The sequence below is a fragment of the Homarus americanus genome, unplaced genomic scaffold (assembly GCF_018991925.1).
Source record: "Homarus americanus isolate GMGI-L3 unplaced genomic scaffold, GMGI_Hamer_2.0 scaffold42442, whole genome shotgun sequence".
NCBI lineage: Eukaryota > Metazoa > Arthropoda > Malacostraca > Decapoda > Nephropidae > Homarus > Homarus americanus.
Window position 1 is genome coordinate 133504 of NW_024742103.1, and position 133997 is coordinate 267500.

The following is a 133997-nucleotide window of genomic DNA, read 5'->3' on the forward strand; positions in this document are numbered from 1 at the left end:
AGCTGGGAAAGACATAGTGTAAACAGGGAGTACAACAAAAAGATTGGGTATGATAAGATAGAAAGGGGGAAGGTAGAGTGAGGCTAAAAGGAAAGAGCAAAATAGTGAGGGGAAGGTGAGAAAGAGAGGGGGAGTAAAAAAAGATTGGGAGGGAAGGTAAGACTGTGTGTGTGTGTGTGTGTGTGTGTGTGTGTGTGTGTGTGTGTGTGTGTGTGTGTGCGTGTGTGATACATATCACAAATAAAACAACCCAACAATATGTACAGGCCTAGAATTAAGAGTACAAATGTCTTACAAAAGCTTATAAAAATTTGTACATCAATACAGTAAGGCAAAACTGTTGCATGATATATTAATATTGTAACCCAAGTCAAAGCACCATTTATCACTCCTTGAAGAAATCACAAATACTGGTAATAAATAATGTGTTTTTAAAATGAGAGAAACTCACCTGTGATCATATATCACTAATAATGTGTTATTAGGACATAGAAAAACCTTTGTTGCACTGAAGATCATCATAAGTACAAATTTCTCCTATCAATAATAAGCTAGAAAAATAAACTGAAAAATGCTAAAGAAATACATATTATCAACAGGTTGTACTAACATTAATGGACATACTTTTGTAAATATATTTATGTATAAGACTTGACTTTTCTTTTATATGTCTATCATAATCTGTATAAGGTATCACAAGACATGATGTTTAATGGTTAAGATAGAGAAAATTTGAAGTAAAATAGCTTACGTAAAAATCATTCCAAATAATATCTCATTACAGTATGTTGACGTGAATGTAAAAAATAAGTTCACAGTCTGAGAGTAATCTGGTTTAAACTATTCTAATCTAGATGTTATAGTTTGAAAATTTTTTTGTGTAAAGTGAAATGAAAAATTTATGAAATGGAATACTACATAGTTTTTTTTTTTTTTTTTATTAAAGCAGAAATCTACACTCCCAGATATCTAATTCTGAGGAAGGGACCTTATTCTCTTACTGACACAACTGACCTTAGAAACTTTAATACTTCACACTCAAGTTGACTTAATATGTTATCAATTTTAAGAGAGCAAATGGATGAAACTTTTATATTGTTTCTATCAGAGATAAATTTCTATGATGGATACTTTACCATAGTAATACAATACAAAATTAGATGGCTTTAAAACAGATAATTTTAATACCATTTTACCCAATAAAAACAAATTTTTCAAACATTCAATATAAATTGTATAATTCAATAAAACAAAATATTGAAGAATGAAATACCATACCTGTATTATGGTTGTAGGGAAACTTCCTTCTTTTAATCTCTTAGGACACTAATTTCCCATCTACGCTGGAGTACTGTATACTTCAAACACCAGTTTTTGCTCTTCTAACTTCATATTATTTACCTAATCACCAGTCTTTCCTGCAGATACTCTTGCTTGAGAAACTAACCTATGCCAAATTTATCCCACTCATCTAATCTCTGTGGTGTTAAATGTTTGATAAATCACCTTATTAAAATTATCTTGAATGCAAGTACTGTACAAATAACATTGTTAACATGAAAGTCCAACTAGGGATTTTCTAATTTATTTTCAGTCTCCAATTTTATTTAGTACAGGTAATATCTATTACACTGTATAATGAAAATTAATTTCAAAATCCTTGGTCTTGCTGTATGTAGTAAATACTTCTGGAACTACCATACCCCATTTTTTACATTGTTAAAAATGCATATAAAAACTTTCCCTTTTATTTCTAAGTTTGTCCACACTGTATGCCAGTTTAACTTTACACTCTTTACAACAGCCATGTCTGCTCTCATAGGGACTATTCCTCTCCACAGCTCTAATTAACCCCTTGGGTATGAATGGCTCTCTCTGTGCTGAATAAAATTGTATGGCATTAGCTAAATAAAATAATATAAGTGATGTCCAGTAGTCAATTGTTTAACACTGTAAGGAAGGATTATGTCCACAAATTCTAGTAATATACAGTACAGTGCATGGTAAAAGTGTGTAGAGTGAGAGCTTATTGTACAGTACTGAAATTTCGGAGGAGAAAGCAGTTATCTTCAGGAAGAAATTTTCATAAATACATATCTCACAGAAGACAGAAATGATTTGTTATTTCAGAACTCTTTAGGATTAAACCATCACTTTACGTTCAGTGACAAGATGCCCCATGTTATAAAACTTTCTGAATTAAACACAGTTTCACCTTCAAGCACAAGATAATGAAATTAAATATGACTCAACACATACTGAACATATATGATCTAGTACAACAGGGACTGGAAACACTTAATACAAGACTTAATCCAGAAAATGGAGCAATGAACTTATCCAGATTAGTAATAATTTAAGGATGTACAGATTTCAAGAAATAAACTGAAAATGGATATTTATCAAAACAACTGCAAATCCACATATACAAAAAGCAATACAAAACTAAATGCATACTGAATTTCTTTATTCTAAAGAATAATAACAGTCAAGGAAAATAAATTAATTTGTTTCCAATAAAGAAACAGTTTAGAACATATTACTTGATTGGTAACAATAACAAGAAACTTTATTCCAGTTTATGAATTTGTGCTGGCAGTGACTGTCTTCATCATAAAAACAAAAACTTCACAAGAAACTTTTAAAAGAATAAACTTCTGTAATTGCATCCTACTCAGATAACAGTCCACCAAACAAGGAATATGATTTGGTCGAGTTTACTAGCTGGGTAGAGCCTTGATTCAACCATATAAACCTATTTCCACCAGAATTACACTGCACATAAACAAACCATAAATAAAATCTTCAGTAGATAAACAGTTCAATGAATAGCCAAGGCTCATAAGGAGACTGATCCTGATACAATATCTCATCTTATACATGAACCAGGGATTAAGGAGTTTTCCATAGCCAATAAGTCTTAAGAATTAAAAAAAATCAAGTCCCAGTAACCCCCCCCCCTCCTTCAAAAATGTAAACTAAAAAAATATCCAAATTTGAAACTATCCTTTCCCTCATACAATACTCCACTAAAGGATATAATTGATATGCAGGTTCCCATTTAAGAAAAAAAAAGTCTTTGCCACTGAGCATCAATGTGTATGGTCAACAATCCACTTTTGTTTGATGTTACTAAATAATGTAATATGATCAGTGCCTCAGGTCCATCTCACCTCAGTCACTCAATATGGATATGGGAAGGATGCCGAGTTCCTTAATCCCAGGCTTGCTTATAGCCTTTTGCCAAGATTTTGTATCTCTGTATATTAAAGACAGCTACAAAGGGAGGTACCAAAGTACAGTACAGGGTACTGCAAATGCTATGCTAATAAGAGTAGCCATTATCCAGGTTCTAAAAAAGAAGATCCAGGATTCAACCTCTACCTTTTCCTGGACAAGGCATCTGTCCTCACACTAAGTGTTTCAGCAATATGTGTGGTCATGATATTAAAGGTTGAACACTTTTCCAGATTCCCCACAACAGGAGGAGCATAGATGAACACTGTTTCTGTGATATCAATGTGATATCAATAAAAAACAGGATGTTCCTCCACTGTAGCTCATCTCCCATGAACTGGAGAAAAAGAACAAACAGATCTTCAGAAATGATTGACAAAGTCAATAGAAAAGGAAACTATATAAGCCCCATGTTCTGTACCATCCAAAGGTTGAAAACTCGACCTATTTTTAGAAACTTATCCAGAACATCATGTCATTGTCCAAAGGCGTCCAAGGCATAGATAGCAGCAGTCTTTTTGACCTTCACAAATGAAAATCCACCTTGACATCTGGATACAGGAGTAAGAAGCAAACTAGCAGCAACAGCAACAAATGGGTAAATACAGAAATAAGGAAATGTGAAAAATGAAAATAATGTTCAAAAGAAGTTGGTCAAGTTCTGCTCAGATGGCATTAACATATTGAGAAAAAGAGATGTGGAACATTAGTAAAAAAAGAGCGAACAATTCAAAGGTAGATGGTAGGAGAGAGAAGGGATGACCAAGAACCAAATGAACAGACCCTGCATGGGAGGCACAAGAAGTGAGGAAGCAGTAAGATGCCAGAATGAGTGAAATACATTTCATTGAATGTTTTTGAAAAGAACGTTATGCTGGTTTAGGTGAAGTCACCAGCACACCTTATTTAAGGTTTTCTTGCAGTAGAGGAGGACCACAGCAATACAGTAAACATCTTTTACTATGAAAAGACTAAAAGAATGTTTGTGAAGGAATGAAGGAAAACTATGTCACTCATGTTTCTGTCCATCCTGTATTAAGCAGGATATATATATATATATATATATATATATATATATATATATATATATATATATATATATATATATATATATATATATATATATATATATATATATATATATATATATATATATATATATATATATATATATATATATATATATATATATATATATATATATATATATATTATATATATATATTGCCTAAACTGAAAGATAAAAGTAGATTTCCCATAAAAATTTAATAAGTTATGAACAAAATACATAAATATAATTTGACAAAGACACTGTTACAGTAGTTTTGTATGAAAATTCTACTTCAACAAACAATAAATCAACAAATAGACAAAATCTTATAATCTTACAATATTTGTATTTTACATATATACAGCATGAATTACTGAAGATAAGGTGTTGTCAATAAAGATATGGATAATCTAGGAATCTCTATTTTGCAATGAGGTATAACAATGGTGACCAAAGCATTCATCCAGGTAGCAGTGCACACACAGTACTATAATACAATGTCAGGAATAATTGTCTGATTATCCTGTAAAATGCAACTACTACTTAGATATTATTGTTATAACTTAATGAAAATTAATTCATATATAATAAATATTGCTTTGTTTTATTTAAGATATTGCTTGCTATTATGAGATAACGAAACTACACACATACCTAAACTAGACTAGGAAATGTTAGATTAAGTTAGGCTAGAATAATTTGGTTAGCTATGATACTAATCGTTTTAATAGTTTATAGATGACCATCTAAACTGTGATGTTTGGAGAAGTACAGCGTGATAAGGTGTTAAAACCTTCCAGTGTAACAGACTACAAGCACGCTAAAGTGTATAAGCACCAACATCAGAAAGATGATTCTTCACTAGATGTAGCTCTCCACACATGCATCATCTGTGTACAACCCTGTCAATATCATATCAGCCCCTTGAACCACCTTAGAACCCACAAGCAAAGGTGACACCATAAAAAAATTCCTATCATTCCATTTTTTGCTGGATGACAACAAAGTGAGAGATCGAGTGAGTACTACGATAATCTACATGGTCATCCCTATATAACAAACCATTTTGAATATATATATATATATATATATATATATATATATATATATATATATATATATATATATATATATATATATATATATATATATATATATATATATATATATATATATATATATATATATATTAGACTCTACTATCCACAGTTTAAGTGTGAGTATGAGCTGTCCAGTGATTTTCAGTCATCTCATCGCTATTCAGGTATACAGTACAATTTTGTTTATTATTTACAGACCAAAATAAACTATCCATGATATTCAAGCACCCAGCACCTAAGACAGAACAAAGATGATTACAACCATTACTGAAGAGTGAAGTCTAAAAATCTGAAAGCCCCTTTATAATGAATAATGACTGAAGGCCCCTAGCATGGTAGATACAGCAAGCTAGTGAATTAAATAATTACATAATTGGAGGTGAATGATAATTAACTTACAATAGTAATAATGGATTTTTATTCATTATGGAAGATGTATGTGAAAGTGAGGGATCAATATGATGACTTGGATTTCAAGTAATGCAATATCCCCATTCACTTGATTTTTTTGTTTTGTATTTTTGTACATACAATGAATTTCCATGAAAAAGGCATCATCAAGGTAATTGATCTCTGAAAACACAATAAGTTGGTTTTTATCAAATACAGTACTGTATATTAAGTAAATAGGAAATTTGGATGAAGATCAGAGTAATTCTACATCTACTTTAAGGAAGAATTTGGGAGACAAAAATACAGGATTAAAATACCATTGCTTAGATTTTCATTTAAATCAAAATTCATTGTCACTGGATGAAGTATTATGGTAAATGGAAGAGTGTACAAACACTCTCAAATATGCCAGAATAGGGCAGCTCTGTGTAGTCCACAACTATACAAGTTGAAAATCATGTTCCTAGGAACTCGGACATGTCACTAAGAATCTGAAAACTTAACAAACCTGAGAATTAAATAATTCTTCACCATTAAATTGGATTCCAATGAAGGAGACACTCTGTATAAAGGCACACTGAAAAGGAAGAGAGTTCAACTCTTCACCATAAAGTAAGCATGTGTATACTCTCTGTTGCTTGGCTCAGTCAGAAAACAAAGGGACCCCATACAATCTCAGTTTCCTGAAAACATCATGACTCAAAATATGGACAAGAATCATCACATATTCCACAACTCTATTATAGAAGCAGCTAAAAGGGCAACATTCACTGTGAATTGGGCAGAGATTGTGATTATCCAAGTCATGGAGCCAGTGCACTTCCTGCCTTAATGTATAATCTACAATAAGAAAATCCCTTAAATACATCTTAAGAATATTTTTAGGTGCCCAGTAATGCCACTGAACTAAGGTGTATCAACAATCTTTTTCATTGAAAGAGTGGAAGTTGGTATCACAGGCAAGACTGCCCATTACAGACAATGTGGATATAGTGCACTGTATATTAAGACTTTGGTGTGCAGTTAGGTGCAGTGACAAGCACTGCACTTAACTGCCTTCACTTCCCCAACTGTAAAGTTAGGTAGGAGATAAGTGCTGTATCCACTCGCTTACCACAAGTGGAAACTTCATTAACCAATGTGATCACAAAAAATAATAATCCCCCAAGATGATTTACCCGGGAATACTGTACTAGGCTTGGTGAGAGCTTACAATAAGTGTAGTCACTGATTACTTTTTAGGTTTAAATCACTTGACCTAAAAACAGGTTAATGGCCCAACTGTCCTCATTTAACACCATAAAAGAGTCAGGTTTATTCATTTTTAAGATCCCCTGAAGAGTTCCTTATGTCCATTTTATGAACACAAGGGGACATTGACATCCAATAATCTCCTAAGAGAGAATACATAGTAATTTCATTACATAGCTATTCATAAAAGTGGGTTTTATAGGTATGATGGCAGTTAGACACAGTGTGGATACAGTACATTGAATACTAAGCCTCTGGAACACAGGGGAAGCAGAGTGGCTGGCACCACCCTCTTACCACCTTCCCTTCCCTAACTATAAAGTTGGTGCCCATTCATTCATAAATGGGTAAACAAGGGATACCCAAGAAGTGAAGTAGTGCTCCATAGGAAAGGGGGTGAATGCTATGTCCACTTGGGTGTTATATTCCCTTTACTCTTCGTCAGTGCAGAATATGCGAAATTTTTCTCCGGAATAAAAAGCTAATGTAGAAGCATCTTTTTTTTTTTTTTTTTTTGCTTTGAGAGCCTATTAAGCAGGATGGCTATGCAAAATATATTTTCATATACAAGCTGGACCTCGCTAATCCGGGAAGCTTGGGACCAGACCAGTTCCAGATTAGCAAAAATTCCAAAACATCGAAGCCGAGGTTAAAAAAGGCAAAATAATGCAGAAAATGTATTATTACTGTCTAATTTCTTCAGTATAGACATCTTCTCTAAAATAGTTAATATCACATGCTTATGTTTTGCTGTATTACAACCACTTTCACTGCTTGCTGGTCTCTTAGGAGGCATATTTAAGGATAAATTACAAGTATTTAAAGGTAAAATACTGTAGTGGCAACAGACACCAGAAGTGAGCTACGACACCATCCCGAAGCTGCCGGACTATCGGGTCCTGGATTAGCAGGGTCAAACCTGTACTAAAAAATTAATTAAAACCAAGAGGAGCAGTACTAGGCTACTCATGAAGGCACTACCATGACAGGCCTTCTACCAAACCATAATTTGACAACCTGTCTTTCTCGAATTCAGCTATTTCATTCAAAACATAATTTCCCAATTTCTATATACTGTACAGTATTTTAGTATATCTTGCTTTTATTTCTATCCTTTCATACTTCTGTGCAAGATATTATCTTATGTGTACTTTTGCTGAGGCAACCCTCATTTTCTTTAAAACTAATACTGTATGAGTAATATTTGTCGACCTTTGACATGTGTGGAATTTGCCACTATCAAAAATGTCTGAGGAACACTGTGCATGTACCTCACTGCTCTGAGAGGGGAAGAAGGTTGTACATCATATAAAGATGATATATACTGTACAGTACTTTATATTTACTAAGGTGCCAACAATATTAACAAACTACCAATAATTATTTGAATAATACAAATTGAACATATTCTACACTAGAGGCAGCACGTGTATCACAGCAAATCTGAAGATTCCCCATGTCATGGCAGGTATGTTTCACACCCTGAGATACTGAATGTACAAGTAGTAACTACAGTATAACTAAAGTGTAGGCAAGGGGGACAAATCTTCCCCTCACTTAATAGTTAACTACAAACCAACTTTTTGTGTTCCATACTGTCAAAAAAATAAAAAAAATAATATATATATATATATATATATATATATATATATATATATATATATATATATATATATATATATATATATATATATATATATATATATATATATATATATATATATATACACACACACACACACACACTCGTATATAAGTTGAGCATTGCTATTGAAACTCAATAGCACAAAGCATTTACAGTCATATTAATCAAATTAAAATCCATGTTAAAGTGCAATGGTTACTTCCTGCTACATGGATAGGATACTTATCAACCTGTTATCTTAAAGTTGAGTGCGGTAAATATTTAATGTTCTCAAAAGGCTGCCAATGCTAATCAACTGAGGCATGCAATATGTAATATTATGAAAACACTAGCAGCCAATTATAACTATGGATTGATTGTAAACTGCTAGAAATTTTTTATAATAAGATGGTAGAAAAAAAAAGCCCCTTAATGATACAGTAATTAGATTGGGAACTCATAAATATATACTTTAATGACACTAAGGTACATTCATGCCAAATTACAAAGTGATCCAGCTGAAGTTGACTGAGGAGTCTAAAGTAGATAGATGAAAAGATGTAGGATGGACGGACACACAACAGGCGATGGCAAAAGCTCAACAAGCTGAGCTAAATATGATTCGTCTCATACCGAGGCTTCTTCTATATCTCCATTAGGTTGTAAGGTGCCTGTTTGTCCAGGGTCATTCTCACAGTTGCAGTAGAGGTCACAGTAAACTGGACAGTGGTCACTCACTACTCCACCCCAACCCCATCCACAGGGAATGGCTAGATGACTCATCCCCTCTCGCACTACTCCCCAGTTACCTGCCAATTAAAACACACATTACAACAACGTATTAAAGGTAAATACGGTAAAACCTCTCTAAGGCACAATTGGCGTGCAAGGTATTGTGGCTACCTGAGGTAATGTGGCCATGAGAGTTTTTTATTGGAGAGCATATTTATTACCCAAACATTGATTAATACATGTAAAAGTCATCATTTAATATTATAAAGTATTGCTAGTGTTGATATGGACCTGTACTGACCCATAAATAGACTTTACATTTGGATGAGTTTTAAGTAGATCTTATGTTTCAGAATAGTGAATAAGCAAACATGCTACTGTAACACAGTTACATTACAGTACTGTACTGTAAAAGTGTTCTTCTATGACCCTGAAGTTAGTAAACCAGTTAATTTTGGTTTTCCCATTTGGTGTCTTTTTATAATCCTAGAACAAATAAACCAATTAAAAAATCTAATTTCAAATTCTATAACAAAAGTTGGTTATGTTTCCCAAAGTACCCACTCATTACTATATTGTAGTTATAGGGAAACTACAAAAAATGATGATCCATAATTTAAATCCTGGTTAATTTAGGACCTGCTTCAATTTACATTATTATTTCATTCATACAGTATTTAATATGCAAAAAGATAAATAAAATAAATTACATAATCACGTAAATAACTAATATACTGCACAGTGTTGTACAGCCGCCAGACTGGTGACATCACTAACATAAACAGTTGCTACTTGGTGGGCTTTTTGTTTCCACGTGTCTGAACCGGATCAGGATAAAAACTCTCGGGTATTTTACAGCATTTTCTGCCCCTACTCAACATAAGCAAGAGGGCAAGTGATGGTAATGTTGGTTTAAAAGCTAAGAAACAGAGCCTGATGATTTAGGCTCTTCATCTGAGTAAAAACTCGGACAACATCATTGGCTGTGTCCTTATGTTTTTGGCTTTACCACCATTGGTGAGTAGATTTTTTGTTTTACATTTATAAACATTAATTAAAACATAAATGTACAGAAATAAACAGTAATATGTGTTGCTTTCAAATTCTTATGTAGAGAAATTTTTTTTTGTTTGCAATGTTGTTTTATTTGCACGCATGTGTAAGTACACATGTTGGCCTTACCTCATCTGTCTCACACTTTTTTCTTTACCATCTGTGGTCACTTCTACTGTTCCATTTATATTAAATAGCATTAATTAAAACATACAGTAGTTCCTTACCAATCACAGGAGTTAGGTTCTTGAAAAAACAAGTGGTTGGCAAGACTAAAGGCTTACAGGAAATAGGGGATTAGGTTCCATGGCCGAGGATAACACTCATCAAAGCCTAACTACGCTGACTGTTCCTTCGCTAAATAATACCTGTATAAACAGTCCTGGTGTGGGAATTGAGCCATATGTTGTCAAAACAGCAAGATTCTTCAACATATATGTCACTAGTATTGGTGAAGGTATCTGCTGGCACAATGTTGCTGTAAGCTGCCTCTCGTAATACACCAAAAGCTGAAATTGGAACACTAGTTAATCTTGGAATTTATTTAGCAACTCGTAAATGCAAATTAGGTCAAGGTGTTTGTTCTTAGAAAACAAACTCCCAGAAACATTAAAGACAAATAATATCCGAGTGCAATAGCTACTGGAAGGGCATAATATCACATGAAAAGCTGTGAAGTGCCTACATCCAGCCTGGTTGGACACAGACCTATCATAATCTTGCTGGGTCATCTGAAAACAGAAGCTTTGTTCCTGAAACTATTACAAGAAAAACAAAAAACATAGTAGTGTTTAATTTACTAAAATAATGTCCCTCTCTCTTTTGCTGCTCACAACAATACAAATGTAAGGTATTTAATGTTACATTTTTCTTGATTAATAAAAGTTCACTATGTTGTATAAAATAGTTGAGGAAATCACAGGGAAACTTAAAGTTTTATATTGCATAGCTACTAATTCATCCATGAGAAAAAGTTAGGTTAGAAGGCAGAGGAAAGAAGAGGGTAATTGGTGTATTACATCTAAAATTTAATAAAAACAATGAAAAAACCTGTATATTACACTAAACCATAGTGTTGTTCATGAGGAAAAAATAAGTAAATAAATTAGTGATGGAAATTTTTGGCTTAAGGTCATCTAAGAAGGATGTGCAATGATGAACTAATAATGAGAGATGGAGGGCAAGCCTTAACACCATCTTCTTCACCAATAAGATGTTCTGATGGCAACAACTTGTGGACTTTGGGACACTTAGCAAATTAAAGCACAGTTTATCATTTACAAACTTAAAGTTTTTCTCCATCAATCACTCGGTAATCTGACTGCCCTAGTACACAAACCAATGAAAAAAGATCTCTAGCACATTTGTCTTAGATGAAAAAATTAATACTGTACATACATTGCACAAAGCAATTGTTTTATCCAATACAAATCCACCAGAAATAATAGTGAGATAGTTAAATGTAAATTTATACTGTAGTACTCAGTATTTCAATCACTTACTCATTGGAAAGGAGTTTGTGTACTGCCTGACCAATAAGCTTATGTCATTTTTGCTTGCTAATACTGTATCCTGTCAACAAATTTGCATGAAACAAAATGTTAATGCTATACTGTATAAAAAATAAAAAATTTAAATATAGAATCCCACAGCTTGAGTATGGACATAGAATACCATATCTGCCAGCTTGTATGACAAGAAACAGCCTGACAGAGCTTCAAAATTTCTGTGATGAACATGTACAGTATATGATATGACAATACCCATTTTGACAGGCGCTGGCAGAGAAACAATTTAATGGGTTGAATTTCAGATACAGTAGTAAGTTTATTGCTGGGTGATTTGAGTCTCATGATATGGTAAGAGATTTGTCCCAATGACAGTTCATCTGCCTTGCTTTTCAGAGCATAACTGGATCTCAGTTGAGGTGCCATCTTCATTAAAAAGTGATTCATTTGGGGAGTTGTTACTTAGATGTTTGCTGGTCTGTATAAAACAGCATTCCTGTATCAGAAGGTAGCAACCCTTTTGTTAAAACTATCTCTACCAGGGGGAGTTCTGTGGAGGGATACATCATCTCACAAGTCACTTGACGACTGACTCATAAGCCACATACATATTTCAACAAACTTATATTAAGACTGGAGCATATACAGTACTGTACTCAAGCCATGTTCAACAACTGCACCTCTTCTACATTTCAGAAAAATCTAATCAACAATTTTGAAAAGTTCTAAGATGTGCATTACGCAGTATAAAAAAACCCTGAGCAAATCACTCAAGTCCGCCGTTATGAAATACAACTCACCAGCATCATCCGGGTGTAAGTTGAAATCTCCTAAGAGGATAATATCCTTCTCACCGCTTAATTTCTCTTTCAGTGCAACAACGAGTGGTGCTAGCTGTAGTGGCTCTGGGCGTGTACTGGATTCTCTTTTGTTCAGTGTATCATCATCCCTCACTGTTTCATCCATATAATTGCTTTTATTTCTTTTTACTTTTCCATGTTGAACAGCATTAATGTGAAGGCTCACCACTACAAAGTCAAAGTTGTAACTCTGTAAAACAAATTTTGATAAAATACTAGAAATATGAAATTGGGTTTCTAATACCTGCTAATGATACAAAGAAGACTAAAAATATTAATACTGAATTGAAGTCTAATATTCCCTTTATGGCTGAGGGAAGAGATGAATTACCTGCAAGATTCACCTAATATAAAACCCCAAGGCAGTCTGCTTCATCCAGGGTGGCTGTTTGTGTTCTACCAAAAGGCTGAACACTCCACTGTCAGATCAGTGTAAATTCATACAGAGCAACTAATGTATTAACCTAGTAAAACATAAGGCAATGAAGAAATGCATGCTGCAGTCCTCAAATGGAATCATCATTCCTGACAACCATCACACATGTCCATCACTCAAGGAAAATTTTATATAATCCAATAAAACTTACAGACACACAAGAGGAAAATTATGAAATAAAGTCTAAAGCCTTAAATTTGTTATTATCAACGGTTTCTCTTTCACCTATGATAAATTAATCTACTTCAATTCAGCACCATGAAACAATAAAAGTCTGAAGGGTTGATGTGTAATAAAGAGCCAGTCTATAATGATGAGGGAGGTGGTGGTGATAAGTGAGATGATACACCGGTTTCTATGACTTCTTCTACACTGTCAGGCACAAATGATCAACTAATGTCTGCAGCCTCAAGTACCGTATGTAATTACAGTACTGACTACAGAATTTGTTTTTATCTACGATAATTAAACGTAGCTTTACAACACAATGTGACAAAACAAATTTATAAACAATGAAAACTTATATCAAGAAAATGAGAGGCTGTGTACATCTCTACAGCCCACAAGTGCCACCCACCCATACCAACACATCTTCAGGTCTCACCAGTTGTGTAACTACTCCAGAGCATCAGCACACACATTTTAGTCACAGTACTATCATTCAGTGACCTTTTCCCTGATATTTTTTTTCACTAAACTGTCCAAAAATAAATTTTCTTATGAGAGAACAATATGTCAGGCACATTTTTAGTTTAAACAAAGATAGCAATAACTCATTAATGACAGCTATTAGCTTTACCCAACACTGTACAGTACTCTCATTAGAATTTTGGTATTGTAGACAAATGGTGATATTTAATTTTGTCAATGAAAACTACTTGAAATGCATTTATACAGTACAGTACAGTGAATTTACTGTCTGTAAGTTGTACATGATATTAATTGTGAGTCTCAAGATGGCAGGTGTCAGTAAATGGAGTGTTTGAACTTATTACTTTTTACTGTTTACAGTTGTAAGTAAGAAATGACAAAAACCATTCAAGTTTCGTACAATTTACTAACCTTAAAGTAACCAAGATATGGTTTTCTGATGTGAGCTTTGGCAGATTTGCTGTTGTTGTTGTTGTGTACACTTAAGAGAGAGGCAGACGTAAGCTGGAGACCATGACGCACATTATATATGAAAGCTGCGTACTCATTACTCTGAAAAGTTAGGATAACTCAACAACATTAACCATCATTTGATGTTAAGCATATAGCCAAATCAATCAAGATATTTTTCTACACAAAAAACAAGACAGTTCCTTGGGTTTCTTTTGGAGTGAAAACACTTTTTGTCTTGGAATTACAAGTAAACTATTTTACCCAGTTTATTATTTACAGAATTACTAGAGAACACCCCAGACCTTAATCAGAATGTTGAGAAGTACTGCACCTATAGTGAGACTCTGAGCAAAGCCTAAATTCTGTTAAAAATTGTGATACTGTACATAATTTCAGTGTTAACCTCAGGTGTATTTTGAGTGAAATAATTTTTTGCCTTAGAAATAAAAACTAATGTTCTTACCCAGTTTATTTAAAAAAAAAAACAAAAAAACAATTGGTATTGAGGACTCCTAGGTCGTGCATAATTAGTGTTCGCATACGAATTAAAAAATTTCCGAGTTTAATTAATTAATGGATCAGTAGAATAACTTTTTATTACAATTCAATTTTTTTTATCCCAGATCCTTCATCAACGTGATGAAAAGTACCAATAATGAGATTTTGAGGCTATTCCTTCTTTATGAAGAATGGCATGTGAAGGGTGGCTCCTTCTGTGTGATGGTGAGAAAATATTCTTGCAACATTAATATTTCTCCATGTATTAACACTACAGTACAGTACTGAGAAAAATCAACAGGAAGTAATTGACTGTGAATGCAAAAATCATGATCTTCATAGAAGCAAACAATAAAGCTGATAGAATGAATTGGAATGAGTTAATAATGATGACTGGGAAAGCTGCTCCAACTGGTATGTAATATCTACTTGTATATTATACTACTGTAAAACAAGTACCGGTATAGTATCTATAATAAATGGTGGGAATATTTAAATGGAGAATTGGATACACAAATTGAGTGGAAAAAAGGTAGATAACTAGATATTTAAATGAGTGATTTTTAAAATGCACCTGTATTGTGTACATACAGAGGATGCAAAAATGTTATACTGTAATTCACTGTAAAAATTATTATCACAAATAATTAACACATTCTTGAGGTTCTGGAAAGTCAGTGAGTAAAAATCAAAACACAGTACAGGTATTGTGTACCGTCCAAATCTTACCTAACAAAATGGTAAGGGCATAAAAATGTAATGGAATACATCTGGGAGAGAATTAATGATTTTCTGAAACTGTGTTTACAGGACTGATTATTCTGTACCAATTTCATGCACTTTTCATAAAAAGGAAAATAAAAAACTACAAATTATAACTTACATGATACATGTGGCCAGCAGGCTCCTCTGACACTTGCCACCTCCACTCTCCCTTGGGTCCCCCCCATTCACGCACACGCCTTAAACTGCTTTGATTTAGTTCACAGCAGATCTACGGATTTGAAAATCCACATGATGTATTTCTTACCCAAATACTCAAAAGAATTCTGCAACATTTTCCAATTTAGGAAAATGAAAAAAGCATAAATTTGTCTCCATGCCACATCTCTAGTTTATAATATCATCTATAACTCTAAAGTTCTATTTCCCTGGGATCACAACAGGCAGCCACATGTACAGTAAAATCTACCTTTAACAACACCACACACAAACAGACCATCTCCAGAACCTGTTGTGTTCAAAGACTATGGTAACACCTGATGTCTTAGTCCCATACTGTATGTACAGTATAATAAATTTGCCACATAGCATGAACTTGTGGAAAATAATAGGATGTCACAATATATATCCTGTATACAAAAGTTGTGAAGTATAAGGAAGAACACATGTAAAATACCAAGGCACACTCTGAAGGAACAACAAAAGGTGGTGGATATTACTATGTAATTACTGAAAGAACAGTATGAAGTTTGATAGTGTGCAGACCATCAACATCTAATACAGCACATTTACTCTCCCCCAAAATTTAGTGTTTGGTAATTGCACTAATGAATAAGTCACCAAGCTTACTCTGAGAAACATTGACACAATGAAAGGAAAAGAGTTGCATTGACAAGCATACACAAATACTGTACAGTAGGAGGATAGAAGAAGGATGTGGGAAATACTGAGGGGCACTTACCAGTACTGTACTATAGTAACATGATCAATCAATATGTACAACACAAAAATATCATGAAGCCTCAGTTACTACCTAAGGTTGAAGGCTGAGAATCCTAATACCCTTCCCACAAAAGTATGTATGAATATCTAGCTGCTAAATTGTATTCAGTGTGGTGTGAGCTAGACACAACAAGAAAGTTTTTAAAGTTATTAGTCCTTTATTTACCAGACAGTATTGCCAATTAACAACCCCTGTACTGTAATTCACTTACCTTTTCCAAAACATCTTTACTGCCAACCTCCTGAATGGCCAGGAGACTAAATCCATTCTCTAATATGGTGCGGCACACTACCTCCAATACGCCAGGGTTACAGATCTGCATAAAGATCATTTGTAATCATATGCAAGAGTCTTTTGATAAATATGTGTACAGTAAATATATATATATATATATATATATATATATATATATATATATATATATATATATATATATATATATATATATATATATATATATATATATATATATATATATATATATATATATATATACATACATACATACATACATACAGTAAAAGTCCAAAAATCCTCCGGACCACCCGAGAATCCGGACTTTTCGAAAACTCAAACTTTTTAAATTTAGCGGGGGCTTTTGTGGGTTATGTGAATGAATGGAGTTGCTTTAAAAAATTAATTTACATAATTCTAATAATAAAAGTAATTGTAAATTATAGGTAGCTAATTTTGTTAGTTTTGTAATTAGCTTGAACTGAAATGTAAAATTTGAGGCACTATAAATCTTTTGTGTGTATGTGTGCATGCGTGAATGCCACAGCTGCACAGCGACAACAAGCGACCACGCGATCGCCACTTTAAAACAAGCAATCAAACTGTGACAACGTATGTAATTTTGAGTCCTACTCTTTCCATGTACAGAGTACAAGCCCATAATAATGGCCCCTAAAGTAGATAAACTTCGTTGTGTGAAGAGAAAGAAGAACACATTGAAATTGAGTGACAAACTTGAAATAATTAAGAAACTAGAACGTGGTGTGAGCAATACTGATCTAATGGAAACATACGACATTGGAAAGTCTACAATTTATGATATAAAAAAGGCAAAGAATAAAATTTTAGAATTCACAGCTTTATCTTTAAAACTGCTCGTTTTGATAAATGAAGCATGCTATATATGCTAATGAATAAACTATCAAAATGTACCTGTTCATCTCTTCTTTATTTCTCCCGAAATTTGAATTTTAAAAGTACTGCCTGAGAATCCGGAAATCCGAAAATCCGGACCGACCCAATCCCCAAGCAGTCCGGATTTTTGGACTTCTACTGTATATATGCAAGTAAATCACTGTAGGTGCGCGTGATGTAGGTATATGCTGATAACCACAAGGAAAGAAGAAAACACGAAGTTCCCAAGCGCTTTCGTGTAATTCACATCTTCAGGGGTAAGTACAGACTAAAGAGAAGTACAAAACAAGGTGTATATATACAGAGGAGGGTGAGACCAGGTCCACAATGGTTAGGTATTAGGTAATGACCCTACTAATCTTTAAATAGCTCCGCAACGGTCGGTAGTCAGGTCAGAGGGTAAGGGGTGACCCAACCTTCTCACCTGCTGAGAAGGTTGGGTCACCTTTGTATAAAGTGTAGTCTTTCATATTTCTTTTATCATGTAATAGTTATTGTTTATAAACAGATACAAATATCATATTAACGCTAATAACAATTGTCAACTATATAGATAATTTTTTTGTTGCATGACAAAATTTTTTTTAAGAGAAAATTCTCAACCTTTATAAAAGAACAAATATTATATCCTTTAAATTAATTATAAGTTTATGGAAAAATGCAAAACAAAATGCTGTACTGTAAATGTATTCTTGTATTTTATAGGAATGAAAATTACAGTACAGGGGGGGCCCCCAAGTTTGCAGATTTTTATTTCACAATCCTCTATTATTTGTGGATGACACCCTGGATGTACCCAAGAATGTCTGTGGGTAGTTTTAAAGTTGCCGGCATTTTCGCGGTTGGGACAGGGAGCCATTCGTTCTAGAGACAGTAATTTCCTTTACCTGTTCAGTACTGTATTGTAAATACTGAACAGGTGTATGTGTAGACGCACAAACACCAAACACATACAAATAAATAATAATGGGAAAATCCTCTCACAGATAATCAGAAGCAAATTTATGAAAAATATGAGTCTACTTTATTAATAAAGCACAGACTTGAGGGTAGACTGTCACATTTTTAATAAATTTGCTTCTGATTATCTGTGAGAGGATTTTCCCATTATTATTTATTTGTATGTGTGTACACACACATACATATTTACAATACAGGTAAGAGAAATAATTGTCTTAAGGGCAAACACATAACAGGAATATACATTTCTTTGTACACAAGTAAAAATGTACCCCCCCCCCCCAGTAAGCAAATGTTATTTGCGGATTTGGCGATTTGCGGCCATTTTGAGAAAGCAACATCCGCAAATTTGGGGGGCCCCTGTACCTGCTACTTAAAATATATTTCAACCAATTTTTTAATGTAGTTTTTCTGTACTTAAATTCATTAAAACCACATAATAGCATATTTTTACAATTAAATTTTATTTTTGTCAATCTTGGTACTGTACTACAGTACTCATCAGAAATAGAAAAAACTGGAAAATATTTAAAGTTTTCATTAAGTAGAGTAGCAGACGGTTCAATATCTTTATAACAGCTCAATATTGTACATAATATAGTTAAAACACAAAACACTCCAAAACTATCGAGAATTGACAATTTGGTCATTAAGTTATTTATCTTTATTTGTGTCTCAGGAATACACCACTGATTTATTAAAGGTATTTATGGAACACCCAGTATATATACAGTAACTGCAATGATAGCCTAAAAGTGAGATATAGGATGATATCAATAGGAGAACTTACAATGAGAATTGATGACAAGGAAGTAGAGGTGAATTTGGGGCAAATATGAAGTGCCACGAATGATATTAAAATCCTTAAATATGAAAGAGGAAAAAATGCTAAATAAGGCAATTTAATTGGTTGTAAGCAAATTTCATGAATGGTCAGCCAACAAGAGTGTAAGAAATTGCTGTGAAAATTATAAGTTTATGATCATTAAACTGATAGAATGGATGACAAAGAGTAGATTGGTGATGCATGTCAGAGGAAAGAGTACCAAAGGAAAGGTAAATAGCAAATGCTGTACACTTCCCCTGCATAAAGGGAAAACTGATAACAATGACTGAAAAAATTATACAGGTAGTAGAATAAATAGAGGCAGATATGATATACAGTACAGAGAATTTGTTACAAAAAACCACACTGTATTGAAGGAAGGTATTGCACTGTGGGTTTAGAGAAGGGAAAGGAAGCATAGATAAAGTGTTGCATTAAAGAGCATGAATAAAAATGGTCTAAAGAAGAAAAAAGAAATTCTGACATTTAAAGATTAGGAAAAAGCATTTAATAAATAAGATAGATGACCAACGTGGGAGGCACTGAAATTGTATGGGATGATAGGACCAACGTGGGAGGCACTGAAATTGTATGGGATGATAGGAAACTGTTGAATGCCAAAATAAATCAATGTCAAAAGCAATGAAATGACAACTATGATGATGATGATGACTACATTTTGGAGAATGGCATAGCAGTCATTCACATAGTCAAAGCTAATTCTAAATAATGGCTACAAACAGATTACACATGAATGATCACTACCATTGACATACGTATACTGTATTTCAAATCTATATGTTGCTACTTACTATATTAAGTAAAACCAACCTTATCTTTAGTGAGCTGCTGCAGATTCCATGTGGCAACTCTGATAGCAGGTTGTTCTTGACTGTACCCGTTAAATACATCTCTAACAATAGGTCGCTCAGATCTAGAAATCAATTAGAATTAAAGTTCAATTATCTTACAATCTTTATCAGATATCTTAGATTAGAAAAATAGAGATCTGAGGATTCTAACAAAGAGCTCTTTTAAATATGGGTGAATATAAGCTGAGTTAACAGAGTTGTGAAACAAGGTAATTCACTAACCTTAGAGACAAGAGTTCAAATATGTCTGCACTAAAATCAATAGATATTCTGGGATCTGCCTCATCTTTAAGGTTCAGAGACGGTCTTCCAGGAGAACCTACGTCATTGTTCAAAGGGGCAGAATGAGTTCGTCGATGGCCTGTGATTAAAAAACCTTGATTTTTAGAGGGCATGGCTTCAATTGAAATTATTTTGACATAGCTGTAATGTTTGTCTTAATTACCAATGCTTTACATGAATTTGAGTTGTAATATCTTCAGAAAATCTATAAAAAAAATTTCAAAACCATCTATAAATATCAATCTATGCTCCAAAAATTCATAAATAAATTAATGAACTCATTTAGAAATCTAAACTAGAGTAGTGCATTCAAAATCTTCCTAAACTCTGGAACAAAGCTAGAAATACTCTATATTATTTAAATTGCTCATCAGAGGAGCATATAAGAGAATATTAGATTCCCAAATTCCTTTTACCTTACAAAGTCTGTAAAAGTCAAGTAATGGTAAGGGTGCATCCTTAGTCTAGACAAAGTGGATTTATCTTCTCTTACACTTATCACTCATGCTCACTGAGATATCAGCTTGACATGTTTGGCAACGAGACCGCATCTTCCAGCACTAATATTTCTAAAGGTCCACACAAACTAACTACAGGTATTTATAAAATGAACACAAAATCACTTCTTACCTGGTATCTTGCGATCAAGGCAGTGCTGGTAGACCTTACTATAGCTTGCTACTGAGATACTATCATTTATGGGTGGGGAGGCAGGTACAACAGTGCGCACTGTTAAATACAGCTTTAAAACATTTAGGACACGAGCAGAAATTCCTCTAACTTTTACCAGGTCTTCAATACTCTTGAAATGACCTTTCCTTTCTCTGTGAAATAAAGGAAAAGAAAAATAAATCAACAAACAATAATTACAGATACCCCAGTATCTACAAACAGATGAACAACATGTGTATGCACATTCTCTACAAATACAGTACAGTCTACTATATAGGTAAAACTATCACTGAGGACACATTTTATTTAAAATAATTTAGATTTAATTGAAATTCATATAGATCCACATCGAGAAAATATCCAGTGGTACAGAAAAGTATATCAACTACTCTCTCCCACAAAATATACGACAACAGCCATATAGTAGTACAGAAATTTGTCTGGTCTGTTTTGTATTCTTTCTATGGTAATGTATAAAATCACAGTATTACAAGTTTTCTGACTTAAATATATCAATCTTGTGTTCCTAAAATTTTAACCTCAATTATTTTCTGATTAGAACCTTCTTGGCAAGAAAAACTATCAAAACAACAAGTAATATACTCCATACAATATCTGAGGCTCATTAGCCAAAAGCAGTATAAACATCTCATGAAAGAACAACTGTGATGACCATGGAGAAGTACATGTTGACATATAATTCTCATATCATTTGTGTTTGCAGTCTGACCTGGCTAACCCAATATAAGGCTAAGTTCATTGAATGAATAAGTGTGACAAGAAGCTGTATTTAGATGGCACCAGCTTCTTTACTAGCCGTGTAGGTACAGTAATACCCCGCTTTACGCGTTTCTACATTTACGCGGTACCCTGCCAAAACCAGAATTCCTACTTTATGCGGTGCATCTACTCATATACGCGGGTGAAGCATAATTTTTTTATTTAGCTCATAAAATTCATACAAATTACCCGGCCAGATTATAATTTACATTGCTGGAATTCTTACAATATGATGATCATTTTGAATGTAAGCATCATGGATTTTGCATTAGACATACAAATTTTAGATCTAATGAAAGAATTTTGTTTACACAGAGCAATTATGTTATCTTTTGTGCAAAATATATGATGTGTATATTCAAAATATTCCTGGTCTTGCAAGGGATCCAGCAATGTCAATTATATTATCCTAACTTTAGTCGGAGGTATTATTTATTACTATACCTTAAATCTAGTGTTTTCACCCAAACATTTCTCAGAGAGGGAGGAGCCAGCGAACGTGGGAAGAGGGGGGGGAGGGGGGGGGGGCGGAGTTGAGTCCATTATTTGAATGGGCATTAACCTGGCGACTGTATTTCTCTTAAATATTAATTGTGTGTGCATACCATCATAAAATTAAGAAGTTATTTTTACTACAACACAGGTATTGTGTCGGAAAAAGTGGAGTTTGGGAGTTGGCCCAGTCTCTATTTCAATTAATCCCATATGTTCTGTTATTCCATTTACGCGTTTCTCATTTTACGCGGACCTCAGTGGGTTCAATTGACCGCGTAAATCGGGGTATTACTGTATATTATGGTCATACAGGTGGGATCACAATTGTACAGTTGGTTTGTGTTACTACAAGTCATACCCTATGTGACTACTAGAGTACAGGCTAAACAATCTTATCTTGAAGATGGGATAAGACTTTGTAAAGTCCACATTCACCAAAATTTGTCTAGGATATGAAGGTTCAAGTAAAACATCACTAAACTGAGCATAATCTAAAGCTATTCACTGAAGCTCTGATCAAGAATTAGGCCAACAAAGAGACCTTGAACAACATGCGGGTATATGAGTCACTAGTACCACTACATCTCTAACAAAATCAATCCAGTGAGTCTAAGGAAAGCTAAAACAGGAAAAACCAAATCTATCAAATATGGGCAGAGGAATGGATAAAAGGTCAGCATAACTGTTATATCCCCTTATCTAATATTTATATGGAAAGCTATAAAGAAAGACTATGTTTGGTATGACCTTACAAGTCAAGGGCAATAACTCAAGACATTCTTAGGGCCAGTGATATGCATATTAATAAGAGGTATTTATCCTGAAATCCTGTTGGCAATCTGAGCTGGTCTAGGTCCTAAGGCAACTCTCTGTAGTCAGCAAGTCTACATGGTGAAAACTGAGTTCCCAGACACCCAAAACTTGTGACTAAAACCTGAAAAATATATCAAACAAAATATCAGAATATCCTTCACCTTCATACTGTCCTCCAATACTGGAGACCCATAGTATGAAGGTACTGTACCATCTCATGAAAGAAGGCTTAGAGTCTATGCTGCCATGTAAGAACGGAGAGGAGGGAAGCACTACTAAGCTGCAAATGCTCATGTAGCAAAGTTCCCTATTAGTCACACTACCTGATCCAACGAAGGTAGGAGTAAGAGAACTAACCTTACACATTCCTGAGTGCCACACAATCCATGCCAGTATATGTTCCATGATGCATTAGCCAATATTTCAGCTGATGCCCTGCCCCTTGTGCTCTGGATGAAAAACTCATTATTAAGACTTTAAGCTCCCTTGTATCAAAACTGAAGACTAAAACTCATGCAGCCTCTTCAAACAGAGTTAAGGTTGTGTCGGAGGGGTTGTCTTATTGTCAACAACCAATAGGTCACACTTACTACATCACATCTACTTCGATGCCTAACCTTGCACTTCAGTTTATCATTTAAAATAAATTTCTGGTACTATGGCATCACAGAAATTTGAATTCAATCCCCAGTAAGCACAAAGATATGCTCAGAATCATTTGACACATTATGTACTAAAAATAACTTAATATCGTGTAACTAAAAAATTTAATTTATCAATGCTCAACAGTCAATATTTTCTATTTACCTGTATTCTACAATATTTGCCGCCATTTCTTGATTCATACCACGAACGTTCATTAGCTCAAAAATTGAGGCAGAATTGACGTTCATGACTCTTACAGGTGATCCACGTAAGCTCCGCCCAATTTGGGACTGAGAATGAGAATGCTGAGACCTTCCTGATTCACAACTTGGAAGGGAGTCTACACTTTGTGTGAGAGAAGATGAGTGGCTGAAACCAAGTTTATAATTATTATCACCCAAATCAAATAAAATTTCTGCAAGTGTAAAGCTTTAATTAGATTTAAATAGCATATACAATACAATAGAGAAAATGAGATGAATAAAAATTATGGATCTTAGACAAGCAAGTTAACCAATAAATCTACCTGACACCAATATCTTGCACTCTCTTTGTTCTTCCCATTATATGATAAAGTAATGCTATTAATCATGCTTAGTGGCTACAATACAAAAGGGGCTGTAAAAACTTATTCATGGATTATGCTAGTGTACTGTCCATAAAAACTGTACAATATTCCTCCCACTGTGGTTTTCCCTCATGCTACAGGAGGAAAAGAGGAACCTACAACTCCTTCAATCTAGTGTGGAGGACTTGGAATAATAAATTTTGGAGACAATTTCTTTTATTGTGTGGATGGATCCAATATCCTATGGAAAATGAATACTCTGTATATATTCACTAGATTTATGCAGAACTAAGTCATTACTAAAAAGATATCACTGAATCCCTATACTATATTCAGCTTAACTTTCATAGACTGGCAGAGCAACACCAGTTTTAAGACAAAACAGTCAAACTCACCAACTTGAGGTACACCAGACAACTAACATCCTTTCATACCGTCTTCAATAAATATTACTGATAGGATTAAAATGAATATAACCATCAGGAAGGTTGACCATTCCTCTGTAAAGTCCCACTGTGAACCTAGCTTCTCAGAAGTCTCCTTATTTATAATATACAAGTACAGTATACAGTGCTGTACAGTATAACAAAATATACAGTACACTGTACCCTCGTCAATATGGATTGTTATACCCTTGTAATTCAGATTTTATCTTACGGTAATTTGTAGGTTCTTTTTTTTTTTTTAAATGAATTAAACGATTTGAATTCGGAATGAATCTGAAATAACCGAGCGATTCTGAAAAGTCTATTATTATTAAAGGAAAGGAATATATTATGAAATACAGTAGATTAATATGAATGAATTATAGAAATAGAATATGAATTATATTAAGATACTGTACAAAACTATGTTTGGTTGCATAGCCGGGAGAGGAGGTGGCTGGTGGTGGAGGAGGGAGGAGAGGATAACTCAACTTCCGTGCTCATCAGATCGCGACCCCTTTATAACAACAGTATGCAATTTCACCATTATTCTCATATTATTTAAGTTCATTTGCTGCCGGGTTAATAAAACACGAAAAATAATTAATTTTCCCCCAAAAAATCCCAGATAAGCTATTGTGTAGTACAGTAGTATAATCCAAGTTTTTGGTTTACAGAGCAGTAACAGCTGATTGGCCCCACTCTCTCTAATAATGTTGCCAGCACTCACCATCTTTCAGGCACTGTTGTTATAACTGCTCAAGAAGGTTGGTGTATTTGTCAGAGCTTAATAACTATTATTGTAGTGTACAATGCATCTCCATATGAACTGGTTTATTCATTGATCAGTTGTCTAAGTGTAAAAGTTGCCAAATCGAACCATTATGTATTCCATTATTACTTTTAAAATAAAAATTTGAAATTAAAATCTTATAAGACAATGGTTTAGCAATGCTGTTAATGTGTGTGTTGTGTAAGTACCTCGTCACATCATGTCAGCTCACCTCACGGTGTTACATTTATTTATTACTGTACAGTATTACTGCATTTACTTTATTATTACTGTATGTACATTTAAAAAAATATATTTATGTTTGCACAGCTATTATAAATAGATTATTTATGTGGCAGTCAAGGCATTGCCAGGTAGAAAAACTGAACAAAACAAACAAATAATCGAACACAAAAATTTGAAACATTTTACAAAATGTCAAAATACTCCGAACTCGGATAATTCAGACTTTTTGGTAATTTGAGTGACCCAGAACCCCCTTCTTATTAAATTAATGAGGGTTAATGTATATAAAACAAAACAAAATACAATTACTTACCTAGAAGAACTTTTCTTCACAGTTATATCACATTTAAATGTCTGCAGCTTGGCAGCTCCTACACCAGACACTAAAGCCAGGTCTTCTACACGACGAAACCCTCCAATAGCTGTTCGATATTCAACAATGTTTTTTGCAACTGTTCGTGTCACTCCTGGGAGAGTCATCAACTCCTCTTCAGGGGCTGCATTTATGTTTAATAAATTCATCTGGAAAGAAAAATTATGTGTTTTTAGACTGAGGGAATGAGTGACTTAAAAAATTCCACTTAACTACCGTTAATGTCATCTCTGTGCCCTGAGATGGCATATTATTTCATGGCAGGGTACAGTATGGAGGTAGAAAAGGACAGATATACTGTAATAGTTAATATTTCGATAATAGAACTAATATATACATACCCTGGCATCATAATCAAGCATATTAAATGTAGCAGACAGATCTTTAGCTTTCTGTCCTCTGTTAAATTTGCTGCTGACCCACGAGGAATTTGAAGAGCGACGTCGAAACAACTTGCGGCTGGACGATCTTCCAGAGTTTGCCTCCAACTTCGGTGAATTATTTCCATTTTCAGCTGTTGTACAGTAATGGTAACATTTTAAAATATTGGAATAAATATAACTTTTTTTTTATTGTTAATGAACAATGAGTCTTACTTATAAGTAATATTACCTGTACAGTACTGTCTAATGTTAGTGTTATGGTTTCCAAAACATCAAAATTACTGAACATTATAATTCTAAATTTTTCATTTTTTTTTTAAATACTGTACTGTAAAGTATTAACATATACAGTAAAGGTCAAAACTAATGCAAACTAAATGTGGTTACACACAGTAACTGGTAGAACCATGGTGTTCAGCATACAAACTTTCTCTAGAATAGATATACTGTATGTGCTTAAAATTTGAAGCACATAGATACTATAGCCTTACTGAGAATTACTTTTACTTTTTTACTTTTATCCTCTTCACCACTGATTGGCTCGTTAGCCGCTTGGGCGGTCGGTCATATCTCTGTTACGCATTGTTGGCAAGTACTGGGCATGCACTGGCTCCTGAATGTATCCGAACCTGCTCCAGTGTTGGTCAAGTCTTGTCTTAAAAGAGCTCACACTCAGTGCCATCACAACACTCTCTGGTAGACTGTTCCAAGAGTTCACAACTCTCACTCCAAAAAAGTTTGCCCTCACAGTTCTCTGGACTTGTGGCTTCTTCAACCTTGAGCTGTGACCCCTTGTGGGGCAGGCTTCTGCCAGCTCCAGGTATGGACACTCGACTGAGCGGTGCCCTCTGAGATGTTTACCCCGTATACACCTCAATTAGGTCACCCCTTGCCCGTCTGTGGTACAGTATAAGCTAGGTAGTTGCAGACACTCTAATCTCTGGATAACTGAGGTGCCAAAATGCAGGCACCAATCTGGTGGCCCTTCTTTGGACATTTTCAATCAGCTGACAGTCCCTAGCATATCTCAGGGACCAGACAGGGTGACAGCACTCCAGGCAGGGAAGCACCTCACTCCTGAAAATCGATCGTTACTTCTTATAAGGCCTAGGTATTAGTTTACAATAGGTGCTTGATTCACCTTCTTCTCACAATAGCCCAAAACCTTCACTTCAGCGTCAATATACACACCCGGGTCTTTTTCGCATTTGGTCTCTATTAATGTAGTTTCTTCGTCCCGTTGGGACAAGTGATACGCCTCCTTACCATTGGTATGACCCAGGTGCATCCTCTTACACTTTGTGACATTGAATTTTAGTAGCCATTTCTTCGACCACTCTTGAAGCTCACAGAGATCTTTCTGCAGCTCTTGACAGTTTGTTTGATTCTTAATTTCCCTGAATAACTTGGCATCATCCACAAACATTTGTATGGAGGAGTGTTTAGCTTCTGGTATGTCATTTATGAAACAAACAAACAACAACAGGCACAAGACACTGTCCTGTGGTACTCCACCTATCACGGGTACACATGACAATTTCGTACCATTAATCACCAGACACTGCTTGCGATCATGCAGAAAGTCTCCGATCGACACTAGGACACTTCCCCGAATCCTGTACCCTCCCAGTTTAATTCTCAGCCTTTCATGGGGTATGCTGTCAAAAGCCTTGAAAAAATTCAGGTATATATTGTCGATATTGCCGCCCTGTTCCAGAATTTGAGTCCAAACGTCCAGTACCTTGAGTAATTGTGTGAAGCAGGATTGTCCCAGCATAAATCCATGCTGCAGTCTTTTACAAGGTTATTTCGTAGTATATGTTCTATCATGGCATCTCTTATAAGGCTCTCTAGTATTTTACACTTGATGCTGGTCATGTACACTGATCTATAATTATTTGTGGAACGACAAATGCCTTTCTTGAATATAGGACTTACATAAGCCATTTTCCAATCACTGGGGACCTTTTGCTCATCTTTGAGATACTTTACTGCATTAACTCTTAAAATGGTCACAAGAGAGAAGATTCCCCATCTCCCCAAAAATATTGATAAAACACAGTATACAGTATTGTGCAAATTACAGTACCATGGTACAACTATCCCTTGCTATACAAATGGATTAGGTTCCTTGAAAATAATTCATTTAGTGAATACAGGTCTTCATATATCTTATAACATGACATATGGGAAAAATATGGTTCAGTACCCCCAATGACAAGAAAACCCTAATATTTTACCTAAAAAATAAAAGAGGTTCACAAATAACCAAAAAACTAGCTAAATGCTGTAAATTATTATCTAACTATGTACCCTATACAGCACACTGTAATTTAGTACCTAAGACATTAAAAAATAAAATAAAATATAAATTTGGTTCATTACCTTAAAGGATTCTATTTGTATAAGGAAAGCTTTTGTATACAGTAGTGAAAAAGAAGTGAAAGAAAAGAATATTAGTATAGTGAAAATTCGTATTGCAAGGGATACCTGTACATATATGAATTCAAGTTAAAGCAAATCAGTTGAGGAATTATTGATAAAAAGATTAGTTTTCAAAATGATGTTTTTTTTTTGTTTCATGATGCCAGTAGTAGATGTACACAGTACACACACTGTATCGCATCTTCAGTAAATTAGTTGCAAGCATTCTCAATGTAGAAGATTACTGGTAATAAGCCAAAACAGCACAGCACTCACTCACTTAAAAAATTAAACCTTAAGCCTCACATTAAAATTCAACAACTTCCTCCACCAAGCTTCAACAAAAACAATTAAATCTTCTCAGTGATATATCGCCCTTCACTCTAAACACATTCAGCTATTCTCAATACAGCATCTCCTAAACTCACTTACCTCTGTGTTCATCAGCATCAGTGGTGGGTGGAGGCAGTTCACCACTTGTACACTGGCCCATCCTGATTCTTGGGAACTTTGCCTTTTTTTATGATACTTAAACAAGCCAGAAGGAATGTGAATTTCCTGTTCCTTGAAAACTGAGAAGAGAAAATTCTACAATAATATCAGATGAACATGTATTTGTTGGAAACAATATTCAAAACATAATTTTAAACCCTTCACTTCTGGAATGTCACTTTTCATTCAGTATTTTAGTTGGCTAAAGTTCAAAGGGGACTCCATACACAAGTGGTTTACAGACAAAAATTAAGGTTATGATTCCACAGAACAAAAGTTCTCAGGACATCACATTTTAAGTTAACACTTGTTTGTGAATCATACAATTTGCTCTGATTACTAGTGAAAATGCTGTCCATCTTCACCAATGTAAGTTAAAATGAGCGTTGCTACTCTAAAACCTACTACAGTACTGTATTGTACTGTACTGTACTGTGAGTGATCATGTAGCAACAAAGCTAAACTCTCCCTCAACTTGCCTCTTCACTATCTTTTTTAAGACCTAACTCACTATTTCAACCCATCTATGTTCTTATTTAGATTGAACACCTTACTATCCACAAGATAAATATTAACCCACCTCTGACTATGATGACCACAATGCTTGAAATGGCAGCGATATAAACAATTCTTGCATGAATGGAGTGACCTGATATTCCAAGCTCCAAATCCATTGGGAGGGCTATTTTTCATCTTTCCATTGTCCTTAATTTCACATGCTCAGAGTCACCTGTCAGAAATGAAAAAGTGCTGAGCTGATTTTAGCCTAAATATATTCTATTAAGCTTTGTATAGATGGTACAGCATTTTCCTCATTAATAAACACTGTACTCTACACCCAATTTATTCAAACATGTTAATTTGTCATCTCGGAACAATATAACCATAACCTACAACACAGGCTCAAGAATAAACTGAGCTAGTCTTTTAAAATATATAAATAAAATTAACTTGCATAATGTACTGTACAGGCCTTTCCTGATTTATTTAAGGGTTCCATTCCTGAAATACCTTCTATAATTCTGTATCTTGTAAAGTCTCCTTCAAGATTCTTCGAACACTGATGGAGACAGCTGGCAACTCAAGTCCGTTTGTTTACTATAGTACATAGTAAAAATTGTGAATGAATGTAAAAGGTTATCGGTGATTGGTTACTTAGTTCCTTGTTGCTTAATTAATGGTTGGGCTTTGTTGTTTCGTATTATCTTATACTACGTACTATAGTAAACAAATGGCCTTGATTAGCCAGCTGTCTCCAGCAGTGTTCGAAGAAGCTTGAACGAGACTGTACATCAGATCACATTTTCCTTTAGACTCCCACTATAAAAACTGAGAAATGTTCCTACCCTCTCCCCCCACTGCACTAGTGTCCAGAACCGAAAACAAATCCAGACTCACTCATTATTCGCTCTTACAACTGTAATGAATATGCTCTGCTATGGTGTTCACTTGTACAGTAGTGTGTCCTTCACTCTAGGGCCTTATGATAGATACTTATCTATCACCCCAAGGCCTCATAATCATCTATGGTGTGCCCACGCCATATCATACATACTTAGTACAGTACAATATTACCTATATGCCAAACAGCCATCCAAATGGCCATACCATTTGATGCCATGCTTTCCAGTCCATCATATGCATCACTGTTTCCTGGATGTCCTTCCCCTTCATTTCTTGGTCTTTCACCCCATCTTTCCATCTCCTTGATATTCCCTTCTCTTTTACACAATCCACTCTTATCTTATACTCTTTTTACCAATCTTTCACTTCTAGTTCTGTCATTACTGTACGTCAGTAACACCTTAGTAAGCCATGGTCAGTGTCTCTGGCTGACATTTCTTCCACATCTCCTCCTAACCTAACTCCTTGTACATGGGCTCCCCCCTGTGCTGAATAAATATCGTCCGGTGTTAGGCAAATAATAGATTAAGAGTGGCATCCCCGTAGTGAAGAGGTAAAGTGTCTCTTATTCTTTGCATCCTATTCGCCAATCATAAAGGTCGCATGGCATTTCTCTTGCTTCTTCCCCTTGCATCTTGTGGCCATGCTTCAGTCCCAAAATGCCAATATAATAACTTAAAATGATAATAAGTACATCTCTAAATTAAAGAACACTACAACTTACTACTTCTCCTAGTTCTCCATCATATAGTATAATAAAAGAAACCTTTACAAGCTTAAGTAACTATTAATGATGTGCATATAGAGGACCGGTAATGTACTGTACAGGGTTCTGTATTAAACATTACATCATTTACCAGTATAAAAACTACAGTACAGTGCTGAATTCCTTACCAATACAGTGCTATGGTCTCTTTTTTTGCTTCTAGCTCTTGATAACAGACTGGTAGCACTTCTCAAAATTAAAATACTGTACAGAATTACTAACTTGCCAGTTCCCACACCAAAAGCTACAACATAAAAACACTATTTGCTCGATAGTCAACCCTGTTTCACTGTGACTGTGTCAGGACAGCCAGTCTTATCATTTCTTATCTTTCATTATCTGTCCTCCACAGGTATGATTTAAGTAAATGTATGATCTCACTAATAATCTTGTGTATTTCCCATACAATTTGATGACTAATATAATAACAGATGTCATAGATTTTTCTAAAATACCAGAAGGTTTCATACGCATAATGTTTTGTCTATTGAATCTATTCCACAAGGTTATCACCTCAGAGAAATACAAAGCTAATATACGTAAAGAAAAATTGCACTAGTTAATACTGGTATGTGTATTTATGAAGTATTGTGGCCACATCAACTATAAGCCCCATTATGATTACACCGCCTGTAATTATGTTCTCCAATTTTAAGTCACATGGTCAAAATGTTTCACATAACCTTTTTCTTCATTCATTCAAGTAGCCTAGTGCTGATAAGAGACAGCATGACATCATGATAATTTAGAATCTGTATTGTATAATACTGTATAGTACAGTACAGCACGTATTACCAAATTTTTATTTAATCTACAAATTTTACAAGGAAAATAATAAATTTGGAAATTGCATCATTTTGTCAACCTCAAGGCATAAGAATGTTACCTAAACTTATTTACATATAGTACAGTAAACCCTTTCCATTCACGGGTTTGCGATTCGCGGTTTCAATGATTCACGGTAAACAGATGGTGGCTAGCTTGCAAGCCTTTTCCCGCAGCACAACAAGTCACCCCACGCAACATCTCGTGTTGTACTCTCAAAACTTAAATGTTTCTGTGTGAAATGGCCCCTAAAAGACTGCCTAGTGTCAGTGCTAGTGATGATAGTGGAGTGAAATGTAAAAGGCAGAAGTCAGTGACGACCCTGACAATGAAAGTTGAATTATTAAACAAGTTAAAGGAGGGGATGAGTGGTGCCGCGGCAGGTCGGTTGTTTGGTATAGGCATACAGTAGTGCACTAAGATAGTTTAAGTTTTTATTTGTGGTTTTGCTTATTCGTACCATTCCTTGGAACCTATCCCTCATGAATAACAAGGGTTTACTGTATAGACCACTACCCTAGTGTTCTGTAAGACACATCACCAAACATCATTTGAAAATGTATATCTGTACTATTAAAACTTAAAACAATAGAAACACTATACTTATAAAAACAAAGCAAAGAAAATTTGTGTTGATCCTGAAAAAACATCCATTACAGAGCCAAAGAGGAACATGCAGTGAACACATGCACCAAAGTTTCCAGGGGCTTCTCCAGTAACTCTCAAGGCCATGGTGATAAGTGGCATCTCACTTCCCTCTGACACGATTCCCAAATAATGGGATATCAAAGTTCATGGGTGGCCCTAAGACATGGGTGTGTAACAGTCTTGATGCTGCATGACTCATCCTTCCAACTATAGTATGCAGAACACACCCAATATGACAGTTGTAAACCATGTTAGCATCAACAACTCTCACTCCAGCCAACCCCTAAGGAAACTGCAAGGAGGAAAGTTGGCCTCTGGAATACTGTACTTCTCATTAGCACTGTTTAATGATATCATATGTCAGTTTAAAGAGAACTGTGAATCAAATGCCAACTACTGTGCTGCATCATAAATGGGAGGAGGCAGAATAAATCTCTGGCAGAAATTGCTCATTTTGCCCCCCAACAATAGTGGGGGAGAGCCTGAGAAATCTGGGTTTTTGGTTGGGGGAGAAAATGAAAACGAGTCATCTAACCTAACAAAACCTAACTTAACTCCTAGCCAAACCCACTAGGCCTAGCTTAAAATAATCTAAATGTTTCAGTGGTTTAAAACATTGGGGCGCGCCATGTCCGAAAGTACAATACCTTAGTTAGAAGTGAAAGGACCAGGGATACTTAAGAATTGGATAGAATGATCATCTCTCTCGTAAAACTCGGCAATAAACTTAAAATTGTACCCAGGCTGCTTCCATTGAAAAAAACAAACAAATGTGATTGGTCGGAAAAAAATTCGCGTGATGATATCGATACATCACTGCTCACAACTGGATGACATTAGTCAATATTGCGCATACGTGATGCGCTGATAACATCTCCTCACAGACGAAGACTGAAAACTACGTAAAATCAATTAAATTAAATTGTCGCTATTATCCATTCCCGCCTGGTATATATATATATGGGGCTCAAAATGCTCAAAATAGGGAGATCTAAATGTTTCAGTAGTTTATAACTTTTGGGTGCGCGATGTCCCAAAGCAAAATAAGACCAGTTCTAGTAAATGTTACCTCTTTTAAAACATTTGCTATAATACTAAAAACATCTGTCCTGTGGCAAAAATGTACAAAATCGAACAACTCCTTCTGGTGGTAGTGATGTTCTTATACATTACCATTTTTTCGGTATTATTTTCTTTAAACATTCTCATTTCCTACCTCTAATCTATAATCATATTCTAATAAGACATCTAATTATAAGATCATTTTCATCTACAGGTATTACATTACCGCCGGAAATGTATATTAACGGAGATAGCAAATCCTAAATTTTCTTTATTTTCTTTCATTAACTTCGGCCATTTAACGTGTACTTCACCTTTCACACTGCATGTCTCCTGCGTGAATCCTTCATAAATCATCATGCACGTGCGTTCCCGTATATGTCACACGACCAATCAGAAGCCTTTTTTTTTTTGCAACCAATTAAAATGATTTTTGGGTTTAATTCGCTGTATTTTTGGACCAATCAAAATAAATTTTTATTTTAGGTCTCATATTTCAATATTCAAGTTCAGTTCTGACCATGGAAGCTTGCGGTGGGTGTCACTTACATTATATGGAGCTGATTGCGAGTTTTTGGAAAAAAAACGAAGAAACTATAGCATTATTTCAATAGCATGGTGTTCTTCCAACCTCAGTTAAGTGTACTAAGAGCAAGACTGAATGTAAATATTGCAAAGACCAACATATGTGGCGTTGTGTAAGAATCTCAGAATCCAACGACGAACAAGAACCTGGTCTCCAGGCCAACTAAGGTAAGAAATAGGTGATTTCATCATATGGTGAGAGTCAGTTAGGTTAGGTTAGGTTTTTCTAGTGTGTTTTGGTGTATTTTTTATTCGTTTAGCGATTAATTTTTTTCGAAAAACGTCTCGAAAAAAATTCGATAAATAAAACCGGCCAATTTCCGATGGAAATGAAGGTCATATTCGGTCGACACACACACAAATACACTAGAAAAATATATTTTTAACTTTCTAACAGATGGGGAGGTGGAATTAAAAATTTACCATTTTTTTCTTCCCTGGATCAGATTTACACCACCTCAAAACAACACACATAAGTAAAGACCATGTAACATAATAAGAAGGAATAAAGCGGTAACCATTAAGTAAAACTGCGGTATACAAGTTGGAGTTATAATGTCATTAATTTCCTCAAGTTTTTCTTATCTCCACAGAAAGTATACTTTATCTCATTTAATAACGGCCTAGACTGTACTAAGCATTAATGGGGCATAACTGAGTAGGGCATAACTGAGTAATCTCATACAGGATGCAAAACAGTATGAGGTCAAGGTTCTTCACCATAGTGTACAATAAACAATATGACACTGTTTAATATCAGTTGCAATCAAATTCGGGATTTTACAGTTAATTATATCGTACACATATTCACGTTTTTAAAGAGAAAAACGAATGAACGATAGAATCTGAAAAGAGTGTTTTGATCTATTGATGTAAGGCACGAAACAGCTGATCAAAACAAACAGACTAGGCCTATTATGATCTTCAGATTCTCCTTATACATTTTTACACACTGTCACGCAAACACGGACAAAATATCATATGACAACTACACCTTTACCGCAAAATATTTTTCAATAAGGTTCACAAAGTCAGTTTAGAACATACTGGGGCAGAGTGAAGACTGTACATCTTGGGGGTCTCCTCACACCCACTTTCCCTGCTGCCGTCACATACCTTGAACTATATCTGCCTAATGTTTTGTTGCCTTCTGTTTTCCTTAGCGCTCAATTAGAACCAATGTTACACTTATTTTTTTAACTGAAGGTGTTCATTAAGAAAATCTGTAGAGATATATTGAGCTATACAAGATATAATAAAAAATCAAGCTACCGATGTCGCTTTTAGTGATTACCAAATTAGAAATCATTTCTTGTCCTTGTAATTTCATAGCTAGCTCTATTCAGATGTTTTTCTTCATTATGTCTTTAAATAGGATATTAACAGTTCATTCATTTTACCTTTTGTTCCTTTAACGTCAATGAATTAGCGCAAGAAAGTTTTTACTAAAATTGAGAGGACTTTTCAGGCTAACCCGGAAGGATCACACTGCATGGAACTTCCAGAAGTAAAAACTGGTATCCTGCTTCAGGAAGTGCATACAGTACAGTATGACCTGGCCCGACATTTACAGTCTCTTGGAAACATTATCAGTGTCAAGACACCATATCAGGAATTGAAAGCAGACAGAGCTTCACTGGTACTGTGATAGCTGTTAAGTGAGGCTACTACCAGTAAGTTGCATATAATCCAATCGATGAAAATTCCGTAAACTTAAACGAAAAAATTTGCAAGTTGAAATAAAGGGTACATATCAAAAGAATAAAATCAACAGTCAATGAAATTAAGAATGTTTATGCATGAGTCGTCTATGCAGGAAAGAATAATCAATCCTTGGCAGGAAGATCGAAAAATCTGATCGAGATGACAGGGTGAAGACTGCATGGAATTCCATGATGGAATCAATTAAGAAAGACATCCATGATGGATATTATCTTTGAGAGATGTCGTAAAATGTGGCAATGAAAAATATATAGAAATAATACAAATGAACTCTGTTAAAGTCATGATGGATGCCTACTTTACTATAAATGATTTTGTTGCAGTCATCAAATAGTTACCGGTGCTCTATGTAATAGGCTTGTAGTGGATTTCTCCCCTACAAACGCTGTTTGTCGCTGAGTAGCCGACCCCACCAATTCCCCAGTGTATGCCTCGTGGTCTAGGTCAACCAGCGCCGCCATACATCATGGAGCGGGGGTCAACTACTAAGCCACGCCTACCCCCCGCTATTTAAGACCTGACCTCGTGGTGACCTGCCTCTTTTCTACCTACACCAACCAGCCAGCAACACCTCCTCCGCCTGCCTGGTGGTCCTCGCTCCCGCCGGCGAGCATGGCGACCCACAAGCTGGTCCTCCTCTGAGCGTCCTCACCAACCAGCTCTCTCTACATCACTCTTGTAACCACGCTGCCTTCCCAGCACCAAGCTGCATTGTACATCCAATACAACATGTATATAGAGAGCACATTGTGAGTTTCCTTTCTCCAACCCATCCTGAGTGTGAACCAAATATCCTGAACCCCACAGGCTAATAGTCCAGATGATCCTCATAGTTCAAATCACCACCGCAGACACAGCAGCCAGATAGTCAAAGCTTACTTTCTGCTGTTCACCTCATGTCAACTTACGAGCCAGTGCAGTGCCGAGTAATTTGTCGTGCAATCTAGGGTATGTCAATATGGTTTCCCAGTGCCGAAACGGCATTTGATTATGAGACATTTTTTTAGTTCCTCTAATATAGAGGAACTAAATCTTTCACTGCACTGCCACGGCACATTGGAAACCAAGAAATAGAGAGTCTATATTTCTTAGTTTCCTGTGTGTCGAGACAGTGCAGGTAAATAACAATGGTAGACAGTAGGGCAACTTGACCACGGATAGCCAACAAAAGTGCCAGGTGCTTATTTCCAGGAGGGTCCGTTGCCTAGGCTTACGTTTGGTCTCTAATCAGTAATAGTGTGTCTACATGATTACTAGTGAAAGTTTATTTGATAGAATTCAACAAGCATTACACTGCGCTTGGACTATCCAAGGCTGGCGGATCACTTCCTCAGTGAATACTACTAATGTAGTACTCTACTCTCTCTTCTCTTGCTGTGGTTTCAGGTTATGTGTTTCTTTGTTTTTGCTTTGAATTGTTTAATACCGTAACTGGTTTTGATGTGTTTTGGTAACGCGTATCTTTCACCAGTATGTCAAGGATTCAAGCCTCGGCCTGGATACGCTTGAGAATTGAGAAGGGTGTTATCTAGTGTGACCGTGATCCTACCAAACATCACAGGTTTCTCGACCTCTGCTTTCCTCCTGTATTAATTGGATAGACCAATCGCCCTAACGGCTGTCAGTTGATAAGTGGTGAAAAGGATAAAAAAGAAAAGTGTTTTTCGCTTGACCACGAACACGAGGTATAAATTTATGTCACTCCCTCTAATGCCCTGCTAGTTTATATCCATAATCCTTGCAAAGTTTATTGTTAGATTCTCTGGCTACAGGCCATTTAAAATCCTGTAAGCGTAATTCAGGCTCAGTTGCTTCACTCTACCAGTCACACTTAATCTTCGTGACCAACGTGATCTCCTGCGCTCATACCAGAATGAAATTCACTGCCTTGTTTTCAATAATTTTATTCTTGGTTTTTAGCTTTTGTGTTAAGGCAGAGTACCATGACGAACAGGAATAGTCCAAGGGACATCGTATGAACGCCGAACAAAGGGTCGTGCGGGCATCAACTGAGAGATATTTAGCATTTCTATAAAAAATGTATTTTGGCAAGAGCTTTTTATGCACTTATTTTCACTACAACTAGGCTAATACTGATACTCTTCACGACTGAAACTATGCTTAAGGTGCGCATGGTGGCACATATTCAACAAGATACTAAAAACTCTCAGTAAATTTACGAAATTTACAGCACAATTTGGCAAGCGCCGAAAAACCCACTTGCACTAACTGGGCAGTCGGTCAGTTCCGTCACGCACTGTTTGCAAGTGCTGCACTGGGCAATTTCAATTAAGAATAAAGATTCAAATATTCAGAGTTACAGCTAGGATCAATGTTCAGCAGAATTTTCAATGCACACATTTGTTTCAACATTTGTTATTAATAAAACTTAAGTGACTTATTATACATAAACAAATTTATTCGCAAACTGTGATTCTAGGACATGAATTTGCAATGAGCAGTATAGCCTACACAAATCTGTATACAGTAGTGATGCATCCAGGATCTCCCCATACCCCTAGAAGCCTTGGACATGAAGAACGTTAGCTTCCTGTAATGCCATGGTGACATGTACATTTTCATTTTCTAGGATTTTTTGTATCATTTATTTTAGTGAAAATATTTTAACATTATAGAAAACATTCTCTTAAAGGTTTTCGCTCGTTTTCCGTTCTTTGTTTGGCCAGGCGACCGTAAACATCTATCTTCTTTATCCTGATCCATCGAATCGTGGATTTCTCTCCTGCTTTTAATAATTTCATTTACCGGGCCAGTTATATCTCCTTGTTGGTATTCATAATACTCCATTACTCGTTAACTTCCTATTTTGCAATATATTTTCCTCCACACTGTCTTACCGCCCTTTTTTAATATCGACTCCTATGTGCCTATACCAACTTCGGATCACCTTAAGATTCGCCCCTCAAACTTATTCCACCTGAAGATTAGCCACCCTGACGCTATCTGGGAATTAGGTTAGTGTCAAGGAGGTTAATCTTCAAGTGGAATAAGCTGGGGTGATGGAGGCCGCGCATCTTAGGGCGATCCTTACTTCTCGTCTATCCCATCTCCATCAAATCTCCAAAACATTCTCCTTCTTTCTCTGGCTTTTTTATTTTTCTTCAAGATCATGAGTATTTTATTTGGATCACATAAATATTAGTTCCTCAGCTTATTTCACCTAATGATTAAGCACCCTAATGCTACCTGAGGGGGTTAGATTAGGTTATTTGGTTAAGAGTTCGGGTAGTTAAGCTTCAGAGGAAATAAGCTTGGGCTAATCATGTGGTCCTTATCTTTATCTACAGACACAGGTCAATAAAACACATCTGATAACAACATATCAGTATTTTACTAGTCAGATAAACTTTTAGAAAAATACAAAACGTTCGTCCAGCCATGTTCACACTACACCTCATAATTCCACCTTAGTTCCATCGTCTAGGCCTACTATATTTTGACATAATTAGGATAAGTATTTAACCTTACAGACATTTAATGATTTTTCGTCACAGATAAAATTCTCTACGTAACAGTGTTTAATAGTGATCATTCATATCGCCAAACTGTATGTTGATTAATATCACGTAACAGGAAGTTCTTTACAGCTGCCCACCAGTTTTTCAAGTTCAGTGGATGTGTAAAATCCTTATGCTACAATTTTCTGAAGTTCTCTGCTGTAAATTGCCACAATAACTGTCTCGAGGACAACACTAGCATTAAATAGTTTTTACAAGTTTACAGTATGTCAACGCTTACGTATTTATCCTATAAGCTTCACGTCATACTTATTTATATACTATCTGGTGTGTGTGTGTGTGTGTGTACATGAAACTTTTTGCCTCTCTCTATCTTTCATATCGTTTTCGTATTATTCTTGAAAACATTCTGATGGAAAATCTTATATCACTGGTTTTGTCTTAACTAGCATCCCGTAGGTCTTTTTTTTACATTCAGTACAAACACACCAGCTCGTGTTATTCAGAGCCCAGCCTTGCAAAGGTTCGCACGATACTTACCTTCGTACCTGAAACTGTCTGAATACTTCTTAGTGAATGAATCAACGTAAAATACTAGAATAGCATTTAAAAATACGATCAAATTTTGGGAGAGATTCTGTACATTCACATAGTATTCTGTCTTATCTAGTGAAGTATTTTTTATACTATTCTTAGATGTTAATTCAATGTTTTAGCCTAAGTCAATCAGTTGGGTGCATTGTTAAATATTTCAGACACGACCGTTCTCTCTACACCAGATACAACATTAAGGACTTTTTATTTAGAAGTGCTGTCATGATTATAGACTTGCATCAATTATTGGAATAAAATGTTGTATACAGTGACACAAGAGAGAGCCTGCGGCACACAGTCTACCACAGAGAGGCACAGAAGCAAGTTTACCAGTGTTCATCCGGGTGTGTGTGTGTGTGTTTACAGAATTGCTGGGTGTTTTTGGTTCATGTGATGTGTTTGTAGTTTGGAGAGAGAGAAAGGGGTAAGATGCACCTTTATATCTAGATAAAACTTATAATTAAATATAAAAAACGCTACTATATATATATATATATATATATATATATATATATATATATATATATATATATATATATATATATATATATATATATATATATATATGAATGTAAAGCGTCGTAAACATTATACTGTAATCACACCTGGACATTTTGTTTTCATAGGACTTTATTATTTTACTGTCAACAAAGCCACTATTCATTCTGTAAGGCACTAGGTGGGTCGGGTGCTGGCATGACCGCAGGAGTGACAATATATTCTGAGAGGAGTTTCCCTGTTGCAGTGGGTGTGGCTATCTTCTCATCTGCTAAATGAATAACCGACGTGGTTGGTGGAGCGGTGTTTGTGTTTGTTGTGGTTGCCGTCGACTGTGAGCCAGTTGTGTGTCAGGACTCCAGCATGTGCGCCACCTCACGGAACCCGCCCAGGAACTTGGCACTTCCGCTGCAGCTCTCCAGACCTGGGGAGACAGTGATCGTGAGGATGATGGACGCGTCTTGCACTCTACTCAAATCAGCATAAAACATATAATTAAAAACAAGACAATTATTGCTACAGAAGCTAAAGTAAAATAATAAAATAATTTATACAATTATAACTCGAGTGTAAGAACATTGTAAGTTGAGTTAAATACTGTATAAAACTGAGTTGTTAATTACATAACACATCGAGGGCGGATTAAAAAATACACATTAGCAGTTAATATTTGATGAAGGAGACAGGTTTTTTGAAGAGTACTTTTTTATATAATATATACTCTAACTTTACTGACACACACACGCTGTTGACAGAGACTTGCTTGGTGAATAAAATCCACGACTCAACACCGTTCCTAAAGGTACTGTATATTTTCATAACACACACACCCACACACCAGTTCAGTTGCGATGGTGAAGGTTATACAGTACCCGATAACTTATGTGTTTTTCTAGCACGCCACCCTCACTTTGGTGGTGTTATATTAAATTGTAGCACAGGTATTGTTCTCTTAACCCTTTCACAGCGGGAGGTTACCCTAAGCTGAATAAAATCGTCTGGCGGTAGCTAGAATGAAATGGCACGCGGTGAGAGGGTTAAAATGTACATGACCGTGTGTTGTGTACTGAGTTTGTCGCCCCTCGGCAGTAATTAATATTAAAAAGTCGCTTAATCTTTAATCTGTTATAATAAATTATAATAATAATGACTGTTACCCACAAGTCGCAATTAATATTATTATTACGGCAGGAAAACCAATTAATATAAAGTCTAAGAAAAAGAAAGAAAATGAACGACTTTCTTACCAGTACTGGAACCCCAGGAGGACTTACAGGAGGAGAGTGATCCCGGGGAAGACCCGTCTCCCTCGTAAGCGTAGTTCCTCAGGTCGTCCCCGGCAGGAGGACTGCACACTTGTCCCTTGCTGACGCCATTCTTCTTCTCTGCCTCGAGCGTTCCTCCATCTTTGTCTCCTTTATGCTTGATGTGTGGGGCGGCAGGTGAAGCGTTGCACCGCTTCTGGTCTTCCATGCTGCTGGTCACTGAGGCATTATCCACCTGCAGCACGTCCACAGCTGGCCGAGAGGCAAAGTACAGTACAGTACATTAACAAACGGAATAGAACTAACACTACTGTATACACCAGCTCTTATGATTATAGACAAACATAAAAGTTGGCGCTGTGTGAGTCTTCAGTCGGAAAATATAAAGTATATAACAATCAAGTAGTAGTTACGTGTGCATGAAGGACCCGAGAGGAGGCTCAGCAGGTGGTGACTCACCTGCAATGTTGGGGTTCTTGGTCCAGGCTGGCTGGCCGTTGGCTCTCGGGGGCTTCAGCAGCTGCAGCTCCAGCAGGTTGGGCGTGTGGCTGCAGGGCGGCGATACTTGTTCTTTACAGGTGACTGTGTCATCCTTGTCGTTGGGGGCGCCCCTGCGTAGCGCGGACCGTCGGTGGTGCTGGTGCAGCAGGAAGGCGCAGATCAACACTGTAAGATGGTTATCTTGTGTTATGGTTCTCTCTGTGACTCACTGGAAGATCCTTCACTGTACCTATGTTTTATTTGTGATTCATTTCAGTATTAATAAATGACAAAGACTAGTAATGTACAATTATTTTTTCTTGTGTTACTTATTACCATATTCGTGGATAATGTGTGCAGTACGTCTTCTTCCTTTAATCAATACAGTACAGTATACAACCAAAGCAATATTACCAGCAATAATCTGGGGTAAAGAAGACACGACACTCACGGAGGAGGAAGGTGCACCACACTACTATGGCCACCAAGGCGGCCAGGGAGAGCTTTAGGGAAGTTTCTCCCACGTCTGGCAGGTGACAGTGCTGTCCGCTGAACCCCGCCGGACACGCACACACGTAGCCTGCCACAAGACGAGGAAATATACCCAAACTAACCATATTAGAAATATACTTCTTAAAGTACAGTTGTTCGCACAATAGTAATAATGCTAACGTATATTACATTTAATATTTGATCTTGACTTATTTACTATGTACAAAATAAAAAACAATTATCCTGCGTACATCTTAACAAGCTTCACACACACACACACACACCTGGCTGGGTGTTGAAGCATGAACCACCGTTGAGACAGGGCTGCCACACACACTCGTCCTCGTCGTCACAGGAGGTCTGGCTGCTGGTCAACACACGTCCCTCACCACACCTACAGGGACAACACCTGTCATTATAACCCTATACTCTTAACACTACTTCACCCACGACACGAGACCATGAGTGAGTTAAAAGTATATATATATATATATATATATATATATATATATATATATATATATATATATATATATATATATATATATATATATATATATATATATATATATATATATATATATATATATATATATATATTTTTTTTTTTTTTTTTTAACGGTTATCTCCATACTCTACACAATCGTTAAGAGAAGTGGCTCTTGCAACAGTATTATGATTCCTAATAATTAAAAAAACAATGCAAAAGTCTTATGAATACGACACTTGTGAAAAGGATATAGATATAATTTATTGCGACAGTGAATGTTTGTCTGGAGAACTTTTGTTGTAGAGTGGTGGATACATGAGTGGTGGATACCTGAGTGGAGGATACATGAGTGGAGGATACATGAGTGGTGGATACATGGTGGTGGTGGTGGATACCTGGAGTGAAGGATAAGGAGTGAAGGATACATGAGTGGTGGATACCTGGAGGATATGAGGAGGATACATGAGTGGAGGATACTTGAGTGGAGGTGGTGGATACATGAGTGGTGGATACCTGAGTGTGGATACCTGGAGTGAAGGATACATGAGTGAAGGATATGAGTGGTGGATACCTGGAGGAGGATACCTGAGTGGAGGATACAAGGATACTGAGTGGAGGATACCTGAGTGAGGGATATAATGAGTGGAGGATGGAGTGGTGGATACCTGGAGTGGAGGATACATGAGTGAAGGATGCCTGGAGTGGAGGATACCTGAGTGGTGGATGCCTGGAGTGGAGGATACATGAGTGGAGGATACTGAGTGGAGGATACCTGGAGGGTGGATACCTGAGTGGAGGATACATGAGTGAAGGATAAGGGATGGATACTGAGTGGAGATGGTGGATACCTGAGTGGTGGATACCTGAGTGGATGAGTGGTGGATACTGATGAGTGAGAGGATACCTGGGTGGAGGTGGTGGTGGATACTGAGTGGGATACCTGAGTGAGGATGCCTGAGTGGTGGATGCCTGAGGGAGGATACCTGAGTGGGAGGATACATGAGTGGAGGATACCTGGTGGAGGATACCTGAGTGGTGGATACCTGGAGGGAGGATACATGAGGTGAAGGAAGGATACCATGAGTGGAGGATACCTGAGTGGTGGATACCTGAGTGGAGGATATGATGAGGTGAAGGATACTGAGTGGAGGATACATGGAGGTGGGAGGATACCTGAGTGGGGTGGTGGATATGAGTGGAGGATGCCTGAGTGGAGGATGCCTGGGTGGTGGATACCTGAGGAGGATACATGAGTGAGGATACCTGAGTGGAGGATACCTGAGTGGTGGATACCTGGAGGTGGAGGATGCCATGAGTGGTGGATACCTGGGAGGATACATGAGTGGAGGATCTGAGGAGGATACCTGGTGGTGGATGAGTGGATATGAGTGGTGAGGTGGATACCTGCTGAGTGAAGGAGGATAATGGAGGATACCAGTGAAGGATACATGGTGGATACCTGGAGTGGAGGATACCTGAGTGGTGGATGCATACATGAGTGGTGGTGAGTGGAGGATACCATGGGGTGGATGCATGAGTGGAGGATACATGAGTGGATGATACTGAGTGAGGATACCTGGTGGTGGATACATGGAATGGTGGATACATGAGTGGTGGATACCTGAGTGGGGGATACATGTGGATGGTGGATACAGTGGAGGTGAGTGGAGGATACCTGAGTGGTGGGCGAATGGTGGATACCTGACATGGTGGTGGATACCTGAGTGGAGGATACTGAGTGGAGGATACCTGAGTGGAGGATGCTGAGTGGTGGATACATGAGTGGTGGGATTTATGGTGGATGAGTGGTGGATAGAGTGGAGGATACAGGAGATGAGGGTGGATACATGAGTGGTGGATACCTGAGTGGAGGATACATGGGCATGAGTGGAAGGATACCTGGAGTGGGTGATACATGAGTGTGGATACATGAATGGTGATACCTGGATGGAGGATACCTGAGTGGTGGATACATGAATGGTGTGGATGCCTGGTGGTGGAGATACATGAAGATACATGAGTGGTGGATACCTGAGTGGAGGATACATGAGGTGGATGGCTGAGTGGTGGATACCTGAGTGGTGGATACATGAGTGGTGGACACCTGAGTGGTGGATACCTGAGTAAAGGATATATGAGTGGTGGATACATGAGTGGTGATACATGAGTGGTGGATGCCTGAGTGGTGGATACCTGAGTGGTGGATAAGTGCATGAGTGGTGGATACATGAGTGAAGGATATGAGTGAAGGATACATGAGTGGTGGATACCTGATTGGTGGATACCTGGTGGTGGATACATGAGGGTGGATACATGATGGATACCTGAGTGGTGGATAACTGAGTGGTGGATATGAGTGGTGGATACATGAGTGAAGGATACATGAGTGGTGGATATATGAGTGGTGTGGGCTACATGAGTGGTGGTATGGGAGGGCATGGTGGTGGATGCTTGAGTGGTGGATACATGAGTGGTGGATACATGAGTGGTGGATATGGGGAGGGTGGATACTGGTGGAGGATACCTGAGTGGTGGATACATGGTGGTGGATACATGGGTGGTGGATATGTGAGGGTGGTGGTGATACATGAGGATGGTGGATACATGAGTGAAGGATACATGAGTGAAGGATGCATGAGTGGTGGATATGGAGTGGTGGATACATGAAGGTGGAGTGGTGGATACCATGAGGTATGAGTGGTGGATACCTGGATACATGAGTGGTGGTGAGGTGGATATGATGGATATGACTGGTGGATACATGGTGGGTGGATACACCTGAGTGGTGGATGCATGATGGATATGAGTGGAACATGAGTGGAGGATAAATGGTGGAAGGATACATGAGTGGTGGATACCTGAGTGGTGGATACATGAGTGATGGATACCTGAGTGGTGGATACCTGAGTGGTGGATACATGAGATACAGGATACATGAGTGGTGGATACCTGGATGGATACATGATGGATATAGAGTGGTGGATACATGATAAATGGTGAAGGTGTGGAGGATACTACATGAGTGGTGGATGCATGAGGTGAGTGAAGGATACAGTGGAGGATACATGAGTGGAGGGAGTGGAGCATGAGTGGTGGATACATGAGTGGTGGATACATAAGTGGTGGATATATGACTGGATGCATGGATACATGAGTGGGATACATGAGTGGTGGATACCATGAGTGAAGGATACATGGATACTACATGAGTGGAGTGGGGATACCTGGATACATGGTGGAAGGGAGTGGTGGATACATGAGGGGTGGATACATGAGTGGTGGTGAAGGTGGCATGGTGATGGTGGAGGATGCATGAGTGTGGATACATGGTGAGGAAGGATACATGATACATGAATTGGTGGATACATGATGCATGGTGGTGGATACATGAGTGTGGAGGATACATGAGTGATACATGAGGATACATGAGTGAAGGATACATGAGTGGTGGATACATGAGTAAAGGATACATGAGTGGTGGATACATGAGTGAAGGATACATGAGTGGTGGATACATGAGTGGAGGATACATGAGTGAAGGATACATGAGTGGAGGATATATGAGTGGTGGATACATGAGTGGAGGATACATGAGTGGTGGATACATAAGTGGTGGATATATGAGTGGTGGATACATGAGTGAAGGATACATGAGTGAAGGATACATGAGTGGAGGATATATGAGTGGTGGATACATGAGTGGTGGATACATGAGTGGTGGATATATGAGTGGTGGATACATGAGTAGAGGATACATGAGTGAAGGATACATGAGTGGAGGATACATGAATGGAGAGGTAACAGTAGACTGGACAGAGTTCGGTGCCTTGGTACAGACCCGCAGTGGTAGGACCTCCAGGTGTCGACGCAGGTGAGCGGGGTCCTGCAGGACACGTTGGCACAGGCAGGAGGGGCGCCACACCCCTGCTCCACGCCCTTCAACACGCTCGCCTGACCCCACGCTGTGCTATTGACCGCAGGTGAGAGCGGTACTCCACGACCTGAGATCCGCAGGTCGTCCATACATCCTGAAGGTGGAATTAGATTAGTGTGTTTTAATGTTCTGGTCTGTGGGTGTATGTGTGTGTGTGTGTGTGTGTGTGTGTGTGTGTGTGTGTGTGTGTGTGTGTGTGTGATTAAATTATCTGTTGTTTCTGATAATATGGTAATTGTAAGCCAAGATAAACACTGTACACATTAGGTTCATTCAAATACTCGTATGTCAACTCGGGGCCGTGACTTTGAACTGCATATGTCAGTGTATGTATCTATGTAGGCGTATGAGCCTGTGTAGTCCCTGAATCACCCCCACTATATAACACCCACCATCATGATAATCTCTATGTATGTTGAACACAGTGACGCCCGCATACTCTGGTGTCCCCCCGACATGGACGCCCTCCTGACCGTCCACCTCCAGCATCTGGCGTCCCTCCAGCACGACGGAGGCGTTGTACAGGTCACCGTCCCCGTCGTCCACCGTCAGGAAGGTCGCCGACCCGTACCTGTCAACACACCTGGGCGTCAGTGGCTGCGACTCCCTCAGCTGTTACCTATACCGGACAGACCTGCTGTTGTTGTCTTATATATACAGTACTGTATAACAAGACGCAAAGAAATAAAGGGTATTCTTCATCGGTGCTCACGAGGAACTTAAAGGACGGGCCATGCACAGAAAGTGTCAGTGGCCGGGAATACAAATGCCTGGCAGCGGTGATGAGGGGGGGAGGGGTGCCAGTACCTTGCAGCGGTGGGGGTGCCAGCACCCAGCGGTACAGCGGTGGGAGGGGAGTGCCAGCACCCTGCAGCGGTGGGGTGCCAGCACCTGCAGCGGTGGGGGTGCCAGTGCAGCGGTGAAAGGGGGAGGGTGCCAGTACCACAGCGGTGGAGGGGAGTGCCAGCACCTTGCAGCGGTGAAAGGGGGGAGGGTGCCAGTACCTTGCAGCGGTGGGGGTGCCAGAGCGGTGGGGGGGTGCCAGCACCTTGCAGCGGTGGGGGGAGTGCCACCTTGCAGCGGTGGGTGGGGGGAGTGCCAGTACCTTGCAGCGGTGGGAGGAGTGCCAGTACCTTGCAGCAGTGAGGGAGTGCCAGCGGCCGTCGGTGAGGGAGGCTCGGGAGAGACAGAGGGAGGTCTGGGGTCGAGGGTGGAGGTGCAGCACCACACACAGGCGGCCGCCCATCACCTCTACTGACCAGCTGTCACGCCCATGTTGTGACGCCAACGCCACCAGCTGCCCTCTCCTCCTCCACGTCCTGAACCTGCGGCGCAACACATACATTCTTACCAAACTTTCCCGGGGTGAAGGCACAGTCACTTGGTGTCTACATGGTTTGGTAACCTTAGTGTGTGTGGTCAGGAGATACCCACAGCAAGAGTCACAGGAAAAAATTCCAATCAGGTCAATACGCAACACAACACCTGATCAAGAAGAGACTGCACAATAAAACAGCATTAAGCGAGAGTCTCTAATTTAAAAGTTCTTGTCGCTCGTCTCACTCCACACTGGATTATAACAGGGACGATCATGTATATAATCTTATTACAAATTATAGGTAACAAAAAGTTGTCCCCATTAAAGATAATTATCCCCATTTAACTTGATAACCTCTCTCAAAACACTGTTGGGTACCATGAGATATTACCTGAGGGAGATGGAGGTGGTGTAACCTAGCAAGGTGAAGGAGAGAGCCAACTTGACGTAGCTGTTGAGCAGGAAGGTGGTGGGGGTAGTGGGTGTGGCACACCCTGGCCCTGACCACCCGGGCTGGCACTCACACCGCAGCGATCCAGGTGAACCTTGACACCTGCCGAGATTAAAAGGGAAGAAGGACAATGAAAAGTTAACACACACACACACACACACACACACACACACACACACACACAGATTACCAATATAACTATCAGTAGTGTGTGGGACCCGGTACAGTTAGAAGAACTCACTGTACACTAGGAAAGATGGGAATAAGGCGTTTGACGACCATAATATGTAAATAAAGCTGTATCCCCCTGGAAACTGAGGAAACTTTTGTAAATAGGGATTTCAATTTAAAGTTTGCTTATAAATTACAAAATATTAAGATATTTTAATGTGTGTAGGAAGGAAAACGTGACGACTACACCTTATGAAATAATATGAATAAACACTTTATTGGTACACCAAACCACTCGTTGTGTCAGGAGAGGAGAGGACCAGATAAAAAGAATATTCTGTACCCTGTAAAAACATATTAATCTCTATAACAACACAGCCAAGTATCTTAGAGGTGTGCTGTGCAATGCTAAAAAGTTTCAGTTAGTTAGGATATCAAAAACTCATTTACCCAACAGAGCGTAAAATTAACACCACGGTTTAATTACATTCAACGATCCTGGAAAATGTTCTCTTGTTCACTTATTGTTAACTTCTCCTATTCATTTATTGTAAACTTCTTTTGTTCATCTACTGTAAACCTTTATAGCGCCGGTCACTTTTTATATACACTCTCCCTGGTAGACCCACGAACATCTGACTACAAAAATAACAAACCCACCATCGAAAAAAAAAAATATATATCAAAGAAAATATTAAAACAGAACCTAACTAATAATAAAAAATCCACATGTAAATCAAGACGACATAATTTATTCGATAACAAAATTAAGGAGTTTATACTATGTAACCAAGAACTGTAGAGACACAAACAAACAAAAACCTATTTTATTTAGACTTCGACAATCAATTCGAGAAAAGCAAATCAAAACAAAACAAAGTAAAATAAATCAAAATTAAACACCTCACTTGGCAACAAAATACAGAATAAACGATCCGACGTTAAAACATTACGATCAAATAATAGAATTTACTCGAAAATACGATGATGTTTAACCATTTCCAGAAGTATATTTAGTAACGGGGGGGGGAGTGGGCGCCATACAGTCATAAAATATAGCCACCCTGAGGAGCATTGCCATCGTTACCGTGTTAGACTGTTAGAGGCTCTGTTAATTAAAGCGGGGAACACAGTTATCTACGTAGCTATGTTAGGCTAGGATGCTTTAATAGAGCTGAGATGACATTCCTCAACTCTCTGGGAGGGGAAAGTGGAAGAGGATGGAGGAGGAGTGAGGAGGAGTGGAATGACAAGAAAATGAAAGGGGAGAGAGGAGATGAAACACGGAAGGAGAAACAGGAGAAGGAGGAGGCAGGAGGAGGTGAGCTGAGAGAGCAAAGTAGAATAATAAAGGAGAGGAAGAGGAGGGGGAGGAGGAGGAAGAGGAGAAAAGAATGAGAAGGAGGTAAGAGGGCTACATTTACTCATGACACGGAGTGAGGGAGGGAGAGGAAGTGCTGTGTTTGAGTCCTCCATCAGTGATATATCTAAATATTTTTTACTTCACTCTAAGTGTTCCGACAAATGATTTATACATACTAAGAGCTAAATACTATAAAAGACATGGATAAAGAACAATTTATATTATTCAACCCCTCAAAAAATTATATAACACGTATGGTATAATGTATTTGTAACCCTGATAAACTACAATGACGGTACAGCGTCACAACAAATCATTATACAGGTCAGTCGGTATTGACATTCTGACTAAAATAAGCATTGTCTTGTTTATATACAGACCTATTCCGAAGGTGTTTTATTATGATGTAAATGGTCATGATAATACGAATAGTAGTAGTAGTAGTAGTAGTAGTAGTAGTAATAGTAGTAGTAGTAGTAATAGTAGTAGTAGTAGTTGTAGTAATAGTAGTAGTAGTAGTAGTAGTAGTAGTAAACAAAATCTTTCTGCCATCCTTTTTATAGTATCAAAGCGTCATATGATCTATACACTCATTAAATACACTCACTCACTCTGATCCACTTGATATCATTCGCCAGAACCACTTCACCAGGTCGGGGATGGCGGTAACGAGTCAGAGGAGGAGAGGGGACCTCGGTGAGTCATTAGTGAGAGGAGTGTAAAAGTACAGCATCATTTAATATGGAATCACACAAACTGGAGTGAGAGAGAATGACGCTTAATTCTATTTCAAACACCTTCCCATCTACACATCTATCATCCCACACACCTGCCCATCTATACACCTGTTATACCACACACCTGCCAATCCACACACCTGTTATCCCACACACCTGCCATCCCACACACCCACCTGTAGTTGAGTGACTGACCTGCCGTGAAGGCCACAGTAGAGGCCGCTGGAGAGACAGTCAGCAGCGACACACCCGGGAGAGCTGGCGCGGCTCAGTACCTCACTACCCAGGTCCACCAGCTGAGGGAAACACAAGGATTACCTCAGTACCTCACTACCCAGGTTCACCAGCTGAGGGAAACACAAGGATTACCCCAGTACCTCACTACCCAGGTCCACCAGCTGAGAGAAACACAAGGATTACCCCAGTACCTCACTACCCAGATTCACCAGCTGAGGGAAACACAAGGATTACCCCAGTACCTCACTACCCAGGTCCACCAGCTGAGGGAAACACATGGATTACCCCAGTACCTCACTACCCAGGTTCACCAGCTGAGGGAGAGAAAAAATAAACTCTGAAAATAATGTAGCCACATGCACACTCAAAAAACTATCTATACAAAATTGTGTTGAAAAAATACGACACAACAGACGAAGGATTTTGACAACCCTACTGAGACAACAGGAGTCGTAGCGTTCATTCTGAAATTCATCAATCACCCCAAGTACAGATAGTTTCTAGAGTGACTGTACCGTGGTAATAACCTGTGTCTCTTGGAAGCTCTTAGGGGAGCTAACTCGTCTTGTTGAAAAGTCTCACAATTATTAAAATGATGTAACACGTATATGAGAATCATTGATAATCTTTGTGGTAATGACTGGAACATAATTATTTTCTCTTTGTGTTTTGAAGTCTACGGTGTTGCGTTTCCCCATTTCACTGTAAAGAAGGAATGTATGAAAAAACAAACATTTGCTTTATAATATTTCAACACAGACAGACAGAGACACATTTATATTATTATGGTAATTGGTTATCTCCACTTAAGTGAGGGAGAGGTTTAATGGGGGTAAGGGAAGGTGGGGGGAAAGTGGAGGGGGTGTTGTGTTAGGGAAGGGGAAAGGGAGGATGATGAAGGGCTGTTTACACTACATAGTTAAGGGGTAATGTAGAGTTCATGGTTTTTTGGTACATGAGGCAGACGTCCTGAGTTCAATCTAAATTAATGAATGAAAATAAACATACAAATAATGTAATTATCTGAGTATCGGTCTGTCTGCAACATACGTAACCTTAAATAATTATAGTAAAGTTACACTTGGTCATCTTATTACGCTCATGAGGGAGGAAAAAGCCGTAAAAGAGATAGTTTAGCTGTTGGTGAGCGTCATTTCACTGCGTCGGTCGTGCACGGCTGAGCTAGTACTGGTGAAAAGTGGTGATTCACTACAGCAGTGCAGTATACGATGTCTGAGTCCCTTGTTGTTCTTAGCCGAGGTGTAGGACTGTGTTTTGTTTCTGTCTTACTGCTCCTCTCTCTTTGTCTCTCCTTTAATCACTTCACTTTATCACCTCTCTACCGTCGTATTTTTCCTTGCTTGCTTGTCTAGTGTGGTTTTAGCTGTGCCATTCAGATATATACTTACAGATCTTTACTTACTGGTGGCCGCCGACCTACAGACATCGTGGGTGATGTGTTTGCCAGGCGTACGATTAATGGTTATTATTGTTTATTATCTCTTGATGTTTCTCTGACTTTGGTCTTGTCTATTTACATCTTTCTCCTTGTTTGTCTCTCTCTACTCCGTGAAACAAAACATCATCCCTTACCTGGCTATTCACTCTGAGGTTCCTGATGCAACCATGAAAGTGAGGTGGGCGGGGGGACGACGGGTTACCCTGCAGGATATGAGCGGAGGGTGGGTGAGCTAGCCCGCCCACCTGCAGAGGCCCACCAGCATTGAGGACCCGGGTACCCTGGGGCAGTCTGGCGGCGCCCCGACAGGTGTGGGCGTCGGGAAGGATGGACGAGGCTGAGTGGTTGTGGGCGGGGTTGGCTGGCAGTATGGGCGGCTCGTTTAAGCTACCACCAGTACACAAATCCACGATCATTTCCACCAACTGTGGGGTAAAGAGGAGGTTGATAACTAGGGGTGAGGAAGACAGATGCGAGGGAAGGGGAGAGACGTAGGTATTGGTACAGACGAGGGAAAGAAGAAGAGAAGATGAAGTAAAGGAAATATTAGGAAAGAAGAGGAAGAGACAAGGCAAAAGAAAGTAAAGGAAAATGAGGGTGAGGAAAGAGAGTGAAGATGGGGGAGAGAGAATATGTAGTACTGTAAATGTTAACCAAAGGAGACGATGCCATTTATCATCACTCTCCCTTAATAGATTTCACCAAACTGAGTTCTCAGTTTGAACTGAAACACTTAGTCTAAATACATTACTTCTGAAGGTCAGGCACTTGAGAGACATATGCTGTTAATTATATGTCGGAAACACTGATATTGATCTAAGTTGGTCACACTGTCTGAAGGTCAACTGTGTCTAATTCTGTCATGTTTTCCTCCGTGTTGTAGCCACTCAAGATTTTTTCCCCTCACAACCATTGAAGGTCTGCCTTTGGTACTCACCCACGACACTTTGTATTTAGTTGTTATTTACTGTAACTTTGAAATATATTTGCTCTTCATAAGAGCTTGAGTATTATTATATGGGTTGACAACCTCCCGTGTTACTCACCTGGTCCTTCCAGATGAGGTCGATCCTGTGCCAGGTGTTGTCAGCGAGGGAGTAAGAGGCGTTGAGGACGAGGGTGACGGGGCCGCCCCCCAGATCCAGCAGGAGGGAGGGGCGGCCCTGACGCAGCTCCAGCAGCAGCAGGTCACTAACAGCCCCCGCCGCCCCCTGGTCTGACCCCGAGTACAGCAGGGTGGCCGCCCCAGACCTGGTGAGCACCTCCATACTCAGGTGGACCTCGGTACAGTGCGGGATGGGCGGCACCCACGCCCACCCGCCCCCACCACCCTCGAAGTGTCTGATGACCACCTTACAGCGGGAACCCCAGGTGTTGTGGGGACATATACACCTGTGTTGAGATAATGACCTTACAACAGGAGTGATGGTAACATATACTGTACACCTGTGTTGAGATAATGACCTTACAACAGGTGTGATGGTGACATATACTGTACACCTGTGTTGAGATAATGACCTTACAACAGGTGTGATGGTGACATATACTGTACACCTGTGTTGAGATAATGACCTTACAACAGGAGTGATGGTGACATATACTGTACACCTGTGTTGAGATAATGACCTTACAACAGGTGTGATGGTGACATATACTGTACACCTGTGTTGAGATAATGACCTTACAACAGGAGTGATGGTAACATATACTGTACACCTGTGTTGAGATAATGACCTTACAACAGGTGTGATGGTGACATATACTGTACACCTGTGTTGAGATAATGACCTTACAACAGGTGTGATGGTGACATATACTGTACACCTGTGTTGAGATAATGACCTTACAACAGGTGTGATGGTGACATATACTGTACACCTGTGTTGAGATAATGACCTTACAACAGGTGTGATGGTGACATCTACTGTACACCTGTGTTGAGATAATGACCTTACAACAGGTGTGATGGTGACATCTACTGTACACCTGTGTTGAGATAATGACCTTACAACAGGTGTGATGGTGACATCTACTGTACACCTTACAATATATTTCACTTGTCATTGTTGTTTCTTACACAGTCTAAGATAAATGCTTATTTAACTCACCTGGTGCCCGTGGAGGTGGGCACACACCTGCCGCCATTGAGGCAGGTGTAGGGGGTGCAGATGGTGTGGTGGGCAGGTGCGGTGTTGCCACAACCACAGGTGGTGAGGACCTCCACCCGGGGACCCACTACGGCCGAGGTGTGGGCGTCCACCACACTGAACCCCTCACCCAAGGCCGCCCGCACCCAGCACCCGTCCTTGCAACTATAGGCAGCCTGACGGGCGGTTCTCCGAGCAGTCCTAGAGGAGGTCCCATGGGCGGCCCCGGTGTCCTCCTGGGTCGTTATAGGGACGATTTCGTGGCAGGTACCCACGCCCACGTCCCGAACAGCCATGCCTAGGACAGCACTCAGCTATCACACAGAAACAAAACCAGCAGATGAATAACACGCCAGGGAGGTGCTGAGGGTGTAGCGCTGGCCACTCCTTCACCGCTGACTAACATAACAGTGAATAGCAAAACACTCAGGACGGATATATTATATCCAGCAGCTGACTTAAGGACGGCGTAAAAATACACCAGTAATGTGTTTCACGTCTCTGGCTGAACCATGTGTTGTGTCATCGTCTCTCATGATCCCAATTACTCAAAAGATTTCTTGACAAATATCAATACAATTATATATGTCGGTATAAAGGACAGTGCCGTATATTCAGAGATAAAAGTGTAAGTAATTCCCATATTGTGACACCTACTCAACCTAGTTATGTACACTGAGTTAAGGGACCACTCTGCTTTATAATTATATCTATGGTACAATGTTTTCAGTGTTCCCGTAACATATAACAACATAACTCAAACGGTCAACAAACACCATTATCACTCCACAATGACACAGTTATGGAATCTACGACACATGAACGTTCACCCTCTTCCTGCCTGCAGTACCTCTATTATAAAGTATAGCACCAATAGATTTTATAGCCGCTTACTGTACCTCTTCTTTCCTGTATAAGATGATGTGGTGTAGGTTGGTTACACCGGGGGAGACTAGCCACACGCGGGATGCTGTGGTGGGTGTGGGTGTGGGCGTGGGCGTGGACAAAGGAGCGAACATGGTGAGTCCCTCTAGTGCTTCCACCGACACCACCCGTATACTCGCGCTGCCGCCCACCACCCACGCCTGCACGGTCGCCTCCAGTTGACTCAGTATAGATGTTCCTGCCTGTGGTGGGAGGAGGTGCACTAGTGACGTGGTATTCATTAAGCAGAGAGTTGGTGTTATAGTAATGTTTATGGAAAGTGTACATTGACATACATACATACACACACACACACACACACACACACACACACACACAGTCTCTCTCTCTCTCTCTCTTCCTGACCTCTTCCTCCTTGACCAGGTGGTAGGGGTCAGCAGCCAGCACGAGAGGAGTTGCATACGTCAGGTCATAATAGTTTAGGGACTTGACCTCCACTGTCACATTGGCTTCCACCCCAAACTGTCCCTGGCTGGAGTCACTCACCTCGAAGGCCAACTCGTAACTGGTAATGGGAATAAAGCTATAATAAACATACTGAAATATATTTAAAACAAAGATAAAACTAAACATATTTTATATAATTATGAAAAAACTTCATTCCATAATTATATCAATTTGTATATATCACCGAAGCATAAAATACATATACTGTACTGTACTGTACGTATAAATTTTTTTTAATTATATGAACGTAATTTGTATTGTTTTTATTTTAATTGTTATCTTCACTTTGTTGTGATCATTATCTATCTTTCTATCTAATTCAGTATTTCACATTTGACATAAAGTTTCCTTCAGTTACTCACACTGCATAATATCTCAATCAATGCCAAGAGCAATACTGACGCAGCAACACAGAGGCTATCAGCTCACACACACTTGACTTCTGCCTTCCTCGTAAGAGAAGATTGGAAGTGGGATAGCGCGCCATTATACCAAATCACTTGCAGTTACTGACCGCCTCCTCTGCCAGCCTGAGTGAGTGCTCCCAAGTCACTACTGACACGGTGAACCAGATTCGACTGCCATTTCATCGCCAATATCCCGATTACAGAAATTCGATTTGGCTTTTGTCGACGTCTCTTTCTCTTAATTGTTCTCTTTCGTTTAGTCTCTTTCTACATCTGTATTTTTATCTTCTCCTCTTACCATATATCTTCTTCTCTTTGCCACTGTTTTCTGTCTTCACTTCCATAAATTTGATCTTTCTCTCTCTCTCCCATATACTGTATCTATAGTCCTTTCTCTCTCAAAAAAAATAATAAAAAATGTAACACCAGCGATCGATCACCCAATTAGTCTAAATTACCGATTTTTGAAAGGAAATTGCTTCCAAATACCCATTCATCTCAAACTTCCAACAGTATCATTGACAAATTAATTAAAAAGACTATCAAATCCTATTTAGTATCTCCCTTGCTCAACGACTGAAAACGGAATAGTAAGCCATTATACCAAATTACCTGAGTTACTGGTATTTTTTCATTCTCTGTGGTGACCGCAAATTGTGAGGGGTAACTAATGTACGTTATGGTGTAACTATTTGAAGTGAGTGTTGATGGCTAGAGGAGGAGGGTAAGACAGATAGGAAAAGAAAGAATAAATGAATCAATACATTACGATTTACTGATACTCAAAATATTACTTTATGTCTGTTAACATAAGAATATTCTCTTGAAATTCACCTTCACCTACCGGCCATCAGGTGTAGAGTCACCTACCTCGGCCATCAGGTTTGAGGTCTGTCACCTACCGACCAGGGTGTAGGGTCACCTTCTTCACCTACCGGCCATCAGGTGTGTCAGGGGGTCATGGTCAGGTCGCCGGTGGAGGTGTGGAGGAGGAAGCCAGGCTGGCGGCGGTGTCGCCAGGCGTAGATCTTGTCTGCTGAGTCCCAGTCATCGGTCCCTCCTTCCCCAGGGGCACCACCACCCCTGGTGCTGGGAGAGAGAGTCATCCAGGGCGCACCCCCCTGGTGCTGAGAGAGAGAGTCATCAGCCACCACCCCTGGTGTTGGGGAGAGAAAATCCACTATCTTTGAGAGAAGTCATCCCAGGGGCACCACCACCCTGGTGTTGAGAGAGAGAAAGTCATCCAGGGGACCATCACCCCTGGTGTTGGGAAGAGTCATCCCAGGGGCACCACCACCTGGTGCTGAGGGAGAGAGAGAGTCATCCCAGGGCACCACCACCCCTGGTGCTGGGAGAGAGTCATCCCGGGGCACCACCACCCCTGGTGCTGGGGTTGATGATCACTTCATATATACACAGTAGTGGACAGTGACTGTTCTCGAGGTGTGGACAATGACTGACCCTGGAGGTGTGGTCAGTGACTAGACCTGGAGGTGTGTCCGGCGACTGACCCTGGAGGGTGTGGTCAGTGACTGACCCTGGAGGGTGTGGACAGTGACTGACCTGGACGTGCAACCTGGAGTTGGACGGTGGCCTGGGGTGTGGTCAGTGACTGACTGGAGGTGGACAGTGACTGACCCTGGACAGTGACAACCTGCAGGGTGTGGACAGTGACTGACTGGGGTGTAGTGGCTGGAGGTGTGGACAGTGACTGACCCTGGACAGTGACAACCTGGGTGTGGACAGTGACTGACCCTGGAGGGTGGTGTGCCCTGGAGGTGTGGACAGTGACTGACCCTGGACAGTGACTAACCTGGAGGTGTGGTCAGTGACTGACCCTGGAGGTGTGGTCAGTGACTGACCCTGGAGGTGTGGACAATGACTGACCTGGACAGTGACTATGGAGGGTGTGGACAGTGGGTGACCTGGAGGTGTGGTCAGTGACTGACCTGGAGGTGTGGTCGTGATGGCCTGGAGGTGTGGACAGTGACTGACCTGGACAGTGCTGGAGGTGTGGACAGTGACTGACCTGGAGGGTGTGGTCGTGACTGACCTGGAGGGTGTGTGTCGGTGACTGACTGGAGGTGTGGTCAGTGACTAGCCCTGGAGGGTGGACAGTGACTGACCCTGGACGGTGACTAACCTGGAGGGTGTGGACAGTGACTGACCCTGGACAGTGACTGACCTGGACGTGAGTGCCTGGAGGGTGGACAGTGACTGACCCTGGACGGTGACTGGCCTGGAGGTGTGGACAGTGACTGACCTGTGAGGGTGTGGAGAAGTGACTGACCCGGACTACTGGGTGTGGACGGTGGGCTGGACAGTGACTGACCTGGGACAGTGATTGACCTGGAGGGTGTGGACAGTGACTGACCTGGAGGGTGGACAGTGACTGACCTGGAGGTGTGGACAGTGACTGACCTGGAGGTGTGGACGTGACTGACCCTGGACAGTGACTAACCTGGAGGTGTGGACAATGACTGACCCTGGACAGTGACTGACCTGGAGGTGTGGACGGTGACAGTCTTGGCGGCGGGAGTCATGGGGTTGTCGTTAAGGTCGGCGACGTGGACGGTGAGGGTGACGGTGGCGGAGGGCGGCCGCAGCGTCGCCCACCACCAGCGGCACCAGCAGGGCGCGGCGCTCCTCCCGGTCCAGCCCCGCCCGCGCCCACACAACGCCCACCCCGCGCCCCTCGTCCCCTTCTGTAGGAGAGAACACATACACAACTACGTAGCCCCTCACGTTGATACACACACACAGTGAGGTGGTGGAAGAGTTCAGTTTTATTAGAATGTGAGCTGAGGCGCGCTGTGAGTGTGTGGTGAGCTGAGGCGCGCTGTGAGTGTAGGTGAGCTGAGGCGCTGTGAGTGTAGGTGAGCTGAGGCGCGCTGTGAGTGTAGGTGAGCTGAGGCGCGCTGTGAGTGTAGGTGAGCTGAGGCGCGCTGTGAGTGTAGGTACAAGTTTGGCCCACAGTGAAAAATATAATCACTAAATGTATAAAATTCTAAATCAATTACACCACAATATAATGTAAATACACACAGGCAACAAAGAACAAGAACCAAAACATAAACAATAAATAATCTTATCAAGTGTAAGAGAGATATTTTGGTTTGTAATATGTTTACCAACTCACTCTTGTCGTGGGTGACGGTGAAGGTGCTGGTGACGTGGTGGGGCGCCCTGGGGTCAAGGGTTAGGGTAAAGGGTGGCCCGTGACCCTGGCGCCAGTCGTCCGAGGTCCCCAGCGTCTCAGGCCACCACTGCGCGCTGTTCTCCCTCACCTCCACCTGCCGCGGCTCCGCCAGGAACGGTGGGTTGTCGTTCACGTCCGTCACCTTCACCTGACGCACAATTAACTTCACATTACTGCTGAACCTAACCTAACCTAACCTAACCTAAACTTACCCAAGGCACAAAATTACCTCCACTAACAATAAATCATAATGCATTATTCTAACATTTTAGATGAAAACTCAACTCAACTATTTCGTCACCGAAATTAAAATAAGAATAATTTACCCCAATAAATATTCGTGTTAACACTATCCCCGTGTCTTGGTTTACACAACTCATAATGTACACGTTATTCGGGAGACATCAAACACCCCTTGATTGTAATTATATGTATTAAATTCACATACAAACATACATGCAGTAAATACATATATACTGCACATACATACATACATACTAGTCATAACATACTTACATGCATTATAATAATGGATGCCCCTCGTGTAACGAGGATGGCCGGCCCAAGGGCCACCTAGGCGTGCATTTGTTTAAGGTATAGAAGCTGTCGCCAACACAGCAATCACACCCTGAGTTAACGAGTTGCATGACCCAGTGTCAAGGATAGTCCGAGAAGACAGACAATTCGCTAACTGCACTGGCTAACCACTACCCCGGAACATGTTCAGCAAATCGATTAACATCCAGGTCACCAATTACTGCTGGGCAGACAGAGGCAAATGTCCTAAAAAAACATATCCATAGATTCACCCTGCCCGGGGATCGAACCTAGGTCCGCTCGCTTGCAGACAAGAATGCTGACCATTACACCACAGATAGCATACGTACAATTATATATACATACATGTCAATAAAAACTCACGTTAAGGGTGGCTGTAGCGGTCCTGGGCGGCACGCCATCGTCCACCGCCCACACCAGCACACGATGGGCGTCCGCTGTCTCCCGGTCGAGGCCGCCCACCAGCCACACCGCCCCTGACCCGTCCACCCCAAACTGCCGCCCGGGGTCACTGTCCTCCGCTATCTTGTACTGCACCCGACTCTGTCCTCCCTTGATGGTGTGGTCAGGAGGGAGGGTTAGTGGTGGTTAGGTTAGGTTAGGTTAATAGTGCAGTATAGTGATCACCTCTCGGCTACTCTACAGCACCTCACACTCTCTACTAATATACATCACGGTCCAGGGTCAGCGAGTACTCTCTGTTGTAGTGCCTGAAGTAGGAGGAACCAACGCCTTAAGACCCACACAGGAACGTGAAGTAGCGGGAAGACCTCATAGACGAAGGACTACAAGAGGAGCTGACAGTGTAAGACCCTCCCCCCCCTCAAAACAGACGCCTGACTCATAAGTTACCAGCCCTTGTAGAACACAGAATATGGAACGTCCAAAGCAGTAATAAGAAATAACGCCTAAAGAACCAGAGAAGAACAGTGAAATAACAAGTAAACACTCTTGAAGAACACACGAAAGAACACAAAAGATACCTGTATCCGAGACAAGAGGAATTCACACGAGAAAACTCCTTTCCTTAAGTAACCTACTGAAGGAGGAAGCCAAACTCACCCCATCACGGTCCTTGGCGGTGAAGGTGGTGAGGAGGGTGCCAGGGAGCGTGTCCTCAGGAAGGGTGAGGTCGGCGAGGTCGTTGTCGTAAGTGGGCGTGTTGTCGTTGTCGTCGGCCAGGCGGAGGTTGACCCAAGTGCCGTCTACGTGATACTTGTCGCCCCACCCTTCCTCTCCCTGTTGGCGCGGACACCTCAGTTACAATACCTTCTCTTGTATCACACACACACACACACACACACACACACCATCGCCACCTCCTGCCACCTGCAGCCCCCCGCCCACCTCACGCAGTCCGCCACTACAACAAAATTCAGCCCATAAGAGCCCGCACCGATAGATATAAGAACAGCACCATCCCATCTATTGTTAAAATGATAAACAACTCCTGATTTATGTACTGTACAGCCCTGTAAATGTATTCAATGCATATTATATCATTATGTCTAAATCAAATGTAAGTCTGTATATTTTCAGCCACCGGCTGCAACTCTATTAATAAACCGTTTATTATTATTATTATTACTATTATTATTATTATTATTATTATTATTATTATTATTATTATTATCATCATCACACACACACACACACACACACACACTGGAAGATTAATGACCAGTCTCCTCACAGACCATGTCATTGTTTGATATTTTTCCCACATTAGTACTGTACATTAGATGATAAAATGTCAATGATAATTTGTATATATATTTAATATATAACACAAATACAAACAATAGGCTAATGATGATACTAACTCTTTATGGGGTTTTCAGGTATTTCATTGAACCAAAAGGTGTTTATCATCTCGGGAGAAACAGTACATTAGTGGGATCAAGACCAGCAGTGCCCATTACACCAAACTTCCCCCTCAAGGATCGCTAACAGTGTCAAGTACGGAAGCAGCAAAGTTCTTACAACTTACTATGTCTGTCACCTCTACCCTGAAGCGGAATCCTCGTCTGTGGTTGGGATTCTCGTAGTCCAGAGGTGTCACCGTCCGCAGGTCCCCTCCTGGCATACCCCGGCGTCGACCATCCACACGGAACATCTGCCACCCCCGACCACTACCTGGCACTATCTGAGGCGGGCACAGGAGGTGGTTGTGTTAATATAAAACACGTGTGGACGCTGTAACACATAAGGCACATCACCTCACACTACCTGAGATATAGCGGTTCATTATAACAAGGCCTCGAGAATCATGTAATACAACACAGCTGTTCATAACTATAATAGGATTACTATATTTTTTATAGGCCTCTATTACTTCGCTGTAGAGGAGTTGGCCCTTCAGGAGTGGGTGTGGGGGAGGTACTGACCCTGTAGGAGTGGGTGTGGGGGAGGTACTGACCCTGTAGGAGAAGTTGTTGGACACGTCTTGGTCGACGACGGTGAGGGTGGCCAGGACGTGGTCGGGGGTGAGGCTCTCGGACACGTCCAGCGTCCACTCAGAGCGTGAGAACCTCGGTGGCACGTCGTTCACGTCCTGCACCTCCACCACCACCGTCCCTGTACCTGGGGGAGCCAAGGGGCGACACCTGACACACCTGACACAATTAGCACACCTGACACACTATTACTTAACAATAAGGAAACGTTAGTGATAATATAGTAATTACTGTACTTAAGATCACTTAATTTCACTCGTAAACGAACCTTTGTATACAAACTTAAACAAAAAGAAACCGTAGTACACTGTGGTACACCCACCCCGGAGGCTGCCTGCGGTACACTGTGGTACACCCACCCCGGAGGCTGCCCGCGGTACACTGTGGTACACCTACCCTAGAGCTGCCTGTAGTACACTCACCCTTGAGGCCACCTCCGTCAGTAGCCACCACCTGTGGTACACTCACCCTTGAGGCCACCTCCGTCAGTAGCCACCACCTGTGGTACACTCACCCTTGAGGCCACCTCCGTCAGTAGCCACCACCTGTGGTACACTCACCCTTGAGGCCACCTTCGTCAGTAGCCACCACCTGTGGTACACTCACCCTTGAGGCCACCTCCGTCAGTAGCCACCACCTGGATGGTGTACCTCTGGGTCTTCTCACGGTCGAGGCAGCAGAGCGCCGTGGTGATGAGGCCCAGCTGATTGTCTATACTGAAGATGGCGCTGCCGGACGACTCGTCGATCACATTCTTCTCGAGTGAGTACACCAGCTGGGCGTTGTAGCCCTCGTCAGGGTCGTCGTGGTCCGTCGCCACCATCTGGGCCACCATAGTACCTGGGGACACATTTGGAGTGATCACATGACTAAAGTTCCAGTGGGCGCATGTTGCATAAAGAGGCCGCACACATGTTGTACACAGTGGGGGCTGGCTGATGTTGCATATTGTATAAATTAAATTGTTACGTATGCATGGTATATGTTACATTAATTACCACTGTACTGTAAGGTTGGTGCAGTCCATTTTATATTTGTACCATAGAATTTAATATATATATATATATATATATATATATATATATATATATATATATATATATATATATATATATATATATATATATATATATATATATATATATATATATATATATATATATATATATATGTAATATTCAGAAATTTCAAACACGCGCCATTGGCGATACTGAGCTTTCAAGGTCGTCGGAGGGAAGAGAGCGCTCCCTGCACATAGCGAGAGGTTGTGGAACTAGGCCTAAGTGATATTAAATGTAATTTGCCGAATTAATAATGATGCGATTCATGAAGTTAAGGGACTATTATTGAATTTGAAATTATTATAGATCGTTTATCAGTCTGAATAATGTCACGGGTGTCCCAAGGAGTTATTAGTTAGGCGGAAAATATGTCACGTAGGCCTAAGCTAGCGCCTTGGAGAGACGCGACGCTGGCTGGTCCTCAGTCACGTGAAAGCGATTGGACTTACAGGACATCCCTGCGCGTCCGTCCACAGAAATAGTCACGTGGTCTAGTCACCTGTGTTGCGCTATTGCAGTATAACAAGTAAGTCTCATTCAATCTCAGACAGGGTTTAGATAGGGCAGTGATAAAGTAAACTAGAGCTAACAGTGAGTTCATTTCAGGGTTTCCGCCAGAACCCACTTGACTGCGAGAGATTGACTGCCGTTTGAGACTGCCGTTGATGATTGAGGGTGGCGATTGTCGCCATTGGACCGATCAGTGTAGGCCTGTCACTGTTTAGCGGGGTATCAAAGGATCTCTTGAGGGAATCTAGCCGTCTGGGTGCCCAGCTGACGACGGGACGATCGTTGGGGTCATCAGCTCTCCTCTACCTCAGCTCACAATACCACATGTTTCAAGCAGCTTAGTGAAACCCTCTTGCTAACGGGAAGCTAAAGCTTCTCTCAAATGTACAAGGTCTGATTGGCTCACTCCCTTCCGCTTTATGGATGTACCGGGGGGTAAAGTGAAGCTAGCTGAGTGATACAGGGTCGCACACTGGGGCCAAGAGTCAGTGGAGTTTAGAGGTACACTTTCCAAGGTGGAGAAAGGCTGATTTGGGCCTTCAACTACGGGTGCCTGTTGGTTGTGCCTTAAACGACTACGGAGTGCAGGTGGAATCTGTGTGTGTGTTAGGTTAGGGAGCATGGTTCACGGGTATTGGACTCAGTAACGTCTTTATAATAGTGACAATATTTTTGTGTGTAGTTAATACTATTTTTTCAGTTACTAATGTATGCTGTGTGCATTTAAAATTTCTTTATAGTTTCAATCTCAGATATAACCTTTGTTCCCCAGAGTAGTGTTTAAGTTAGGTTAGGAGGTGTGCATCTGTTGGTGTAACATAATTATATTGAGTGCCCTTAAGGCCTATTCATTGTAGAGTATTTAATTTCTTATTTTTTAATACCATTTCCTCAGTGACTGATATTATTTTGTTGAAAACCCTTAAGGCCTGCATCTGTTGGTGTAACATAATTATATTGAGTGCCCTTTAGGCCTATTCATGGTGGAATTAATAATTTCTTATTTTTATACCACTTCCGCAGTGGTGGATATTATTCTGTGAAAACCCTTAAGGCCTGTTTCATGTGTGCAAGCAACATTTCTTAATACTTTAAATTTATTGTTGCCTGAGTTTCTAATAATTTCAATATCATGTATAACTTTTATTCCCCAGAGTAGTGTTTTAAGTTCAAGTTAAGAGGTGCGCATATTGGTGCACCATTATTTGATTGTGTTTGTAGTTGGAGGGAATATAAGTGTCTAAAATTTACAGTGTGTCTCATTCATCCCAGTCACAGACGCTATCCTTCCACGGGTCACGGACAATTCATTTTGTTAGTAAATTTAAGTGCTCTTGTGCTGGTTCGGGATTTCTCACTAAGGGGCGCTTCCACTGCCATTACCATCTAATAATCTTTAATAAACCCCAAGTCAAGTGAGAAAATAAAGTCCAGTAAATTCCGACCGGTTACATATATATATATATATATATATATATATATATATATATATATATATATATATATATATATATATATATATATATATATATATATATATATATATATATATATATATATATATATATATACCTTTGGGTGTGTCCTCGGAGATGGAGGCGGTGGTGGTGTGGGCGGGGAAGTAAGGGGCGTTGTCGTTGACGTCCTTCAGGTTGACGCGTACGTCGGTGTGCGCCTCCAGCTGCCCGTCCGTCGCCGTCACCCTCAGGAGCCACTGAGCCCGTCCGTGTGGGGGGTCCCTGTCCAGTGGCTGGGGAGGGGGGAAGTGACCACTGAGCCGGCTGGTGGTGATGGTTACAGGGTTCTGACGTCACATTAATAGTGTACACAAACACCATGCTTGTAAACACTCACACAAGTACTCTTACATACAGATACACATACATAAATACAAACATACATATATTCATATATGTACACCAACCAAACCAATCACAGGAGCTTGTACTGAGGGCCTCACCAACACCCGCGCCCCGTGTCCTCCTAACACTCATCTCCATAACTATTTACATTATTGAAAACCAATTTACAATACGTATATATATTTCTATCACGGGTTGCTTGGGAGGCTCAGTAACCCGACAATGACTGAAGCTAATGAATCTGTTACCTATGGATACTCTCAAAAATTTGGCCTATGTGATGCATCAGTATTAACACCAAATATTCCAACAATATCACAACTACATTAAGTCTACAATTGAATATAAACAAAACAACTAAAAAAAAAAAATATGTTACCGATTTGGGAATTGTTCTCTCATCATTTAAGTTCACCTGTGTAAATTAATACTCAGGTGTGCATTATTTCGCCATTCCCAGCTGTGTATTACGTGTTTACCCTCAAGAGACAGGTGGGGCAGGTAATTAAACCACACAACAGGTAGAATAAACATGCAATACATACTGTACCATCAGACATGTAATTAATCTCTTTATCATGTGTTTATGTGAATGTTTAGGTAATGTATATTGTGTTATCATCAAGACTGCTTTCAGGGGGGAGGAGGATGTGGGATGGAGAGAGAGAAGGATGAGGAGGAGAATGAGAGGGAGAGAGAAGGATGAGGAAGAGAATGAGAGGGAGAGAGAAGGATGAGGAAGAGAATGAGAGAGAGAAGGATGAGAAGGATGAGGAAGAGAATGAGAGAGAGAGAAGAAGGATGAGGAGAATGAGAGAGAGAGAAGGATGACGAAGAGAATGAGAGAGAAGGATGAGGAAGAGAATGAGAGGGAGAGAGAAGGATGAGGAAGAGAATGAGAGAGAGAGAAGGATGAGGAAGAGAATGAGAGAGAGAGAGAAGGATGAGGAAGAGAATGAGAGAGAGAGAGAAGGATGAGGAAGAGAATGTGAGAGAGAGACAGAGAGATAGAGGAGTCTACTTGTAATGGAGATAAGGGCGATAAAGGCTCCCTCATCTAGCACTATAAACTTCAATGAGCCTTTGATGCTCAGTAGTGTGATGAGTGAGTCTTTGTCATGCAGATGTACTAAGCCTCGATAGCTATGGGTCTTTTCTTTAGTAATACCTCAAAGTTAAACCATCCAAGACTGTTATTCGTCTCTTGATCAATATATCTAACCCAAATTTGTTATTTTAAATTATATAATATGAAGAGTTTTATTTTATATTCAGTGGTTTTCTCTTAATAGGTATTTTAGTTATGTGGTAATGACTTTGTTGATTTTATTTATGTAGTATTGTCGTAATCAGAAACTCATCAACACATATAACAAATAACAGTCAGTACACAAGATAACTTTAATGTTATCTTCATTTTCTTTTTCAGATCATACCTGACTCAGCCCTAAGACTCATACCATTTCTGAGTCTATGTGTTTACCAGGGCCGCTAATAGTGTGTCTGTGGCATTATAATAACTTGTGTCATGTTAACTGTGATTTTTTTTTTTAAGGTCACCCCATAAATAATGTATTGTATAATAATTAACCTATAGGCTGTACATCATCTTCTATTGTGAGTATTGTGTCATATTTCTTTACTGATCTTTTTGTTTTTCTATTTTTTTTTTGTAATCTGTCTAAGTATTTTGTTTTCTTTCTCTCACTCACTCACTTTTTTATTTTTTCTCATTATTTTTTTTCCCCAGTGTCACCTCTCTCTCTCTCTCTCTCTCTCTCTCTCTCTCTCTCTCTCTCTCTCGTTCTCCTTCACCCCCTCTCCTTCCATTTCTCCATTTTTCTCTTCCTTTCTTTCACCTTCCCATTCCACTTTCTCTTCTTCTCTCCTAAAATAAAACAGCACACACACTCACTCACTCACACACTCACTCACACACACACTCATTCACTCACACACACACTCACTCACTCACCCTCAACAGCTGAATGGCACCGGTCACTGGGTCTATAGCGAAGGCAGCCCTGGACCCATTAGTGTTGACACCGTCGCCCGAAAGACTGTAACGTAGTCGTCCGTACTCTCCAGCGTCCCCGTCCGTAGCCGTCACCTGCTGCAGGAGGGAAATGGGAGAACCAAGGTACTGGGAAGGTATAGTTTGGTTGCAATTGATGGGGATATACCAGGAGAGAGAGAGAGAGAGAGAGAGAGAGAGAGAGAGAGAAAATGACCCCCTTACCGTGAGGATGACCTTAGGGAGATGCCGGTCGTCCTCCTCGGTGATCTGAGTCTCGTGGAGGGACCTAGGGAAGACGGGGGCGTGGTCGTTCTGGTCCTTCACCCTCACCACCACCCTCGCCTCGCTCCTCGCCTCCCCCGCCCGGGCCTCCACCACCAACGTGTACTGCAGAAGGACGAGAAGAGTAATTTATTCATCACTTATACATGTTAGGTAGAAAAGACGAGGCCAGGCACTGTTATTTTGGGCAGTTGGAAAGCATAACGTTGAGCTTCGAGTTCCTTCAAGTATTACGCTTTAGTAAGGTTGGTTCAGTGTGGTTTGTCATCGTTTATTATTGCTTATTCTGTTAATTATAGATGATGTAATTTAACACCCAGTGGTTTTAGGTAATGCTTCGTAAGTCTTAGTAATTCTTTAGAGTGTTGAATTATAGTGTTTACATCACGAAAATATCAGTAATACTCGGTAATGATGACTGATAATACCTAATACTCGGGATTATTTGACGATAATTTGTAATTTTATGTAATTCCCGGTATTTGATAGTGAGAAAATGCTCACTGTCCCCTGGAGATAGTTGATATTATGCTTTTACTGCACTTCAACAACTAAGGTATTTAAGCACGTAATACGGTCATTAATTAGACAAATTTATCATCAATCGAAAATTATGAGAAATAAAACTCTCTGGGTATACAAGAACCAATATATAGTCGATAATACTCACACGTTACCGTTAAATCTCGGTGGACCATTTTCTTTGGATGTTTACAATGACCGCACTCCCATTGGTGAACACACTGACCTCAACACCTTCTCTCAAGCTATAACTAAATTCCAAACACAATTCGCGTCTAATGGTGCAGCCATATCAGGAGATATTTTATTTTGTGAAACATTTTATGAAGCTGGAGAACAATAAAAGCTATTAAGAGCGTTTTCACTCCACCTACCTCGGTGTTTTGGCCGGAAATGTTGGGAAAATTTCGTGTTTGTGAAGGGTAAGTTCTGGCAGGAGGAGGAAGAAGAGGCGTGAGAGTGATGGCACAGTGATAAAAGGAAGTTTGTTTTTGTTTCACCTTTCACTAACGCTCACGATTCAACAAAAAAAAAATAAATAAATAAAATATATAAGAGAATTGAAAAGCGTAAACAAAACCCCATACAAAAGAGATTAAATAGCACAGAACATTTGTCGTATAAATAATATAGAAAAGACCATCGAACATTAGTCATAAAAATATATAAAAAAAAGAGCATTGAAAAATAACTAACAAAAAAACAAAAGAGGAGCGACAACTAATAGGTGCCACCAAAATATAAAACAAAAGAACATAAAACTATAAATCTCTCAACAAAATAAACAACGGAGCATCGACAACATAAAAATAGAATCAAGAGATAGAAACGACATGAACATCAAAAACAAATCAGCATTACCTCTTGTTGTGTCTCATAGTCCAGCGGGGAGCGGATGGAGAGACTGCCAGTAATGGGGTGCAGCCAGAAGTGATCCGCCTCGTTTCCTTTTGTGATAACGAACACCAGGGAGGCGTCTATAGCGAGAAGACAAACAACTCGAGTGAGAAAAAAACCAAGAGAAGACACATGAAGTATAGATGTTAGAATAATGAACCGTTGAAACCTACAGCTATAAATGACAGAATGATGAAGAGTTGTTGATGCTCCATTGATGAGTTTTCAGATACACAAACAGAATGACGAGTTCTTGGCAGATAGAGTTATAGATGAGAGAATTATGAAGTCTTGGATCACACACAACTAAAGATGAACTATGAGAGATTTACATAACAGGCGGTGGCTATAGAGTTATTATGGTATATTACTAGAAGATATATCAGGGAAGAATATGGTAAATATGTATTCTTTATTACTTACCTTTACACAGTCTCCTGGTGAGAAACTGAAGCCATGTGTGTGTGTGTGTGTGTCCTGAAGAGTGGTTGGAGCAAGGGGAGTAAGGAGACACAATAGGAGGAGACCTTTTGAAGATACAAACAGACACACACACACACACACACACTATACGACACGAAGCATAAGAACCATCGCCATCAGTCCCACCTCCAGAGTTTCGACCATATCCACCTATATATAGTATTATTATCTTCATCCCCCTCCCCTACACACCAACACAATATATCATCTTGGTAAAAACTCTCCTAACTTCCTCCACACCTTCTGTCAACTAAAACACAATAGAGAGGAGATAAGGAAGGCGTTACTGTAGAACCTCTCTGTGATGGAGGCTACAGCAGGAGGAGGAGGAAAGAGGGGGAAGGGGAAGATGAGGAAGGAAGGGGAAGAGGAGGAGGAAGAAGAAGATTTGGAAGAGGAGGGGATTATAGGAGAAGGATGAGGAAGAAGAATACGAAGAGGAGAAGGAGAAAAGAGATTAGGAAGAGGAGGAGGAGGAGGAGGAGGAGGAGGAAGAAGAAGAAGAGGAGGAGAATTATGAAAAAAGGAAGAGGGGGGAAGAAGAGTAGGAGGTCTTTAGTTAGTTATTTTTTGGGTGGGATGGGATGGGATAGGGTAGGATGGGGTGGGATGGGGTGGGTAGGGGTTTGGAGTTGGGGGAGAGGAGGGAAGGGGGAGGGGTCGATGATGGCAGGAGTCTTCGGGCCAGTGCTGATCGACCCCCTCACTCCACAGGGCAGTAAACACATCACTGGCTTTTAGGATACAAGTGTAATCTCCCCAACAGCACATTGAATGGTCCCAGCGAGCGACAACACCGCAAACTAAGTTCATTTGGTCGCTACTATATCCACATTTTAAGCTATTTTTTTTTGTTTTCGCTTTACCTTTGAGCTTTTAGCCTCCACTCCCCCCTCCCCCTCCTACAGGACAGAAGGGGAATGATAGTGATAATTCAAGATAAATAGATGTTAAACGAGAAGACAAACTAGCAAACAAGTGAAGATTAATTGATTTTCGTTTTAATATAGACAAGAGAGAGAGAGAGAGAGAGACACACACACACACACAAGAAATAAAATAAATGATAAAATTTTTGGATTTGTTGTATTGTATCAAATAGAATATATAGTATTTTTTTTTTTACATTGTATTTTCCCACGAATACAACAAGGTATTGTATGTGTGAGTGAGCAAGTTATAGTAAGTGTATTAACAGCTAACTCTCACACACACCAGTTAACTCTCACAGACCAGCTAACTTTCACACACCAGCTAACTCTCACACACACACCAGCTAACTCTCACGCACCAGCTAACTTTCACACACCAGCTAACTCTCACACACACCAGCTAACTCTCACGCACCAGCTAACTCTCACACACCAGCTAACTCTCATACACACACCAGCTAACTCTCACGCACCAGCTAACTCTCACACAACAGCTAACTTTCACACACCAGCTAACTCTCACACACACACACCCAGCTAACTCTCACGCACCAGCTAACTCTCACACACCAGCTAACTCTCACACACACCAGCTCTCACACACCAGCTAACTCTCACACACACACCACACACCAGCTAACTCTCACACAGCTTTCTCACACACCAGCTAACTCTCACACACACACACCAGCTCTCATAATACCTCTCACACTAGTCAAGGCTCACAGTACCTCTCACACCAACAAACTCTCACAAGACCAGCTAACTCTCACACACACAGCTAACTCTCACACACACCAGCTAACTCTCACACTAACTCTCACACACACCAGCTAACTCTCACACACCAGCTAACTCTCACACACACACAGCTAACTCTCACACACACAGCTAACTCTCACACACCAGCACACCAGCTAACTCTCACACACACCAGCTAACACACACCAGCTAACTCTCACACACCAGCTAACTCTCACACACTCACACAGCTAACTCTCACACACACACACCAGCTAACTCTCACACACACCAGCTAACTCTCACACACCAGCTAACTCTCACACAGCTAACTCTCACACACCAGCTAACTCTCACACACACCAGCTAACTCTCACACACCAGCTAACTCTCACACACAGCTAACTCTCACACACACACCAGCTAACTCTCACACACCAGCTAACTCTCACACACACCAGCTAACTCTCACACACACCAGCTAACTCTCACACACAGCTAACTCTCACACACCAGCTAACTCTCACACACACCAGCTAACTCTCACACACCAGCTAACTCTCACACACACCAGCTAACTCCTCACACACACCATAACTCTCACACACACAGCTAACTCTCACACACACCAACTCTCACACACAGCTAACTCTCACACACACACCAGCTAACTCTCACACACTACCTCACACAGCTAACTCTCACACACACCAGCTAACTCTCACACACCAGCTAACTCTCACACACAACCTCAGCTAACTCTCACACACCAGCTCTCATAATACCTCTCACACTAGTCAAGGCTCACAGTACCTCTCACACCAACAAACTCTCACAAGACCAGCTAACTCACACACACACACACACACACACACACACACATCAGCTAACTCTCACAAAAGCTAACTCTCACTCGATGCCTCTGTTGTGACGTTTAGATTCATATCCTGATGGCTCCTTACAGAATAGGTCACGTTTTCCGGGAACTGTTGAACAAAGGGTCACGGAGACAATGTGGAGGCTACCCGGAGGTGGGGGGTGGGGGATGGGGGATGGGGGAAGGTGGGTGGTGGTTGGGGGTGATATTTGTAGTAGAGGAGGAAGAAGAGGAAAATGAGGAGGTGGAGGAAGAGTAGGTGGATGTGGAGGGTGAGGTGGAGGAAGTGGATGCAAGCGAAAAAAAATCATATCAAAGGAAGAATTTCAGTTTAATTTATCTCACCATTACGTATAGACAGTCGGAGGCCAGACACATGATAAGACACATTCCCCCCTTATTACAAATTACCATACGGATATATATGAAAAAATGTGAAGGTATTTGGAATTAAACACTTGAAAAAAATACAAATCTGTACCATAAGTAAAAAATTATATCATACTTTTTATTTATTCCTGTAAGTATTTTATAATCATATATTTAGAAGACAAAAATATTCCCATTAAACATTGAGTGAAGAATTAATTTACTACTTAATCTTATATAAGCTATATCCTACAAATAACCCGTAAGTAAATATTAAGGAGTTAAAAATATACAACATATATAAGGGCTATATTACTTACTATATAGGTTAGAGTGAAGTAAAATTGTGTCCAAATATATAAGGGCAAGATTGTGTGGTTCTCGAGCATTGAAGGCGCTAGGTAAGGTGAGTTTACTGAGTGGATATACTGTATATTAGAAACACCTGGAGCATTGAATACACGATGAGATCTACACCTGCTTCTCACCGTTTAATGAGGATGAATCACACACACACACACACACACACACACGTACACACACACACACACACACACACACACACACACACACACACACACACACACACACACACACACACACACACACACACACACACACACACACACACACACACACACACACACACACGTACACACACACACACACACACACACACACACACACACACGTACACACACACACCCCCTTAACAGAAAAGGTTATCACGTGCCTCATTCCTCCCACTCCACCCCCCTCCCCCCGGCCGTCTCCCTCCTCCTAGAAAAAATAACCTGTCACTTCCGCTCATTAATTCTGTCACCTTTTCTTTGACGGTATTAATTGCTTCCCTGTCAGCCTCATTAACGTGCCCCAAGTTCCCTGTTTATCAAGTTTGTTATTTACGTCTATTCTCCCTACAGTAATATGCCTATGGATCGTATTTACTTATTTGTTTATCTATTTATTTCTTTGTCTAGACCTACCTGGGACCTGGACCTGGGCAGTCAGACGCAGCAGCAGGTCGTGGGTGGTGGTGGTGTACCTGGACCTGGACCTACCTGGGACCTGGACCCGGGCAGTCAGACGCAGCAGCAGGTCGTGGGTGGTGTTCTCCGGCACTTCAGTAACATACTCCCTGTGGTCGAACTCCACCGGGTCACTCCCCACCAACTTGGTCACTGACGGAGGAACAAACACGACAGAGTTACAACTGTCTTTCCTGAAGTTTTGCATCATAAAAAGAGGTGTAAATGGTGAGAGAGAGAGAGAGAGAGAGAGAGAGAGAGAGAGAGAGAGAGAGAGAGAGAGAGAGAGAGAGATGGGAGCAACCTCAGCTGGTGTTTACAGATGATACTGTTGTAATGAGCGAATCGAAAAGAAAAGTTACAACCTATTCATGACTGAGTTTGTAAGGATGTGTGTGCTAAGGAGAGAGTTAAAAGTCATTGTGAACGACAAGAGAATGACAAAGCGACAAAGGTCAACCTGGATCAGGAAGGGAAGTAACCCAGACTGAACCTTTTACAGTAGGAAGAATGACTCACTGACAACTAATAAAATAAAGATTTGTTATTTTATTACAAGGGTTTTAAGATTACTATTGAACAAACACCTTCTATACAATGATGATAATAATAATAATAAGATAAGATAAGATAAGGACATATAGGGAGAGAATTCAAAATGTTGATCAAGGCAGCTTCACTCCTCTGGCGTTCACAACCTCTGGTGGGATGGGACCAAGTGCAAGATGTTTCTACGCCAGACTCGCGGAGGTGCAGTCCGAACAGAAGCAGCAGCCCAGAAGTTATGTTACAGCCTGGATGAGATGTCGACTGTTCTTCTCTCTCCTTCGATCGGCTTTGCTCTGTCTCAGGGGAACGAGAGCTTCTGCCCCAAAGCCGACAACAGTTGCAGATATTGACTACGAGTCAACAGTCACTGAATGCCGCATAGATCTGCGGCTCAACTAACTCAACACAGCTAGGGTAGCTACTTATGTATTAGGATAGTTAATTTTAAGGTAATAAAATGGCGGCGAAGATGTGACTATTGGGAGAGGCTGGCGGCCACGTTAAAAAAAGTAGTAGAACTAGTAGTAGTATTAATAATGAAACTACAGCTACTACCACTACTGCTATCATTACTACTATTACTACTACTACTTTTATCAGCTATTATGGCCTCTAACCTTCCCTTACGACCACACATACTACTACTAATAATAATAATTTGTTCTTACATTCTCAAATTACACGATCCAACATTTTGGCTTTTACCAGAATTATCCTCCCCCAAAATCCAACGAAGGTAAACTCATTAAAGTTTCATCGCTGACAACCTGCCGTTTATTATCATATTTTCCAGAGTTTTCCGTCAGCGGGTGAGTGAGTGAGTTAAGCTGAATTAGTGTGGAGGTGCTGTCAGGTCTAATTAATCATTATTAACTAGGAGTGTTGTTTGTATTTATTTTTGGGTGTGAAGGAATTGGGATCACGTGAAGATTAGGCATCCTAGTTTATTACACCAGTGATTAAACAACCTAATGCTAACCTAACCTAACTAACCTAATACTAACCTAATCTAACCAAACTCTAACCTAACCTAACCAAACCTAACCTAACCTAACCAAACCTAACCTAACCTAACCTAACCTAACCTAACCTAACCAAGCGCTAAACTTGACCTAACCTAACGCTAACCCAACCCCTTCAGGTAGCTTTAGAGTGTATCATTACCAGGTGAAATAAACTAAGGCATTGAAATGTTCACGAGATCCAAAAAACTAATAATATTTATGTTTCTCATTTGATTTAGTTGTACTGTATATATTCAGGTATTCATATAACCCCTTAATACATACCACGTATAAATGAATAAATATACATATACTTACCTAGACTTACCTTTAAAAATTCCCCCCCAAGGTGACATATTTTCCATACTAGTATTTTTCATTAATTAAAAAATAAATAAAAAATAAATAATTAAAGGAGAAAATTTGACGCAGATTATGAGACTAAAATTAAGTGTTCAATGCTAGAGTGACAGCCGGTAAATTAGTTTGATTCCCGTCACGAAGATCAATCTGTCCGTAAAACAACCAAAGAAACAAATGAGCATCGATGATATATTATGAAAACAAGTATATTATTTTATTCTATTCTCGTGTGTGTGTGTGTGTGTGTGTGTGTGTGTGTGTGTGTGTGTGTGTGTGGTCTACAAACATAAATAAAGAAAAAGCAGGTTTATTGAGGCAGTAAATGACTTAGATAAGGATAATTTAACAAAAGAGAGAGAGAGAGAGAGAGAGTCGTCACCAATCAAAGCCCCTATTACTGAGGTCATAAAGCCAATACTCCTCTCTCCCTCTACCCCTACCCCTCTCTCTACCCCTCTCCACACCCCTCTCCCCTTCCCACTCCTCCCCAACCACCAGTCTACAAGGTAAGATGTCCCCACGACTTTAATTTAAATGATAAGATGAAAAAAAAAGGATTACTCTCAGTTGTCGACTTACTTACTTGACTTTATATAACTGTCTCTCAGAGTGTCAGGGGTAGGTGGTGAGGGGTGCATAAGAGGACCTCACACTCTCACGTTTTGGGTGTTAGAATGTGTTTGTTGTGGTTGTTGTTGTGTTTTTGTTGTGTTTTTGTTGTGTGTTTGTTGTGTTTTTGTTGTGTTTTTGTTGTGGTTGTTGTGTGTTTGTTGTGTTTTTGTTGTGTGTTTGTTGTGTTTTTGTTGTGGTTGTTGTGTGTTTGTTGTGTTTTTGTTGTGTTTGTTGTGTTTTTGTTGTGTGTTTGTTGTGTTTTTGTTGTGGTTGTTGTGTTTTTGTTGTGTTTTTGTTGTGGTTGTTGTGTTTTGGTTGTTTTTTGTTGTGTTTGTTGTGTTTTGGTTGTGTTTGTTGTGTTTGTTTTGTTTGTTGTGGTTGTTTTTGTTGTGTTTGGGACGAGGCTGATGGATTAATGTCATTGTGCTTTTTGTTATTGAATGTATCTACGGTAAAGTTTGTTAATTGATTGTTCTACGTAGCATTATTTAAACTATTGATGAATCCATTTATAATATTGTTTTAACTTAGAAATTAGTATCTTAAAGTAGGTCTAAGTTGTAGCTCGGAGACACAATATTTACGAAGAAAATTAAATATCTACCAAGATTCTTAAAGTAACACTGATAAAATTTCTCATAAGGTGGAGTCCGTACACTTATGGCATAACAACAGCGCCAGCACGAGCAGTTAAGCAGCGTCTAGTGTTCAGGTTCACTCATATGAAAGCTCGACGAACATTCTCTCACCTTCCTGCCTGCTGTGGCATTCTTCTCACGGTACAATGATTGGATTACTGTCCAAGAAAGTATTGAAAATAACTTTTCCTTGGACGATATTATCTCCACCAAGCCCTCCTTACACCCCACCTTCACTTTCACCTCCTCCTCCTTCCCCACCCCTCCTCCTTACACTCCACTTTCACCCCCTCCTCCTTCCCCACCCCTCCTCCTTACATTCCACTTTCACCCCCTCCTCCTTCCCCACCCCTCCTCCTCTCCCACCCCCTCCTCCCACATCTTCACTTCACCCCTCCTTCCCTCCCCCTCCCTCCCCCTTACACTTCACCTCACCCCTCCTTCCTTCCCCCACCCTCCTCCCCCACACTTCACCTCTCACCCTCCTCTTCCCTCCCTCCCTCCTCTTACACCCCCACTTTCACCCCTTCCTTCCTCTCCCCACCCTCCTCCCCCTTCCCTCCTCCTCCTTCCCTCCCCCTCCTCCTTACATCCACTTTCACCCCTCCCCCCTTCCCCCCCCCTCCTCCTTACCTTCACTTTCACCTCCTCCTCCTTCCCCTCCCCCCTCCTCCTTACACCTTCACCTCACCCTCCTTCCCCTCCCCCTCCTCCTTACACTTCCTTTCACCCCTCCTCCTTCCCCCCCTCCTCCTTACCCTCCCCCCTCCTCCCCCCCCACCCCTCCTCATACACTTCACTTTCACCTCCTCCTCCTTCCCCACCCCTCCTCCTTCCCCCTCCCCTCCTCCTTCCCCACCCCTCCTCCTTCCACTCCACCTTCACCCCCTCCCCCTCACCTCCACCAGCCACCCATGACAATATATACAAGATAAAAGTGAGAAGATTTATCACCGTAGAACACAGGCTGCACCACAAGCGTCCACTGGAACGATATTACCTTTGCTCACGTTTTACCGCGGAAATACTGGCCTGTGGTGTGGTGTGGTGTTGTGGTGTGGTGTGGTGGTGTGGTGTGATGGTGCTGTGGGACTGGTGTGTGGTATGATGTGGTGCTGTGGTGTGGTGTGGTGTGTGGTGTTGTGGGTGATGTGGTGCTGTGACTGTGTGTGGTATGGTACTGTGGTGTGGTGTGGTGCTGTGGTGTGATGGTGGTGCTGTGGGTGTGTGTGTGGTGTAGTGTGGTGTGGTGTGGTGTGGTGCTGTGTGGGTGTGTGTGCTGTGTGTGGCGGTACTGTGTGTGTGGTGGTGTGGTGCTGTGTGTGTGTGTGGTGGTGCTGTGTGTGTGGTGTGTGTGTGTGGTGTGTGTGTGGTATGGTTGTGGTGTGGTGGTGTGGTGCTGTGGTGTGGTGTGTGTGTGCTGTGGTGTGGTGTGTGGTGCTGTGGTGTGGTGGTGGGTGCTGTGTGCTGTGGTGTGTGTGGGTGCTGTGGACTGGTGTGTGTATGGTACTGTGGTGTGGTGCTGTGTGTGTGCTGTGGTGTGGTGTGTGTGTTGTGGTGTGGTGTGCTGTGGTGGTGTGGTGTGTGTGTGTGTGGTGTGGTGCTGTGTGTGGTGTGTGTGTGTGTGGTGCTGTGTGTGGTGTGTGGTGTGGTGTGTGGTGTGGTGGTGTGGTGTGGTGTGGTGTGGTGTGGTGCTGTGTGGGTGTGGTGGTGTGTGTGTGCTGTGGTGTGGTGGTGTGGTGCTGTGTGTGTGTGGTGCTGTGTGGTGTGTGTGGTGGTGTGGTGCTGTGGTGTGGTGGTGTGGTGTGGTGTGTGTGTGTGGTGTGTGTGGTGCTGTGTGTGGTGGTGTGGTGTGTGGTGCTGTGGTGCTGTGTGTGTGGTGCTGTGTGTGGCTGTGGTGCTGTGGTGGTGTGGTGCTGTGGTGCTGTGGTGTGGTGGTGTGTAGTGCTGTGTGTGGTGTGGTGCTGTGTGTGGTGTGGTGGTGTGGTGCTGTGGTGTGGTGCTGTGGTGTGGTGCTGTGGTGTGGTGTGGTTGCTGTGTGTGGTGTGGTGGTGTGGTGCTGTGGTGTGGTGTGGTACTGTGTGTGTGGTGGTGAAGGAAGTACTGTGGTGAAGTATTGTAAAGGCAAAACTTCGGTAATAAGTGTGATAATGTTGAGGAAATGGTGTGTGTGTGTGTGTGTGTGAGAGAGAGGACTATGTTATTGTGGGTGTTGGAGGAGGAGGAAGAAGAGAAGAAGGAGGAGGAGGAGGAGGAGGAGGAGGCGAGAGAGATTACGGTATCCTATAACCAAGTAGACTCAGCCTCCCAATCTTACGAAAGACGAATAGTATCTCTAGAACACATAATACGTCCGTAATTCCTCTTCATAAAACACTAGCATCAATTTCATACACAACCACGTCGATGGCACACAGCGTAGAAATACCAAAAATAACAAGAAACTACACAAGAATATAGGAACTAGAGAAATACTATATATACCAGCATAATATTACAGATAAACGAATATACAGACGAGTAAGTGAAGTGTGGAGAGGTGTCATGTTGTGGCTGGGGAATCTCGGGACAGTTCCTGGATTTGAGTTAAGGGCGCCAGTATACTGTAGGTGTGGTAGACGTTAGTTATGGGCGTCAGTATACTGTAGTGTAGTAGACGTTAGTTAAGGGCGTCAGTATACTGTCGTAGGTGTGGTAGACGTTAGTTAAGGGCGTCAGTATACTGTAGGTGTGGTAGACGTTAGTTAAGAACGTCAGCATATTGCTGTAGGTGTGGTAGACGTTGGTGCAGGCGGCGCCAGTATACTGTAGGTGTGGTAGACGTTAGTTAAGGGCGTCAGTATACTGTAGGTGTGGTAGACGTTAGTTAAGGGCGTCAGTATACTGTAGGTGTAGAAGTTAAGGTCTCACATTAACCCCAAATACACTGTTGACGTGTACACAAATACGTCAATACGTCATCGGTTGAAAGAGTTGACAGAGGAAGACAGAAAAACGACGGAATAAAGACAGAAATAAGAATAACAGCTAACATAGATGGGAAATAAGGAAGAGTGATAAAGAGTGAGAGAGAACATACAGGGGGGAGTGAGTGAGACATTACCTGTAGAGGGAGACTTAATTAACTCACCCGTCAGGAGGCTGACTCACTCACTCATCCAGGAGCCTGACTCACCCGTCCAGGAGGCTGACTCACTCACTCATCCAGGAGCCTGACTCACCCGTCCAGGAGGCTGACTCACTCACTCATCCAGGAGCCTGACTCACCCGTCCAGGAGGCTGACTCACTCACTCATCCAGGAGCCTGACTCACCCGTCCAGGAGGCTGACTCACTCACCCATCCAAGTGCTGTTGGTGATGATCTGCAGTATCCTGAGGGTCCATGACGAAGGTGTGTACTCCGTCAGCCTCTTAGTCTTGATTGATGGTGATTAGCGCAGGTGTGAGGGTTTACCGGCGCTCTGCTTAATTACCTCCTGATAGATAGTCGATTTTAATGGTTTTTTTCCTCACGGCTCTTGGGTTTATTCCTGGATTCTGTTTTTTCACGGTTTTCTGTTGATTCTCGGTTATTGATTTTATTCTCGGTTTTGGGTTTATTTCCGGATTTGGGGTTTATTGTCGTTTTTCTTTGCGTTTATTCCCGATTTGTGTTTCTATTCCCGTTCTTTTCCATAAGACTCCTAGGAGATAATCATAATAATAATAATAATAATAATAATAATAATAATAATAATAATAATAACAATAATAATAAATAATAATAGCAGGAGATAATAATAATATTAATAATAGCAATAATAATAACAATAATAATAATAATATTAATAATAATAATAATAATAATACAAGGGATAATAATAATAACATAAATAACAACAATAAAAAAATTAATAACAATAATAATAATTATTCAGGTTGCAAGCTTCCTGACCACAACATTTACTTTTAAACCAATACGATCACCCCCCCCCCCCCCAACAATACCTCCAGTGACAGGTATATTAAGAAATAACAGAGATCACTACACCTGAAGGACACTGTTAATTAAGTCAGGTGTAAATATTAGATACCTGAGTGTCACGTGTCAGGTATTTGACAAACATAACGTGTCAAATTTGTTGTGTTATTAAAAGACAGATTCAGGTTTATATTGTGCTGGTGTGTAGAGAGCTGTGTTGTGTTGTGTTGTATTGTGTTGTGTCGTGTTGTGTTGTGTTGCGTTGTGATGTGTTGCGTTGTGTTGTGGTGTCGTACAGGTTGTGGTGTCGTGTTGTGTTGTGTTGTGTTGGTGATGTGTTGGTGTTGTGTTGTGTTGGTGTTTTTGTTGTTTTTGTTGTGTTGCGTTGTGTTGTGGTGTTGTGTTGTGTTGTGTTGTGCTGGTTGTGTTGTGTTGTGTTGTGTTGTGTTTTTGTTGTGTTGTGTTGTGTTGGTGTTGTTGGTGGTGTTGTGGGCAGTTGGTATTGTACTGTGTTGTGTTATGTTGTGTTGTATTGTGCTGTGCTGTGTTATTTTATTGTGTGTTGTGTTGTGCTGTGTTGTGTTGTGTTATGCTGTGTTGTATTGTGCTGTGTTATTTTATTGTGTGTTGTGTTGTGCTGTGTTGTGTTATACTGTGTTATGTTGTGGTGTGTTGTGCTGTGTTGTGCTGTGCTGCGTTATGTTGTTGTGTGTTGTACTGTGCTATGCTGTATTGCAGTGTGTTGTATTGTGTTGTGTTATGTTGTGTTGTGTTGTGTTATGTTGTGTTGTGTTGTGCTGTGTTGTGTTACGTTGTTGTGTATTGTGTTGTGCTGTGCTCAGTTGTGTTGTGCTGTACTGTGCTGTGATGTCTTGTGTCGTGATGTGCTGTGTTGTTTTGTTGTGTTGCGTTGTGTTGTGTTGTGTTGTGTTGTATTATGCTATGTTGTGTTGTGTTGGTATTATGCTGTGTTGTAAGGTTGTGTTGTATTATACTGTGTTGTGTTGTGCTGTGTTGTGTTGTGTTGTGTTGTGTTGTGTTGTGGTTGTGTTGTGTTGCCAGTATTATGCTATGTTGTGTTGTGTTGTATTATGTTGTGTTGTGTTGTGTTGTGTTGTGCTGGTATTGGTGCTGTGTTGTGTTGTGTTGTTGTGTTGTGTTGTGCTGTGTTGCGTTGTGTTGTGTTGTGTTGTGCTGTGTGGTGCTGTGTTGTAAATATGTGTTGTGTTGGTGTTGTGTTGTTGTGTTGTGTTGTATTATGCTATGTTGTGGTTGTGGTTAAATATGTTGTGTTGTGTTGTGTTGTATTATGCTGTGTGTGTTGTGTTGTGTTGTGTTGTATTATGCTGTGTTATGTTGTGTTGTGTTGTATTATGCTGTGTTGTGTTGTGTTGTGTTGTATTATACTGTGTTGTGTTGGGTTGTGTTGTGTTGTGTTGTGTTGTGCTGTGTTGTGTTGTATTGTATTGTTTACAGACTTCTCCCGGCACATGACACAGTTTATGCAAGGTAACGGTACAGGTGTAGTAATTCCTGTCTCGTCAGCATAATGAAATTTGTCTCTAAATCAAGGCTGTTAATACAGTTGTCTACTGTATATCTGTCTGAGTCATCTGCTAGTGAATTATAACACACATACAGCTAATGCTTCACCACTCTCAAGAGTTTTAACCTAACCTCGGTACAGCAACTTGTTAATACTCGATACATATATCCGATTATATATTTGTAACTGGAAAATATTTGTCGCCATAAGTGTTCCGTGTAAGCATACTTATAAACGTACACACAAACATCAAACACATACACACCGGAGAGAGACTTGTAGTGGACTTCTCCCCTACAACTGCCTACAACTGCGTAGCCGCAGCCACCAGCTGCTACCAACTTCCCTAGCAACCAAGCGGGGGGCGTCACCAGCTGCTACCGTAACCTAGCAACGGAACCAAAGACCGGCGACTTTCTCGGGTTTTCCCAACATGACTCATAGGTGACTCACGGCTGCTGGGTATATAAGCTCTGTCTCTCCATTGAGATTCATTCTGGCCATTCTTCTTGAACACGCAACACCTACTCCAGCAAGCTCCTCGCTGTCCAGCATTCATTCAACCAGGAGGCCAGCAACAGGCAACATCTTCTCTAACGAAGCTCCTGCACATCTACCTCCTTCAACACGCTACTCACCGAACGTCTCTACTGAGCAGCTCCTCACCACACGGCACCTCCAGCACCAGACTGTCTATCATATAACTTATATTATACAAGAAAACCACCTTAGAGTTTCCATCCATCCTGAGTGCTAGACAACATTATACCACGAATTCCTACAGACTCACAACATACTTGGTGTACGACATCAAAGATGAGGGAAGGAAAAGATGTGTTCAGGGCAATATTAGGTCACACACATACACGCACTGTTAATATCTTCTACCACACGTACCACACTGTCTCCCGTCAGGAATTGTCTTTAATACCTCGTGAGATGTTTGATCTGCTGCACAATGAAGTTATAAGTTACCCAGACACATTATAATTATCTGCCTCAGAGAACACCGCGAGCATCACACGGGGCGGAGTGTAACGACTTATAACAAATGTTTTCCTCCTACTGTTCAACACTTCCTGCTTTAAATGTCTTCACTGACACTGAAACTTTTCTGACCGCTCACACAGTCTTGATACTCTACACAATAAACTTCAAACACTAAGAGAGACACAACTGTATAAGAAAGGAGGAGCTGTCACTGTGGCCAGATACATGTGACCTAACCCAAACCCCTTCAGGCATGCATTACTCCCATTGTGTTATTACTGTATATATCTGACAGAGTTATGGGATTACACATATTCTGAACCCTTTGAGGACGATGGTTTAATCCTCCAGGACTTAAAGGGTTAAATTGTGTTTTATCTATTTGAAAGTCAATCTTCCTACCAGAAAAAACAACAACACATTTGTTTGGCAGTATCTTCTCAGGTAGAGTCTAATGTAACATATCTACTTCATTTATTAAACATGCGTGTGGTAATCCTTTTCGCATTTTTAAACAACCGTATTCTGATATTTTCTTTGTATGATATATTTTTCCCCCCATTAGCTGCACCGAGACAGAATTTACAAACACAATTTTCACATTATTTAATACAAATTGTTCTCACCACCACCACCACCACCACCACAGCCATCAGTTAATGTTTACTCTGGGATGGTGGGGAGGATGTTACCTCTCACTGACACACCTAAATAAAATATGAATAGATAAAAGAAAAGAAAAAGAACTGGCAAAAAGAAACGACGAAGATGAAATTTTTTTTAAAATAAATAACTTTACACAGCTCACAAAATTCCGGCACCACTTTCACAGCGATAATGTATATAAATGTCAATCAGTTGTCGTGATTTATTTTGCCAATTAATCCAATATGTGGAATACAATTAAACTACAATCATTACTCATGAAATATATAAATATAAGCAAAGAAACAAATAAGTTAATAATTAAGAAGTAAACACAATATTTTAGAGTTCCAACAACAATCATTTTTTCTCTATCTCGGTGTTGACGTGTCTGTAAATTGTTAATACTGTACTATTTAAGTTCATGCGGCGTGAATAAAGTTAATTTTGTCGACTACCATGGAACAAAAACACAATAGAATATGAATATCCCACTTTTTTACCCCACACGTTGGCAAATTCACTCCATTTGATGATGCCATTTAATGTTTTGTTATTTTTACAGGTATTAACCCATTTTTTCACGGTTGGTAAGAAGAAAATGTGTTTGAAATTCTTGGGAGACTATAAAAATGTGGCGATGATATAAAACAGACAGTTAATACTTAAGAGCGACTATATACAATATTTGGCTGTACGATGCTTCAAAATAATATCTACAAATAACACTCGGTTAAAATAATAACATCTATTCACAAAAATGTTTTATTAAATGACTACGAATTCAGTTACCTTTTAAAGAACGAGAGAACGTTCAGTACACCAACACCACAATATTACCGAATATTGGCAACAAACATGACTCAATTTTTACTTCATGAGTTTTCTTTACGTCTGCGGAAGGCGCCTCGTTTATACCCCCCGGCCCCCTTAGCCGAACCGTCAAAACCCACTTATTTACTTACAATGGAATTCTCAAAGTTTCTTAGGTTAATATTTTCCCCTGTGGAGCTTAGTAAAGGCATGATTAATAATTATTGAAAGACCCCCCCAAAAGATTCGACCGATAATGATTTTCCGTAAAGCGGGGGTAAAATATTTAGTTACGGTAGGGTTCGCAAAGCTTAATATGCTTATATTCAACGTAACCGAAGACGAGAGATGTTTTTAAGTTAGCTAATATTCGGAAAACAATACTGATGTTTATACAGGAAAATAATATTGATTTTACTGTTTCTTCAGCCACACTTACTGTACACCTAACCTATTAAAACATACATCTATTCATGAAATCTTCTGGTATAATCTCTTATCATACATATTTATATGGTTATTCATCTCTTAAAATACAGAATTAAACAATAATTAGCTAAATAAACCAGAGATATTTCCCCAAACTTTAATTTCTCAGCAATAAAAATAAAATAAAAGTTGCAGGAAGGTTGAGAAAGAGTCTATTGTTTGAGAGACTTAGATAGACTGCGTGCGGTATGTTCACTAGGCTTTAGAGATACCGAGTAGAAATGCCGTGGGTGAATTCCTGCCATGCTTTTGGTGCAGAGGAAGCCAGGAGCCGTACGAGCTATGCTGAGTGCATCGCTTACCAGGAAATGGACCTTAAACTTGGTTGTTGGTCGTCCCACTTCTCAAACTGTCTCCAAATTTACAAGTTTGGAGGCCACAAAGGTTAAGCCGGGAATGGAGTGATGAGTGTTTCAGTGGGGCTGCCTCCCTCGAGGTAACTATTCCAGCATTTCGTTACGAACCTTCCGTTTTGAAGTGAGCGACGAATGAAAACTTAAAAGGAGGTGGAAATTTAGCAGTCGTTTACAGTCTGCCATTTTATATTACTTTTAGTGATGAATTTTTCTTATGTATTCAATACATTTATTTACGTATTGAAGTCAGATTAATTTGACTAATTATTATAATGCAGCGCCTCATACAAATGGTAAATGGAAACTGATCAACAGAGAATCTAATGTAAAAAAATTCCCCTACACTTCCTCTCTTATTTCATGCCTTCTGTACCACTAATCTTTACTTAACTGTTACAGCATAAATTCACACACACACACACACACACACACACACACACACACACAAAATGGAGGCTGAAATTGTTAAATATTTAGTATTTTTCAATCTGGTTTTTGCGCAATAAAAACAAAAAACATTACCTACACTCTGATGCTTATATATACAGCATATAAAGAAACATTAATTTGTACATCAATTTATTTATAAAAAAAAACACATGCACACTATCACGGATGACGACACACAAACACACATACACATTACATATATAAGTGTGTTAGGTTAGGTTAGGTTAAGTATTAAGGTTTGTGGTGTAGTGGTAATGGCCTTCTCGTTCTCGTGTTCCCGTAACATGGCTTCGAATCCTGAGGTTCAGTATTTTGAGACAAATTATGCGCCTTAGAGATTCCGGTAACAGTTTATTGATATTATCCGAACACATTATGATAACGAGAAGGAAGGTTTGATCCTTTGTCTTCGTTAACTTCAGGTCGTGTGCATATGGTCGTTAACTTCAGGTCGTGTACATATGGTCGTTAACTTCAGGTCGTGTACATATGGTCGTTAACTTCAGGTCGTGTACATATGGTCGTTAACTTCAGGTCGTGTACATATGGTCGTTAACTTCAGGTCGTGTACATATGGTCGTTAGCTTCAGGTCGTGTACATATGGTCGTTAACTTCAGGTCGTGTACATATGGTCGTTAACTTAAGGTCGTGTACATATGGTCGTTAACTTCAGGTCGTGTACATATGGTTGTTAACTTCAGGTCGTGTACATATGGTCGTTAACTTCAGGTCGTGTACATATGGTCGTTAACTTCAGGTCGTGTACATATGGTCGTTAACTTCAGGTCGTGTACATATGGTCGTTAACTTCAGGTCGTGTACATATACGTTAACTTAGGTCGTGTACATATGTTAACTTCAGGTCGTGTACATATGGTTGTTAACTTCAGGTCGTGTACATATGGTCGTTAACTTCAGGTCGTGTACATATGGTCGTTAACTTCAGGTCGTGTACATATGGTCGTTAACTTCAGGTCGTGTACATATGGTCGTTAACTTCAGGTCGTGTACATATGATCATTAACTTCAGGTCGTGTACATATGATCATTAACTTCAGGTAATATTTGATTATATCAGATAACAGGAAAAAAAGAAAAGTTTTTTTTTACATTTAAAGAACGAATATATTTTTCTGATATATATTTCCTAATTTTCAATATTTTCTCCATCGCTCCAATAAAATATCACTCGATAAAGATATACAAACACATATAAACCCAGTAAAGCCCATCACGTGAAATACCAAACCTAACATTGAGCTGATAAGACTACCAACAGTGCGGATAATATCAACAACAGAATTTCCTACACGTCACATCCGCCTTGAAATATCCGTAAACGGTATTTCAATAATGCTGTTAGAAAAATTATCCGATATTGGTCACTATAACTGAGGTTACATATTTACTGATATATACATTTTTTATCTTTTAGAAGCTTCACCTTAGAGACTGAGGGGAAGGAGGAGATAAGCCCTTCACCAGTCCCCTTCCTTTCTGAGGGGAAATATAGTCGAATTATCCCATTACTGTACGTCATCTCCTTCCCTTTGGCTAAGGGGGTCAGGCTCTCTCTCTCTCTCATTTCCCCCCCTCTCTCGACCTCTCCCCATTTCTCTCCCATTTCTCCTCCCTCTTCCTTATTCTCGTTATTCTGTTCCTTATCCCTTTTACTTCTTTCTTCCTCTCTTTCTCAATCTCACCTCTCCCCTCTCTCACCTCTCCTCCCCTCCCTCTCTCTCCTCACTCCCCCTCTCCTCACTTCCTCCCTTCCTCCCCTCCCTCCCCCTCCCTCCTCACTCCTCTCCTCTCTCTCCACTCTCCCCTACCTCCCTCCCTCCTCCCTCCCTCCTCCCCTCACCTCCCTCCTCCCTCCTCCTCACTCCTCCTCACTCCCCTCCCCTCCCTCCCTCCCCCCTCCCCCTCCCTCACCTCCCCTCCCTCACCCTCTCCTCCCCTCCCACCCCTCACCTCCCTCATCTCCTCCCCTCACTCACCTCCCTCACCTCACCTCTCCTCACCCCTCCACCACAACTAACAAGTCAATAAACACCGAAGGGAATTTTAATAACATCAGTAAAAATCGAAGACATTATAAATTTGTTTAGGATAAAATATTCTGTTGAAAATGTTAGAGAAAAATGTACAACCCATCTTATCTTGTATCTCTCTCTCTCTCTCTCTCTCTCTCTCTCTATCTCTCACTCTGTCTGTCTGTCTGTGTCTGTCTGTTTCTCCCTTGTCCCTCTCTTTTCGTCTGTCTATCTCTCTCACCCTTTCTTCGTCTTTCTTTCTTTCTCTCTGTCTGTCACATTTTTCTGTCTCTCACTCTCTATGTCTCTCCTGTCTCTTTCTTTCTCACTTCTTTTTCTGTGTTTCTCTTCTTCTCCTCTCTCTCTCTCTCTCTCTCCACCGACCCTTGACAGTAAGAACTTTGATTCATGGTACGTGAGAGAGAGAGAAAGGGGAGGTGGAGGAGGGTGGGGGGAGCAGCCTGGTCATCAGGCCGGTGCCAAAAGCGGCTATCCTCCTTGGACGAGGGTTTACGAGGCAACCTTCCAACACTTCTGGCTCTTGTGAGATAGGACGCCATCACTTCAACCCATGACGTCATTCCCCCACTCCAACACTTCAACCATGACGTCATAACCCTCCCAACACTTCAACCATGATGCCATACCCTCCAACACTTCATGATATATTCCCCCCCAAACTTTAGCCATGACGACTGGGTCATATCTTCCCATAAACAACACTTCAACCATGACGTCATATGCCCTCCTAAACACTTCAACCATGACGTCCCCCCAACACTTCAACCATGACGTCATATCACAACACTTCTCATGACGTCAGTCTAACTGTCATGCGGCGACCATCCACAACACTTCGCCATGCAAAGACTAGACTCCCAGGATCAATATGGCCGCCTATATATTTTGCCTCGGATAAAACTTGTAGATTAATGTGTGGGTTTAAGTCTTCCCGCTTTCAAGTTACACCTCCAAGATATACAGGACTGGTGATGTGTGTATGTGTATGTTTGAGACACAATAGTAACATATGTGTAGTCCTTCTTGCGTGAGATATCCTCCAGGTCCTCAGTTACTGCTTTAACAGAGGCAAGCGGCGTAAAGAAACTTGCCCATAGTTTCACCCTGCCTGGGGATCGAACCCGGGTCTACTTATTTGCGAGGCGAGCATGCTGATCATTACACCATACCTCACTACCTGAAGTCACCACCAATCATACTCACTATACACTATTATCTTTATTCTATACATCCATCAGGTGTAAACTCTCAGTCTAGAGTCTTATAGTAGTGAAGATCTAAGAATTGACCAAAAAGTTAACTTGAAGTAAAACGAAAATCAAAACAAGATTGAAGTAGTATTGATAATGGTTTGAAGAAGTACCATCAAAATTAGACTGAAAAGGGAACAAAAATTAGACTGAAAAGTAACAAAAATTAGACTGAAAAGTAACAAAATTAGACTGACGTTCCAAATTAAGTTTTATTGGTATAATTGAACACCATAAAATATACGTATCTAAATGGTGGACGTGAATTAGAGTGGTTTATGGCACGTGAGGGTTTAACTCTCTCTTGGTAACACTGTTTTATCTTTAATGGAAGGATTTATTGAGAAGATAGTGACAGGTTAAGAGAGACAGAGGGAGCGAGAGAGAGAGAGAGAGAGAGAGAGAGAGAGAGAGAGAGAGAGAGAGAGAGAGAGAGAGAGAGAGAGAGAGAGAGAGAGAGAGTGTGTGTGTGTGCGTGTGTGTAAGATAAATCAAAATCTCAACATGACAACTCAAAAATAACCACAACACAAACTAACATCCTCCAACCTACGTCATCCTCCAACCTACGTCATCCTCCAACCTACGTCACCCTCCAACCTACGTCATCCTCCAACCTACGTCATCCTCCACCCTACGTCACCCTCCAACCTACGTCATCCTCCACCCTACGTCACCCTCCAACCCAAGTCATCATCCAACCCACGTCATCCTCCAACCCAAGTTATCCTCCAACCCCTCGTCACCCTCCACCACCACGTCACCTGAACTTAACACACTTTCCAACAAACTCCTGGACGGTGTGTGTGGGTGTGTGTGTGTGTGTGTGTGTGTGTGTGTGTGTGTGTGTGTGTGTGTGTGTGTGTGTGTAACTTGGCGTACGAGCCGGATAATGTTGCCACCGTAAACTGATCCTACTTCCTGATTATCCTGACTCGATTACCTCTCGGGGAGTCACAGAGATCCCTAGTTGAGTATTTTACGTTGCTAAGACAAGCTAACAGACTCGTGTAATAATCTACGTATAAACTTGAACAGGTGGCCACAATGTAATATTTTTTTTTGTAATAATAGCTTTTTTTAAGAATAATTACATGTCAATGGTAATATAAAGTTTAAAATATTGGTTATTTATTTTTTAAATCATCACAAGAACTCAGTAAGTCTTAAAATTAGATGAAATAACATACAATTTGATTTTTTCTTGTTTAGGATAGTCACCCTAACATTACTCGTTCGGAACTGATCATTAAATACGACACAAGATGAGATATTTCGGTTAATATTTAGAAGTTGTCAACACCTACTGATATATTGAGTCATATAGGGAGAAAGAGGAAAAAAAACTAATTTATTCTATAATGTTATCGTCGGAAATTTATATTTTTCGAGTATTTTAACCGATAAAATTACCAACAATATTAGTTGTTTAAAGTGGGAAGGACTTTGGAGTAGAGGGAAAATGTGGAGTAAATTACTAAAAAAAAAAAAAACACCAAACAAACTTTTAAAAAACTGACCTAACGTTTCGCAACTTTTAAAATTCCTAAAACTATAAAAACTTTAACCTAATTCATGTTTTCGGTGTTTAGTAGGTGATGGTTTTAGGTGTTTAGTAGGTGATGGTTTTCGGTGTTTAGTAAGTGATGGTTTTCGGTGTTCAGATGGGGAAGGAGCCATCAACTCGAAAGTGACTTTTTTAAAGCTTTGTTTTGTGTTATTTTAAGTATTTTACCCCACATATTTCCTCTACTCCAAAGTCCTTCCCACGTTAAACAACTAATATTATTGGTAATTTTATCGGTTAAAATACTCGAAAAATATAAATTTCCAACGATAACATTATAGAATAAATTAGTTTTTTTTCTCTTTCTCCCTATATGACTCAATAAATAAGAAGGTGTTGGCAATTTCTAAATATTAACCGACATTTCTCTAGAGGTTACATCCGCTGCCGGGCGTACAACAACACCCATACTATCACAACTATGACTAATTTGTGCTCACCACTGTTAGAGAACAATAGCGTAGTGGATCCTATTGCATACATAAACACATAAACAAATATTTATACAAGCAGAGGTACACAATCCAGTACAAACGTCATGTAATAACCGTTGAAATATAATACCGGACAAAATTAAAGGATGAATTTTAACCTTGTGTAATATTTAGAACCGAGTATTTTGATATATCTATACAGACTAATACTGAAGCATTTTTTTGTATATAAATAACTAAATTGTATAAACGTTTGAACATAAAAGCGATACAATTAATCACACGTTGATTACTTTGAGCAGTATATATCCGTGGAAGATTAATTAGAAATTTTTACTTGTTGAATGTGAAATTGGAATATCATATGAATTTACTGTAACCTGTAATTATATAGAGATAACTTTTTCATAAACCTATTTTATTATTATCATTATTATTATTATTATTATTATTATTATTATTATTATTATTATTATTATTATTATTATTATTATTATTATTGTTAATATTATTATTATTATTAATATTATTATTATTATTATTATTAATTATTATTATATTTTTGTTAGTATTATTATTGTTAGTATCACCGTTTTATTTTTCCCCCTGGTCAAATCCTTACCATTTACTGAACAGGACAAAGCTGTGAATGTCATTTCGGTAAAGTTCGCATTGCAATAATAATAATAATAATAATAATAATAATAATAATAATAATAATAATAATAATAATAATAATAAACCATTTCTCACTTGGACAGGACGTGAGCTCTGTGTGCACTCGGCCACCGCATCACTTAATAGAGCAAGATTATATACAGTCCCCCCCCCCCCAAAAGAGTATCGTCAGATTTTCCGTCGCTACAATTTGAAACGCTAGACGAAGTGCTTTCATATGATCCCCAGTGCATCATCATAAGCAACAGCTAGAGATATGGACAGGAGTGGGGGAGGGAGTCGTCCTTGTGTAGTGTGCTAGATAGTTCAATATAACGAGAAATCCATTAAAACCGAGACAGACCTCAAAATAGACACTTAACCCTCAACCCGTTGTACTAGTTTCATTCAGACTGACTTTCACAATATGTCTACTCATGTTGTTCACGATATGTCTGATTTATGATGAGTGACTAAGGAAATAGTACTTGATATTAGAGTTAACAGCTGCAGCAATATACGATATATCGGTCTACATGGGATCTGTACTGGTTTAACACATAAATTAGGTTTCAAATCAGTGTTATCAGTTGTTTCATGGTGTTTAACCCATCGTGGTACTGTATGGGTTCGCTCACTCCAGTTCGTCTTGCTATCTCAGCGTTACCTATCCTCTCATTGTGAAGGGTAATTAAAGCACTCATCACATCTTGCGAGGACTCCCCGATAATTCCTCGCGCCATTCTACAGTATGTAAGATCCCGTTGATGACTGGTATGGTGCTGGTGTTTATTTACGACATCCACTCCGAGACATATATGATCTGAAGCCTCGAAAGCCTAGGTCGAGTAACATTGATCGGAAAGCCTCGAATTACGATACATTTTGGGCGACTTTACATGATTTCCTTTAACCCGATTATCAATTCTTGGTCTTTATTTTGAGTCATTAAACCTCTATTAAAAACACGAAAACATCTAGAATACTTTGTTGACCCCAGTACTGAAGGTCAAAGGTCAGAATGCAATGTACTGTAGACTAAAACACTGTGTAAATGAAATGTGGTTAGTGATGACCGTAGACTTAATTTCGATTGACTAAAACACTGTGTAAATGAAATGTGGTTAGTGATGACCGTAGACTTAATTTCGATTGACTAAAACACTGTGTAAATGAAATGTGGTTAGTGATGACCGTAGACTTAATTTCGATTGACTAAAACACTGTGTAAATGAAATGTGGTTAGTGATGACCGTAGACTTAATTTCGATTGACTAAAACACTGTGTAAATGAAATGTGGTTAGTGATGACCGTAGACTTAATTTCGATTTCCCTGTTTGTTGAGTAAAATCGTCTGACGTTAGCTAAATAAATTGTTAAAAGTGGCGGCCCCATAGTGTAGGGGTTAGTGGAGATAGTTTATTAAGGGTTAATTCTGGAGAGAGAGAGAGAGAGAGAGAGAAAGTGAGAGAGAGAGAAAGTGAGAGAGAGGTCATCTTTCTCTCCGTCCTAAAAACTAAATCTATTCGCTTCCCTCATCTCCCTTAAGCATAACCTTCGACTCAGTTATCTATTAGAGCTAAGACTGTCGTGACTTACGTACACACACACACATACACACACACACACACACACACACACACACACACACACACACACACACACACACTAACTTGTTGCAGTACCCTCAATGTCTTTCACTCTGGTCTTGTCAACAAACACACCAAAAATTCCTTTCATAAGACACAGTGGTCCAGTCCTCACGGTTTACTCACACTTTCTACTACATCTCACAAACGCTACTTCACTGTGTGGCGTCAGACGGTGAGTAACATGCTTATTTACTCTATCTTGGTATATTCATCTTTGTATTACGTTCTACAATTCCGTTACGCTTTATTATTTTGGTTTGTATCGTTAAAAGTATAATTCTTTAGTGTTAACTGTTTGTAATATGTATTTCGTAAGGCATTTAATGTATTCCCAGTGTTGTAATTAATTTTATTCGTTATACTGTATTTTATTTCATTTTTTAGGTTTGGTAATATGTTATCCAAACGTAACTTGATAAATATGTTGTTTATCCATACGTCGAGGTACTGTTATCATCCTACGCTGGTCATGAAACTATTTACCTCAAACACTCACAATATTCTGGCGCAGACAGTGTTCCTCTCTGCCTAGGATGGATACAGAACTATCATAATACTCAAACAAAACAAAATGATTATATACAACCATCGTAGCTATAATAAGTTTAGGTATATTATTTATTTATATATATATTATCTCGGAGTTGATTGAGTGTTAGTCTGCCGGGATGACCTAATATAGTCCTCACACACGTTAAATATTTCATACAGCAGTGATATAATTTTCTCTCTCGTAAAATGTTGTTTGTAACTTACGGTACGAACGAGTCCCAGTCACACAGGCTCACCACGCACGGTTAGATTATCACAAGTAAATGAACAACTTTTTCCCTCGCGCGGCACACGACCTGACACACCATCGAAAAAAGTTGTTGATTGCTGTTGACGGAGCGACGATTCCCGTACTCCCACGGTGGAGGTTCACCCCACACTGACGCCCACTGACACAGCCGAGTCCTCCTTACTGCTTGACGCCCACCACCGTTACCAACATGGCGGAGTAGCTTATATGTATTTTATCCTTTACTAAACACTATTAAATTTACGTTATATCATCCAATTACACAGGAAATATCAATATAATATCAATATCTTTATTTTCATGGCGGGAAACATATTTAATGAATAAAGAAACGTGACTATCGTGTTTTCTACAGGGTGTGAGGCTCTTGGCAGTCTGGTAACATTGTCTGACACACCTGACCCATGACGTGAGTTACATATTAACTAATAATAAAAAATTAATGAGACTTTAGGTGTGATGGTCAGGTGTATGGGACATAAGGGGAAGAGTCAGGTGTAAGGAACATGAGGGGAGGAGTCAGGTGTAAGAGACATGAGGGGAGGAGTCAGGTGTAAGGGACATGAGGGGAGGAGTCAGGTGTAAGGGACATGAGGGAAGGAGTCAGGTGTGAGGTCATTAATAAAGAAGGGACAAGCTATGATAAATCAGTAAGTCACTTCATGCTTCCGTCACTCCGTCACTCCGTTCTTCCGTCACTCCATCCATCCGTCACTCCATCCATCCGTCACTCCGTCCGTCACTCCGTCCATCCGTCACTCCGTCAATCCGTCACTCCGTCAATCCGTCACTCCTTCCATCCGTCACTCCGTCAGTCACTCCGTCCATCCGTCACTCCGTCCATCAGTCACTCCGTCCATCCGTCACTCCGTCCGTCACTCCGTCCATCCGTCACTCCGTCAATCCGTCACTCCGTCAATCCGTCACTCCTTCCATCCGTCACTCCGTCCGTCTACCCCTGTCCAACACTGAGATACTTACAACTGGTGAGAACTGAACCTTCCTGACGCTATCTTGTTTACGATATTTTCATCAAACTTTACACAAGAAAAAAACAACAAGAAGACTGATAATTAACACTGTACACAGGTGAAGGTCACGGGTCATCGATAAAGGTCAAGGGAGGTCACCCCCACTTCTGGCGAGCTTCCACACCTAATGATAACAAGTCCTCTCGTAATGTTGCAAGAGGCAAGGGAAGAGTCAGGTGTAAGGGACGTAAGGGGAGGGAGTCAGGTGTAAGGGACATAGGAGAGGGAGTCAGGTGTGAGGGATATGAGGGGAAAAGTCAGGTGTGAGGTCATTAATAAAGAAGGGACAAAGTATGATAAATCAGTAATTCACTTTTCATGCTTCCGTCACTCCGTCCTTCCGTCACTCCGTCCGTCACTCCGTCTCTGTCACTCCGTCTACCCGTCCTTCCTTTCTGAGACGCTGCCAGACAATCCATTCAGAGTGGTTAAAAAAATAAATTAAAAAAATACATCATTGGGCAAAAACTGGCCATTGGCTGAGTGAAGGTGGACTTGTAGGGAAACAAAAACACCAAAAAACATCCTCAAGTGTGAAAAACATCTATCAGTAAAGACGTGAACCAAGTTGACTAAACACAAAAATAATCAGAACTAATCAACGAGACATAGAGGGAATAAATAGCTAAGGATTTTATAGAAAGTTGAGTTAGACGTAAGTTAACGAAGATGAAATATGATGATGATTACAGCCCAACCAGGTGTAATATCATACCTGGTAGAGTCAGGGTGAGGAGATGGGAGTGATGGGAGAGATGGGGATGATGGGGAGATGGGGATGATGGGGAGATGGGGATGATGGGGAGATGGGGATGATGGGGAGATGGGGATGATTGATGGGAGATGGGGGATGATGGGGAGATGGGGATGATGGGGAGATGGGGATGATGGGAGATGGGGATGATGGGGAGATGGGGATGATGGGGAGATGGGGATGATGGGGAGGTGAGGATGATGGGGAGATGGGGATGATGGGGAGGTGAGGATGATGGGGAGATGGGGATGGAGGATAGGTAGAGCTATGTTATGTCAATGACTCATTAACGAGACTATTTATATTCACTAAATGCTTGTGTGATTACCCCATGAAGCGGTTAATTACACACACACACACACAAACACACACACGCACACACACACACACACACACACACACATATATGCGACTCTAATAATAAATCTAGTAAGACGATTTCCTCTAATAAAACGGTTTGCTACAATTATTAAAGCAACACAGGTAATCTTTTAACACGTATTTAACAGGACTACTACCAGGGTGTTGTAACAGTGAAGGAGAAACCAAATGTGTTTGTTGTGGTTGTTGAAATCCAAATCTCCAGCCACTGTGCAGAGATATTTCTGACGTGAATTCCAGAACAAAATCTACTAACAGAACGATGACTCAGGCGATGGGTGAAACTGGAAGTATGCTACGACAGAGAGGAGCAGGTAGGTCTAGTGTGTATGATGTTACAGTAGATGAACTTCAGGAGGTCATTCAGCCGAAGTCCTTAACAAAATCGATCCGTTGAGCAAACCTAGAAAAGGCGAATACCACGAGCAACAGTGCACAAGGTGGTTCACGAGAGTTAAGACACCGGATTGAAGAGGCACTGGCTAGGTTAGGTTAGGTTAGGTTAGGGTAGGTTAGGGTAGGTAAGATTTAAGTTTAGGTTAGGTTAGGTTAGGTTAGGTTAGGTAAGATTTAAGTTTAGGTCAGGGCAGGTAAGGTTAGATTAAGATTACCTAAGTATTTTAAGACGAGAGAGAGAGAGAGAGAGAGAGAGAGAGAGAGAGAGAGAGAGAGAGAGAGAGAGAGAGAGAGAGAGAGAGAGAGAGAGAGAGAGAGAGAGAGAGAGAGAGAGAGAGAGAGAGAGAGAGAGAGAGAGAGAGAGACTCGGGTCAAAAAAAGGAAAAAGTCGGTTCAACACACACACCAACAATACCATAACCTACAGGAAACAGCCTCCCGTCCCTCACAGACAGACAGCCCCGTCACTAGCCTCGACAGACAGCCCCGTCACTAGCCTCGACAGTAAAAAGAAACTCAGTCTTCGTCTTGACAACTCCCGAAACTCCAAGTATTCTAAGCGATCTGTCCTCTAGGGCCATCCACCAATCCCCACAGTCGTAGCCATATCCCCCTCCCCTCACCCCTCCTTCCTGATAACAATGGATCGTGAACTGGTTTTAAAGATTCATTTGGTTCGCTTCAGGTTACATTATGGTTTGGTCTTTCTCCTTATTTCCTCTCTTCTCTTCTTATCTTTTCTCCTTCACTTCATCTAATTTCTCCCCCCTCACTCCCCTCTTCTTCCTTCTCTTCATCTCCCTCTCCCTCCCCTCCTTCCTCATTTCTTCCTATCTATTCCCCCTTACCTCCTTTATCTCTTCTTATCCCTTGTCCTATTACGGCATCTTCATCCCTCCCTTCTTCCTCTTCCTTCCTTCTCTCACCTCCGCCCCCCCCCCCACCTCCTTAACCCTATTTTACATACAGATAATTAACTCAATCATGAATGGATCTTATGTTCTGATACCCGGAAAATATTCACGAATCTCTATATACATTTCACACGTTATTATTCACCGTTCAGTATAGAAGACAAAGTGTTTCTTTAACTAAACTATAACACCGTATTCTTATCATTGTTTACACTCTTATCTATCAATAATTTTGTTTACGTGTGATTTCAAATGTAAACAAAGGTATTGATATGTATAAAGGAGTCTTGCATCATCCATATTAAACCATTGCTATGATCAGTAATATTTGTGTTCTAACTAAGATCCAACGTGGGACTGACTGGCTGACTCATCCAATGGGGGACTGACTGAATGGCTGACTCATCCAATGGGGTACTGACTGACTGACTGACTTATCCAACGTGGGACTGACTGACTCATCCAACGAGGGGCTGACTAACTGACTCATACAACGGGGAATTATCTGATTCAAGTGACTCATCCAACGGGGAACTGGTTGACTAACTGACTCACTCAGCTATATTGCAATACTTTTCCCTCTCTCAATAAAACAGATTAACAACGTCATTATATCTGTCCTCCGCCACAACACATCGGATACTAAAGACCAATTTTGAGTTCGATATTTTATATAGTCGACCATCTGTTGGCCTATCTACTTAAGCTCCTCCTACTTAAGGACTTCCCTAGCAACCCCCCTAGCAACCATGAGTAGTCGGGGGAGTTGATTGGTCAATGTGATCCAATAGGTAAACAAAAGTCGACGTACAGGAGGAATTTCATTGGTCCACGAGAGAGAGAGAGAAAGAGAAAGAGGAGAGAGAGAGAGAGAGAGAGAGAGAGAGAGAGAGATAGAGAGAAGAGAGCCAAAGAGAGATGCAACACTAACAACTAACAAACACATTAACGATAGTAAGTAAGTAAGTAAGTGAGTAAGTAAGTAAGTAAGTAAGTAAGTGAGTAAGTAAGTGTCTTTTTCCCCCAACATCAATACAAATATTCCCGATAATCCTAGAATATGTTCACCTAATTCTTGGTGGCAGGGGAGAATTACTAGGGGGGGAGAGGGGAGAATTAAGGGGAGGAGGGGAGAATTAAGGGGAGGAGGGGAGAATTAAGGGGAGGGGGGAGGAATTACTAGGGGGAGGGAGAATTACTAGGGGGGGAGGGAGAATTAAGGGGAGGAGGAGAATTACTAGGGAGGGGGAGGAGAATTCATCAGGGGGGGAGGGAGAATTAAGGGGAGGAGGGGAGAATTAAGGGGAGGAGGGGAGAATTAAGGGGAGGAGGGGGTAAGTGAGAGAAGCTAGGGGAGAAATACTCGGGAAGGAGGGGGAGAGATGAGAGACTAGGGATAAATAATACGAGAGGAGGGAGAAATACCAGGGGAAGAGGGGAGAAATGAGAGATAATAAAGGAGAAATAAGAGGAAAGGAAGGGAGAATAGGGAGGAAAACAGGAGAAGAGTGTCTGTCTGTCTGTCTGTCTGTCTCTCATTTTATAATTACTTTTCGTATATCATTAAAACTGTTCTTAAGAGAGAGAGAGAGAGAGAGAGAGAGAGAGAGAGAGAGAGAGAGAGAGAGAGAGAGAGAGAGAGAGAGAGAGAGAGAGAGAGAGAGAGACCTATTCATCTACCAATCAATCTACTTTTTTACTTTTCTTATCATTATCTAATTTATAAACTTTCTTCCAATTTATCTATTTATTTATTTACATTTTGAGACAAGATTTACATTTATTATTCATTTATTGGTTTACCTTTTACTTTCTTTTTCTTTTACACACTGAAAGGCAGAATAGAGTGGATAGCCCTTTCCCTTCCTCTCTCCCTCCTTCCATCCTTCTAGCCGTTCCTACCTTCCTATTTCTCCCTTCTTCTACTTCCCTCCCTATCTCCCTATCTCCCTAGCTCCCTCGCTGACTTCATTATCCTTTAAATTTAGTGGTGTTGGTCGATGGTATGGGGGAGGGGACGATTATACAATGATGAGAGATGAGAGGGAGAGAGAGAGGGGAGGAGAGGGAAGGGAGGAGAGAGAGAGAGAGAGAGAGAGAGAGAGAGAGAGAGAGAGAGAGAGAGAGAGAGAGAGAGAGAGCCCACCCACACACAACTGGGTCGCTTTTACGCACTGTGGTTTCTCTGTTGATACAAATCTTCCAGTCTGAAGAAAATTAGTTTTAAATGAGTTCTGTCAATGTGGTGGAAGAAAATACGTCATTTAAAATTATATACATTAATTTTGAGTTTTTTTATATTTCATTTTGTTATTATTGAATATTTTTTTTTTTTACGTAGGAAGTTTTTGCCTGGTTTTAATTGTTTATTGGTATTTTAGGGTAAACAATTTCATTTATTTAAAGGTGTAGGGGCACTAGATAGATGGCGCTGTATGTTTATATTTACATTTAGAATAACTTTTTTGTTTTGTGTGTTCGTAAATATTATTGGTGTGAATATTCAGCAGGTAGGGTATTGGGTGTTATTTACAGGCGTTAAGAATTATAGCTAAATACTATTGTCTTTATTATATACTCTAACCTGGCCCGTAGCTCACGCCCCTCTTCTATACTAATAGCTTATTGGTTCACAGTTATTATCTAGAACAATGTTAAATACCTGAACTATCAAAATGCAAGTTATTTCAAGGCATTAGCACTTCAAAGAGAACGTTATAAATATTTAAATATTTATTATAAAAGGTTGATATAAATATGCGCTTATATACATAGAGTCCGGGGGAGGTAACCAGCTCAGGGGAACCAATCAGCTATAGACGGGAGGGCCAGGTTAGTGTGGTAAGGGTAATGTTATACTGACTGAAATTATTGAATATTATCAAATTTATGTCATTCAAACTGATCATACGTCTAGCAGAGTATAATGATAAATAATAAAGTATAACTGATCATACGTCTAGCAGAGTATAATGATAAATAATAAAGTATAACTGATCATACGTCCAGCAGAGTATAATGATAAATAATAAAGTATAACTGATCATACGTCCAGCAGAGTATAATGATAAATAATAAAGTATAACTGATAATACGTCCAGCAGAGTATAATGATAAATAATAAAGTATAACTGATCATACGTCCAGCAGAGTATAATGATAAATAATAAAGTATACTGATCATACGTCTAGCAGAGTATAATGATAAATAATAAAGTATAACTGATCATACGTCTAGCAGAGTATAATGATAAATAATAAAGTATACTGATCATAATGTCTAGCAGAGTATAATGATACACAAAGTATAACTGATCATACGTCAAGCAGAGTATAATGATAAATAAAGTATAACTGATCATACGTCCAGCAGAGTATAATGATAAATAATAAAGTATAACTGATCATACGTCCAGCAGAATATAATGATAATAAAGTATAACTGATCATACCCTCTAGCAGAGTATAATGATAAATAATAAAGTATAACTGATCATACGTCTAGCAGAGTATAATGATAATAAAGTATAACTGATCATACGTCCAGCAGAGTATAATGATAAACAATAAAGTATAACTGATCATATACGTCCAGCAGAGTATAATGATAAATAATAAAGTATAACTGATCATACGTCTAGCAGAGTATAATGATAATAAAGTATAACTGATCATACGTCCAGCAGAGTATAATGATAAACAATAAAGTATAACTGATCATACGTCCAGCAGAGTATAATGATAAACAATAAAGTGACACTATATAAAACAACTGATATTTATTTGTAGCTAAAAAAACAAGTAAAGAAGAAAGAAAAACACACGCATTCAAACAAGTGAGGCAAAAAAACATTGTAGCTGCGTTAGTGCCGGTCTGGTTCATACGGCTGGCAGTGTGTATAATGAGACACGGAAAAAAAATAACTCGCGGAAATTTTTTTTTGGTTAGTGATGGAAATCGGACACTGAACTGACTGACGTAATTAATGTGTTTTTTCTTCTTCCAGGTGACTAAATTAGCTCAGGCGTCCATTAATTACAGGTGATAGTGAATATATTTGAACCTAACCTAACCTAATCCAACCTAACCTAACCCAACCCAACGATGGTGGTGATGACACTAACAGAGGCACAGCAGAAGGTGAAGATATCCGTATTCACTCTGTAGTACCGCGACCTCTTGTACGGAGTGAGTGAGAGGGGTGTGGTGATGAGGCCCGCCCACCCAGGCACCAGCTATGCATCACAAGCAGACAGCTCTCTCATAAAACCTTTAGGGTTGAATTTTTCTCCTCTTGACTTTCCTTCCCACTGAGGTGCTCCTGTCATTGAACACCTGGTTTATTTACGACCTTTCATTCATTTTTTGTTATATCTCTTGTTTTATCGAATTTATGTTCATTATTACTCAATATTGCTGCTCGTGACGTTCTATACAAGCTTAAACAAGGATCTCACTGCCACCTTGACCCAGGCGAGAGAGGACCTGCGCCCCTAGTGACTTCCTTAGGGCGTGATGTAGGATATTATTTTTTTTACACAATTTCTGACGGAGAATTTTTCGTCCTGTTTTACTGCCAAACTAAAGTGGTGTCATTACGCCTTTATGGTCGAAGCTCAAATACTATATCTCCTTCATAAATCACCTAACTTGTTTTTATTTGTTTTCTTATTTGTTTTTTATATATATGCTGTAAATCTCTATAATTTTTTTTCTATATTGTCTCTTACTTATATTAATTTATAGTTAGTTATGTGATTCGTTTTGTTTACGTGTTTGAGTAAAGATTCTTTCTGATTTTAACCCCCCCCCTCTCTCTCTCTCTCACACAATGATCTCCTGTTCTCCTTCTCTCATATTTTAATAATACACTTATTAACTTTACGATTCATTATCTCTTTGTGTACATCTTCTTTCTCATAATACCGTCACATTCTCCTCGCCATTTTTCTACCTCCCAGTATCTCATCTTTCGATTCTCTCTCTGTATTTACACCATATCTCACTATTTAATTATTCAGTTATCTCCCACTTCTCACCATCTCCTCCCCCTTCTCCGTCTCTCACAGTGTTCATTCGACTACACATTGTTTGCATCTCCATGACAACGGCAACGAATATCCGCTGCCAGACGCACGATGTTACATAACCCCGTTCCCTATCATTACCATATTTTTCTATTTTATTATACACCTTTATGTTAATACTGCCAGGTATTGAGTTATTTTATGTATATTTTAATATTCTCTTATCGAACTGGTTATACAATTGAACTCTGGATTCAATTTTAAATATCGTAAAAAGTGAGAGTATAAAAACAGGGAAAAGTCTCGTACAGTATAGTTTATTGTTTTTACGGCGGCGTATGATGATGATGATGATGATAATGATGATGAGGCGGAGGAGGAGGAGAAGGATGTTGAAAATGATGAAGTGATGATAATGATGATGATACAAATAACAATTCGAAAGAAACTACCCCAATTCTTACAACCTTACTTATGCTCTACCGTGCCTAATAACACCCTGTTACAATCTAATATACTATAGGACTAGCTGTCTGTCTGTCTGTTCTGGGCAGCCGAAACGGCACAATCGATTTTCATCAAACTTGGTGGAAAAATCGCAAAAAATTCGTAGAGTGGAACAAACCTGTTCCCATGTCGATGGTTTCTTTAGGAAGGCATTAATTAACCATTTTATTTACGCTGGAAAACTATGTCGCTGTACGCTGTCAGCAGGACGGCGGTTGCGCGCTAGCCAAGTACGAGCGCTCGAACTTTCACGCCTCGGTAAACTGTACCACCGGACTCGCCACCGGTCACGAAGGGCCCACGATCACTTGTCCCTTTTATAGTTTTCCATAACACCAAACGAGTGTGTTTCGCTTGTGACACTCTGCTGCCGTTTATTCCCACTTAAGTGTTACTGCTTCCAGTGGAAATCAGTAACGTGACACTTTTATTTACGTAAGGAAACCCGACTCAACCTAACCCAAGACCAAGGTTATATCGTGGATATGAACACAGCACAGCAGTTCTTCTATATAGCTGCTGTGCAATTTCTACTTTAAGAGTCTACATCAACCTCTTAGAACTCTTGTAATTTCTCTACCTCATGGTCTAATAACCTCTGAGATCTCTTGACCATTGTTGTAAACGTCAGGAATGTAGGCGGGAATTAGAGATGAGCGAGGGGTTAGGTTCGTTGATGGCCGCGTCTGAGATACGCCTATCACAGTACTCCCGCCATAACAACAACTTTCTCGAGCGCTAAATCGCCTCTTGGGACACTTCAGTCTCAGCTTCCGTGTGAGAGAGAGACAGCGTGTTATTTGTGCTTCTCTCTCTCTCTCTCTCTCTCTCTCTCTCTCTCTCTTTGTGTCTTTTACTTTTCACTCTCTCTTTCCTTTTGTTATTTTTTCTCTCGTTTCTTTTTTTTTTACTATTCCTTTCTCTCTCCCTCTTTTCTCTTCCTGTTGTGATACCATCTTAGTCTACCACCATGAGCTTGTCTGTCCTCGTTACACAGTCCACCGCCGTATGGTTACATTATAACTTACTCTCATCCGTCGAGGCAGGTAGTAGTAGGTAGTAAGCAGCTGCCAAACAGGGAGGTACTACCGCCTGGGAAGATATTGGAAGCATATTGTGTTGTCTAATGGTAGACCCTGCTGCCATATGTGACCAAGTCCCAGGTTGCTGATCTAACTTTCTGCCTCATTTACACACAATTGCAGGGTCTCAATTGTTTCTCTTACTCTGACAACACAACATACATAAATTGTTTCTCACTATTGATATTTTGTTTATAATTTTTGTATTTATTTATCCCATAAAAAAAAAGCTCCAGACTCCCGTGACGTCACCAGAAGAAAAGATAGTTGCCATCTTCAGTTTGTTGGTAGAAATCAATCATATAATTCGTAAACTCTATTGAATAAAAGTAATCATAATATAGCGACATATATTAAGAGTTATCATTTGAATACTGTTAATGAAGTAATTTGTTATGTATTCATAGACATAAGTTTGTAATAAACTATGTCTTGATAACTACTACACTGAGTAAGTCTGGTGAGAGGTGTGGCTACAGACCTGTCAACACTACTGTACGGTGCTGTAGTGCGTGTCACGATAATACTATAACACATTTTATCTTACTTTTCTTAATGTGTAATATGAGTCATATCCACATAACCCTGTCATAAATTTGTTGAGAAAAATTGTGACCAGCAGTAATATTTAAGCAACATTACTTAGCTGGTTAACACTGGGTCAGCCCCCCAACCGGCAACAGCCCCTGAGGTGCACTGAACGAGAGAGCCAGAGATGCTGCTGCCGGGCAATACCTCCATACTCTCACTTTATTCAAATAAGTTAATGTGCACACACACACACACACTCAATATATATATATATATATATATATATATATATATATATATATATATATATATATATATATATATATATATATATATATATATATATATATTGAGAGAGAGAGAGAACACTCAATATTTCTCACGGGGCGACACACTATGCATCACTGTGTCAATATGACTTTACTGGGGATCTTCTCTGCAGATGTCACGACCAGCGCCTCAACTATTACCATTTAAGTTATCAAGTCTCACTGAAGGCGACAACATTACCACTGAACACATAATGGGGTGGGATTGAGCTTTAACTTACTATTTGTCATCGAAAGATCACTTAAATTTACAGATCTAGAGAGAGAGAGAGAGAGAGAGAGAGAGAGAGAGAGAGAGAGAGAGAGAGAGAGAGAGAGAGAGAGAGAACTTTATCAGGGTAAATGAACTAACTCCCACTAACTCTACTACGCTCCACAATATGCTCACTTACAAAGAGAACAAATTTTCGCCGTGTAGGACCAACATAAACATTACATATCTTCAATCTTTCCCAACAACTTTACTGAAATCCAAAATTGGTATCTTAGGCGGGGATTTTTTTTTCTTATATTGGCAACACTGTAGGTGAGAGACCCCTCGCTCTATACTGGACAAAACTCTCTTATACAACTCGCTTCTCGGGACTATTTCCACGTCTGGGAGCATCTTATACCGCACTTGTACCCAGGCTATAAATATGGTACTAAATACTTCCTCCTCCAACCAGCAGTCTTGCCCGGGGTGCTGCAACTGGGTGTGGGTGTTTATCGCGGCGTCTGGCCCCTGAGATAACAAAACATTTACGATATATATTATAAATGTTATATACTACAAAAGACTGGAAATGTTAAGTAATCACTATTGCGAGGTTTCTTGGGATGATGATGATGATGATTATGATGATGATGATGATGATGATGATGTATTCACAGCTCAAGCTTGCCCTGAGGTGAGCTTCCAGAGCCTTGTAGCGTCAGCGAAACTATTCAAGGTGATAAGAAGCTTGTTAATGGTTAGGTCGATATAGTTACCACGTGTTCTTGTCCTTGGAGGGAAAAATAATAAGATACTCGAGGAAGTAGTGGAGTGAGAGGGACGGCTCGGGGAAGTAGTGGAGTGAGAGGGACGGCTCGAGGAAGTAGTGGAGTGAGAGGGGCGGCTCGAGGAAGTAGTGGAGCAGAGGGACGGCTCGGGGAAGTAGTGGAGGAGAGGGACGGCCTGGGAAGTAGTGGAGGAGAGGGACGGCTCGGGAGGAAGTAGGGAGGAGAGGGTGGCTCGAGGAAGTAGTGGAGGAGAGGGATTGCCTGGGAAGAGGGAGGAGAGATTTGGGTCGGGAAGTAGTGGAGGGAGAGGGACGGCTCGGGGAAGTAGGGAGGGAGAGGGACGGCTCGGGAAGTAGTGGAGTGAGAGGGACGGCTCGGGGAAGTAGTGGAGTGAGAAGGACGGCTCCGGGAAGTCGTGGAGTGAGAGGGGAGGCTCGAGGAAGTAGTGGAGTGAGAGGGACGGCTCGAGGAAGTAGTGAAGTGAGAGGGGCGGCTCGGGGAAGCAGTGGAGTGAGAGGGGCGGCTCGAGGAAGTAGTGGAGTGAGAGGGAAGTATCTTACACGTCATCCTGTCTCTGGTCTCATAATATCCAACAACCTGAAATACATCTCCCTTGGTCACCCTTAAAGGACAATAGCCAGCGGAAAAAGATCACTCCAGCTGAAATGAAATACTGCAATGGTGAAATTTATCAAAAGCATTGTTGATTAATGACGCTGTGGATGATGAATAAAAATTAGTATATACTGTACTACGAGTTTCTGATATTAATTTTCATTCGTGCTACCTGTAGTAAATTAAAGCAGGTAGGGCACACTATTATAATTGTTATAATTTTTCTCATTATCATCATCATCATTATCATCATTATCACTGTAATTAGTATTATTGTTGTTCTCATTATTATTATTATTATTATTATTTGAATCTACGGAGACACTTCTGTACAAATTAGAGTTGAAAATTAAGACGTATTTTTTTTAAACTAACCAACACTACCTGTAATTATTCTAAGGTACAATAAACCAGGGTGACACCTTCTAAACTTTTACATGAATTTTTTTTTTATTCCGTTTCTCTATCAGTTCTCATTCTTTATTTCGTTTTTTATTATTATTCATTCTCTTTGGGAAGGTGGGGGAGGGAGAGGAAGGGTAGGCAGTGGAGGGAGGGGCAGGGGGAAGGGGGCGGGGCAGGGGGGGGAGGGGAGGGAGGGGGGGAGGCAGGGGGGCGAGGATATTCCTTTTCCCCTCACTCTCCCTCCCCCCATCTCTCCCTCCCCACTTACCCTCCTCCCTCTCCCCTCCTCTTCCTCTCCTTGTCACCTTTCCTCTTTCTCTCTTTCTCCTTCTTCATCTCTATTTTTTTTTTTACGGGCATTAGCCCACCCGGGCACAGGTAATGACCTACATCAGGGCCTGGGGGGCGAAAATATAACAATAAATAATAATTATAATAATAATAATAATAATAATAATAATAATAATAATAATAATAATAATAATAATAATAATAATATATTATTATTATTATTATTATTATTATTATTATTATTATTATTATTATTATTATTATTATTATTATTACAACAATTAATAAAATTAATAGCAAATTAATAAAAATAAAAATAAAATAATAAAAATAATAACCATAAATACAAAATCGAAAAAATAAACGAAGAGTGAGAACTTATATACATTATGTATGTTGTGTTGTCCAAGTAAGAGAAACAATTGAGACCCTGCAATTGTGTGTAAATGAGGCAGAAAGTCACATCAGCAACCTGGGACTTGGTCACATATGGCAGCAGGGTCTACCATTAGACAACACATTATGCTTCCAATATCTCCCCAGGCGGTAGTACCTCCCTGTTTGGCAGCTGCCTATCTATCTACTTCTCCTCTCCCTCTCCCTCTCTCTTCCTGTTTATCTCCCCTCCTTTTGTTTCTCTCTTCCCCTTCCTCTCTCCTTCTGTATCTCTCTCGCACTTCTTCTGTGTTCCCTTCCCTCATCCCACTCTGTCTTCCCCTTCCTCCTCCCCATTCTCTCTCTTCCTCTTCCTCTCTCCTTCTCTTTTTCCCTTGCCCTTCCTCTCTCCATTCTCCCCTTGCCCCTCACTCTTCTCCTGTCCTTTACATAAAAAAAAATACTAATTCCATCCCACCTGAACAACAACAACAATAACAATAACAACAACAATAACAATAAATAAACAACAACAACAAATAACAACAAACACAACAACAATAAATAACAACAACAACAACAACAACCAACAACAACAACACCAACAACAACAACAACAACAACGATAACAACAACAACAACAACAACAACAACACCAAGCCACGTAAAAAAAAACCCTCACACGCACCTTAAACCTTTTCACCTGGACAAAACAAATCACTTGGTCACACCTTGGCCAAAACTCTGCTCCCGTAGTTATAAGGTTTAACATTACGTTATATTAAACCCTGGAAGACTGTCCAACTAAGCTCCTCTCTTCCTATCTCTTCCCTCTCTCTCCCTCTCTTATCTCTGTCTCTCTACCCTATCCTCTCTGCCAGTGTCTCTCTCTCTTCCTATCTCTTCCTCTCTCTCTCCTCTCCTCTCCTTATCTCTGTCTCTCTACCCTATCTCTCACATATCTCAAAAGACCAATTCTCCCCAAGATCACCCACTCGGCCAAGAATTATAACCAACAGACAAAGAATATATTTCACACAAACTTTATCGCAATAATGTGTAAACGAACCGGAGTTGGAGGACCTCATGAGTTGAAATGACTTTCCAATTAGGTGATAAGACAACGAGACGCCATTTGCTCCTCTATAAACAATTAAAAAAACTTGAGAATATTGTTGGAACATGTTGAGTTGAAGTAGGAAATATGTGCTGTGTTATTGTGCATTTGGTAACACATAGGAATGATTTTGTTTTCTTTACGTTATTAGTATTGTTGTTATTATTACTATTGTCGTGGTTGTATTTCATTAACATAACTTATAACCTTAATAATACCTTTAAAGACAAGTAAACAGGTGAGTGAGTGTGTAATTAAATAAACGAATACATAAATAAATAATCAATAGATAATTAAGGTAAGAATATAACTTAATAACCAAATAAGTAAATAAGTATGTAAGTAATTATTAGGAACGTCTCTTGAAATATACCGATGTTGTGAACTATACTCTGAGATGGGAGGAATTTACCAAGAACTACTACAACTATCATTACGAATTATAATATAAACAATACTAACTACAGTAATAATAATAATAATAATAATAATAAAATATAATAAATAATAATAATAATAATAATAATAATAATAATAATAAGAAGAAGAAGAAGAAGAAGAAGAAGAAGAAGAAGAAGAAGAAGAAGAAGAAGAAGAAGGATGGCGGTGGAAGAGAAGAGTGGAGGGTATACACACACACTCACACACACTTCAAGGGCCTCTGTGTACACCTGTGGTCGACTCAGGTAAGGTAATCAGTGTTGACCTCGCATGAAATCCACCAGGAAGGAAGCAAGAATACAAATCAAATAAGAATAAGGAGAAAACCAGAAGGACGAATATAAATAACACAAAAAAAGAAAATCAGGCAAAATATGAAGAAGAGAGAGAGAGAGAGAGAGAGAGAGAGAGAGAGAGAGAGAGAGAGAGAGAGAGAGAGCAATAAGACAAACGAGAATAATAAGTGTGGGCAATAAGAATAAATGTGATAACTCAGAGAATACGGCAGCAAAGAGAGAGAGAGAGGAGAGAGAGAGAGAGAGAGAGAGAGAGAGAGAGAGAGAGAGAGAGAGAGAGAGAGAGAGAGAGAGAGAGAGAGAGAGATATTAAAAATGCAAATGAATATTAGTGAATAAAATCATAAAAAACGTAATTAGATTTTCCGTATTTCTAATTAACTCATTCGGGACGGGATGATAACATATATGATTAGGGAGTGAGGGGTGAGGTGTAAGGTGAGAGAAGTGTAAGGTTATGAGGTGAGGGGGGGTGTATGAGAGAGGTGAGTAAGATGAGAGATGTGAAGGATTGTAGAATAAGAGGGTTATAAAGTGAATGATAAAGACCCTGGCTCTGGTCCCATGCCATGTCATTGCCCCTTTGAGATTGTCTTGACTTTACGCCCTTCACTTTCCCCGAGCAAATACCACTTTACTCGTCAATTTTGTTTCACTCAAAGTCCCAGAACATCTTAATTCCTTATACAGTTTTCATTAGTTATTATATTGTATTTTGTCTTTATATTATTATTAGATTTTACTTTAGTCTTATTTGATTTGATTTAGTTTTAGTAATACAAACATAAAGGGAGGAATTGACTGACCTACGCCCCTGATGTTTATTGCGTCATGGGCGTATACTGAGATCATTGCTTCTCTGCGTCTTTTTGTTTGTGTATGTATGTATGTATGTATGTTTGTATGCATGTATGTATGTATGTATGTATGTATGTATGTATGTATGTAAAATGTAAATAAATACAAGGGAAGAATATATTTTCTTGTATTTAGTTGTCAGTAAGATATTTTATTTTTTATTTTAGACACATTAATATAACCCCCCTGGCGGCAAAAAACGGCAATAAATATGAAGATAAAAAAAAAACAAAAAAAAACAAGATTATACTTTACAATACATTTTAAATAAGGTAAGAATTCACTTTTGTCGTAGTTGTGAATGATCGCCTTGACGCCTACAGCCCGCATATTGCCCAGCTGTCTAGCACGTCAGCGAGGCCTCAGGGAAATCACTAAATCGAGAGAATAAAAATAAATACCATGTAGTGGTGTTAGTGTATGTCTCCTATTACCCCTTCTCTTCTTCTTCCTTCTTTCTCTTCCTGCTCCTCTCAACACTTCCTCTTTGTCTACTTCCTCTTACTCTCCGTTTTCCTTCTTCTTCTTCATCTCTGTCTTTTTTCATCTCACTTTTACTGTCTTTGTTCTTTCTTCTTCATCTGTCTTATTTCTCTCTCCTCTCAGATAATTTTTTTCAGTCTTCCCCCTTTCTTTTTTTACATGTATGTATGTATGTATGTATGTATGTATGTATGTATGTATGTATGTATGTATGTATGTATGTATGTATGTATGTATGTATGTATGTATGTATGTATGTGTGTATGTATGCATGTATGTATGTATACAGACTTGTTATTTAATTTACCGTTCAACACTTCAACTAAACATCATCTATATAAACCCTGTAAGTGTGTGTGTGTGTGTGTGTGTGTGTGTGTGTGTGTGTGTGTGTGTGTGTGTGTGTGTGTGTGTGTGTCAAGACCTCAGGCTGGGGTTAATTAGTGGCGTCAACCTGATGATTGCATGTTTGGTCTCCAGTGAGTGTTTGTTGATTAGGTGTGGTGAGTCGACTGTGGGACTGGTGGCTGGTGTTTTAATACATACATACATACATACATACGCATTACAATTCAGTTTGTTTGTGTTTATGTAGGGTGTTTGTGCGGATGTGTGGACCTATCTGCGTGTAAGTATTCATCCGTTAGTATACTCGTTTGTGTAAGGTTTTATATATCTTTCCCTACCAATGGGGGAAAGAAACCCTCCTCCGCCTCCTCAACACAATGACATCACCCAGACAACCAGAATGAAAGAAACACACCCACTCTCCCACCTCCCCCAACACACAACCTCTCCTCCACCTTCCCAATCGTCACCCACAGTATTACCAACACCAAGAACACCTCCCTTAGCAACTCTTCAACCACACAGATGCCAGAACGAGATAAAAGCCTAAAAAATAATTCTTAGATGGAGATTTTCTTTATATATATTTTTTGTATCTATTTACTATGGCAGTTTTTCAGTTAGATGAGTAATGACATCTTCACATTATGCTGTACTGTAGGTCACTTAGAGCCTCATGTTTACCTTCAGTCACGTGTTTCAGTTTCCCGTTCAGTGGTTGTGTGTTTTTTAATCGCTCTTTGGAAACACACTACAAATTCCCCGCTATTTACTTCTGAAGAAAATTTTAATACCTTCCGTGTAAAAAAATATATATATACTCAATACGAATATAGATTAATATTGAGATTATGAAGGTTTTTCTAATTTTAGTAGCAAATAATCGATGGTGATTAAGTTGCTATGGTAGACAGAGGTTATCAACAACAATATGAATTAGTTACTAAATGTCATGATAATTGAATGATATTGTTGGTATAAATACAGGAAAGATTAATCCCAGTTCGTACGTGTAGTTGTATTTTTTTTTGCTTTAAGTGTGAGTGTATGTATGCACTTTTAAATACTCCAGTTGAGAGGTAGAAGTTGTAAGTGAGTGGAGTGACGACAAAATTTACTCCACAGCTACAAACAGACTAAGTCCCCGTCTGACTCTTGTGCTATGTCGTTTCCCTACATGTAAATACTAAATAGAAAAAAAAAGTTGGTAAAGATTCGAAGAAGTTTCCACCTAAGTCGATTACAACACCTCAATAATAATAATAATAATAATAAAAACATCACAATACTAATGACAGTTACCTAACCAACAAAGCAGTGTGAAAAGCAGTTACTGGTTCCTCAATTCAGAAGCGTCTCCCCCGTAATCCTGGTAACAGAAAATGAACATCATAAGAGAAAACCAGGTACTGTATTACGAGTACCTAAGACATTTGCAACTTCTAATATATAAACAGTTACTTTTTAAAATATTGCAAATTTGTAGTATATAAATTGTAATATTAATAAAAGAAACATGTACACTAAACATATTTCATTATCACTATGTATGTAAAAAAGAATAATTAGAAACGGTTTAGTATTAAAGAAAAATAAACAGTACCCCTGTATATACTCATTATTATATCAGTAAAAATAACGATATTGACTAACATTTGAATAAAAACGTAGACAATAAACTGCAAATTATCTGAAAAAAAAAAAATCATGGAGATACCCGAAAAATTTAAGACACGGTGAAATAATAAAGTGTTTTCGTTATTTATGGTTACGTAGGAAACAAGTAGGTGAATTCTATACACACACACACACACACACACACATACACACACACACACACACACACACACACACGCCTCAACCTTCCGTTTCTCCTTTAAAAAAATAAAAAAATAACTACATATTTTTCACTGCTATCTCTCCAAGTCTAACAAAAACATTTATTTTAATTACAGTACAGTTAACACACCGTGAAGTCATTATTAAGCCTTTATAATATTTCATCACCAACCCTCGTATTATTGTCCTTAGGCCTCAGTGCATGTATATAATTTTCTGGTAATAGAATTTCAGTAATATATGAATTATTGTTTAGTTTTATTTACAAATCATTGTTGGAAGTGGAGAACGATGCTAATATTTACGGTACGTAGAACAAGGTATGTAACAATGTAGGTATAGCAAGGAACAAATATAGTGTTAATTAAAGCAGGTGCACGGTGACCAATACTGTATATTACCTGTAATCACAATAAAAACTCTGATATAACGTTTTTTATTTATGAATTTTCAACACTAATAATTATATGCAAATTATGATGGAAGGCTTATTGCATTTCACTAATTAATCAGAGTATTTCACAACGTAGACTTTAAGTTATGAGATATGGCCGAAGTCAAGTCACACACACCCCTAACCGTTTGAACAAGTAGCGAGTGATATATATCCTCTAGGCAGTAGCACCCCTACTGCCCATCACATACCAGTGTGTCCAATATTACACCAACTTTCAACACAACAAGTTTACCAAGAAAAATGCGTCTTCGAGTTTAGCCTCCTATTATTACCGGTCGTTACGGTTAAAGCCCCCTCCCCCCCCTCTCTCTCTCTCTCCTCCAATGAGAATCGATAGAGCAATATACCGTGTCTTCTGATTTGTCGATCAGGTCACGTTTGCTCATCATGGACGAGCGACCATCCGTTCTTGAACCGGGCCAATTGCAAGAACATTCGTGGGGTGTACGACGCCGTTTACGATGACCTTCTTGTCCTGATCTTGTTTCAGTTATACCACCCTTTTGAAGCTCTGGAGAGATCTCGAAGTTTCGATAATTTGAGTACAGCACTAGCTAATAATTCCCACCAGGAAACTTGTTTTGAGACTCCTCCAAAGCTTCGAAAAGTGCAGAATTCCACGTGTTAAAGGCGATATTGCTGAAAAAAGACCAGGGCAAGAAGGTCATCGTAAATGGCGACGTACACCCCATGACCGTTCTTGCAATTGACCCAGTGACAACAGATTCGTTCCAATAAGTAAACTGGGACGGTTTAATTGACTTGGCAGTTTATGTCGAGATATAGATGCTGGTGTGTGTGTGTAGAGACAATTGATGGAGGCAGACAATAACAATTAAGTGAATTAGTGAGGATAAGGACTAATGCTCAGGCAGACATTGGGTGCCTGATGTGGTAGACAGTGAATAATGGTCTCTAGCCTTCCTCCCTTCTCCTCCCTCTCTCTCTCTCTCACTCTCTACCATCTCCTTCTCTTCTCTTTGTCTTCCTTCTCTTTCTCTTCTCGCTTTTTCCTCTTCCATCTCTTGTTCATTATTCCATTCTCTCTTTGTGTTCCTTTCCCCTTCTTCCTGTTTGCCTCTTCTCCTTTATCTTTTCCTGCCTATCTTTTGTCCTTCTCTTTTCCCTCCCTTCCTTCTCCAGCCTTTATTCCTGCTTCTTTACTCTCCTCGTCTTCCTTGCATCTCCCATCTTCCCTTCCCTCTTCCATCTCTTTTCCAGTTTCCTGTCTCTCTCTGCTCTAACATTTCCCCGTCTTTCTCTCTTCTCCTTCCTGCTTTCTTTCTCCAAAATCAACAAATTAACGCCAAAACACAGCTACCGATTAACTCTTTGTAACTCTTCAAATTTTTACTGTAAATACAAAGTTAAACGGCACATTTAGCCTTTGTTTACATTCGGTTGTTGGGGCGAGGTAGCTTGTCGTGGTTTTGGTGGGCTTTTTATTTCCCGCCTAAAATTAACTTGTTCTACGAGGTTGAGTATCACTTTTAACTCTTTCTGGTTATAATTGAATTGAAAAGTCTATATGTAAAGTGGTAAATAATATCAATCACAGCGAATAGTCATTTATTGCGGCTAAGGGTCCCATTTGCTGTGGAAAAATAAACTGCATGATAGACTGAAATACAATATATGAAAGTCGAGTACAGTATTTAATGTGAAATTCCGGGAAAGAATAACAAATAAAATCACATGGAAGTTGTAAATCTTCTTTAGTCTAAATTTACGTATTTATTTTTTGGTTTAAATGTTGTCTATTGTAAACTGAGAGGATTAAAATATTTCTCTCTAGTGATTGTTCCCTCTGGTAATATATCATTCCTTTTATATTTTTATATTTTGATGTAGGTGACGTCATAGAGGGGGTAGGTGGGAGCAGACTGAGAGGACACAACTTGGTGGGAAACTCACTCCTCTTACCCTCTACTCTACTCGGTCTCGCTTAGTTTATATCTCATTCATTTCTAACCTAACTGTCAACTGTTTTTTTCTGCCGATAGAAGATTAATTTTCTTGATCCTTTTACATTTATTCATGAAAGAGTAATGGATTAATTTGTAACGGCGAGGGTGACTGACTGTAGGTGATACATCTACTGTATATGTTACCACGTTTGAAATCACCGAGGAAATGAGAGACTTTCCAGGTAAATCCTCAGTAAAACTGGTAGATGGATACACACTCAAAGGACGCGTTGAATATAATCTAACGTCAAAAATGAAATTCGTGTTTTTTGATCGCAGGAGCAGATACCTAACAGAACTCAGCCAAAGTTACTTCATTTCTGCCTCTGAATAGGTTATCTCCTCCCACCTTCCAAGTTATAATGAATAGTCGCTATTTTTTTTTAATGTTCACAGAAAGATAATGAGGCGTGTGCTTGTCTTAACTGTGGAGTGAGAACTGTATGGAGTAGTTGGCATGGTGGGAATAGCGTGTGTCTGTGTGTATAGTTGGCGAGAAACTGAATAATAATAATGTTTCTCAGGCACTTATTAACTATTCGTGAAGATAATAATGTATTATTTTGAAAATAAAATACCAGTGGTTGTTCGTCTTCAATCAACCTAACGAGAAAGAGAAAACAAAAAACGTGCAAAGTTATTATTTTTTCTCCAGTGATGTTGACCTTTGGCAGCTGGCTAATCACTTGACGTTCATCCGACAAGATAAACACTTCCTGACCAACTACACAACACAAAGGAAAAACAAAAAAACAAAAAAACAAACAAACGAGGCTACAGATGGTACGGCAAAATTCTTCCCTTCAAGCAATCCAATTTCCCCAAACAATGACCAAAGCCTCATCCACACGAGCAGCGACAATCCATATGTTGTGGGTGGGACACTAAACCTCCCGCCACACAACAAGAGCCTTTCACTTCTTTTCATTGTCAGGAACAAAATACTACCGAACCATCAATAGCTGACGGCCTGACCCTCTTCGTTCTCCAGGTTTCTTCCCCTCTTCCTCCTCCTCCTCCTCCTTAACTTCCCTGTCTTTCTCATATCCATTGTTGTGCCGAAGGGAATGGATGAGGGAAGAAGAGGAGGGAAGGGGATGAGGGAGGGAGGGAGGAGGAAGAGAGTGAATAGAAAGAGGGAGAAGCTAAAAGAAGAGAGAGGAGAGGGAGGAGGAAGAGGAAGGAGGAGTGAATAAGAGAAGGTAGAAGAATAAATAAGAGAGGAAGGGGGAACAGGTAAGGAGGAGGGAGAGGGAAGAGGAAGGAGGAAGAGGTAAAAGGAGAAAAGGAAGAAGAAAGAAGAAGAGAGGAAGTAGGAAAATGTAAAGGGAAAGACAGGAAAAGGAAGAAGGAAAAGTAGAGACAATAACTGCTTCCCTTCTGCCATACACCTTAAAGACGTGAAATAAAAAATGCAGTAATGTTTCTAAAATTGCAAGATTTCGTTCAAGTTTATTCCCTCGCGTTATGGTTCAAATAAGAGACGAGTAAATGAAGAAAATTTACAGCTGGAGAAATTAACTGTCATATCTCTCTCTCTCTCGTGAATTTTGATAATGTGAAGTAGGTATGAGGTCGCTTGAGGCGTTAAAAGCCCTGTTGTAAAGTTGCATCAGCCACTGGCCAGAGAAGCTCGACGAACATACAACCCGCTGTCACAACTCTGCACACCTGAAGTTCCTCTGAGATGTTTGTTAAAGGAGTTGCAAGGGAACTGTCATAATGAGAACCATTATCAACACGAAACTATCTGTTCAACTTGTTAAGGAGGTGCTAGTTACAGCTTCTGTGTGTGTGAATCATCTTCCACAATGGGGGTTCAAGGTTCCGTCTGACTTCCCTTGTCGCAGTACGGTGTGTGGGGGGGTGGGTGGGGGGGGGGGTATGAACCGACAAAACTAAATGAACAAATCTGGATTATGTTGTGAAAAGATATCATCATAACATAACACATCTTAGTAAAGAACGTATGAAAGCAAATGCTAAGAATCTGTTTAACTCTGGAGTCTGGCCCTTCGGCAAGCAAAGACGTTGTCGATTTAATTCCGTTAATGTTACACTACCTGGTCGAAAAAGTGATTTTTTCTCTCCCACGCACAACAAGTTCAACACAGACCTGACATTGACCTAAGGGACTACTCGAGTCCCTGAGCACGTCGGACGAACCAAAAAGAACGAGAAGAGATGAAGGGTGCTTACCATTGGTGAGCTGCTCGCCTAGGGGGATCAGCAGGGGTACCAACACGTTCACAGCCATTCTTCTCAGAGCTTATAACACACGTTCCTCGATGTTTGGTTGGCTCGCCTGTAAGATAAGGTAGTGTATACAGCATTAGGTGAAGCTTAAGGAAATAACATAATTCTTGTTACAGTACACAGAAGCATCTTCACAATAAACGTTTTCGGAAATGCATTTGCAAGAAATATTTACGAAACGGTTTACTAATGCAGCTCTTATATTAGAGCCGGAAAATTTAAAACGCGATTATATGTTCTGGAAATAAAGGCGGCAACAAAGTTTTAAACCTTTATTATGCTCAGCTCCAGTTTAATGCCTCTCAAAATGTATTCCCCTGCTCCTGTACAGATGCCTCTCGCTCTCTCTCTCTCTCTCATTTTCAACATCTACGTTTCATCAGCGTTTGCTTTTACCTACAGAATTAGTCCAAATTTAATCATACTGAAAATCTTCCCAATGGGCAATAAAAACCTTAATTTTTGGGAAAGTATAAAACTAGATGTACAGTATTAGTATGAGAAGGAAGCCTGAGTGTTTCTTTCTGTTCATGTGTATTTTATTGTGTACGTGTTTGTTGTAAGATTACGTGTTCTGCCAGGTATTTCGTGCGTTTTGTACTTGCTTGTGTATTTGTTATGTACTTGTTGTGTATGTGTAATTGCTGTGTGTAGGTGTAAATATTCTGTCCATGTATCTTATGTGTTTGTGTATTTGTTGTGTATAGTTCCACTTGCCCTGTCTATGTGTAGTTGTTGTCTTAAGGCATACTTACTCGATGTATACTTCCGCGTGTCCTTATTCAAGCTAAGTATATGGTACATATATCACCTGAGTGTACATATTAGTGTACTTTTATTACTCAAGTGCATCTGTCTACTCTAAAACTGTACATAGACAATAGGCACACAACAGATGGCCTTCCCCTCCCCTCACCTGATGTCGCCAGCAGCCTCCACTCAACTCTCAAGTACTGGGGGGTGACGCGTTGGCTCTTTTACGCTGGTTTGACTAAATTCTTCCTCATAATTCCAACTGATTGTTTAATTGCTGGTTGTTATGTTAGTTGCGATGCCACAGCAGAAATTTATCACCCATTAGATTGGTGTTTAGTTGTTAATGAAATGTATTTTTCTTTGGGTGAATATTGAAGAAAAATGATTGGATTATATTAATAGTTGAAAATAAGGGAAAGGTCTGAGAATTCGCTGTCGTGTCTCCGCGACCCTCTTTGTAACAGTCAATTAATCAACTCTACGACTTGTGAGCGTGTTGAGGAAGTCAGGAGTGGGCAGACCTTAGTCAGCAGGTCAATTAACATGTTTGTTGAAGATCCGGAAGCATCCCGGCTGACTCATAGGGCCCGGCGCAGTTTACCCAAACCCGACATTGGCAGCGGTGATCAATAGTGGGTTGAAGGGGGAAATTTATGATAGATTAACCACAGTGCTGCCAATATTGGTGAGGTGGGAGACTGAGGCTCAACTGATGAGAATATATATATATATATATATATATATATATATATATATATATATATATATATATATATATATATATATATATATATATATAATATTATAATTTTGCAACAAGTTTTTTCTGTACAAAGTGAAAATTCAGTTTAATAAAAAATAAGAGAATAAACGTGATAAATATACAGCAGGTAATTTGTCATTCTTCAGCATACAGTAGGCTACATATTGTCCACATTTTTCGCCCGAAACAAAAAACAAATAATATTAAAAGGACATAAACAGTTTAGCCCAACATTTCAGTATATCAATAAGTTTGGCTTTTATGTGATAATACGTCATCACCGAGTCTTTCAAGCAGACAGCAAATGAAAGGAAAAAATTAGTGGAGAAGAGTAAAACAGCGGTCGGCCGTGGATCAGTGCAGGACTGGCAGTGAGGGAGGGAGGTGTCCAGTGTGGCTCACCAGGTGAACGATGGTCCAGTGTCATGATTCATACCTATCCACACTGTCCACCATGATCTATACACATGGCAGCCACGGATGACAGGCATAGGGAGGGTGTAAAAAAAAAGTAATCTGTTTGTGTTTAATCCTACGTGAATAATATCATTTTCAATAACATGAATAACATAATGATTGCTATAATACCATTAGGAACCTTGAGTATAGAGACAAGTTAAAGCATCTTAATTTGCATTCCCTCGAGAGACGTAGAGCGAGGGGCGACCTGATAGAGGTGTATAAGTGGAAGTCAGGGCTAAACAAAGGGGACATTACAAAAGGTACTCAAACTATCCAACCAGGAGCGAACTCGTAACAATGGTTTTAAACTAGACAAATTTAGATTTAGGCGTGACATAGGTAAACACTGGTTTGGAAACAGAGTTGTGGATGAATGGAACAACTTACCAAATATCATCATTAACTCGAATACGCTGAATAGCTTCAAACATAGGTTGGATGCTTAAATGAGCAATAGGGGTTGGGTGTAAACGGGACTGCCCAGTATGGGCCAATAGGCCCGCTGCAGTTTCCTCCATTCTTATGTTCTTATGTTCTTATGTCTTATACAACTAAACACAAACACCACTCATGAAAATAGAAATCGCACTAAACATTACTATATGCAGTACTATATTACGGTCCACACTACAGCCGGAACTCACCCGCGCGGCGCCTCACTCACTCTCCTTCACCACCAATACCAAGTACTTAAAATAACCGTTCACGAGCGCCGGTCGTCCTACGCTGACAAACACGCTTAAGATGCATGTATGCTTCCGCTGAGCCTTAATCCATCTTGTGCAGTCACGGCCAAGTGTCTACACGAGCAGCGTCACCACAAGAACACGGCCTGATACCATGTGGAGTTTTATGGTATTTTGTATATGTTGGACGTGTGTGTATGTGTCGGTGTACGCGTGGAGGCACCGATAAATAAAGTGTAGCCAAACGCGAGGACGAAACACCCCTATCCAAACTTTAATATTATGTTCAGTTTTACAACTCTCCACCTTTTATGACTGCACGCTAAACACTCCTTACCGCGCCTCAACCCAAGACGGATTTGTTGCAGCAACTCAGGACAAATTGACGTTTCCAATGAAGGATAAAATAAGGAAACCAAGTGTAAAATAAGAATAATAACGTAAATATAAGAGGGTTAATGTAGAGCGTCGTGTTGATTATTACATTTACATCATACTGACGAGCAGGAAGACGTTTGGTCACAGTCAGGCGAGTGTTTCCAAAATCACATTACAACGGCGAAGAAAATTGTCATGTCAACACTAATAACATGAACTAAAGTCGCTTGTGTGCTGTCCTGTTGATAATATTTTTTATCATTTAATTGTTTACCACATCAAAAACAAGTTTGACGAGGTGAAGTTTTTTTTTTACAGGTGGGTGAATTTAATTTTCTATTTATACGTCAAATTAAACAAACTACATTAATACATTCAGAATCACAGAAAAAAACACCAAAAATTACCATTGGCAGATTAAAGAAGGTGATTAATTAGAGTTGCAAAACGAATTAAATTTTTTCCAAGAGCCAATTGGAAAAAGAATAAATAAAAAATATAAAACCGCTTTGACCCGCATCATTAGCTAGCGTACTGAGGACAAATATTGAGATTTTGAGTAATATGGAAATTTGTGTCGTAAATACGTTTTCTCCTGAAGATGGAAATTAACGTGTTTAAGGACATATTATGACAAATTTTCGTACACTTGATAAAAACAGACACACACACACAGTAACACACACATACATACACACACACATCCTCACACACTAACACACACACATACACACACACACACACCCTCACACACTAAAACATACACACACACACACACACACAGTAATACACTAACATACACATACACACACACACCGGCACACACACCCTCACACACTAAAGCACACACACACACACACACACACACACACACACACACACACACACACACACTCACACACTAACACACACACACACATACACACCGGCGCACACACCCTCACACACTAAAACAAACACACACACACCAGCACACACACCCACACACACAGTAACACACTAATACACACACACACACACATACACACCGGCACACACACCCTCACACACTAAAGCACACACACACACACACACACACACACACACACACACACACACACACCTACAGGTAATACAGATAAAACAATATTGTGGTGATACATTAACGCCTCTGAGTTACCTTAACGATATAATCCATTTGCATTTTATATCATTCCAAGACCCCATCTACATCATCTTTATTTCTCACCCACACCTGTGTAATGAACAAAGAGATACTGAAGTCTAATGGAAGAGGTAAATAAACAGTAGAGCGGACTGGTGGACAGCTGTGCACGAGGGGAGGAGGAATGGGGCGAGCTATCGACACAATACACCACTACTCACTCTTAGTTAACATTCACACAGACACACGCACACACACATATTCAATATAGGTACTTGCTCAAAATGCACACACACAAACAACGCACACACTGACATACACAGACGTGATGCCCCTCATAACACCATCTGTGAGGGAACTACTACACCACGTTAGGTCCCTCCTAACACCATCTGGGAGGAGTTACTACACTACGTGTTTACTGTTCAACACCTACATTAATCTGTATGTTCACTGTATGTTCCTTTACCTTTCTCTAATGAAGGCTTTTGTTAAACCACCAATGTATGTAATAAGTCATTTATGTCCAATGTATATTTTCAGCCTCCGGGCTGCAGAACTTTTTCAATAAACCGTTAATTATTATTATTATTATCATTCATATTCATATTATTAGACACACACAACCCGTACATAAAAATAATTCTTAATCTCCATATTTATTAACAATGCTTCATGTTAATCCACTACACATGATATATTAAGTCGACCTTTTAATCATTCATCACTCTGCAACATAATACAGGCACACGAGAGGTTAAAGTATTCTATAATGAGTCCAATAATCTTCATAATACACCCGTAATTTCACTAAGATACATGATATGATTATAAGAGTTTTTAAGGTAATGAAAAATAATAGCAGTTTTAAAGTAATTTATCTGAAATACGATGATCTTTATGTGGTCTGTTATTATCGATAAAAATTTGGCGGAGTTTTACGAGCCAGATCATAAACTCTTCTAATAAATACACGTTTTAGTATCAGTAAACATTTGTCTTAAAATAATTCGGCCGTAAATATCTCTAGAAACTAAGACGCTGTAACTACTGTATATGAAACTTATAAACACGTAGGGAAAACTAAAATATGTATAAACCTGAGTTATATCACAGTGTTGTACGTACATGTTCCCCGCCCCTGCTGGTTCTGCGTGAATTAGGTGACTCCCGCCATACAGGACGAGGTCATCTTCACGCTCATTTTACCCGCCAACGAGAATACTTTCCTGGACACGAAATCTATGATATCCAGGGGTAGTTCACACCCATCTCTATGACAGGTTTCTCCAGGATATCTCAACGGATTTAGATGAGTAGTGACCAGATGTTCATACCTCCACAGTTATGTTCCTACATGACCGAGTGAATGAGATCCTGGACTACCACCAGTGGGACCAATACCATAAAGTGGGTAATATCAAACCCACGTTAACACTTGGTGCACAATTACGGTTGACAGTGTGTGTGTGTGTGTGTGTAAAAGAACAACAGCCTCTATCACAATTCTCTTACAAAAAAAAATAATTAAGACAGTAAACAGTAGTACAGTATAAGCAAGCGAAACTCGACGGAATTTGACTGGATAATTAATGGTGACCGGTAATAAAGTCACAGAAAAAAAAGTCGCAGAAAGAAAGTCATAATTTTGGCTAGGAAAAAAAGTCACAGGAAAAAGTCACATTTAAGGTAATAAAACTAAAAATATTTTAAAACAGTTATTAACTGACAATACATGACTTTTACATATTGACAACACAATTTATATATGATGCACGTAGGTTAGGTTAGGTTAGGTTGGGTTAGGTGACTTTTTCTTGTGACTTTTTTTCCTGGATTCTAATTAATTAGCTATTACTTATGGTTTTGGCATATTATTCTTATATAATTAATAGAAACCTATTCACTATTGCAGAAACTTGAGTAATACTTTAGAAAATCGATTTAAAACTGACATAGAACAAAGCCCTACGTTTTCATCGATGAATGGTGCCGAGTTCCTCACCGAGGTGTCGGGCTGACCAGCTGACGTGTAAAATGTTGACATTTTTTCAGCAGTAATTTTCAGGAACGATGTTGTGTACTGGTTGTTAAATTGTATTAACAAACAAACTTGAGCAGTAGCTATTTGAGCACCATATGTTGTAAATAATAAAAAAAACATCATTGGGAAGAACAATCTCTGAAAGGAACCAACGCAACAGCCGCCTGAGGGCCGGAGGGCTGGACACCTGCTACTCCCACGCACAGAAAAAACATAAAAAATCGTAAAAGTGGAGTGAAGCAAAACACTATTCCTCGTACATTTTTTGTATGTTTCTCGAGTTCAGAAAACTTTTATCTTCAATGAAGGAAATTTCGTCAAGTAGTTACTAAGGGCAGACCACACGAGTCTTGCACTACCAATTTTCGTTACTTTATAAAACCAGTTATATTGTGAGTGTGCTAAGTGATATCTTCAGAAGTTTATTGCGTATGTGAGTGAATTAAGTGAAAGTTAGTGTTCTCAGGATGAAGCTGTGACTTCAGCAACGACACTACAACGTGAGTACATTTACTAGTTTTACCAGCATTACCATGGCAACCATTGATCACATTTTTCTACTTTTTGGTGACGTATGTAAAGTATTTCCAGAAAGCTAAAAGCAAGAATAGTGATAGGGACGCATCTTCATTTGCTTATTTTTGTGTCTTGTGGACATAACTTAAGCGGATAATCTACTTTTGTGTGGAGACAAAAGTCAGGACATTGTGACGGTATAATTCCATACTGCACGTTGTAATCTTTATTTAATGGTCCTAACAATACGACCGGTGTTGTTGACATTTGGTAAGACTGAGAATTTTGGTAAATATATCAGGGTTAATGTTTCTCTTTAGTCCGTCCACGATTTCAGCAACAACACATTACTATTCCACCATAATTTTTGCCTCTCTTGTCTTTAGATATTGTCTTTTATTGGGGGAATGATTTTTTTTCAGAGTTAGGACATGTATTATGTAGCGTGGTAATGTGATTCAGACCAACATTACGCTACACCCCGCCTCCCATGGCTCGCCGGAGAGTAACGTTTAACCTTTGGTAACTAAACAAATCTAGGGCATAGGGCATAGGGCATAGAAGCCTGAAGAGTCAATGGTTTATGTCAAGTTATTGGAAGCTCCAACAACTTGTCCCTGAATACGAATTCGCAACTTTCGATTTACATCAGGTCTCCTGACATTGGGAAAGTGTTCGTCTTGTTTTTTTTAAAGGGTATTTATTGCATTACTATAATCAGGTGGAGAAAAGGAGGAAACTTTATCTCAAGTTTTCATATCTTGTAGATAACTGGCCTTTATACTTGTATAATATGAAAGTAAAATTTTTGGTATAAAGATAATTTCCTGCTTGATAGAAAACTAACAGTTATGGTGATATTTTTTCAAGATTTTATCCCAATTCATCTGTACAGTGAGTTCATCACTGTCATAACAAAATTATAATACCTAATGCTGTACTTTGGTATATTCTACTGACTTCATCCACAGAACAGGCCATAGTTATTTTTATTACACTCACCCAACCCCAAGTTCATGAAAAACTTATAACTTTATTGTTAGATTTAATAAGGATAAAGAAGAAAGGAACAGATATTACACTCAATTCCTACGTTTTTTATGGTTGTCACAGGCTTTATTTACCTATATTCACTGTAAATGATCATATTTTATTCCCAGAATTGGCTTATAATCCAAGAAAATAGGAAAATGAGGTGCACCTTAGCTTGGGATTCAAGTTTTTTATGCTCGTAAATCGTGTAGCAAGAGCAAATGTTTCGTGCCACTGACAACGTTTTGAGGGTGCAAGCATACCAACCCCCAAGTCTTCCGCCAGTTGGTACACCTGACTACACTACGATGACGTAGTAACAACAAACGACAGTCGGGTACCACCATGGCCCATCTTGAATAATAAAAAAATTTCCACTCCATTGTATTACGACCGCCGGGATACACCACGGCTGATCTTGCAATTGGCCCATAGTATCATGTTTGGTTTTAATACAAGTTTCTGTATTTTAATGCCAGTTTTCTTTCTTGATTTGACTTTTTTTGGTCTAAATACTACACAGGGGGAGCAGTAGGTGATTAGATGACTTAATTATTTATTTTTCTTATCTTTATTTATCACAATGTTTCTAAAGTAAACCAGAGATCACGTGTGTAAAGAAACTATATACTTAATTGTTGTTTAAGATATACTCAATTTCTCTTACTTTTACATAGAGAAGTAAAGTTACGTAACATCATCTGCTACTTGCTCGGTTAAAGGAACCCAACACAGGAGTGAAGAAACTCGCTACAATAATTCGTGGATCATTTTCCAGTTTACCGCCACCATCTTATACACACTATCCATGGGAGGGGGGCGGGTATTATGGTGGTGGACTGATATAGGTAGAATATATATTAATTTGTTATTTGCTGTATGAACTCTTATCTTTTGTGAGTCGACATGTTGTAAGGTACTGTAATGTATTTCTCAAATTTACGCTGTCAAGGCTGTAACAGTCGTTTGGTGAAGTTCGCTCTCGTGAAAAAAAAAATTGCCTTTTAACCTGCACTCAAGAGGAGGAGTTCTTTTACTGTGCATGAAATCTCCGATGCGTCCATTAAGGAAAAGTATAATGATTTTTTATTATTATTTTTGTAAGAGATGGGAAGCTGTTAACTCCTTACAATTAAGCTGGAGTGCTGGCAGTCTTCTGAAAGGTCTTTGATGTGTCACTGGCCTAAGAACTCTACGAGGATACACACGCACACACACACACACACACACACACACACACACACACACACACACACACTCTGCTAGGAAATTGTTCAAGAGTCAAAGCATCTTTCTTGTATCAAAGACTTACCGATAAAAAATGTTGAAAGTTTTTATTGTATTACTTAATAGAACACTTCCTTACCATCATTCTTTTAGGATTTAAGAGTATTTCCTTTATAATAGCAGCTCTTGGTTTAGTTATTAACATATATTAGTGGCATTCCTATATGACTAATTCACTATATTGAAATATTTTTTTTTCTATGATGCTTGACTCGGTATATGATTGATCATTATGTTATACAAACTACCACGATCTCGCCTATAAAGACAATGTTAAAATTCTTCTCTGTGCACGGGCGTTGTAGCGAAGCCAATGGAGACGATAATCCCCTGGCCTGCAGTGAGGTCAGAGAGGCAGTTATGCAAATACGAGGGTTATAACGTTGTAGAGCATCTGGTAACACTGATAGTCTTGTGTGGCTCTCAGGCATCCTTGACCAATAGCGTGGTTCCCTTCTTTACTCATTCTCCTTTCTTCTCTTTATTCTCTTTTCTTCTACTTCTTATCGTTTCTTCTACTTCTTCTCTTTTCTTATACTTCTTTTCTTTCTTCTTTTCACGTTAATTGTGTCATCATCTAGACGAATTGTGTTGGTAAATTGTTAAAAAATCAATAAAACTGGAATAGAGAGAGGAACAGAGAGAGAGAGAGAGAGAGGTTTTAACTACAGAGAAAACCTCCATATAACGGGCTTCTCTCTCTATAAGCCGTTAGATGGTGGACTTTGCATCCATCGGACCCTCAATATAACGTTAAATAGAGGGATTTAACTATCTTTCAGACCCACTGTTTGTAAAGTTACGAGGGAATCTATTCTCCCTGGGCTGATTTATTTTTTTAAAGTTTTTCGGAATAATTCTTTTTTTTTTAATTTGTACCTTGAGACGCTACCCAACCGTTGTCTGTTCTCCCGTAACGGTTAATGGCAGAGAGTCAGTTATTGTCTCCCCCCCCTCCCCCTTCCCCCCCTTCCCTTCCCCCCTCCCCTTCCCCCTCCCCTCAAGCACTCAAGCCAGAACAGAGAGAGCAAACGCCTTAAAATGTCTCCCAGATTTGCCTTGAGAATATATAGTTAGTAGATACGATTTTTTTTATATATATATACAAGTTGACGGGAATCTCTTGGTAATCTGGACTTTCAAAGCGATGTTGTGTGGTTGGTATAGTTAAGCGTGGGTGTTGTAATGGTTATTTTGCTTCCGATACTGTAAAACATATTGAGACGAATAGCTGGTGATTTCCTTTGTCCATTTACCCGAGATACGAAGCCTCCCCCCCCCCTTTTGGTTGGTTTATGTGTGAGAGAGATTATACCTCAGTTAACACAGGATTAATTATGTTGGTGGGAGATAGATTGCGTAGGAGGAGGAGGAAGAGGTAGTGGTGTGTCTTTGCTGAGGTCGGGTTTGTTACTGAAGACTAGGAGTTTCTTTATATATATTACGTCATGCAGTACACACACACATACACACATACACACACATACATACTGTACACACATACACATATACTGTACATACACACATGCATACAGAGTTGTATATATCACGTTTCCTACCTTAATTCAAACAAATATACAATTAATCACGCCTCCTCCTTACCGCTTTTCCTTCGTCTCTTGACCTCTCGTTCCTCCTTCCTCTCTCTCCTCTCTCTTATAGATTACTATTACTGGGTCATTATACATTCCTCGGCCAATACATTCTCTCTCTCTCCCCGTACCTCCTCAACACAACAGAAGACTCCTCATTAAACAAGAGACTAACGAGGCTCTTCAGTGTATGGGTTCAGACAGCGCCCCCACACAGACTCACCCTTGCGGAAGACGAACACACACACACACACACACACACACACACACACACACACACACACACACACACACACACCATCTCCCTCATAGGCGATCACTCCACGGGGGCCTCTCTCGGTGTGTGTGTGTGTGTGTGTGTGTGTGTGTGTGTGTGTGTGTGTGTGTGTGTGTGTGTGTGTGTGTGTGTGTGTGCAGGGCTTAAGGATTTCATTAGATATAAGTGTAATAAATCAGGGTTGTGTAGTTTTTGGCCATAGTATAGAAATTGTTATAGATCTTCGCCTTTGTTGTTTTCTATGTAATTAATTTTCGACATTATTTTATATCTATTTAAAACGTCAAATTTCTTACCCGGAAGAACTTAATTATTCCAGGTATTTTCGTATTTAAAACGTCAAATTTTATTCCAGGAAGAAGCAACTAATTATTCCAGGTATTTTATGGTTCACAGCAGCAAAATACTAGTTATGGTGTGTGTGTGTGTGTGTGTGTGTGTGTGTGTGTGTGTGTGTGTGTGTGTGTGTGTGTGTGTGTGTGTGTGTGTGTAAAGAAAACGATTATGGTGTGTGTGTGAGCTTAGAGGTTAGGTGCAATACTAACTTTGAGTACCTTAATCCCTTGAGTACGCTGTGTTCACCCCTTGAGTACGATGTCTTAACCCCCTCAGTACGATGTCTTAACCCCCTCAGTACGATGTCTTAACCCCCTCAGTACGATGTCTTAACCCCCTCAGTACGATGTCTTAACCCCCTCAGTACGATGTCTTAACGATGTCTTAACCCCTCAGTACGATGTCTTAACCCCCTCAGTACGATGTCTTAACCCCTCAGTACGATGTCTTAACCCCCTCAGTACGATGTCTTAACCCCTCAGCATGATGTCTTAACCCCCTCAGTACGATGTCTAACCCCTCAGCATGATGTCTTAATCCCCCTCAGTACGATGTCTTAACCCTCAGTACGATGTCTTAACCCCCCAGTACGATGTCTTAACCTTCAGTACGATGTCTTTTAACCCCCAGTACGATGTCTTAACCCCTCAGTACGATGCCTCAACTTCAGTACGATGTCTTAACCCCCCAGTACGATGGCTTTAACCCCCAGCATTTATGTCTTAACCCCCTCAGTACGATGTCCAAATTCCCCCTCAGTACGATGTCTTAACCCTCTCAGTACGATGTCTTAACCCCCTCAGTACGATGTCTTAACCCCCTCAGTACGATGTCTTAACCCCCTCAGTACGATGTCTTAACCCCCTCAGTACGATCTAAAACAAACACCTGATATATTTAATACCTGCGGAAACATATCATTTACATCTAGCCTCTATAACTAAAATTGTTTATAACTTGTTTTAATCTCTTGGTTTAAGTTAATCCTTTTCATTTACAAGTTGGTTTTACTGTAGGTGTTTTATTTTTGGTAGCTGTTTTGGTTTTAATTATTATAACTCAGGTGAATAGTAAAAGCGTATACAAATGCGCTTAAATGTTCATAAGTTTTGAACGCTTGGATATTTACGAGTAAGTATTCACCTGTCGAGATTTTTTGTTTTTAATTAGTCAACCTGTACACACCGTAATTATCATGATTAATATATTTTTTCTTCAACATTCCTCTATACAAGAATATATATAATTTCACAAGGTAGCCTTTCATTGCTATTCATTTATTTATTTCAACAATTTGTATAATTCTTATTCATTTTTTAAACTCAATATTATTATTATTATTATTATTATTATTGTTGTTGTTGTTGTTGTTGTTGTTGTTGTTGTTGTTGTTACTATTATTATTAATGTTGTTATGGTTATTAGTATTGTCGTTATTATTATTATTATTATTATTATTATTATTATTATTATTATCATCATTATTATCACTTATTCATTGAGTCATCTTTTATTATCATCATATATATTACTTTACACCATCTTCATCATCCGGCTATCTCTCGGGAAGGTGTTCAGCACTGTGTTTATAAGGTTAGGTTAGGCTAGATTGTGGGTGGTGGGCGTGCGGGTGGGTGGGTAGTTAGGTTAGGTTGTGGGTGGTGGGCGGACGGGGTGGGGAGGTGGTATAGCGTTGAAACTGTTGTGGACATGCGCAGTTCCATCATATCATCGTTGGAGGCTTGGGAGGCGTGGTTTGGTTTGGTTTGGTTAGGCTAATTCAGGTTAGGTTGGGTTAAGTTAGGTTGGGTTAAGTTAAATTACGGTAGGTTAGGGTAGGTTTGGTTAGGTTAGGTTAGGTGAAATTTGGTATGGTTAAGTTAGTTTAGGCTAGTCTCTCTCTCTCTCTCTCTCTCTCTCTCTCCTATTGTCCACTCTCCTCACCTCCTCTCACCTCCTCCCTCCTCCTCACCTCCCTCCTCACGTCCCTCCTCCTCCTCCCTCTCACCTCCATCCTCCTCCTCACCTCCTCACCTCCTCCTCCCTCCCTCACCTCCTCTCACCTCCCTCCCTCCCCTCACCTCACTCTCACCCTCTCACCTCCCAGTAAACAACAGCACCTACACGAACACTTCTGGCTTGTCGTCGTGATGAATGAGTCGGTCACTGTCGTTAGTACATTTCACCCTCGCCCCCTAATCATCTCTCTCCTCCTCCCTCCTCGTGCTCCTCTTGCCGGAGTTGTTGGGGGCGTGCGCTAGCAGAGGGCGGCTTGATGGGGGGCTAGATTGGGTTGATTGATTGATACGTTTATTGAGATACAAAAAACATTAATACATCTCAAAGGGATGAAGTGACATAAGTCATCCTCACCCCAGTCCAGGAATGTCCCTCTCAGGACTCACATAAATCCCTAATATTTCATATAATTAGTTATAATACATAGTTATATTCTAGATGCAAAATTTCTATATTTCTTTAATATTTCATCTATTTTCCCATTTCCAAACATCCACTCTATTTGCTTGGAGACATTATTTATATGGGCATTTCTATATACATTAAGCAATGGGCATTCCAGTATATAATGTGGCAGGGTATGGGATCTGGATGTTCTACAAACTCTACATTCTTTATCCTGTTCACTTCTCTCAGCTCCAAGTTCCCAATAATATTTATATCCTAATCTTAACCTCATATACACTGAATCTTTCCACCTACTCCTATCTTTCCC

At 39.8% G+C, this 133997-nt stretch overlaps 3 protein-coding genes across 7 annotated transcripts; all 3 read right to left on the bottom strand.

Annotated features, from left to right (window-relative positions):
• Nucleotides 1-9059: 9059 nt before the first annotated feature.
• Nucleotides 9060-36163, bottom strand: LOC121876488 (endonuclease/exonuclease/phosphatase family domain-containing protein 1-like). Of its 4 annotated transcripts, none has more exons than XM_042381593.1 (15): nucleotides 36088-36163; nucleotides 30331-30480; nucleotides 29691-29830; nucleotides 26793-26965; nucleotides 26392-26600; nucleotides 24230-24436; nucleotides 21293-21486; nucleotides 20603-20741; nucleotides 20340-20442; nucleotides 16785-16889; nucleotides 15731-15841; nucleotides 14308-14448; nucleotides 12750-12999; nucleotides 10810-10950; nucleotides 9060-9465 (listed from the first exon to the last, which is right to left on the bottom strand). In XM_042381593.1, the coding sequence occupies exons 3-15, from the start codon at nucleotides 29749-29751 to the stop codon at nucleotides 9284-9286; spliced, it is 2016 nt and encodes a 671-aa protein (XP_042237527.1). In that variant the 5' UTR covers nucleotides 29752-29830; nucleotides 30331-30480; nucleotides 36088-36163; the 3' UTR covers nucleotides 9060-9283. The 4 variants fall into 4 exon arrangements, with proteins under 4 accessions (XP_042237527.1, XP_042237528.1, XP_042237526.1 ...); XM_042381594.1 differs by having other exon boundaries at nucleotides 36035-36110; XM_042381592.1 differs by lacking the exon at nucleotides 36088-36163 and adding an exon at nucleotides 32049-32273.
• A 5218-nt stretch (nucleotides 36164-41381) lies between these two features.
• Nucleotides 41382-58736, bottom strand: LOC121876492 (putative neural-cadherin 2). Of its 2 annotated transcripts, none has more exons than XM_042381618.1 (16): nucleotides 58612-58736; nucleotides 57168-57327; nucleotides 56777-57004; nucleotides 55839-56191; nucleotides 54777-55122; nucleotides 53865-54155; nucleotides 52230-52330; nucleotides 49704-49865; nucleotides 49128-49319; nucleotides 48387-48565; nucleotides 47899-48088; nucleotides 43855-43964; nucleotides 43530-43658; nucleotides 43058-43264; nucleotides 42608-42850; nucleotides 41382-41757 (listed from the first exon to the last, which is right to left on the bottom strand). In XM_042381618.1, the coding sequence occupies exons 3-16, from the start codon at nucleotides 56894-56896 to the stop codon at nucleotides 41684-41686; spliced, it is 2697 nt and encodes an 898-aa protein (XP_042237552.1). In that variant the 5' UTR covers nucleotides 56897-57004; nucleotides 57168-57327; nucleotides 58612-58736; the 3' UTR covers nucleotides 41382-41683. The 2 variants fall into 2 exon arrangements, with proteins under 2 accessions (XP_042237552.1, XP_042237551.1); XM_042381617.1 differs by having other exon boundaries at nucleotides 42581-42850.
• On the bottom strand, nucleotides 58226-120029 carry LOC121876491 (putative neural-cadherin 2). The gene is made up of 16 exons (XM_042381614.1): nucleotides 119934-120029; nucleotides 75504-75623; nucleotides 71005-71120; nucleotides 69562-69726; nucleotides 69298-69435; nucleotides 67033-67210; nucleotides 64496-64729; nucleotides 63853-64016; nucleotides 63424-63579; nucleotides 62496-62672; nucleotides 61797-61985; nucleotides 60808-61023; nucleotides 60138-60381; nucleotides 59899-60050; nucleotides 59214-59393; nucleotides 58226-58252 (listed from the first exon to the last, which is right to left on the bottom strand). Exons 1-16 carry the CDS (start codon nucleotides 119989-119991, stop codon nucleotides 58226-58228), a joined length of 2514 nt encoding a protein of 837 aa, XP_042237548.1. The 5' UTR covers nucleotides 119992-120029.
• Nucleotides 120030-133997: the final 13968 nt, after the last annotated feature.

Coding starts and splice junctions, on each gene's coding strand:
- LOC121876492 (XM_042381617.1), bottom strand. CDS start 56,896: ATGTTCGCTCCTTTGTCCACGCCCACGCCCACACCCACACCCACCACA. Junction 43,659..43,854: donor ATGCTTCAACACCCAGCCAG/GTGTGTGTGTGT, acceptor GTCTTGTGGCAG/GCTACGTGTGTGCGTGTCCG. Junction 43,265..43,529: donor GTGGTGCACCTTCCTCCTCC/GTGAGTGTCGTG, acceptor ACCATCTTACAG/TGTTGATCTGCGCCTTCCTG.
- LOC121876491 (XM_042381614.1), bottom strand. CDS start 119,991: ATGGCTGTGAACGTGTTGGTACCCCTGCTGATCCCCCTAGGCGAGCAG. Junction 64,017..64,495: donor TGACGGAGGTGGCCTCAAGG/GTGAGTGTACCA, acceptor TGGCTCCCCCAG/GTACAGGGACGGTGGTGGTG. Junction 58,253..59,213: donor CACTGTCCACACCCTCCAGG/GTCAGTCACTGA, acceptor TTCCGTTTTCAG/TCGTTGAGCAAGGGAGATAC.
- LOC121876488 (XM_042381593.1), bottom strand. CDS start 29,751: ATGGGCCAGTGTACAAGTGGTGAACTGCCTCCACCCACCACTGATGCT. Junction 26,966..29,690: donor TGATGCTGATGAACACAGAG/GTAAGTGAGTTT, acceptor ACTGTACAACAG/CTGAAAATGGAAATAATTCA. Junction 9,466..10,809: donor CACCAGGACTGTTTATACAG/GTATTATTTAGC, acceptor TTTAATTGGCAG/GTAACTGGGGAGTAGTGCGA.